The sequence below is a fragment of the Eleutherodactylus coqui genome, chromosome 10 (genome assembly GCF_035609145.1).
Source record: "Eleutherodactylus coqui strain aEleCoq1 chromosome 10, aEleCoq1.hap1, whole genome shotgun sequence".
NCBI lineage: Eukaryota > Metazoa > Chordata > Amphibia > Anura > Eleutherodactylidae > Eleutherodactylus > Eleutherodactylus coqui.
The window spans coordinates 94,372,121-94,516,299 of NC_089846.1; the positions used below are offsets into that span (position 1 = coordinate 94,372,121).

General features: G+C 46.2%; 1 pseudogene; it reads right to left on the reverse strand.

Moving 5' to 3' along the window:
* Nucleotides 1-14,883: 14,883 nt before the first annotated feature.
* Nucleotides 14,884-76,495, reverse strand: LOC136581107 (ligand of Numb protein X 2-like; annotated as a pseudogene).
* Between the last annotated feature and the right edge of the window lie 67,684 nt (nt 76,496-144,179).

The following is a 144,179-nucleotide window of genomic DNA, read 5'->3' on the forward strand; positions in this document are numbered from 1 at the left end:
CTGTGCGATATCGTGGTTTTCTTGCAGCGATATCGCGATTTTTCTGGAGCTACAAAATCACGTGACTTTGTAGTGCTCTTTCACTGGGATTTTCAGGGGGGCTTAAAATGTAAACGCTGTGAAATATGTCGACGCTATACAAATAAAGATTTTTTTAACTTTGTTTTCTTTATTAGAGGAAAATTTGCACAGTACATAAGCATTTTTTCGTCAAATGCAATTTCAATATTTCATATATCATGTTGTGCTTAAACTTGCTTGGTAATTATAGTAACATTATTTTTTTTTTCTCTATATGATTTATCCATGTATATGACAAACTTTTAACAGTTAAACATGAACTGCCTATGCCACTTATTTAAATTATTGCGTTGTGGGGCTCCGTGTTTATTTATTAAGAGAGGGGGAGACAGGAATGTAAATAGGAGAGAGGGGAAGGGGATAGAGAGGGGAGGGGGAGAAAGAGAGGAGGTCTTGTGTCTAAGGACCTAGTCTGAGGATAGAGTGGAGTTGGTATCCAGCCAAGCGCCCCATATCTCTTGAAATTTATTTGGGCACCCTCTATTTTGGTAGATGATTTTCTCGTAGGAGATTACCACGTTCACTGTCCGAATCCAGTGTGGAATTGTCGGGACTCCCACAGCCATCCAATCTCTTTGCGTGCCAAGAATATTTTTTGGAGAAAGATGCGGGTGTGGTATGGCCACACCTCCTCCTCCAGTAAACTGAACAGAATTGTCTTGGGGTCCATCTCGATATTAAAGGGGGGGGGGGGGGGGGTTACAGTGAGTTTATGAAGGAAACAATCGCAGACCAGAATCTGTTTACCAGGGGGCAGTCTCAGATCAAGTGCCAGAAATTAGCTTCTGGCTGGCGGCATCTATGGCATGAGTTTGAGGGAGATTTGCCAATTTTATATAGTCGGCTAGGAGTGAGGTATGCTTGGTGTATTATATATAACTAGATCAGCTTGTTGTTGATCGCAGGCGAGACTAAAAGATGGAATTCGGAGATATCCTCCCAGTCCTCGGGTGTTAAAGATGGGATGGAAGCTTTCCATTTATCGTAGGCTGGGAGCGGGTTGTGGTCGATTTTTAGCTGAGAGGAGATGTGTATAGAGTGCCGAGATTAGGCCCTTGGGATCTGAGGATGCCGATTGTGGGGAATTTGGATATGCGTGCAGAGGTAGATGGGAATTGGGAGTTTAGAGCGTGCCTTAGCTGAAAAAATCTGAATAATTGGAGCTGAGGGGATTGTAATTTTTCGCGTAGTTGATCATATGTAGGGAAAATCCCATCTGTGTATACGTCCCCTATTGACGCCACTCCCAGGGAGATCCAATATTGGGGGTCCGGAACCGACTGCAGTGCAGTGAGGCCGGGATTGTTCCATAGGGGAAGTTCAGGTATTACTCCTTCGTATTGTTGGATAGCCTTGGTCTCCCTCCACACCCGTAGGGCAAGTTTGTGAAGTGGTAGTGTGTCAGAGGGGTTGGTGTTCTCAGGGAGTTCTAGGTAGCTTAGAAGGTTGTTCCCTTTCACTTGTTTTGCGAGAAATTGATCTGCTATGGGCATTTCTCGTTCCAGAACCCAACTATGAATATTACGTAATTGTCCGGCTAGGTAATATAAGCGTAGGTCCGGAAGTGCCATTCCGGCTCGCTCTTTGGGTCTTTGTAGGGTCAAAAGGCCGAGCTTTGAGCGGGTGGAATTCCAGATGAAAGATGTGATGAGGGAGTTAAGGGATTGAAAAATACGCTTGGGAACATATATTGGCATATGCTGTAATATATACAGACATTTGGGCTGGATGGCCATCTTGACAAGGTTTATACGGCCGGCCACCAAGAGCGGTCGCTTAGACCATCTCTTAAATTTATCTTTTACATTTTTTATTAGTGGGTCAATATTATCTTCTCTGGCGTTATTTTGATCTCGGGACATATACATCCCCAAGTATTTAAATGTGGAAACCACAGCTAGGCCGTATCTAGCTACGCAGAGATCGTTTGTCGGGTTGAGGTTTGTATATAGAATTGTGAACTTAGACCAGTTGACGTGTAGTCCAGATAAGTGGGAAAATGTATCTATATGGGACATAGCGTAAGAAAAGGAGGTCGTAGGGTTTGACAGGAAAAGAATTGTATCGTCCGCATATAGGCCCCGCCCATTTAATGCCAGTTACGTCGGGGGAATTTCTCAGTCGAATCGCGATGGCTTCAATGGCTATGGCGAATAAAGCCGGGGATAGCGGGCAGCCATGGCGGGTGCCCCTTGCGAGACAGAACTCAGTAGATGGGATGCCATTTACTATTACGTTAGCGCTCGGCGATTTATATATAGTTTGGACCCATTGTAAGAATTGAGGGCCAAACCCAAATCGCTCCAGACAGGCCTTCAGGAAAACCCACTCCAGCGAGTCAAAGGCCTTCATCATATCCAATGAGACCAGTGCCCAGGGCATGTTGAATTGTTTGCCCAATTGAATCGCTGTTTGGACTCTTCGCAAGTTGATCATCGTGGATTTCCCTGGCATGAAACCAGTTTGGTCAGGGTGTATGATGGATAGGATTACTTGATTTAATCTGGTTGCCAGGATTTTTGTTAGGATTTTATAATCAGCATTTACCAGGAAAATGGGGCGATATGAACTACAGTCTGTAGGGGTTTTATTCGGTTTCAAGATGACTGATGGATGCTCCGTAGAACGAGGGTGGGAGGGCTTTTTCCAATTGGGCCTGTTGTAGCGTCTCGAGTAATGCCATCTGGGCCTGGGGCTTTAAGTGCCATATCTTGGATTGTTTGCTGAATTTCGTCTAGGGTAATTGGGGCGTCCAGGAATTCCGCCTGTTCTGTGGTTAGTGTTGGGAAGGTCAAGTCGCTCAAGTAGTTTAGGATGTCTGATTTAGTGGATTTTATAGTTGAATTATAGAGGTTAGCGTAAAATTCTTTGAAGCAGTTTGTGATGGCCGGGGCGTCGGTCAGTTCCTCGCCGTGTTGGTTTTTTATCCTAAGGATCGTGTTAGAGTGGTTCTCACGCCTAATCAGATTGGCTAGCAACTGACTGGATTGGTTTCCCAGCTCAAAGTAGCATTGTTTTGCAAAAAATTTACGTTTGGCCTTAGTGTGAATTTGATGTCTATAAAGGCGGGAGAGGCTGAGCCATGTTTCTTTGTTGGAGTCTGTGGGGTTGTCGATGTATGCCTTTTCTGCCTCTGATGTCTTTGTTTCTAAGTCTCTATCCGCTTGGGATGTTGTGTGTTTGATGTATGAGATAGCTGATTTAAGGCATCCCCGAAGGTATGCCTTAAGGGTGTCCCATCTCAGGGCCGGGTGGGTATTGTCACTGCGGGCATCTAAGATAAGGGATATGTGGAATGGGGTTTGATCGTCTGGGCCGATAAGCTTAAGCCAAAACGGATGTAGTTTCCAAGTGGGAATCACCCTAAGCTGGGGAAATTTCAGTGTTAGGAGGATCGGGCTGTGGTCTGATATTCCGCGCGGGCAGTGTATTATATCTGAGAGGTAGATCGCCATTTCTGTGAAGCTGAATATATAGTCAATTCTTGACAGAGCGCTATGTCCAAGTGAGTGACAGGTGAATTCTAAAGCTTCAGTGTGGTGTAACAGCCATAGATCAACCCAACCGACGCTCTCGGTCACCTGCCGCAAAGTGGAGCTGGTGTTAGTGGCAGCGTTAGCGGGCGTATGGAATCTGTCTCTAGTCGGGTCCATCACCTGATTAAAGTCTCCCATACAGATCACTCCAGCCGAGGGGTATTGATGTGCAAAGGTTATGGCGGCTTGAAGGAGGGAGAGATTATTATGCGGCGGGTTATAGATACATAGAATAACATAGGGTTTAGAGTCTACTTTGGCGTATGCGAAAAGTGAGCTACCTTCAGGGTCTTTTCGGATATTAATGGGATTCCATCTCAAAGAATTGTGGATAAGCAGAGAGACGCCTCTAAAGGAGGAGGTGTGGAAGGAGTGGGACGCCCACTGGATCCACGTTTTTTTAAGAGTATCAGCCTTATCTGCGGTAAAGTGGGTCTCCTGCAGACACACAATGTGGGGGTTGAGTTGTTTAATGTGGGAGAAGACTTCTCTGCATTTGAGGGCGGTGCCCAAACCTCATACATTCCAACTAAGATACGTTAAAGACATTAGTATCGATATGGGCATGGAATTTAATCAGTGTATCTGTGCATATGGGAAAGGGGGGAGGGGGGCTTTGCGTGCGTAGGGCAATAAGTGTCATCGGCATAGACTTCTTAAAACAACTAACATAGGTTGTCTTGAAACAGTTTAAACCTTTAACTATTGACATCCTGTCTAAGTATAAACGTGGAGATCCAAAATTTAGAGTTCCAGTGAATCGTGCGACAGGAGACAAAGAAAATTTTTTAAGCTACAAACTATCAGGTAGGTAGCTGGTGTTATTGGAGGGGGGAAGTCCCAATGGCCTATAGGTGGCCGGTTTGGTCAGTCAGACTTTAAATGTTAGCTTGGGGTAGCAGTGGGACCTGGAGGATCCAAGACAGCGGGTCCGAACCATGGACGACCGGCTCGTCATTTGTGGGTCAGGGGATGAAAGGTCGCTTCAGTTGCGGCTTAGGTTATTGCTCGTATCTGTGTATATTATGGGCTAGCATCTCTTGGTGACACAGGATGCATTCTGAGCCACTCCAGGGCTTCCGAGGGGGAGTGTAGGAAGATCGCCTTTCCCTCTGCGACAATGCGTAAGCGAGCCGGGTATGCCATGGAGTAGGGAATATTCCTGTCTTTAAATTTCTTTTTGACTTCCATGAAGGTGGCTCTTTGTTTTTGTAGGTCCGCCAAAAAGTCTGGAAATATGGATATCACTGAGTTGCTGTGTTTAAGTGGACCTTTTATTCTGGCTTGTCGTAAGGCGGCATCTTGATCCCTGCAATTTAGGATTCTCGCTAGAAACAGACGCAGAGGTGTGCCCAGTAGTGGTGGTTTTGCCAGGACCCGATGGGCTCTTTCCACGGTGAATTGGGCAGAGAAGGTGTCGTCGCCCAGCAGAGATTTCAGCCAGTTTTCAGCAAACACTTCTGGTTGTGAGCCTTCTGTTTTTTCGGGGAGGCCGATTATGTGTAAATTGTTGCGGCGTGAGCGATTCTCTAAGTCGTCTGTTTTGGCTTGGCAGTATTCCGCTGATCTTATAGCTTTCTGCACCGCCGCAGGGATTGGTTGCAGAGAGTCCTCTACGTTCGAGATGCGATTCTCCATTTCCTGCCTCGCATGTTTTGTAGGTCTTGTCTTAGAAGAAATTAAATCAGACATGATTCTCCTATCTTGACTGTTAGGGTGGACTTGCAGGTGTTAATAGCTTCCAGAAGTTGTTGCATAGTTGGTTCCGATGATTGCCCTAAATCATCTTCTTCAGTTTCCTTTGTCTGGGTGGGTCTTGTCGCTCGAGGAGCATGGTCTAGAGTTTCGATACGTGAGAATTCTTTTAATTTTTCTGCCGCAGAGCCGCTTTTTGCACGTGTGCTCATGTTAGTGGGTATTGGATTGGCTTGTTTATCTAAGGACGTAGATGATTAGCTTGGTAGCAGGAGCGTATGGGTATTACCAAAGTAATTTCCTTGTCAGTAGGAAAGATTAGCCGTTTTACTAACTTGTAGAGCTCTCGGTAAGGATTTGCGTTGTTGAGGTCTCAGAGGGCTTAGTGTCGCGGGGCTGCGATGATCGTCAGGAGTATAATGTGTCAGAGTTCCGTGTGGCGGATACAAAAAAATATCAATTGGGGCCCGAATCAGTTCGGGTGGCCCGATCGGAAATCCGCCAAGTCGCGGCAAGTCCCCCTGCAGCAAGCAGGGTTTAGAACAGGCTTGTAGGGGGGGGGGGGGGGGGGGAGATCGTATTGTGGTAGGGTCCCTTTGTGGCTGTGCGCCAATTCCGGTTTTGGACCAGCTCAGAAGTCAGTTCCGGTCGTTTGGTTCCCGGCCTGCTTGTTAGGGGGTTGTTGCGCAGCAGTGCCGGTATTTGAGGAGAAAGGGGATTCCCCGTAGATATTTCTCCCCTCTGGGCACACAGTCACTAGCGCGGTAGCTTGTCACTCCCAGGTGTTGTCCCCCGGCCTCCAACCCCACTTACAGTTTTTTGGTGCCGGCTCCGCTGGGCCGGTTCTCGGTTGGCGGGTCGTTCCGTGCTCGGCGCCCAGCCAGGCGCAATGGCCGCGGTCCCACGGCGGTAAGGAGGGTGAAGTGATGGGGCTGTCAGTCAGGCCGCGGCCGCTGGCGGCCTCCGCAGGAGGCAGTCCGCACCAGGGAGGGAGAGGCGGCCCGATCCTTCTTCGTGGACGAGGCCTGGACGTCCGGCGGTGTCGTCCCACAGCGGTGACAGGAGGTTGTAGTGCCGCGGCTCTGGCGGAGCGACCAGGAGGGACCAAGTATGGTGTGGCCAAAATGCAGGAGTGGGTACCTTCAGGCAGGGGGTCAACCCCGAATCCGATGCACCTGGCTCCCAGCAACCAGTCCGGATCGGTGTGTTGTCGCTCCTCGGCAGCAGGGGGAGGGTATCGGGAAGGCTGGTGGAGGGCAGGAGAGCGGGGTCTAGCCCGATGTCAACGGCTGTGATCCCGCGGCAGCAAGGAGGGCTGAGGCAGCAGGGATATTGAGCAAACAGTAGAGCTGCGGCCGTTGGCGGCGTCCGCAGCAGGTGGTCCGTGCCGGGGGAGGATGGGCAGCTCACTCTTCTCCCGATGGTTGCGATCGGGCTATCCAGCAGTGTCTCTTCCACGTGGCAGAGAGGCTCGGCGAAGCAGCCGAGAGAAGTGTGGTGCGCGTCCAGAGCACAGGAGCAGGCACTCCAGATGCGGGGGCTGCCCGATCCCGAAGCCTCCCACACCCGGTGTCCAGCCAAACCGGTAAGGAGTTGTTCCTCGGCAGGGATGGGGGGGGGGAGAGCTCCAAGTAGCTGGGCGGCGGCACGGGCAAGCAGGCTGTAATCTTCGGCGAGTTCTTGTGCCGAGCGTACCACTCCAAAGGACAGGGGAGAGAGTTGTCTCTGTCACTCAGTCTCGATTGCCGACGGGGTAGCTTCCTGAAGCAGTCGCCTGGATGTTGGCAGTGGCGGGAAGGGGACAGGGTGTTGGCGCGGTCTCACCCTCGATTCGGCCCGCAGCCCTTTGCAGTGTGCTCCGGGGGTTAGTTTCACCCCAGTCTTGTTTCGGTCTCTTTCAGCAGGATTTAAAAGTCCGTTTTGAGTAGTTAGGTCACCATACGGCCAGGATTTTTAGCAGGATTTAGACTTCCCCTGGTAAGCTCCTCTCATATGCGACTCTCCATGTTGGTCGCTGGCCACGCCCCTGACAAAGATTATTATTATAAACTAGCTTACCCGGCGCGCGTTGCTGCGAAGATAGACAGACAGACATACATACATTCGTTTTTATATATCTAGATAACAACCAATCACAGCACAGCTTTCATGTTACCTCAGCAGTATAATATATAACAACCAATCACAGCACAGTTTTCATGTTGCCTCAGCAGTATAATATATAGCAACCAATCACTGCACAGCTTTCATGTTACCTCAGCAGTATAAGAAATAGCAACCAATCACAGCACAGCTTTCATTTTACCTCAGCATTCTCAATATCCAGCAATTGTCTTGCGAAACGTTCGGAGGATGCATCATTTTGTAGTTGAACCCGCTTGCTCGTAATGCCTTTTGCTTTCGTGCTTGAGATGGAAATCAAACGATCTTTGTCTGGGGGGGATAACTGTCGACTATGCTTGCACGTGCGCCACCTATCGTAGGATAGATGTACTATGCCAGTAATCTTCCCAGGAGTGTACTTAACAACTTCCCAAAGTTTCATGGCGATTGGATGAATGGTGTAGTAATGCATAAAGGACAGACAGACAGACATTCATTTTTATATATATAGATGACATCAGGAAGTGAGAGAATTAGATTCCGTACGTAAAATTTCGACGCTAATTCTTTTGCGCGTTGAATTGAATAATCGAGTTGGGAACCATTAGCTTTTCCTATTTATGACAATCAATGCTCGTGCCAAATTTCGTGTTTCTACAACATTGGGAAGTCAGAGAATTAGTGGCAATGATGGAAATCAAATGATCTACGTGGGGGGGTAACTGTCGACGACACTCGCACGCGCGCCATTTATCATAGGATAGATGTACTATGCCAGTAATCTTCCCAGGAGTGTACTCAACAACTTCCCAAAGTTTCATGGCGATCGGATGAATGGTGTAGTAGCGCATAAAGGACAGACAGACAGACACGCATACATTCAATTTTATATATATAGAAGACTTACCCTAAGGAGAAGCCCTCGCTATATTAAAAAAACAAAAAAAACACACACATAACCTAATAGGCACTGTCCGCTCATTTTTTTTTATTTTTCTGGTATGTGAGGTCTTGACCTCGTGGAAAAGTTGTAATTTCCATTTGTACCATTTTGGGGAATATTTGATTTTTGGATTGCTTTTCATTGCATTTTTTGGGAGGTGAACAAAAGAAAAATAACAATTGTGGCATAACTTTTTAAAATTTTTAGTGTTTACCATGTGAGACAAATAACAAAATATTTTCATTGTTTGGGTCATTATGAATGCGATAATATCTCTTATGTGTTGTTTTTTTAAAAGAAAATGTTTTGTTATTAACCAATTAAAAAAGGATGTTTGCGTAAAAAATGCGTATTTTTTATGGTTCAAAAGTATTTTATAAAGAACTATAAGATACAATGAGGAATGGTTTTACATTTAACATATGTTTTATAGCAGAATGATACATTTCCTTTTTAAAACTCAAACTGATTAATTCTTGTGTTTTAATCTATATAAACAGTTATTGGAAAACTATGTCTGCGCTCTCACCAGACGCGCTCAGAACTTTGTCAGCAGGAAAATGTGTATTTATTTTTTTTTTACTGGATTAAAAAAAAATTAGCTTTATTGAACTTTTTGATCATCGCTTTTTAGTCCCTCAAGAAGATTTCAAGATGTGATTTGATTGCTAGGATAGTACACTAAATTACCTATATAGTGCTTTCCATAGGTATTAGTGTATCTTGACGCCACCAGCAAGTACTGGTGGAGTCAAGATTGACAGGGGGTGACGCCCCCTAAAGCAGATTGGCTGTACTGCTAGTTAGGAGCCAGGTCCTGGTAGCCCACTAAACTATTAGAAATTAATGCAGAAGGCCGGCCTGCTGACACGCAGCCTCTCCCAGCAGCACACCACAAGCTAGCCAGCCTCCTCCCGATGTAACTGTAAGCTCGCGGCCGGCAGTAGGGAGTCAACAGCGCCTGGGGCAGAGAGCATGTGACAGCCAGCGGCAGCAGAGTGCAGGAGGACTGGAGGAATCCCAGTGCGGCGCAGGACACTCCGCTGTGTAGGCGCAGGAGCACAGCGCTGGGTAAGACACAGGGAGCTGGGCTTCTCAAGGCAGCAGCTGCGGCGGACAGCCCCTCCCGGCAGCAGACCACAAGCCGCCCACCCTCCCTCCGATGTCACTATTAGCTAGCGTCCGACAGCAGGGAAACCATAGCGCAAGGGGCCACAGAGACACTGACAGTACGGTGCTGGACACTTGCGCCTGACTGACATGCCAGTCCACTTCTCCACAGCACAGCGCCGGGAAACCTTCGTGTCTTGAGCCTATCGGGAGCTGGGGGTGTGATAGGGGCATTCTCCCTGTCAAACCACTAGCTCCTGGTGGCGTCAAGATACACTAATACCCATTCAATAATGCCTACGACATCAGCCTATAAGACTCTGCCATAGGCAGGGTCTAATAAGCTGAATTACGTTGCACACGTGGAGGCCTTTGCTAAGATTCTGGCTGCCAAGGGAGCACAATGGTACCTTGCATTCACATTGTGAAGTTCTGATGGGTGACAAAAGGAGCCCCTCTTCCTGTCATCTACTTGCATGCTTCAGTTGTTATTCATTGTGGCATATAAAGGGTTTAACTGTCAGGATCTAAGAATTCTCCATTTCTAGAAGTTACAGCAGGAGCCTGGCTGTTAGTAGTCAGCCAAGCCCCCACCCAAAGATGTAGGATTAGGTTTAAAGCCCATCAGTGGCCGCCATAAAAAGGCATATTGGCAGTCACTAAGGGGTTAAATAAGATGTCTCCATGCAAATATGGATCTTACAGCAGTTATATAGTTTAGGTGGGTTGAGTTGATCGAGTTTCAAAGACTATAATTTTCTCTATTAAGAAGAGCTCCATTTACCCTGCTGCAAATCTTTATGGTAAATATGAAACTGCAATGCGATGCCAGATGCTCAGATAAAGGGGGACTGGAGGAAAGGGGCACTGTAGTGGGCAGGGTGATTTTTAGACTGAGGTGCCAGTCACGTTGATGATGATATGCCACACTTCCGCAAAACATTTTAAAGACGTCCACTATATGTGAAGCTCGAGGCCAACGTCCATCCTTCTTCTCTATCCTTCCATCTTCCTGAGGAAAAAAAGGGTCTGGAACCAATGGGGGTACCTAGATCACCCAAGGTCATGGCATTAAACCCATACACTTCCCTAGACCACCAGGACATTCTTATACAATATTTTCTTCATTTTTCTGTTATCTAAATCTGGGTGTGTCCTGTAGTCCACAAAACACAACATGGTTAACAATAACCTTATTATAAGGTGCTATTTTATGCTACTTATAGGACGAACTCTATCAAAAAAAATCATTTTAGAAAATTTCAGCTCCATAAAACATTATTTTAACGTGCATCAGTTATATACGGCCATCTACATATATGGTATATCTATATATATAAAATTGAATGTATGTCTGTCTGCGTGCGTGCGTGTCTGCGTGTGTGTTTGTCCTTTATGCGCTACTACACCATTCATCCGATCGCCATGAAACTTTGGGAAGTTGTTGAGTACACTCCTGGGAAGATTATAGGCATAGTACAACTATCCTACGATAAATGGCGCGCGCGCGCGTCGTCGAAAGTTACGACCCCCCCCCACGTAGATCGAATAAGTAAGCCACCTGCTATTGTGATGTCATCACTGATGTCATCAACATCGGACGCCCTTGAACATGCCCCAACATGTTCTATAAAGCTGCATTGTGAGACCTCCTGCTCATATACTAATATATTACACAGACGACCGCCTCCTCATATACTAATATATTAAACAGACGACCTCCTCCTCATATACTAATATATTACACAGACGACCGCTGAGTACACTCCTGGGAAGATTATAGGCATAGTACAACTATCCTACGATAGGTGGCGCGCGTACGAGCATCGTCGACAGTTATGCCCCGCAGACAAAGATCGTTTGATTTCCATCTCAAGCACAAAAGCAAAAGGCATTACGAGCAACGGGATGCGTGTTCAACTACAAAATGATGCATCCGCCGAACGTTTCGCAAGACAATTGCTGGATATTGAGAATGCTGAGGTAAAATGAAAGCTGTGCTGCGCCAAAAAATTAGCGTCCAAATTTTACGTACGGAATCTAATTTTCTCACATAGAAACTTGAAATTTGGCACGGGCATTGAATATGTCATAAATAGGAAATGCTAATGGGTCCCAACTCGATTATTCAATTCTATGCGCCAAAGAATTATGACATCAACATCGGACGCCCTTGAACATGCCCCAACATGTTCTATAAAGCTGCATTGTGATGTCATTAAGGCTCTATTATGACACGTACAGCTTGGAACCACTAGAGCACGCCAGCCAATTACCATTGGAGTTGGAAGTGGGTAAACGAGTACTAGGATATCTTCCTAAGAAGCCACAGCAGCTGGATAAATTGTATGTTCCACCCAAAGTATCTTCCCAAGAAGCCACAGCAGCCGGATAAATTGGATGTTCCACACAACGGCTATTTTATTCAGCCTGCAAGGGGGAAGCAGCGGCCTACAAAACCTCAGTGGTCGCTGCTGCCGTCATTTTTTAAAAAAGGTACGCTCAGTTCTTTCATGGAGAACAATGTTTAGTGGAGAACTCGCTTATTGGATACAATGTTGCAAGCTGGGGAAAACCCCTAGAATAATCCACGGCACGCAGGCAGACAAGCAAAGTGTAAATAACTGGATTGGATAGCTGCGCTAAAATTCTTGCTTGGTTGCTATTTCTTATACTGCTGAGGTAACATAAAAGCTGTGCTGTGATTGGTTGTTATTTCCTATACCCCTGAGGTAAAATAAAAGCTGCACTGTGATTGGTTGCTATTTCTTATACTGCTGAGGTAACATGAAAGCTGCTGTGCTGTGATTGGTTGTTATATATTATACCGCTGAGGTAACTTGAAAGCTGCGCTGTGATTGGTTGTTATCTAGATATATAAAAACGAGTGTATGTATGTATGTCTGTTTTCGCAGCAACGCGCGACGGGTACGCTAGTTTGTTATAAATTTTTGTGGTGGAATTTTTCAACAACCGTCTACCCACGTGCACAAAAAAAAAAAAAAAAGACACCAAAAGGCATGTCTGTCTGGCCGCCCATTTGCCACTGCACTACATCAAAGGGATGGGTGAAAACTAAAAAAGAAAAAAATTACCCCATCGCTGGAATACTTTTAACTGTAGAAAGAACAAAAGGATCTCGTGTTGAGATTCAACGTGCCTCACCCCTCTTCAGGTCTTTTTACAAGGCATGATTAGCATTTAAAAATCATTTAAATGAGCGAAAACGAACAATAAACGTTCATTGTAAACGCAGCCAACAATCAAACGCTAAATAGTTCACTTTTCGTTCATTATATGCAGGAATACAAATCATCATTGTGTTATAATTATCTAAATATACGCATCATCTTTTCTCATATTCCTACCTGTGATCTTTCCAAAATATGAATTTCAGCTTAGTTTGTCCAAATTAAGAAAAATTTCTGTCTACGGGTCCCACGCACTAAAATGAAAAAAAAATAATATTTGGCTTAATAGGTTGAGTAAAAACTGGAGAGGGAGGGAGGGGGGTGGATGGAGGGGGTGGGTGGGAGAGAGGGAGAGGGAGAGAGACTGTGTATATCTATATATATAAAATTGAATGTATGTCTGTATGCGTGCGTGTCTGTTTGTCCTTTATGCGCTACTACGCCATTCATCCGATCGCCATGAAACTTTGGGAAGTTGTTGAGTACACTCCAGGGAAGATTATAGGCATAGTACATTTATGCTACGATAAATGGCGCGCATGCGTGCGTCGTCGACAGTTACGACCCCCTCATGTAGATCGTTCGATTTCCATCATTGCCACTAATTCTCTCACTTCCCGATGTTGTAGAAACATGAAATTTGGCAGGAGCATTGATTATGTCATAAATAGGAAAAGCTAATGGGTCCCAACTCGATTATTCAATTCTGTGCGCCAAAGAATTAGCGTCCAAATTTTACGTACGGAATCTAATTTTCTCGCTTCCCAATGTCATAGAAACTTGAAATTTGGCACGAGCATTGATTATGTCATAAATAGGAAAAGTTAATGGGTCCCAACTCGATTATTCAATTGTAAGCGCCAAAGAATTAGCGTCCAAATTTTACGTACGGAATCTAATTTTCTCGCTTACCAATGTCATAGAAACTTGACATTTGGCACGAGCATTGATTATGTCTTAATGCATGTCTCAAATCATCAGTTCTATGGCAACATGTTAAGAAATTGACTTTGAAAACCAATATGCGTGTTCAACTACAAAATGATGCATCCGCCGAACGTTTCGCAAAACAATTGCTGGATATTGGAAATGGAAAAATGCCTATCGACAGATCTACACAATGTATCACATTGCCAACAAACTTTGGAAAGATGACATCAACCAAAGACGAATTGATCCAAAAGGTGTTCCCAAATATCGCGCGGAATTACAAAAATCATCAGTGGCTCAGCGCACGGGCTATATTAGCAGCTACCAACAACGATGTCAATGCCATCAATTTCAGCATTCAAAACGGAATACCAGGCGAAGCGACAACGTATAAGTCCATCGATACTGTGATGAATCAAGATGAAGCTGTCAATTACTTCTTGAATTCACTCGATTTTCCAGGTATGCCACCGCACAGTTTAACATTGAAAATAGGCGTGCCTATCATTCTTCTCCGAAACATCCATCCACCACGACTTTGCAACGGTACAAGACTTTCAGTGAAAAAGATGATGAACAATGTCATCGTAGCTACAATTTTGAATGGGAAATTCAAAGGGGAAGATGTTCTGTTGCCACGTATTCCAATTATCCCAACAGATATGCCATTTGAATTCAAACATTTACAGTTTCCGGTGCGACTCGCTTTTGCAATGACCATCAACAGAGCACAAGGACAATCGCTGCAAGTGTGTGGGCTAGATTTGGAGAATCCGTGCTTCTCACATGGACAACTGTATGTGGCCAGCTCACGCGTCGGAAAACCTTCGGATTTATTCGTGTACGCACCAGACGGAAAAACAAAAAATATTGTGTATCCACAAGCACTTGATTAAATACAGAGAATTAAAACAACATAAGACACAATGTAAATTCAATGTTATAAGAACGAGTTTCCTTGATTTTCCTTTCTTCTGATGTTGCAGCAACGCGCGACGGGTAAGCTAGTTTCATGTAAAATGAATTATTTATATATAAGTAGATATGTGCACACTGTGTATATGGACTTTGATATACTCTCTTTTTGGGTATACTTACTTAAAAGAGGAATTCTAATGTATATATTGATTTTCATATTATTTGTCTTATTGTCTATATGAATAGCTAGCTATGCAAAAAAATAAAAATCGCACAGCCGCACGAACCCAGTGCGGGGGACAGGATGACGTCATTATGTTTTACAATTAGAGCACCGATTAACCAATCGCCAGCGCTGGATTACCCGATCATAGCATTAGCTTGATGGAGGCGGGGTATTCAATTCACTTCCAGGAAAAACTGCTCTGTCAGCTTGAAGGTAGACACAGTTTGAATAGAAACCCTGCTTGTGTTGAGAAGGTGGAACTTGTACGACTACCCCAAGCGAGTAGATGGTTGACTGCGATGATAAGTTGAGACGCCTTTTAAGAAGCCCTTGGTAGTCTTTATCGAAGAAACGTTCTGGCGGAAGTGTTGCAAACTCTATAAGGTAGCCAAAGGAGACGATTTCCTGTACCCAAGAATCAGACACGTAAGCAAGCCACTGAACAGGGAGAGGCAGACCACCACCCTGCCGGGATCGGGTGGGGTCTGACTATCATGCAGGAAATTTCACACCCGCCAATTTGGACATATGGGGCGAGGTCGCCAGGACTTTCTTGTTTTGAAGGATGGTCCCCTTTTCTACTCCTGCAGATTATTCTTGCCTTGCGAAGTACATTGGCTGGAGTAGCGAAAGGATCGGAAAAAGGATTTCTTCTTAGCGTAGCCTTTCCTCTTCTAGCCCTGTTCTAAGGTAGGAACGTGCTTTTTCCGCCCATAGCGTCTTTGATTAGTTTGTCCAGCTTAGCTCTGAAGAGTCTGTTGCCAACAAAAGCAGGCTTTATCAGCGTCTTTTTGGAAGTCGCATCCGCATCCCAATTCTTCAGCCAGAACCTGCGGCGGAGCGCTACTGAGGCTGCCGACGTCCAGGCTATGAATTTTGCGGAATCTAAGGTTGCGCACATAAAATTTTTTTGGCCTGAATAATGTTGTCCGCTGCATCCACCAACTTGTTGGTTGGGGCTCCCGATGGAATGTCCCGGCATTATTGCTTTGCCCATGCAACGGAGGCCTTACTGACCAATGAAAATGCAAAAATGGGGCGTAAAGTGGTACCTACGGCATCAAAGACAGATTTTGCCAAGAAGTCTAACTTCCTATCTTGCGGATCAGATAACGATGTCGCGTTGCCCGTGGAAAGAGTGGTGTGTTTGGACAAGCAAGACACTGGTGGATCTACGATGGGAAAGATAGACCACTTCTTAATGAGGTCCTCCAGCAAGTAATACATAATATCCTAGGCCTTGCCAGGTCCCTTGTAACGCCTGTCAGGGACTTCCCACTCTTTCTCCAGAACCTCCTCAAGGTCCTTATGGGGAAGGAATAGCTAGTGTCGGAGCTTATGCCACCTAAAAAAAAAAAACTGGCGCGGTCTGAACCTCCAATGGTTCCTCTGACACATGAAGGGTTTCCTTAACCGCCACAACCAAACTGTCCAACGCGACAAGCTTAAAAGCTTGCTCATCGTCTTTGTCCGAGGGGGATGTAGAGCGAGAGCATTCCCCTTCCGAAAGGCTACTATCCTTAGACGCTGGGATAGAGCGCTGCTGAGTCAGATGTAGAGGGCTGGAATGCAAATGAATGGCAGGACTGAGAAGATGTAGCTCTCCTATGGGGGTTGCTACAAGAGGACTCCCTGTAGCGAGGGGGATGTACTTCTTTTACGTGATCTATCACACAACTGCTCTTGAGGAGAATCATCTCTGTCCGGTTGAAGTGTGCATAAAATAGCAGCTGAAGTACTAAGCAGGAGACTGCGGCGGCAGGGGAGTGCGCCCATTCAGGTTCAGCCGCCTGATCGACCAGGGTGGTGGGGGGAACAGAAGCTGCCGGCACTAGAGCCTGCAGAGACTGGAGGCATTTCGCACAGCGGGGCTCAGACTGACCGCAGGAGAACTTTGCATTACAGTGAGCAGAAACATAAAACTTGGCTCTACCTGTAGCCTGTCCAGGACTTTCCAGTCTGGGGGTCGGACGTTGTTACAATACTGCACACAGAGTTACTGGGCAGAATTGCTGCGAGTGGTAGCTGCAGGAGGGGTACAGCGCAGGTGAAGTTGCCTCGGGCAGAGCTTACCCAATCCAATGACCTGATCCCAGCTGGAGCTTCTGGGTTGTAGAAAACAGTGCTTCTCCAACGCAGACACAGCAGGCTTGTGCACACATGTCTGTGCTGGCAGCGATGCAGGCAAGAGCAACAGCAAGAGAAGGAGGGAGGGGTGAGGGGCCTCTCTCCTTCTAAGATTCCCGCGCTCACAGTGTGGGGGTGTAGCCTAAATGCCGGGTCCAGAGCTGGAGCCTTGATTAATCTGCCCACCAAGTCTGCTACTCATGAAGAGAGTCGAAAAAACGGCCTCCCGATTGCACCGCCAGGTCTGCAGACCTGTGCTGACCGTGGGAATGCCCCCACATCCACTCCAGCTGCAGCACCCAAGACGGGAGTAGACCCCAAGGCCTTGACCTCAATTTTTTACTGCCTGGTCGGACCGCCGTTCGCTGTGCGGCCAGTGATGCAGTCGCCACTACCCAGCGGGGGCCTTAGAACAACGCGGGGGGTGCTGGTAGAAGCCAGGGCCCAGAGCGAGAGAGCAACCTCAGGTAAGCTGCAAAGCCGGGGCCTCAGGTAAGAGGCCACGGCAGCAGTATACCTCCGGGCTGCGCCGCTAACGCCACACATGAATGGAAAACCCCCTACTGCAGGGGGCCCGCTATAGCTGCGCTCCGGACCGCTGTCAGAGGGCCCAGGTAGGCCTGAAAAGCTGGGGGCTAGAGTGGAGGGAGGGGGGTGGAAGGAGAGGTGGAGGATAGGGGTTCTACTCACCTAACTTATACTCATCTCTCCCCCAACCAGTACAGATCCTCCTTGGATGGTCCTCTCTTTCCCGATATCCAGCATGGCAGTCCATTTCCAGCAGTGTTCCCCACCACACTCGCCATCATGGAAGATGGGAGTTGCTCCAGGGTGGGGAAGACTATGGCTGGCGGGCAATGATGCTTACGCAAGAGCATAATCAAGCCACCTTTTTCTTCTTTGGGTCAGGCATAAAAACAGCACAGTGAACACGCCGTACTGTCCGCCCTTCCCATGAAAGGACAGGGAGACAAGGGAAAAGCCCTGCCTCCCCGTATTCCCACAATTTTTGTCTTTTCCAGAAGACCTACACTAAACATATCTGCCTCCTGCAGACACTAAGCTAAAAAAAATCATTAGTGTGGTATCTACAGGAGGGGTATAGCTAGTAGGAGTTAACACTTTCTGCTTAGTGTCGCCTCCTAGTAGCAGTAGCTATAACCAATGTCTTGGCTATGTTCCCCAATCATACAGACAAGAAATTGGGGTAGGTCTTATTGAGGAAACATGATAACACAAGGGCCTCGTGTGGCAGAGTGTTAAGGCAGCAGAAATGCAGTCCTAAGCTCTCGCTCATGACCTGAAGGTTGCGGGTTCAATCCGTGTGGTTCAGGTAGCCGGCTCAAGGCTGTTCAATTCTTCCGAGGTCAGTAAAATGGCTACCCAGCTTGCTGAAGGGTAAAAGATGACTGGGGAAGGCAATGGCAAACCACCCCGCAAAAACAGTCTGCCAAGATGTGACGTTCCCCTAGGGGTCAGTCATGACTCGGTGCTTGCACCTGAGGACTTTATCTAGTTTGTAACATGCTGCAAATGAAATAAAAGTTTCTTTTGGCTGAGCAAAGTACAGCATCGTATCATTCCATCTTGGAGGGTTATCATAGGATGCAATCCATTTATAGTTATTAGAAGCATCCAGAGACATAGGACTATGGGAAGCTTTGCTGATCAACCACAGTCCAGTCGCCAAAGGCGCTCATCAGCAAGAGATGAAATGGTTTTGAAAAGGGCTTACTCTCAGAAACTAAAAGTGGATATCAGCTGAACTGCTCCATGAGTATAGCAAATCCTGCAGAATCATGTGCTCCGCAGTTACAGTATGCCACAGAATGTGAACAGCTGAATTGCGCAGCTGTAAAGCCAAAAAGAAACAACTGCTGCCGAAGGCTCAAAGAAAAAGAAGGTTGGCCTAGGCAAAAAGACACCACTGGTCTCCCCAACAATGGGAAAAAGTACTTTTCAATGACCAGTTGACCATCACAATTGAATCAAATACAGAATGACTGGCCCAAAATACTACATTAGTCTCCTTACAATGTCATATAATATTGCTGCTAAACTTGGATTCCCCTAACTTAAATATGGTTTAGGACTTTTGAACCGCATTATGTACGTGTGTGTGTGTGTATGTATGTATGTGTGTATATATATATATATATATATATATATATATATATATATTTATTTATTTATATTACACACACACATACATACACACGCACATACACACACAGGATATAGAATATCTACACACCTTTGAAGATGAATAATTTCAGATTTTCATCTTAACCCCTCAGTGCCCACCCAATAGACTTTTTTAGTCCTGCTTTGCTGGGCTTTCCAATGGATAGTGGCAATCGCATGAAAATAAATAAAAAGTTTAAAAAAGTTAAAGATTTAGCTTCCCTCATGGATCAGATCCATGAGAGCAGCTGAAAATACTCACCCACGTCCTCTGCGATGTCCCGCGGCGATTTGGTCCTTCAGGACCGGATGCCGGTCTTCTGCGCATGTGCACCAGACATCATTACGTCAGCCACATTCGCAGAGGGCCAGGTGGCCCTGCAAATGTGTAACCTCATGGCTCCCGGCTACTGCTGTGAATCACAGCCCGGTATTGCCATCGCCAGTGTGCAGGAGCCCTTATGGAATCCTCATGCACATCCTTTACAAATGCCTGAAAGAAAGGAGACAAAGAACATAATAAATAAACCCATTGTGGAAGTATAATGGGCTGCATACATACAGAGAAACAATACATCAGAGTTAGGCATAACCACCAGACATTGGAGAACATGATCTAAAATGCTTAAAGGGATATTACTAAGAAATAACATCCCGGGGATCAGTGATATTCCTTTTCTTCATTAAATAATTTTTTTAATAAGTATTTTGTCATTTTTTCAAAAAAACAACCAATAAACATAATTCCCCAAAAGTCACTCTTGTATACTTGACTTGCAATCCATCAATAGCCACTCAGCGATTACCGAGTCATGAAGTCCATAGCAAGTGGTTTACCACCTTTGTAGGAGGCAATTGGTCCCCCCATCACTATTCCTAAACTGCATTGTTCTTTTTGATGCGAAAAGTAGAAGTGGAGAGGAGCTGCTACCGTTAAAAAAATACATTCTTAATTGATAAGAAAGCATACAGCTCACAGGTCAGCGCAGATCTTTGAGCTGTATGCTTTCTTATCAATAAAGAACATATACCGTATATTCCGGCGTATAAGGCGACGGGGCGTATAAGACGACCCCCCAACTGTCACCTTATACGCCGGGAATAAAGTGTAGGAAAAAAAATCAGTACTCACTTCCCCGGCGTTCTGCGGCGCTACTGCAGGCTGTCGTTCCCTCCTGGTCCCCGACAGAGCATTGCTTTCTAGATGCGGGTCTTGAAATCCCCGCCTCCAGAAAGCTAATGCTGTGATTGGCTAACCCACGTGCTGTCAGCCAATCACAGCCATTCAATGACATCATTGAATGGCTGTGATTGGCTAAAACACACGTGCCTTCAGCCAATCACAGCCATTCAATTACATCATAGAATGGCTGTGATTGGCTAACACATGTCCGCCTTCAGCCAATCACAGCCATTCAATGATGTCATTGAATGGCTGTGATTGGCTGACGGCGTGTGTTAGCCAATCACAGTATTATCTTTCTGGAACACACAATCTACACTGATCTCTCCACCTCAACCCACTGGGATATTACTAAGTAGATTTAGCTGTGCTAACTAAGGAATACTTATAAATCCCTTTTCCTTTTGATTGACCTTCTGCCATGAGGTGCAGCTTCAATGAAATGATAGCAAAGTATACATGCTGCCACTCCATTCACCTGTGCTGCACTTGGCTTCTCCTAGGCAGTCCCATAGGAGCTGCATAGAGTGGCAGTGTGCATGCTTCACCACTACTCCATTCCAGCTCCTGCTCCCCGCCCCACTACTCTATTCCAGCTCCTCCTCCCCGCCCCACTACTCTGTGGATACCACTACTCCCTTCCAGCTCCTGCTCACCGCCTCACTACTCTGTGGATACAACTACTCCATTCCAGCTCCTGCTCCCTGCCCACAAGTCTGTGGATACCAATACTCCATTCTAGCTCCTCCTCCCCGCCCCGCTATTTTGTGGATAGGTTAATTCTGAGAATACTCTTTTAAATATTTTATAGGTGTTTTGTCATGACTATGCTGAAAATCAACTGGCAGGAAAAAAAAGCTAAATCATATTTTTGCAAACTACAGCATTTAACTATGCCCCTCCCCTACTCTAAACTGGTTAGGGTATGTTCACACAGTGGAGTCCGCCTTGGATTTTTGGGGATTCTGCCTGTAATACCACAGCTGGCAGCAATTCATTTCTAAGCTTCAAATTTCTGCAGTGGATTTTCCTCTCTAATAAGCTGGCGTAGTAGTATGCACTACTTAAGTAATGCAGTGTACCATCCTAGCAATCAAATTACTGCATGTTCAAGTCCCCCAAAGAACAAAAAAATAAATAGTGGCAAAAAAGTTCAAGAAAAGTTTATTTAAAAAAAAGTATATACATTTTCAAAATACTCCTCCAAAATTTCAAAAAGCAACACAAAATATGTACTGCAGTGTTTTCAACGACCTCAACAATGAAAATATGTTATTTATCTCACATTGTGAACACCGTAAAAATAAGAATTGCATTTTTCCCTCCGTTCACTACTCGAGCGAGTAGTGCCTTAGCGAGTATACTCGCTCATCCCTAATAATAAATAAAGAGCTAATCTGTCTCCCCACGCCCAACGGCATTGTGGCCTTGGAGTATATGCGTTAGAAAATGTTCGATTTGTGCGCCTGCTCCCGCGTTTTTACGGCGTCGGCAGGTGAATGTAAAAACGCCTATGACCGTGTTGATTAGCCCTTAGAAAGTGGCGATGTTAAGACAATTGCATTTCTTTCAAAATGTGTTCTTTGTGCGCTAAAGTAGTAAAAAAAAGGTTTTTTAAAAATCTTTATAATCTTTGCATTGCAGTAATTATGCTGACCCAAATAAGAAAATGATGTTATTTTTACCAAATAGTGAACGCCCTAAAAACAAAGCTCAAAAACCAATAGTGGGATTTCTGCAAATTTTTTCCCATGCCCCTCTCAAAACCATTTCATAAGGGTTATACAAAACATTAAATGCACCCAAGTGTGGTGCGGTTAAAAAATACAACTCATCCCACAATAAATAAGCCCTCATACAGCTGTCAATGAGTTTTGGCTCTTGCAATGTGATGATAAAAATTGCTTGGTCCTTAAGTAACAAAATAGGCCAGTCACTAGAGGATTAACCTTAATGTCACTTGTAGCAGGTGTCATTAACCCCTTAATGACCAACCCTGTTTTCGCCTTAATGATCAGGCCAAATTTTGGGAATCTGACATGTGTCACATTTAACATAGAATAACTCTGTAAAGGTTTTGCATATCAAAGTGATTCTGCCAAAGAATAAAGATGCAGTCGGGGGACATCGCAGGAGGTCTCAGGTAAGTAATTTCACCTCCCCTCATGGATCGGATCCATGACAGGAGATAAAACTAACATTTTTTTACTTTTACGTGATCACAGTTGTCCATTGGATAACGGCGATCACGTGACCGGAGACAACTCACCACGGCCCCCGTGAGATCTCCAGACTCTCAGCTACATTTGGTAACCAGGAGCGGGGAGATTTTAAATTATGCCAGCAATCCATGGCTTTTGCAAATGCATCCACCATTCTGGCCACGGGTGAGTGCGCAGAAGCCGGGGTAAGGTCCGCGGATAAATCCAGGGTCTTAGGTACATAATTTCATCTTCCCTCACAGATATAATCTGTGAGGGGAGATGAAACAATTTTTTTTTCACTTTTACATGATCGCTGTTATCAATTAGATAACAGCAATCATCTGACTGGGAACCGTATACAGCGGCTCCCGGTCACAGCTCCCTGCTCTCGGCTACTCATACTAGCCGGGAACAGGGAGTTTAAAAATTTCCCGGGCCTCCCTGGCTTCTGTGCATGATGTAATGGCGTCTGGGAAGCATGCGCAGAAGACCGGCGTCAGGTCCTGGAAGACCACAACGCAGCGGGACATCGTGGAGGATGGGGGCGAGTATCCTCACCTCCCCTTACTGCCACGAGGTGTAAAGGGAGCTGAAACCCTTAACTTTTTATTAACTTTACTGTGATCGGTGGCATCCGGTCGATACTGGCGATCACGTGACCGGTGGTCCCCCATAACAGCTCCAGGTTATTGGCTACTTCCGGTAACCGACAGCAGGGAGCTGTCATGTCCACAGCCTGCAGGGCTTTAATCCCCAGGGGAAGCGTGTTTTTATGGCCGTGGGGATTAAAGCTTAGCAAAGCAGGATGCAAAAATTCTATGGGGTGGTCACTGTTATGAGAAATGGAAAGTTTTAAAGGGATATGTATATCTGCAGAGAGAGTAACTAATAAGTGATCAATTGGAGGGATTACCTTATACAGGAGACCTTTCATGTGGATGCAGTATATAGGAAATAAAAGTGGAAGAGACGATACTGTCAATGTAGTGGATTCTAGCCAAAATAGTCAGAAACCCTTTAAATCTTTAAAGAGTAACTACACTTTAATTTTTTTCTAAAATGTACAGAATAGGTGATTATAAGCATTTTTACAATATGTTTTATCAGCCTATTCTGTACAGTTTTTGTAGAAAACCCCCATTCAGCTATGCAGCTCGGAGAAGACATTGCTAACTGCACAACTGAACAGAGAGCTCCCACCTGCATGGTTATCTCTAGTGCAGACACAGACGCTTATATAGAGCAGTAAGTACATTAATAAAATGTCCATATTTAGTTTTATTACATTTATATATTTACATTTTCCCAAAGTGCCCTCCCCTGACATCTGTTATGGAGACCACTCCTGCCGCCGTTCCCTGGTGCTTTGAAGAGAAGCTGCCATCCTGTGTTACAGACAGCTTCTCCTCCTCACAGCATGCCCGTTCCCCGCTGGACCCCATGTACTGACAGTGTCTCAGTGCATTGGGTTGTGACATACTGTAACATAATGTATGTCACAACTCGATGAACTGAAACCCTGTCAGTGCATGGGGTCCCATGGGTAGCGGACATGCTCTAAGTAGGAGAAGCTGTCAGTAACACAGGACGGCTTCTCTTCACAGCACGAGAGGACACTTTGGGGAAATATATTTAATAAAGCTAAAAGGCAGACATTTTATTAATATAAAAGACAATATAAGATTAGGATGTCGCTCCAATGAGAGCAGAGTGACTAAAGATAGGGGGTAAACAAAAAAGAAAATATAAAATAAGAAATAAAAGAACAAGATTGAAGATGGACTTACCCGGTGAATAGTGAAGTCTGGGGGGGGGGGGGGGGGGGGGGCTCCACTATCACCTCCACGTCCAAGTAGGCCTGTAAATAAATATAACACTTGTTGTTCCCTTGCTTCCACTGATCCAGACGGGCTATATCCGGAGAGCCAGCCATTGGTCTGGGTCTCACTAGCAGGTGGGACCCACTGAGTAAAAATGTATGGAAATGTGCACAGCTATGCTAGTTTTGCAAAGGAGTTGCATACAAAAAATACCTTCAGCGCTCTAGGAAGAAATGCTCCCGGGAAAAATGATATTCCAAGAATAGCGTTCCTTTATTATAAAACAAGTTCCACTGTGCAACGCGTTTCGCCCTCTATGGACTTTCTCAAGAACATTTTTGCAAAACTAGCATAGCTGTGCATATTTCCATACATTTTATTAATATAGTGTTCTATATAAGTGGCTGTGCCTGCACTAGAGATAACAGTGCAGGCACAGCGCAGGCAGAAGCTTCCTGTTCAGCTATGCAGTTAGCTAGCTGAAGACAGATTCCTCAGCAACATCTTCTCCAAGCTGCATAGTGGAATAGGTGGCTTTCTATGAAAAATATACATCATGGTCTGCTAAACCATATTGCAAAACGCTTAGAATTGCCTGTTCTGCACATTTTAGACAAACAATATTAAAGTTGTTGTTAAGCAATTGGGTAAAAATGTGTATTTTTCAAAACTTCCCAATATACGCTTTGTATAACTTGCAAATCGATAAAAAGCCAACTGGTCAGACAGAAGAGCCAGCTACATGTTACAATGCAGAAGTGAGGATTAACCTATAGGACCCGCAGATACTGCCCTGTCTGGTGCTTCTCCTACCAGCAATTATGTGCAGTTTATAACAGAGCTAAGGAAGCATCCCAACAAAGACAAAGTTTAGAGTAAGTACGCATCACGACTGCACATGACAGGCACGGACAGATGGCAGAATTACAGCAGTAAAGAATGGAGAATTATTAAGTTCCCCACAAACATTGCAAGAGAACACAATGGGAGAATTGACTTTCCTATTCTCCTAAACTTGCAAAAGTATAATTATACTTGACATGGCGTATTTTACAGTATTTTTTGCAATGTGTGCACAATTGCATGCAACTAATTTAAAAAAAAAACATGTACCAGAGCCCTGAGCCATTGAAATGGCCAATTAGTTTCATGAGTTTAACATGTTCTCCTAGAGCAAGCTACATATTTTTTTGCACAAACGAAGTGCGCAGATGAAATACGTGCATGTATACAAATTCACTGAAATCAATGGGTTCTATTTTCTGTGTCTTGTTCACAAAATTTTCATGCGCTAATGCGTGCGCAAATATGGCTGTGTGAATCCAGCTGAAGCCATGAGCCAGGTGAAAATGGTAAAGATCAGGAGCAAATTGTCTGTTTTGTGAACATTTTCACGATACTGTTGCGATATATAACTGTGCAGAGGTAGTTATATTATATATGTATAAGGCATGGCCTAGAATTCCACAGCAAGAATTGTACCACACAGTTTTATGTAACTTTTTTTCCAGCTTTTCTCCTAGTCCTTCCAATACCATGACAGCATGTATAGGGTTCTCAGCCATTTCTTTGGCAACAGGCTGTAGAGTTACCTCTTATGCTACGAGTCTCTTTGTCGGAGCAAATTGCTCATCATGAAGTTAGTGGTCATGCATAATCACTTTAGTAGATTATCGCTCTACAGCCGAGAGAACCCAGTATTGTAGCACCTTCAGAGCGTACTAATAGTAAGTAGAGTTACATCCGCTAGGCGCACTAAAGCACAAATCCTCAGAACGGGTGCAAGCGTGTCCATTTAAAACCCGCAAACACCCTTATGTACTATTTGCACTTACAAACTACACCTCTCAAGGTAAGAAGGAAGAAAACCCTATCCCTTACTAATCAGGGAAAGTGGGGCACCCCTGCCTAAAAGCGGAGTGATTGTCCCGATAAGGACAGCCCCACTGTCTTCATCTAGTGACCTGGCTATCCCTGATTAGGAACCTGCAGAGATGCACTAGACACACATTGGAAACAACACTGTTCATACACACTGAACACAGAACAGGACTGCACACAGAGCACGTCTGGCCACTTGGACAGACATGCAAAACACGTCACTGTTCACACCAACATACCAGGTTGTGCATACAACATAAAACAGGAACCCCAACCAGAGCTCCCATGCATAAAGATAGAAAATCATAGCTAGTCCAAATGTACTCACTACAGGGGTATAGAAAGTCAGGCACCATGCTGACATAACAGGGAACAGTGTCAGGCATCACCCACCTGACACACACATGACATCAGACATCTGGAGGCCACACCTGCTAAGAGATAAGGAGTAATCTGCGGGCGCATGCACCCCAGAAACCGCAAGGAGGGGAGGGACAGCATGTGTCCAGACTGTCTACAGGGAAGGAGAGAGCAACACTACAGACAGGCATACCAACACCAGCTCTGAGTGGGATAAACTCAGAGATACATAAAATGACCAGCATCAACTACTAAGAGATGCTGGTTTTTATATGCAGCATACAAGGGGGGGTTGGCTGGCAGAGAATACCACACCCAGCCAGCTCGATTAACCCTCATCTGTGAAGCTGTAGTCATGGGCACATGTAGAACCACAGGTCCCAGATACACAACCTTGACAGTACCTCCCCTTTTTAAAAAGAAAAAGGGGCCTCTGGACCCTTTGGGCAATAAAAAAATTCATGTAACTTCTCCAAACCACGCACGTGTACAGGATTTATCTATTAAAGGCCCTGACACCAAGGCAAAGATGGCAAATAGGAAGGAGTAACAAATTGTGCACCTTTACCTAGAAGCTCTGTGCGTTACAAAACCGGCCTCAGTCACCGAAGTCTGCAAAAAGAATGCACAGCCCAGAGGAGAAAAGATGGCAACCCCTCCTGCTGACATAGTGTGCACAGGACTTATCCATATGGCCCTAGTGCCGACGCCAGCAAGAGAGACAATAAAACACAGGTAGCTACCATAGGGGTCTGCTGCAAACGATAAGGCTGGTCATTATGTTATGTCCGCTTGGTGCACTAAAGCGCCAATCTTCAGAACGGGTGCAAGCATGTCCATTTAAAACCTATAAACACCCTTATCTAGTATTTGCACTTACAAACTACACCTCTCCAGGCAAGATGGAAGGAGCTCTATCCCTTACTAATCAGGGAAAGTGGGGGCACCCCTGCCTAAAAGCGGAGTGATTGTCCCGATAAGGACAGCCCCACTGTCTTCATCTAGTGACCTGGCTATCCCTGATTAGGAACCTGCAGAGATGCACTAGACATACATAGGACACAACACTGTTCATACACACTGAACACAGAACAGGACTACACTCCAGGGAAGATGGAAGGAGCCCTATCCCTTACTAATCAGGGAAACTGGGGCACCCCTGCCTAAAAGCGGAGTGATTGTCCCGATAAGGACAGCCCCACTGTCTTCATCTAGTGACCTGGCTATCCCTGATTAGGAACCTGCAGAGATGCACTAGACATACATAGGACACAACACTGTTCATACACACTGAACACAGAACAGGACTACACTCCAGGGAAGATGGAAGGAGCCCTATCCCTTACTAATCAGGGAAACTGGGGCACCCCTGCCTAAAAGCGGAGTGATTGTCCCGATAAGGACAGCCCCACTGTCTTCATCTAGTGACCTGGCTATCCCTGATTAGGAACCTGCAGAGATGCACTAGACACACATAGGACACAACACTGTTCATACACACTGAATACAGAACAGGACTGCACACAGAGCACATGTCTGGCCACTTGCACAGACATACAAAACACTTCACTGTTCACACCAACATACCAGGTTGTGCATACAACATATAACAGGAACCCCAACCAGAGCTTCCATGCATCAAGATGGTAAACCATAGCTAGTCCAAATGTACTCAATACAGGGGTATAGAAAGTCAGGCACCGTGCTGACATAACAGGGAACAGTGTCAGGCATCACCCACCTGACACACACATGACATCAGACATCTGGAGGCCACACCTGCTAAGGGATAAGGAGTAATCTGCTGGCGCATGCACCCCAGAAACCGCAAGGAGGGGAGGGACTGCAGGTGTCCAGACTGTCTACAGGGAAGGAGAGAGCAACACTACAGACAAGCATGCAAACACCAGCTCTGAGTGCGATAAAAATTAGAGATACATAAACAGTGATACATAAAATCACCAGCATCAACTACTTAGGCCTCCTGCAGACAGAGGAGAATTCTCGCAGCGGGATCAGACCGGTGACCCTGCAGTGACCACTGCGGCTCACCTGCTCCCGGCGTCTTCCAGCTCTGCTGTGCGCCGGCTGCCGCCCAGCCAGCGCATGCGCAACGCGGAGCCAGCGTGTCAATAGTGACATTTCTGTGTGGGCCCCTGCAAGGCTCACACATGAATAGGATAGGCCGCGATTTGTTTACCGCGTGTGTTTTCACGTGGTCAAATCGAGGCTGTCTGCATAGTATTGCATAATCTAATACAATCCTATGGCAGCAGGCATGGGTGGAAATTCTGCGGGAAATCCGGCTGTGAAATTTCCGCTCGGGTGCAGGGCGACATAGAGAGCCTTCACACTTACGATATTGTTGGGGTTTTTTTTAACGCTACTGCCAGTAGGACTTTCTAATATTAAAAACACATTGCACAAAAATTGCAAGTTTTAAACAAACGCAGCGATAGCGCAATCGCAAGTGTGAATAATATAGGTATTTATATGCAGAAGACAAGAGGGGATTGGCTAGCAGAGGATATCACACCCAGCCAGCTCAATTAACCCTCACCTGTGAAGCTGTGCTCATGGAAACCTGTAGAACCACAGGTCCCAGACGCACAACCTTTAACATATAGGTTATAGAAAAGAAGCATAGAGAAAGCAAAAACGGTTCATAAAACACAAATCTAGTGCGCAGCATATAAACGACTTGTTTGGCACAATTTGAGACAGAACTCTGTTTGCTTTATTAATTTGCCCCAGTGTTTCATTTTGCAGTCAGGTCTGTGTAGTTTAGGGAGCTTAAAGGGGTTGTCCCGCGAAAGCAAGTGGGGTTAAGCACTTCTGTATGGCCATATAAATGCACTTTGTAATATACATCGTGCATGAAATATTGGCCATACAGAAGTTATATACTTACCCTCTCCGGTGTTGGCGTCCCCGTCTCCATGGCGCCGACCGAAGCCTTCTTCTGCCCGGATTAGACACACTTGCGCTGTCTGCTTCTTCTGTCCCGCTGAAGGGGCCGCTCCGGCGTGCTCGCGCCGCACAGGTCTTCTACGCATGCGCAGAAGACCTCTGCGGCGCGAGCACGCCAGAGCGGACAGAGGAGGGCAGACAGCGCAAGTGCGTCTAATCCGGGCAGAAGAAGGCTTCGGTCGGCGCCATGGAGACGGGGACGCCAACACCGGAGGGGGTAAGTGTATAACTTCTGTATGGCCAATATTTAATGCACGATGTATATTACAAAGTGCATTTATATGGCCATACAGAAGTGCTTAACACCGCTTGCTTTCGCGGGACAACCCCTTTAATGTGATAACAATCCAGACTCAGACCGATGTCGCACTTGCAAACGTGGTTTTTGCCTTTCCAGTTCAGCCCTGCAAAGTTTCACAAGTAGAATTTGCAAAAACCACTTAACTGATTGTCATAATAGACAGACCGCTGGAATCAGTGTTATAGGCCATTTATACGTAACGTTATTGCTCAAAATATGTTCAAACAAACGGATTTGAGCAATAATCAAATGCAGTGTAAATACATTAAAAAAAATAATAATAATCGCTCACTATTCCTTCACTTGTCATTATTGATGATTTTCAGTCAGCATAAAAACTATTGCTGGCTTCTAGTTACATATAAATGCTCCCTGCTCAGCGCTTAAGGGCTCATGCCCACAAGCTTTGTGGGATACGCCCGCGGATTTACACCGCAGGAGTACAGCGATTAAAATCAATAGAACATGCCACAATTTACCCACGGTAGAATTCCACATGTGAGCATTGGCAGGCAGAAAGCCATTAGGTTCAACAGAACCTAATAGCTGCGGAATTCATATGCGGATATCCGCAGTGGGAAACGCGGTAGAAATCTGTCCGTGGGCATTCACCCTAACACAGAAGGTGAAGCGCTGAGTGAAAAGTCCACGATCCAGTGACAAGCCTGTGTCTAAATGCACTGCACGAGCGCTATCGATCTCAGCGGTGACGTCAGTGCTCATACAGTCGTTTAGAGGACAGTTCGTCCGAGTAAAAAGGACCATAACACTATTCTGTGATAGCCACAGCTCAGGCACATTAGAGGGCATGACAAAGTTCCCTTTAAAACAAGCTACCTTTATCACAGTGACTACTCCTGGTTGATAAATCTGGCCCATCTTTAACTTTATAACTAACCCACTGTTTACGTAAGTTTTTGTGCCAGAATTTTGGCACAGATTGTTGCATTTCAGCCACGCCATTTTTGAACAAGCTGAAAAAGTGTCGTACACATACTAACTGAATGGTATTTAACCCATTAATGATGCGGCCCTTTTTTTCCCCCATTTTCATTCTTTCCTCCTCTCTTTTAAAAAACGCATAACTCATTTATTAGCTCTATGTATCCATCGACGTCGCTGTATGAAGGCTTGTTTTTTGTGGGACGAGTTGTATTTTTCAATGGTGCTATTTAATGTACCATATAATGTACTGAAAAACTTTCCCAAAAATTCTAAGTGGAGTAGAATGAAAAAAAAATAAATAACATTCTGCCATCTTTCAGTTTGTCTTGTTTCTATGACGCATAAGACTGCAACAAAAACGACACGATAACTTTATTCTATGGGTCAATACGATTACTGCGACACCAAAACTATATTGTTTTTTTTTTTTGCTCTATTACTTTTATTTTTTTCAAAGACTTTTCATTTTTTAAATTATGTTATGTCTCCATCTTCTGCGCGCAATAACTTTTATTTTTCCATCGACATAGTTGTAAGAGGGCTCATTATTTGCAGAACGTCCTGCAGTTTGCGTTGGTAGCATTTTGGAATACATATGACTTTTTGATAGCTTTATACTGCATTCCTTCTGGCAGACAGGGTGATCAAAAAAGTGCATTTATTTATTTTTTCCAGGCGGTGTTCACCGTGCGGGGTAAATAATGCGTTACTTTGATAGATCAGTTTTTTATTGATGCAGCGATACCAAGTACCGTGTTTCCCCAAAAATAAGACAGTCTTATATTAATTTTTGCCCCAAAAGAGGCACAGTGTGTTATCTTCAAGGGTGGGGGTTATACTCACTTGGTCCGCGAAGTCCCGGTGCCTCGTGATGGCCTCCGGCGGCAGGCTGCAGTATCCTCCACGCTGACATATCACTTTCTTTCAGGTGACGGAGCTTTGAATACCCAGCCTCCAGCGAAGCGAGCGCTGTAATTGCATCGAGCACCAGACAATCAGAGTCGGAGCTCAATGAACCAATCAAAGCCATTCAGCTGTGAATGATTGAGCGCCGGCTCTGATTGTCTGGCACTCAATCCAATCACAGCACTTGCTTTACTGGAGGCAGGGTATTCAAAGCCTCGTCACCAGAAAGAAAGTGATTTGTGAGCGCAGAGGACACTGCACTCTGCTACAGCGCCACCTGAGACCAGTGCGAGGCATCGGGACATTGCGAACCAGGTGAGTATAACCCCCACCTCCGAAAATAAGACACTGTTCCTCTTTTGGGGCAAAAATTATTTTAAGATTAGGGTACTTTTACAAAAAGGGACAGGGACAGACAATACTGTTGGTTTCATCAAGTTTTCTACTCCCTTGGGCCGAGCTCACATGAGCCGGTCAGATTTCGCATGTGGTAGGCCCACAGTGGATTCCGGCTGAGAGCCTGGGCGGTAAACCTGGTTAACTGTATTCCACATAACCACAGAGACTTGCCGTCGGTCGTGTGCAGTACTTTTTTTGTTTGCATTACCTGCATTGTGGCTTAGCGATGACACGGGTACTCGCAGCCCATACACTATGTTAATTACATATGGGCTGTGGGTCAGACACCTCTATTAACATCAATGGTGACCGTCCACGTGGATTCCGTGGTAGGATAGAACATGCTGCGATTTTTCTTCCGCTCGTGGAATACACAATTTTTACCCACAAATGGGAAGGAAAATTCAAAAATGCATGCCTTTCAATGCCCGCGTTTTACCGCAGATCATCCGCACGGAATCCGCAATTCAAATCCAGAGTTAGATTCATATCTACACTGATTCGTACTGCTGTATAATGTCCTCCATGCTCCTAACTACTGAGGGTACAGAGGAGCAGACAGAGAGAAGCAGGATCCCCATAAGGTGCAAATTATAGGAGATCTCATAGCAGTTAATCTACACCCACTAGCTCGGACAAACAGAATTGGACATAGAACATGCAGAGGTTAAAACTAGTAAAAAATTCCAGATACAAGCCTTATAACAGCCTGATCCTCCTCATGTGCGCACACAGGGGCCGATTCTAAAGATTCCCTGAAGTGTAGTGACGTTTTACTTTGGAGCATGCATTATCCCTGGAATTTTTTGTAAGCAGTAAACAAAACAGGAAAAAGTTGTAGAAGTATTAACCTGGAACAGTTTAATAAAGAATGAAAGTACACTCCCCCCCCCCCCACCAAAATCAATTCTGAGTTCAACATTTGTGTCTGTTCTCAGTCTCATATCTATCAACCTTAAAGGGGTTGTCCCGCGCCGAAACGGGTTTTTTTTTTTTTCAACCCCCCCCCCGTTCGGCGCGAGACAACCCCGATGCAGGGACGTACAGACAGCTTACCGGAGCGCTTACCTTGATCCCCGCGCTCCGGTGACTTCTATACTTACCTGTGAAGATGGCCGCCGGGAACCTCTTGCTCCGTGGACCGCAGCTCTTCTGTGCGGTCCACTGCCGATTCCAGCCTCCTGATTGGCTGGAATCGGCACGTGACGGGGCGGAGCTACACGGAGCCGCTCTCTGGCACGAGCGGCTCCATAGAAGACTACAGAAGACCCGGACTGCGCAAGCGCGGCTAATTTGGCCATCGGAGGGCGAAAATTAGTCGGGCTCCATGGGAACGAGGACGCTAACAACGGAGCAGGTAAGTAAAAAACTTTTTATAACTTCTGTATGGCTCATAATTAATGCACAATGTATATTACAAAGTGCATTATTATGGCCATACAGAAGTGTATAGACCCACTTGCTGCCTCGGGACAACCCCTTTAAGTGAAGCCACTTTTTTTTCCCCTTTTTCAGGTCACGCGTTACTTTAGCCTTCCACTGAAAAAAAGCTGGTGTAGCAGGCACTATAGTTTTGATGAAGAAAGGTTGATCCTCCTTACTCTCTGCATAGCCTCCAACAATGCTGAACCGCTGGCTTTCAAGCGTACTCTTCCATAGTGAAATGTGCCTGCACCAGGGGAGGGAGCTGGGAAGTAATAGCAAATGTCTAGAAGTTGTAGAAACATGCCAACAATTTGGAGGAGATACTGAGGAAATGGGGGAGATATTGAACATCAGTGTTTTCCAACATGTTTAAAAAAACATGCAGAAGGCACAAATTATATTTTACTTGTCCTAGAGTGATTACTTATCTCTATTACATGTTGTACAATAAGGGTATGATTACACATCGCGGAATAAATATGCACCAAAATCCACATGCAGACTTTGGCGTGGATTTTCAGTAAGGAATTCAGTCATTGTAATGAATGAAACCCATGATGAAAATCTGCAACATGTCCATTTTTGGCTGCAAATGTTTTTGTTTGTTAAACCCCGCTCACTTGCCTTGAAATGTACATCATTGTGGTGGGCATTCCGCAACAATTCTGCTGTGTGAACAGACCCCAACTGGTCACACAGGACAAAATAACCTTCATTGTAACACTTCCACAAACCTCCAGGCTATACCTGAACAGATGTAGCCGCTTTACTTTCAACGTAGACAGGTGAAACTCTGGAACCTGAAGAAAAAAGATATTTAAATGGTTCCTACGTACCTAGGAAGGGTTAAGCAGTGAACCCAAAGAGGAGACCAGATGCCACTATTAGGGTCTCTTGAGACTTCAGCTCCTCCTTTGAGAGTCTCTCTGCAGTTAGTAATTCCATGGTTTCGAGGACCACCGTGTGTGATGCAGCATTGGACTTTAATGCTGATACTGCATCCAAGTAACTCAAACCTGTCAGGTCGACCCCATTGATGCTGAGCAGCACCTCATCTAAAAAGAGAAGAAATATCTTTCAGATAAGCAAAGTATGTTCCAAAAATTTTCCACCCGACGCATCAGGTTTCCATGGGTTGGTAACAGCTTCGTTGAAGGGCCACTTTTACATCGCTGCCCCCCCTTTAAACACTCTAGACATTTCCTTTGTGTAGTGCAGCCACTTCCATGTAGTGCATCGTCCTGTCTGATGCTTATCAGACACCATCTTTTTGGTGAGATGTTTTGGTTTCATTTTCACATCAATCCCACGATACATCAGCACAGCATTAGCTAGAGGCTATACCATTTCTACCCGTTGGGTGAACAGTTTAATTATCATTACCTTCCATAATCTGTGATCTCCTGTATTGTAACTATGGGACAGGAGCTGTCTCATCATCGGTAACTGTGATAGGAGTGCCTGTATCCCTTTCGGGGCAGTTTCTGTGGTAAGGTCCTTGTAGCAGCATCACAGACTGAGAAATTGACTAAATTTCAGACAGCATAACCCCCAAGTAAGGGCTCTTACTCACGAGCGAACGTTTGCTGTGGAATCCGTGGTTGGCGTCTGCACTGCGAATCTGCAGCAAATACCGCCTGTTACATCTTATGGAGATCCACTGCTTCCTACCCACGAGCGGAAACCAACTGCGATTTCCACTTGCGGAGGAAAAGTAGCAGCATGCACTATTTTTCCTCGGATACCGTACGGATGACTTTGATTGAAAAGCAGGAATTTTAACAAAAAAATAAAAATCTGTACTGCGCATGTCTGGCGGCTTGCCATGCAGACTATCGGCAGTACAGATGAAAATGAAAGTGAAAAGATACGTGCAGATGGAAAAATCAGCCATGCTGAGTTATAGAAAAAAGGTTATTGCGCTAATCTTGTAATGCCCGTTCTAAAAGAAACCAACACTGCCCACTAGAATATGAATATCATTGCAGAATTACATTATTCTGGAAAGTAACCTTATAGAAAGGTCATTTACCTGGAAATTAGCAATGGTTTTTATTCTAAAAGCACTGCATGCTGGGTAGCCATGCTTTTCCTTCAGTGTATAATGAAAATTGCTTAGAAACCCCCAAAAAATTGCTTAAGGTTTAAATTTTCTATAGGAATTCTGCAGGAATTCTAGATGTCCCCCAGCCTAAGGCCACATTCACCCCTCAGTATTTGTAAACTAAAACCAGGAGCGGGTCCCAAATACAGAAGAGTTACAAATCTTCCCATTAAACTTTCTCTGTGTAGGTTCCACTCCCACCTTTAGTTTACAAATACTGATGCACAATACTGGCCAACATATTTCTGTGTAAAAATAGTCTAAAACAATGTTTTTCATTGTCCAATCTAGCTGGTTTCTTGGGAACAAGTCCAAAAAGTAGCATTTTGTTTTTAATCACTTCATTAAAGCCAGTAAAATGCAACTGGTTCTACTGTGGCAAAATGTTGGAGATAACATACCCTCTGTGTGGACTTCCTTCTAAATGGCTGTGGACTTGGCCTCTTGCGTGCATGGACAGCACTTTCACCATTGCTACTGCTTCCAGACAAAGATTCTTCTTCCTTGACTTTCATGGGCTGCACAGTGCTTTGCCTAAGGACCACAAAGTTCACCCATGCCTCACTTATCTAAAAGAGGACAGACAAAACATTCTGAAGTTCAATAAACAAAGTTAACTATATAGCTTTTACTTTTAAGCAACATTGCATAATTATACAGAACAGTGAAAATAAAAGCTAGTTTATAATATACAGTGATCCCTCGCTATATTGCGGTTCAATGATTGCGGCTTCAGTGCATCACGGATTTTAGATAGACCATATATAACTCTGTTTTCGCTGAGTTTTCCCTATATCGCAGAATTTTGCGGGACATACAGGAAATATAATACGCCACTAGCGTTTGTCAATGCGAGAGTGTACATGGCACACTATTGGCTGACGGAATGTGTTCTGTATCCTGGGCACCAATTGGCTCACTGATTGTAGCATGCTGTTGCTAAAAAGCACATGATTCGTTCACTTTCGCGATTGTTTGGCAGTTCACCCAATAGATTGATTTGTGAAAATATAACGCCGCTACTTCACAGATTTTCACGTATCGCGGGGGTGTCTGGAACATAATTCCCGCTATAGACGAGGGATCAATGTACTTGTATCTGCTATGGAGTACAATGCAAGAGCAATTAACTCTCAACCAATCAACAGCGCTGCAAAGCATCATGTGACATACAATCCAAGAGGTTTCAGATATGGAACACTCAGACTGCATCATGTGACCCTCTGCAGAGCTGCTGACTGGCTGACAGGGATCATATGATTCACCATGTGACTTCATATATCCAGGAAGTGCATTTATTTCAGCTCCCTGTTTAGCACTTTAGGGGTGGGGGTTGTTTAGTGAGTGTAGTTGTACCCCTCAGTATAATAAGGGTAACACACATGTCCTTATTGTAATAGGTGTGTCATAGTGACACGGTCTCTCATCACTTGAGCCATCAGTGACTTATACGCAGCTTTAGGTTCATATATGGGATAAGCTCATAAGACATAACCATTCTCACACCTTGCACTTCACTTTGTGTTAATATGGGCAGTCCAGGGAGGGGTCTATTAATAATGTATTACCTGGATAATCTGTTCTGCTGTCTCAGGAATCCCATGTCGGAGGTCATGACCACGAACCCCTTAAGTGGTGGGTTTCTTACCACCCTGTCGTCCCCACCAGGGCAGGTTTTTTAAATGGGCCAATCATTTAATTTCAACTAATTTTGAGGTCGCGTTCCAAGACTCATAACTTTTTCATTTTCCCATTGGCACGGCCATATGAGGGCTTGTTTTTTGCGGGACAAGTTGTACTTTTTGATGGCATCATTTTTGAGTATATATAATGTATTGTATAACTTTTGTAAAAAAAATTTGTAGGGAGATTGGGGAAAAAAAGAAATTCTGCCATTTGTTTTTTTGGATTTCATTTTTACGGCGTTCAGCGTGCAGAATAAATAGTGTGATAACATTATTCTCCGAGTCAGCACAATTCTGGCAATACCGAGTTTATACAGTTTTTATGTTTTGCTATTTTTGTACATTTAAAACCTTTTTTTTCTTAATGGTTTGCTTTTGTGTTGCCACATTCCAAGAGCCGTACTCATATTATTTTTCTATTGCCGGAGCTCTAGAAGGCCTTGTTTTTGTGGGATGAACTCCTAGTCTTCATTTATCTAATTTTTAGGAACATGTAAAATTTTGATCTCTTTTTATTCCATTTTTTCTAGTGGCAAGATTAACAAAATCTGTAATTCTGGCTTGTTTTTTATTTTTATTTTTCACTGCATTCTCTAAGCAGTATAAATAATGTATTAAAGTAATTCTACAGGCCGGTACGATTACGCCAATACCAAATTGTAATAGTTTTTTTTCTTTTTCACGACTTTTTCACACTTAAAAAAAAAAAGTAATAAAAATCTAAATCATAAAAGAAAAATACATATTTGGTATCGCCGCGTCCGTAAATGTCCGATCTATCAAAGTAGTGCATTATTTACCTCGTACGGTGAACGTAGTGTGAAAAATAAAATAAAGAACACCACAAATGCACTTTTTCAGTCACCCTCTCTCCCAGAAAAAATGCAATAAAATGCGATCAAAAAGTCGTATGTATTCTGAATTAGTACTAGTGTAAACTACAGGACATCCCGCAAAAAAATGAGCCCTTGCTCAACTACGTCGACAGAAAAATAAAAAAAGTTATTGCACACCGAAGATGCAGTAGAAAATAATAAAAAATAAATACCGTATATACCGGCGTATAAGGCGACGGGGCGTATAAGACGACCCCCCAACTGTCACCTTATACGCCAGTATACAGTGGAGAAAAAAAAAAATTCATTACTCACCTGCCCCGGTGTTCTGTCGCGCTCCGGCAGGATGTCGCTCGCTCCGGCAGGCTGTCGCTCGCTCCTCGTCCCCGGCGCAGCATAGCTTTCTGAATGCGGGGCTTGAAATCCCCGCTTCCAGAAAGCTAATACACACGCCGGCAGCCATGACATCATTGAATGGCTGTGATTGGCTAAAGCGCACGTGGCTTCAGCCAATCACACTATTCAATGACATCATTGAATGGGTGTGATTGCTAACACGTGCGCCTTCAGCCAATCACAGCCATTCAATGCTGTCATGGCTGCCGGCGTGTGTATTAGCTTTCTGGAAGCGGGGATTTCAAGCCCCGCATTCAGAAAGCTATGCTGCGCCGGGGACGAGGAGCGAGCGACAGCCTGCCGGAGCGAGCGACATCCTGCCGGAGCGCGACAGAACACCGGGGCAGGTGAGTAATGAATTTTTTTTTTTTACACTACCGGCGTATAAGATGACCCCCGACTGCAGAGCAGATTTTTCGGGGTTCAAAAGTCGTCTTATACGCCGGTATATACGGTAAATGTCTTTGAAAAAAAATATAAGTACTACAGCAAGTCCTCATACAGTGACGTCGATGGATAAATAAAAGAGTTACGATTTTTAAAAAGGGGGGAGGAAAAAAAAAATGGGGAAAAAAGAAAAAAAGGGGCCATGTCACAAAGGGGTTAAATAATGTACTAACTTCCTCCTCTGGGTCATTATGACGCTGGGATACCATATGCGTAATTTAATTTTTTACAAAGTAAAGGGAGACAAGTGTTTTTGTTTTTTATTTTTTTAATAATTTAAAAAAAATTATTTTTTTCTTCCCTTTAGGGGACTTCCACAGAGACCCATCAGGACCCCCTGATCACATTCTAGGGGTCCAATGGTGACAGCCCTTTACATGCTGCAGTCACATAGACTGCAGTATGTAAAGGGTTAACACAGCAGAGATCAGAGGTTTTCTCTGATCTCTGTTGTAAGAGCTGGTGCCTGGCTGTCCTCTGACAGCCAAGCACCAACTCTCCCTGCCACAGAGACCACCGGCCGATGGTCTCTATGGCAACCTGTATACAAAGCAGGAGTTTGAAATTAAAAGCGGGAGATTGCCGGCAGATCGGCAGTATCTCCCTGCTTCTTATTTCAAAGATCTGAACTACTCTGTGTGCGTCTGTGCAGGCAGAGCACAATGCCACAGCTTGTGGCATTGTGCTCTGCAGATCCCATAGTAATACATGGCCCGGAACTCTTCCGGGCTATATCGCTATGGGCAGTGGAGCTTGTCCCAGAAAATTTCCGGGCGTGCCACTCAAGGGGTTAATGAACAATACCTTATCATTACACTTTAGTCTTCCATCCTCTGCAGCCAGGCCACCATCTAATAAATCTAGAATAAAAACGCCACGCTCTTCAGTCTTCCCAACCAGCTTGAACCCTAGAGGTTCTGACCGATCCCACTTCAGTAGAGTAAGGGCTCCTTTCCACTGGCGAGATAATCGTGCGTTTTCAGTGCGATGCGAGAGTGCGAGCTCTCGCAGGAAAGTCCTGCACATGTTGTTCTATGACAACCTTTCCATTAGCGATGTTTAAGGGCAAGCTGCGATGCGAGGATTAAAAATCGCAGCAGGGGGATTGTTTCAGCGTTTTGCGTTTTTCTCTCGCACATACAGTGTAATGGCAAAACAGATTCTCGCATCGCAACGCAAAAACTTGCGATTTTGTAGCGATGCGATGCGATTTTAACTTTTCGATTTTCTCGCAGTGATTATCACTATCGCCAGTGGAAAGGAGCCCTAACTTGGATCATGTTTTTGCAGGCACTAGCTGTGGTAGTTCCCTTGGCTCGCGGAGACCTTTGTGAGAAACCTTTCTCTTGCAGGACAGTGAGGTGTAAGTTAGTAGAAGGCTGCCAGAGCAAGGCAAATGCTTGGTTGTGGGACACATTACTAATGTTCATTCTATTAACCTGAAAAATATTAGCAGTTTTTAGTTAAGACATGCAAATAAAACATCCCCTATATATGTTAACATTGTTCACTCTTCAGCTTCAAAAGAAATCAGAAGAGGGTTCTTTTTCTTTCCATCTATTCCTAATATTATTGACAAGGTACGCAGAAGGAAATCCCAAACAGCTCATGCATGTGGTGGAGTTAGAACAGTGAAAAAACAACTAATTGAGACATTTATGCATCTGCAATAGGATCGAGTGTACCAGCCTGACCGTAGGTCTCCTAAACCGAACTTCAATCAGCATTCAATACAAGTACTCTCGACAATATAACGGAAATGTAAATGTGGCCGGAATATGCTTTTCTGACATCGGCCTCATATATGCATTTCTTTCCAGTTGTTGCACCACTAAATTCCTGTACATCATATCAGTCCTTGTCCCCTATGGAGCTAACAATTTTTAAGTTCTACAAACACAAAGGTGTATAGGAAGCAAATTACCATCTGATTTTGAAGTGTGAAAGGAAAATGGAGTACCAGGAGGGAACCCACAGAAAACATAGTGAGAACATAGAAACCCCTGGTAGACTGTCCTATACATGAATCCAGAACCCCAGTGCTACAAGTAAACAGTAATAACTAACGGACCGTTTTGCACCCCAAACTACAATCCATACCCATTTTTATCTGGGTGAAGGACAAACACAGGGAAACTCTAAATTAGTGTATAGAAGATACAAGTAGAGTGTACCTCCACCCAAAACATCAACATTCAGTTTGGGCAATAATTAATCAGTTATTCCCCTCCCTATTGAAAGTGGGATCCAAAAATATGAATTTTGGACTCAATGTGCGGGAGGATCCATGTACTAATGAGTGCTTTAGTTGTTTGGATACCTACCCACTTGTGACATGAAATTAATATGTAGTCATCAACTAATTTTAATCTCCCCACCAAATTTACTCAGGCAGCTAAGGAGTCAAGAGTATATTTTTCCATCATGTCAACTCGTTTTTCCCTTACGCCCATGACAGCACCTGTGAGAGACCGTCTGCCATCTGAACCTCATAGATCGCTTTAAAAGGAAGGAACACCTTCCTCATTCTTAGTTCTCGTTTCCTGTGCGTGGGACAGGTAGTATCCTCTTGGATGCTCCCACAGAACAGCTTCCCGGGTCGCTTACAGGCGACACACAGCCTTCCTCTACAGCAGTGTTTCTCAACTCCGGTCCTCAGGGACCCCCAACAGGTCAAGTTTTCAGGATTTCCTCAGTATTGCACAGGTGATGTAATCAACGTCAGTGCCTCAGACATTGCCACAGGTGTTCTTACTATGAGATATCTTGAAAACATGACCTGTTGGGGGTCTCTGAGGACTGGAGTTGAGAAACACTGCTCTACAGCTTGTCGCCACATGGAGCTGCTGAGAAGTCTGGTGTTGTTCCCCTCCACCCTTTGGGGGATACTAGGAGGGGTTGCCAGGGAAATCTGGTGGCTGCGAGGATCCTTGTTGTGGTTTGTCAGCCAGCACTGTACTGGAGCTGTGGCCTTTCTTACAGCTTCCTGTTCTCTCTCTTTTTCGGGAAACTATGGCTCTGGTGTAGTAGCTGAACAGAGGTTTCCGGCTATATTGGTGTCTGATTAGGCACCAATAGGAGAAGGGGGGGCAGGGGATATAAGGATCATGGCTTTTCAGAAGGGGTCCCAACCGGCCAGCAACTCTTTCAATCAGAGAATACAGATCTCCTGCTTAAAGCGCTTACATCTACTATCACCATAGAAGAACCTATAGAGTCCCGTTCCGTTCAAGAAAAAATGCTTGATAGCCTTGGGCCAAAACATTTTAAAGTTTTTCCACTTCAGGCAAACATAAAATCTATAATTTAAAGAGAATGGAAAAAACGCAATAGAAGGTTCTAGGTTTCTAAAGCCATGAAAGTCCCTGCTATCAGCTGGCCGGCCAAACTATGGATTTCATGCTGAACTAAAACATATTTGGCCAAAAGGCAAACAATGGTAGTATTTACACATAATGATCATCGCTTGAGCGAATTTTGAGCGATAATCTTTGTGTATAAGTGGCCCTGAGGACCCCAAAAGTGAAGCATCTATTGCAAAAATTTCAAATAAATCAGCCCTTCCATTTGAAGAATTCGGGCATTGGGTTACTTTAAAATGAACCGAGAGGCAGTTATAACCTCTTTAAAAGCGCTGTATGGCAGCCACCTCAGTGCCACGATCCCTTAAATTGTGGCTTGATCACTTAGAGTCTCAGATTTTATTAATGGAACTAGTGAACAAATTTTGGAGTCTTTTCCTACTATGTCCAAAGCACTTGGTTTTCTTTCAAATGCATCTGCAGATTCTTTAACGTGATTAAAATTAAAAAAATTTATTCATTCGATTAAAAAATGGTATCGTACCACGTGGTCTGCACAACCCTGTACTCCCACCTCGACGATGTCAAAATCCAGAATTCATGTCTAAATGGAATAAAGAATGCACAGAATCATCCTTAAAATTAATTGGCTTTTTGTTAGAGGAGGAAAAAAATACGCTTACGAAAACTCAAAAAACCTTGGAGGCCGCGGTTGAACGGGCTAAGAGCTTTCAAACTGATCCAGAGTTTGCACAAAGAGAAAAATCTTTGCAGCTCAATATTGATCAATAAATATCCTTGATCAAAGACAGAAAACATCCCCAATTCATCAGAGATCTCAAAGATTTCAAAGAGAATAGGGCATACAACGATAGGAGCAACAGATCGGATCAGAACTCAGCTCTTCAGATGTGAAAACATCGGAAGGTGAAAACCGTAGAGGTGAACACCGTATTTATCACCCTCGACGGAATCATGCTCGCTCATTGAACCGTAGTAGGGGTCGTGGCAGACCTGCACCCTCCACGGAAGGCATCTTGGGACAGCCAATATCCCAATATTTTTTGAGGGGGCGCAGGAATCGAGTCCTAAAATCAATAGCACATCCCTATATGGGTAAAGATCCCATACAGAGCACGAAGGATACACCTAGTGGCCCCAAGGTTAATAATCTATCTAGACACAGACTCGAAAGTTCAGAGCTTAGCGTTTTGGAGAGGGGTCTGTCCTTCGTCCCGACGACCAGCTACGATCCGTTCGTCTGGACGAAGGACATCTCCCTCATCATCCGCAAGCTCTAATGGCGCAAATTCTTTAAAATGAGAGACACTAAAGAAGCCACTGAACTAGGCCTTGAACCCGAGGATATACCAAGGCTACATACCCTTATGGATTTGGAAGAGGAAACCCTCAGACCTCAGGGACATGGCTCGTTCACGGATCTAAAACCACCTAGTGTTGCCAACATCCCCCCAGTACAATGTCCAGAATTGGATATATTTGAAGCTCTAGACTTGACTGATATTAAAAATCTTCAGCGTAATCCATTGAAAGGTTCCAACCTCCCACACAATGAATTCACAGCCCTCAGAGCTCTAGAAAACAACACTAAGATTATCATCAAGCCATCAGACAAAGGGGGAAATGTTGTGATCATGGACCGTGATAATTACAAACAAATGTGCTACCAGTTACTGAGTAGCGATCCAACAGCTAAATACCTATCGGAACCGAGATAACTATTAATGCAAGCAAAAGAACAAGATCTGATAAATGCGACTGAATTTAAATACATTGTTCCTATCACCCCCATTATTGCAACATTCTATGCCCTCCCTAAATTGCATAAGGGCACCAACCCGCTACGTGGAAGACCAATAGTTTCTGGGGTAGAGAGTCTGACACAAAATATTAGCATCTACACAGATCAAATTCTATGCCCATTTGTTATATCAAGACCATCGTAAATTCGTGATACGATGGGACGTACTAAAGCATATTGATGATATAACAGTGAGTCTTGAGACACTCCTAGTCACTATCGACGTAGAGGCTCTCTATAGCTCGATACCGCATGAACTTGGAATAAGAGCAGTCCAACATTTTCTGTCCCAAAGGGGTTCCTAGTTCAACAACCATAACACCTTTTTACAACATCTACCCCGATTTATTCTGACCCGCAATTACTTTCTTTTTGACCAACAGTACTTCCACCAGCTCAGGGGCACCGCGATGGGGACGTCATGTGCCCCTTCGTATGCAAACCTGTTCCTGAGCTGGTGGGAGGAAACACACGTCTTTTCCTCCGAAAATGCATCTTGGCCGGACCAGATACTTACTTCGTTGCGATTTATTGACGATATTCTGGTACTTTGGTCAGGCAGCAGAGCCAGCTTCATTGAGTTCATTAACCATCTGAACTCAAACAATCTCAACCTGAAGCTGACCTACAAGATTAGTAGCGAATCGGTGGCATTTTTTTTTACGTCAAAATCAGCAAGAAAACCGATGGCACGCTCTCAACGACCCTCTACAGAAAATCAACAGCCACGAACAGCCTGCTGAGATGGGACAGCCAGGAAAAGACAAAACAGGAAGCAGGACCAGCACACTGGAAAACTTCCAAAGATTCTCTTCTTTATTCCCCAGTAAAATGCATAAAAACTGCGACGTTTCAACCTCACACAACAGGTCTTTGTCAAGCATGCAGTATATGGGCAATAAGCCCCTTTATATAGTATCATAAAATAACACCCACAATGAACAAAGTACATCAACTTGTTCCACCTTAGTGTCTATCTCTGACTTAATAAACTTTGACAAGATTTTTGCAGCGTATGATGTAATATGCAATATTTTTGTCCGAGTTTCAAGCTCCCTGGAATTGGGTTGTTTTAGTTTTCCTTGATTTGTTCCATTTAGTGATTACACCAAGAATATAGGTGATACAGTATACTACTGCGGGTTGTATTGTGCATATACATACATACTCATCATTGTAAATATAGGGGACTCATTCACTAGTTCCAGGCAACTTTTGCATACAATGTGAGTATATTGTTACCTCACGTTAGACAAGTTACATCTGCTGTAATTATAAATTATATATTATGTGGTACGGACATGGGCGTTGTTCAGATTGGTTGTTCTGGCCGTCTCATGTACGCACATTATATATATATATATATATATATATATATATATATATATATATATATAAATATATATATTGATTGGAGGTGACAGAGAGGACTTATTTATTAGGTCCAAAGGAGTTTTGCATACAATGTGAGGACATAGTTATCCCATGTTGGACATGGTACATGCGCATTAGTTGATAGTGCACAATATGGGCGCAGCTCTGCTTGGCTGTTTTACAGGTCCTGCGGACATTAAGCGAAAGCATTTTTTCCACATCACTAACGGCGCGTGCGCAGTTCCCATAGAGAGTGTACAGAAAGGGTATGGGCGGCGTCCTGATTGGGCGCCTGAGAACGCTGTCGTATGGTGGCGTTGATGTATTCCCTCACGTCATTGCTGGCGCTTGCGCAGTGCCGACTCCCGGCCTAGTGAGGGTATGGGCAGTTATCTGATTGGCTGCCAGTCCACACATGCGTATTCAATGGGGATAGACGGTAATGGTGATGCATATTGGAGAGTGTCGGTGAGTCAAACACATGTCTATGTTACAAATTGATTATGTATCTATCACAGCTGATATCCACTTATGTCTGGACCAATCATGCTCTACATGTTTGTGGGTGTGTATACTTTGTTCATTGTGGGTGTTATTTTACGATACTATATAAAGGAGCTTATTGCCCATATACTGCATGCTTGACAAAGACCTGTTGTGTGAGGTCGAAACGTCGCAGTTTTTATGCATTTTACTGGGGAATAAAGAAGAGAATCTTTGCAAGTTTTCCAGTGTGCTGGTCCTGCTTCCTGTTTTGTCCTTTCATGGCTTCCCTATGCGCGGAAGAGGGGTATATCAAAGGGGCAATACCTTCGCATTAGAAGGAATTGCTCAGACGAGACATGCTTCAGAAATGAATGCGCCAATCTGACCGTCAGATTTCAAGAAAGAAAGTACCCACCAGATATCTTAACCCCTTAACGACTGCCCCATCGGGAAACTACGTCCTCAGAAAGTGGGCTTTAATCCTAGAGGACGTAGTTTTATGCATCGTCTTAAGATTAATGCCCACTTGTCTGAGGACGTGACAGCTCAATGTTGTCGGTGCCCGCAGGTAGCCGACAGCATGGAGCTGTCATCCCAGGATGCGGGCAGTCCCCCCCGGTATTGCGATCGGCGTTATCCAATGGATAGCGCCGAACGCAAAAAAGTAAACAAAACTGTGTAAAATGACAGATATTCATCAGGGCAGCTGAAAATACTCACCCGGCTTGTCGGCGGTGTCCCCCGAACCCGCCGGCGGCCTTCTGCGCATGCGCGCCAGACGATGACGTGTCCCCGGCAAATTTAAAATCTCCTGGCTCCCGCCTCCTGAAGGTCCCCGGGCCTGCGATCGCCGCTATCCATTGGATAGCGGCGATCGCGAAAAAGTAGAAAAAGTAAAAGAAAAGTAAAGTTTCACCTTCCCTCATGGATCGGATCCATGAGGAGAGGTGAAAATACTCACCCCCGGTCCTCTGCGATGTCCCGGGACCCGAAATCCCCGTCTGCGCATGCGCGCCCGATGATTGACATCGGGCGCATGCACAGAGGGCCTCGAGCCCCGGGAAATTCAAAATTCCTCTGCTCCTGGCTGCCATGTGTAGCCAGGAGCAGAGGGATGTCACTGGGGACACGATCCCTGTCATCCAATGGATGACAGTGATCATGTAAAGTTAAAAAAAAAAGTGCAAAAAGTAAAAGTAAAAAAAAAAAGTGCAAAAAGTCAAAAAAAACGTTTAAAAAAGTTTTAAAAAGTTAAAAAAGCTTGCGTTTCATCTCCCCCCACGGATCATATCCGTGAGGGAGGATGAAATGACGTACCTAAGGCCAGCGGATTTATCCGCGGACCTTACCACAGCTTCTGTGCACGCGCCCGTCGCCAATATAGCAGGCGCATGCGCAAAAGCCGTGGTAATTTAAAATCTCCCTGCTCCTGGCTACAAAACGTAGCCGAGAGCCTGGAGATTTCACGGAGAACCGCGGTGAGCGGTTCCTGGTCACGTGTTCGCCGTTATCCAATGAATAATGGCGATCACGTAAAAGTTAAAAAAAAGGTGAAGGTTCATCCCCCCTCACCAATGCGATCGGTGAGAGGAGATGAAACTTTTTACTGGAGGCTTCGTATTTGCACCCTGACACAATCTTCTTCCGTGAACTTTCCCGGATTCTGCGCATGCGACCGCCGGCAAAACACCGGACACATGCGCAGGAGTCGGGGAGCCCAGGAAACTTAAAATCTCCTTGCTCTCAGCGACCATCGGTCGCCGAGAGCCTGGAGCAGTGACGAGTGGCCTCGTTGAGCGGTCCCCGGTCACGTGAAAAAAAGGTAGCGATCTACCTTTGGCCGGTCTCACATGACCGGATAGGAATTACGGATTCCGCATGCGTCTGATCCGCGGTATTGAGCAGATCAATCGCATTGGATTACACAATTCCGCTCACATTAGCGGGTTGGAATTGCATAATCCACTCACAGAAAAGAAAACGCAGCAGGTTCTATTTTACCGCGGATATCCGCAACAGAGCCCATTGTGCTTCATGGTCACGAATATACCCGCAGCCAATATGCAACTACCTTGTATACGGGCTGCGGGTACCCGCGTCATCGCTAAGCGACGGTGCGGGAAATACAAACAACAGGGAAAAAAAAAAGTGTACTGCGAATGACCGCCTGTGTGAATAGGCAGTTATGCGCAGTACATTACGCGGCCGTACGCAGGGTCACAGCCGGGCTCACAGCTGGGATCCGCTGCGAGCCTCCGCAAGCGGATTCCACCTACGGCTGCGTGAGCCCGGCGTTATTCAGACCGCTACCTGTAATACGCAATTTACAAGAAGCCCCGGGAACGCTCACCTTCCTGCAGTTCCAGGAGCAGCTTGTTGAGCGTCTTCTGTGTGAGACTGCCGCACCTCATCAAGCTTATGAAGACTCACGAAACGCTACTTTTTACACCCCATACCCACCACTGAGGTCACGAAATACCATCAAAAAGCATGAGAGGAGGGGGGATACACGGTTTTATTGCCCCATGTACCCATCCCAACCAGCCTCCATAATTACCCCTGTCTTTGGAAATACTACACAGTTCACATTATTACTTTTATCTAAGATTTGGGGAACGCCGAAAAGGGCGCGGAGGGGGGTGATGTTTTTAGGGAGTCAATTTTTATTCCGTACAAATGAGCAATGGGGCCTGGAATTTATTCAGTTGTGCCCTGCAATCCAACGGGTGTTCCCTCCATTACAGGCCTTGCCATGTTTCCTGTAAGTAGATTAGGGCCACAATGGGAATGTTTTTGAACACGGGACAAATGGGGGTATCCATTTTGGGGTGAACGTCTGCATTTATATGTACACTGTACAAAAAAAACAGTTTTTAAGTTGACAAAATTGCCAAAAAAATGAAAATCGTAATTTTTTCCTTCTGCTTTGCTTAAATTTATTCAAATACTGTGGGGTCAAAATACACAATACACCCCTAGATGAATTCATTAAGGGGTCTAGTTTTTAAAATGGGGTAATTTGTGGGGGTTCTTTATCGTTTTGGATGCTCAATGGCTCTATAAGTGGGCAATGGGGCCTGGAATTTATTCCGTTGTACCCTGCAATCCAACGGGTGCTCCTTCCATTACAGGCCTAGCCATGTTTCCTGTAAGTAGATAAGGGCCACAATGGATATGTTTTTGAACACGGCACAAACGGGGGTACCCATTTTGGGGTGAAGGTCTTCATTCATATGTACACTGTACAAAAAACCTAGTTTTTAAATTGATACAACTGCCAAAAAAATGAAAATCGTAATTTTTTTCCTACTGCTCTGCTTAGATTTATTCAAAAATTGTAGTGTAAAAATACACAGTACACCCCTAGATAAATTCGTTAGGGGGTCTAATTTTCAAAAAAGGGAATATTTGTGGGGGTTCTCTGTCGTTTTGGCCGTTCAAGGGCTCTACAAGTGGGCAATGGGGCCTAAATCACCTTCATGCTAAATTTCTGTTCTGAAAGTTACCGACTACTCCTTTCATTTTGGGCCCCGTTGTGCATCCAGACAAAAGATTAGGGCTACAATGGGTATGTCTCTGAACACGGGAGAAACAGGGGTATCCATTTTTGGGTGCAAGTCTTCATTTATGTGTGTGCTGTACAAAAAAAACAGTTTTTAAAATGACAGAAATTGCCAAAAAAACGAAAATCACAATTTTTTCCTTTTGCTTTGCTTCAATTCATTCAAAAACTGTGGGGTCAAAATGGGCAGTACACCCCTAGATAAATTCGTTAAGGGGTCTAGTTTTCAAAATGGGTCACTTGTGGGGGTTCTCTTTGGTTTTGGCCGCTCAAAAGCTCTACAAAAGTGCTATGGGGCCTAAAACGCCTTCAAGCAAAATTTATGTTCTGAAAGACACCGACTGCTCCTTTCATTTTGGGTCACGTTGTGCATCCAGACATAAGATTAGGGCCACAATGGGTATGTTTCTGAACACGGGAGAAACGGGGGTATCCATTTTGGGGTGTAAATCCTCATTTTCATGGGCTCTATAGGAAAAAAAATATGTCTTTAAAATGGCATATTTGCAAAAATATGAAATTTTATTTTTTCTCCTCTAAATTGAATTAATTCCTGAAACAACTGGTGGGGTCAAAATACTCATGACACCCCTCAGTGAATACATTAAGGGGTGTAGTTTTTAAAATGAGGTCATTTGTGGGGGTATCTATTATTCTGACACTTATGAGCCTTTGCAAACTTGGCTTGGTGCAGGAAAACAAAGTGCTCCTCAAAATGCTGAAAAGTAATAATAAATTTGTACGTCCTCTAAATGGTTCAAAAAAAAAAAACACAAGTTTTTCAAGTGTGCATTCAGAATAAAGTAAACAGATGGAAATACATCTTATCAAAAATTTGTACAGTATGTTTGGACATATTTGAGATATTACGGTTGAAAATGTGAAAAAATGACAATTTTTTCAAAATGTTTCCAATATTGGTACTTTTAATAAATATACACAAATGATATCGGTCTCTTTTTACAACCTAAATGAAGTACAACATGTGGCTAAAAAACAATGTCAGAATCACTTGGATATGTAAAGCCTTTACGGAGTTATGCTACGTTGAACGACGCATGTCAGATTTCCAAAATTTGGCTCCGTCACTAAGGCGCAAACAGGCTTCGTCACTAAGGGGTTAAGAGAGGCACAAGAATTCGCCATACAACAACGAAGAACTGACCTACTAGTTCCGCGTAATAGGGAAAATTCGACAAAGATACGCATTATCGGAACATACGATTGCAGGTCAACACAAGTTCGTGAAATCCTCTTAAGATACTGGGATATACTTAAGAAAGATAAGGATCTGGCACCCTTCATATCAGATTCGCCAGCAATCACTTATAGACGCGGGAGGAACATTCGGGACCGTGTGGTCAAGAGTCACTTTTCATCTACAGAAACCAATGGAACTTGGCTGGGAACCATGAAACCTTTGGGCACTTTTCCATGCAGCAATTGCCTCGCATGCAAATTCATCCAAAAAAGCAATTCCTTCTAAAGTGCCAGTACGAATAAGAGTTACACAAATCGTGATTTCATCAATTGCCGAACGAGAAATGTTATCTACCTAGCCACATGTCCATGCCCACTAAACTATGTAGGGAAAACGACACAAGAGTTTCGACGCCGCATATTATCCCACATAGGCAACATCCGAAGAAAAGAAAAAACACCCCTCGCAAACCATATGTGGGCTTGTCATGGCGGCAATGAAGAACTAGTAACCTTTCAAGGAATGGAGACCATACGCTGTAACAACAGGAGAGGCAACTTGGAACGAAAAACCCTGCAAAAAGAAACAGGTTGGATTTTCAGGATGTAGTGTCTCTCCCCGCAAGGACTCAATGAAAATCTTACTTTCATGTGCTTTCTGTAAATACCAACCATGTTATTCAGGAAACCGGATTAACTTAATCACCCATATGAGGTCTAAACGACAATTAGTCACATCACCAGCTCAACCAAAGAGGCTATGCATCTTATATACTATTGATGATTATGTCATATCCTTTAGTTGAATATGCACCTATAGATTTAGTACCATGGAATTATAACAACCTGTACTATCATGCAGAATTATAACAACCTGTACTATCATGCAGAATTATAACAATCTGTACTATCATGCTGAAAGGAATAGCAGACATCATGGGGATTTCTGGTGAACGTGTTTGTGTCATTATCCATGAACATTTGAACATTAAGAAGCTATCTGCAAAGTGGGTCCCCCTTTCTGATGTCATAGTTGCTACAGATGACTGGTTTGAGGCACAACCGAAATCCTTCTTTTTACAAGGCTTACAGAACTTGGAATACTGATGTAAGAAGTGTGTTGACATCAGTGGAGAGTATGTGGAATAAATGCAAAGTTTCAACTTCCTATCTCGTTTCTTTCTGGGTAAAGCCAAAGACTTATCAGCAGCCCCTCGTATATGGTGACCAGACGTCCCGACTTAAGCAGTCCCACTTTCCACCGGGACAGGAATTTGTCCCGCTGTCGGGTGACGTCTGGTCACCATTAAAATGATTACGGGGCGAGGTGCAGCAGCTCCCTGCCCGGTAATCATTGTGCAGCTCCGCGGACCAGATACACACACTGACAGCAGTGTGTGTATCCAGGTTCCTCCTCCCTTCAGCTCTCCACTTTGGTTCCACAACAGAGGAGAGCAGATGGGAGGAGTGCTGTTGCAGGTACACAGACTTCCGTCCAGCAAGAGCAGCACTGAGAGGATGGTCTGCCCTGTAAAGACAAGAAAGAGGGCAAGTATATGGGTTACTGTGGGGGTCACTGGGCTGGTATAGGTGGCACTAGTACTATCGGGCTACTGTGATGGTCACTATTGCTAACCTGGTATAGGGGAGCGCTAATACAATGGGTCACTGTGGGGGGTCACTATTATTGCTGGGGCAAGTATAGGGGAGTGCTAATACTATTGGGGCTACTGTGGGGGGGTGGTCACCGTTATTATTGGGACTACTGTGGGGCCTCCGTTATTGCTGGGACTACAGGGGGGTCTCAGTTATTGCTGTCATGAGTATTTTGACCCCACAGTTTTTTTAAAGGAATCAATGCAATTTAGAGGAGAAAAAAATAACATTTCATATTTTTTGCAAATATGTCATTTTAAAGAAATACTTTTTTTCTATAGTGCACATGAAAATGAGGATTTACACTCCAAAATGGATACCCCTGTTTGTCTCGTGTTCAGAAACACCCATTGTGGCCCTAGTCTTATGTCCATATGCACAACAGGGCTAAAATCGAAAGCAGGTGGTGGCTTTCAGAACTAACATTTTGCTTGAAGGTGTTTTAGGCCCCTTTGCCCACTTGTAGAGCCCTTGAGCGATCAAAACGATAGAGAACCCCACAAATGACCCCATTTTGAATACCAGACCCCATTTACGCATTCATCTAGGGTTGTACTGTAAATTTTAACTTCACAGTTTTTCAATGAATCTAAGCAAAGCAGAAGGAAAAAATATGATGATTTTTATTTTTTTACAATTATGTCATTTAAAAAAAGTTTTTTTTTGTACAGCACACATACGAATGAACACCTGCGCCCCAAAATGAATCACCCTTTTTGTTCTGTGTTCAGAAATATACCCATTGTGTCCCTAATCTTATGTCTGGCTGCACAACGGGGCCCAAACCGAAAGGATAAGTGAAGTTCAACTGTTTTTAACCTATTACCTGTGGGGTTTAACTGCGACCAATAATAACCCATGAAGCAAAAACTAACTGACCTGCTAAGGCTGCCTGTCCATGGGCGTTGCGAAATCCCGCGGCGGATCTCCGACGCCCAGGAGCAGGAGCCAGCAGACAGTTCTCCACGTTGAGCCCATCTGATAGGCTCACCGCGGAGAATCGCAGCAATTCGCAACATGCTGCAAATTGCCGGCCGCGAGCAGAGAATCGCTATGATTCTCCGCTCGTGGACAGGTGGGGCAGCACTTTCCATAGCAATGCCATGGAAAGCGTTCACTGCATTCCCCATGGCTAGATTATCGCCTCGGGAACGCAGTGAAAATTCACCCGTGGACAGCAGCCCGGTATTAGTGTATCTTGAGGCCACCGAGAGCTAGGGGTTTGTCAGGAGGAACACCCCTCTCACACCCCCAGCTCCCGATTAGGTCAAGACTTCAAGGTCCTAGTAGCATGTGCATAGTTTGTTGGTGGCCGTGCTGGCTTAGGTCATCCACTTAGCCTTACAATCTCTGCACTGAAGAAAGCACGGCTAAGAAGAAAAGTAAGCCTGATGGTAAGGCAGCATTGCCGGCAACAAGCAAAACTGACGCTGCAGCATGGACTCTCACCACTGGTTCCCGCGGTGCTTCTCAGGCATGCATCTCTCCAGACCGCCGGATAAGCCGTCCATCCCGTTCAGAGCCACTGTCTTGAGTGCCGGCTGACCGTCAGACCAGAAGCGTCATGGCCGACCGCCGAATGAGCCCTCCATCCCATCCACAGCCTGTCACTTGCATCCCCGCTACCTGCTCACTGCCGCTGGATACACCAGAGTGCCCCCGCGGATCCGTCTGCTTCCTGGTCTGCTGCTTCACACAACTCAGCCACCGCCCGGCTGTCACGCTGTCTTTTCCCCCCAGCGCTGTGGCTTCGGTGCTGGCAGGGCCACCTTGTATGTCGCCGATGGGGAAGGGCATATGACCTTAAGCCCTTGAAATTGTACCTTTTACTTAGTGGGCTGCCAGGACCTGCAGCCCAGGCCGCTGTGCAGCCAATCAGGTACAGGGGGCATCAACCCCTGTCAATCTTGGCTCCACAAGGACTTCCTGGTGGCGTCAAGATACACTACTACCCAGCAGCCCTTACTGCTGCAACTCCCTCAATGTAATCTTCCTTTTTACGTAATGTCTGACTAATTAAACTTGCTAAACTATACACCTTTGACATTGGCAATTAGAAAAACCATTGCAATGCTATCAGTTTGAATACCTAAAAAACTTTGAGAATATGGCCATATCGTTTTTTCCGTGCGGTAGCGGCACATTAAAATCCTCCATCCCGACCACATACCCTCTAAACTTGTGCACACCCTCATTACCCCGATGCCCCATAAACAAACAAAAAATTGTCTAAGTAGTCTATTACACCTGCATCAGGAAATTCCTTCCTCACCGCTACTCTAAAAATGAGTATAGTTTAAAATATAAAACAGGATGCATAAAAACCCCATTGGTAATGCCATGTCAAAACGAAAATAATCTTCAAACTGGAAACCCAAGGAATTAAAGCCAAAACAAGTAAGAAGCAATCCGAATAATACCTGACCAAAGTGCAATAATAAAGCCAACGCAGAGTCACATGATGCATATCTTAATCCCTTACTGACGGCCCCATAGTGTTTCTACGTCCTGTCCTGCTGGGCTTAATTCCTAGAGGACGTAAAAACATGCATCCTCTAGGAATGAAAGCCCTGCAGGCTCAGGGTGTGATAGCTCCATGCTGCCGGTTACCGGAGGTAGCCGACAGCATGGAGCTGTCAACCAGGGCTGTGGGACCCTACCCCCAGTCACGCTATCGCCGCGTTAAAGTTACAGAAAAGTTAAAAATAGTTAAGATTTCAGCTCCCCTTACGGATTGGATCCGTAAGGGGAGCTGAGAGTACTCACCCCCCGTCCTCCACGCTGTCCGCCATCTTCTTGCTTCTCCCTAGCCCTGCTACTTTGATAGATTGGACTTTTACGGACGTGGCGATATCAAATATGTATTTTTATTTTATGATTTAGATTTTTTAATTACAGATATGGCAAAAGGGAGGTGATTTAAACTTTTATTACCTTTTTTTTTTACAATTAAAAAAACTTTAGTGATCATTTTTTAACTTTACTTTTAAAGGGGTTGTCCCGCGGCAAAATTGTAATTTTTTTTCTGCCCAGTCCCCCTCCTAAAGCAAACATGATAATCTACCCGTGGAAAGTGATTTTAAAGAGAGTTTCTACTCACCGTTAGATCGTTTCATGAAGTTATAAAAATTCTTCTTTCAAGATGGCTGCCGTCATTTCCCAAGGTGCACCGCTGGTCTTCTTCCATGGTGCACTGCGGGTCTTCTCCCATGGTGCACCGTGGATGTTCTTCTCCAGTCTGAGCTCCACTGCCGATTACAGCCACCTCATTGGCTGATCGGCACCATGTGACGCGGCGGAGCTACGCGATGACGCGGAGAAGGGGGAGGAGCCAGGACGCAGCTCGTGAGCCAGGACCCTGCAGAAGAGGATTACTCTCTGCGCAAGCGCGACTGTTGCGGCAACCAGAGGATAAGTTTGACCGTCACCATGGAGATGGGGACGCCAGCACCGGAGGGGGTAAGTGTATAACTTCTGTATGGCCAATATTTAATGCACGATGTATATTACAAAGTGCATTAATATGGCCATACAGAAGTGTATAACCCCACTTGCTATCGCGGGACAACCCCTTTAAGTTTCCTGGGGGACTACAATATGCGATGCTTTGATCGCTCCTGCAGTATGACATAATGCTATAGCATTACGTCATACTGCATTCTGACAGACAGCCTATCAAGCAACTCCACGGGGATGGCTTGATAGGCAGTCCCTCAATGCAGCCCTGGGGCCTTTCAGAAGGCCCCTGGCAGCCATGACACCTGCACGCTCCCCCGATCTCACCGTGGGGGAGGGGGGGCGTACGGGCCCCCCGAACATCGCTTCAGGGATTTAAATGCCTCTGTCAGAAGTGACAGCTTTAAAGGGTTAATAGCCACGATCGGACGATTGCAGCTAATGCCCGCGGGTGTCAGCTGACGCCTGCGCTGTATGCAGAGAGGTCGGCCCGCGACCTCTCTTGCATACATAACCCAACGCTCCAGGACGTAAATGTACGTCCTGGAGTGGGAAGGCGTTAAATGTAAAAACCCTCCCCTTTTCACATCCCAGGTACTGAGATGCCCCAAGGGTGTCTAATAACCACTTAACTAGTTACACTGAGGTAACGCCAACATCCCTATAATAAATATTAAAAGATCGGTTTCCTCCGGTCATCATTATCATTCTGATTCTTTATATGAAAGTAACAGTTATAAAACAATAAGTAACTATAAACCAAATCTGATTACCAGCAGCAGCCTTCTCAACCACCGGCTGCTACAGACCCCGCGCAGGAGTCCCGCCGGAGCCGACGGACCCCGCGCAGGAGTCCCGCCGGAGCCGACGGACCCCGCGCAGGACTCGCCTCGGAGCCGACCGACCCCGCGCAGGACTCGCCTCGGAGCCGACCGACCCCGCGCAGGACTCGCCTCGGAGCCGACCGACCCCGCGCAGGACTCGCCTCGGAGCCGACCGACCCCGTGCAGGACTTGCCTCGGAGCCGACCGACCCCGCGCAGGAATCGCCTCGGAGCCGACCGACTCCGCGCAGGAATCGCCTCGGAGCCGACCGACCCCGCGCAGGAATCGCCTCGGAGCCGACCGACCCCGCGCAGGAATCGCCTCGGAGTCGACTGACCCCGCTGCCTGTCCATGGACAGGTTTGAATTGCGTTGCCTGCGGCGGTAATCCCGGCTGCAGGGGACCCAGTGAACGCTCTACATAGCGTTGCTACGGAGAGCGTAGCCCCCCGGTCCACGAGTGGAGAATCATTGCGATTCTCCGCTTGCAGTCGGCAAATCGCAGAATGCAGTAGCCGCTTCAGAACTGACAGACTCCATGCAGTGCTCAGTTAGCTCAGCTCAGAGATGATACCATTAATAAAGCACAATTGTTAACAAGACATAAATTCCCCATCACCCCTGAACTAGCACTTCCTTTACAGCTTAGCAAGGGTTAACACTAACACATTTAAAACTGACAAATCTACTTTAGGGCAACCCTCACACGACAGCCCCCATGTCCAGCCCTCCGTGAGCCAAAGCCAGAAAAGATTTGCATGTCTTCCCTATTTTGGACCCACTCCCGCTTGTGGTCCACAAAAAAAACGAACAGAAAAACCGCCGCGTGAAATCGCCCCCAACTGGTACACAAGCTAAATCCTTCTATATACAGGTGCCAGTAACCAGGTATACCGGAGGTCTCACCAACTTGTAAAGCTTCACCTGTACGCTGCGCCTGCAGAAACACAGGACTTGGCAGAAGTGCTGTCGCCATTTGTAGAGCTTCACCTATACACTGCGTCTGCAGCAACACAGGACTTGGTGTTGTCATCTGGTGGGCACTGTTCCTGCTGGTGTTGGCATCTACTGGGCACCGTTCCCGCAGCCAGGTTTCAGTTGCCTCCAATCAGATGAATGCAAAAGGTGGCTCTCTCCTTCCGCATTTGCTTCGCTGGAGGTTTTCTACCATACAAGTCCTCCTCCGATACCAGCGTTCAAACGGTGTCCTCTGCCTGTTCAGCGCTCCTCCTTCTGACAAGTCCTAAAGCTGAAGTGCACAGGATTCCAGACATCTGTGAAGCTATTCCTCACCGCCGGCTTCATCCTGTCTGACGATCAGCCGCCTCAGAAGGTCCTTCATCTTCACAGAGGGTCTGAGGATGTGACAGGAACAGGGAACTGTCACTTGGATGCTGCTTCCTTTCCAGATAATGATGGGCCCACATCTCTGCACCTCCAACCCCCAATTATCACTGCTGCTCCTCCCAGCCAATTCCTCTGGGCCTATCACCAGCCGCTGTCAGGCAACCTGATTCTGCCTGACAACCACAGGCATTTTCCCGCCATTTTCCTTCAGCCAATCTGCTGCTGCTGCCAGTCACTCCATCACTGGGCAGAACTCACTCTCCTCCATCTCATCTGACCCAGTAATGACCTTTGTAACATATCTTGGCTAACCAGAAAAACCCTCCATAGAGGGTGACATATCATCCATCCATCTTGTACCTAATGCTTCCAGATTCCATGAGGCTTTCTCTCCTGTCCCTCAAGCCTTACATTACTATTAGGCCTCATGCCCACGGCCGGGTTGCATTATGCCTGCAAAAGAGGATTTTTTACTCACCATAAAATCTCTTTCTCGTCTCGACATTGGGGGACACAGCAAAGACCGTGGGATATAGCTTCTGCCACTAGGAGGCGACACTAAGCACAAAAAAGTTAGCTCCGCCCTCTGGCTATATCCCTCCTGCTGACACCAGGCTAATTAGTTTGTCATGCCAGCAGTTGGAGTAGCCATGCAGGAACAGAGAGACAACAATAGTTAGTAATATGACACATCAACAAAATTTAACTGTAATGAAAAGCACAGCACCATGTGCAACTTACAGAAACCGGAGTCCAACCAGGACCACCACTGTGTCATATAAAGAAAGAGGGGTGGGTGCTGTGTCCCCCAATGACGAGACAAGAAAGAGATTTTACGGTGAGTAAAAAATCCTCTTTTCTTGCTCGTGTCATTGGGGTACACAGCAAAGACCGTGGGACGTTCCACAGTCGTCCCCGAGAGTGGGTACAAATAAATCAAAAACGCATGCGGTCAGTTTACAGCCGTCTGTAAAACTTTTCGACACAGCGAATAGTCAGCTGACGCAAACGTATGTATCTGATAAAACTTAGAAAAGGTGTGCTGGGATGCCCAGGTAGCCGCCTTACACACTTGTGACACTGAGGCACCGTGATTGACCGCCCATGAAGCCCCCACTGCCCTGGCGGAGTGTGCAGTCACCTGGAACGGCGGTGTCCCACTCTTAGCCTGGTAGGCCTCCACCACTGCCGAACGTATCCAGCGAGTAATTGTCACCTTTGATACTGCAAGACCACGTCTCGGACCATCCGGTATCACAAATAGGGAATCGGAGCGCCGTAAGGACGCGGTCTGGTCCAAATACGTCCTCTGGGCGCGGACTAGGTCTAAGGTATGCAGAGCCCGTCCCCTAGGGTGAACCGCATTCGGAAAAAATGATGGCAGTACAAGGTCCTCATTAATGTGGAAGGTCGACACCACCTTTGGGAGAAAAGACCGCACCGGTCACAACACCACAGTATCCTGGTGAAAAACCATAAAGGGTGGTTTTGCCGACAGCGCTGAAATCTCCGAAACCCTAAGGCCTCATGTCCACGGGCAAAAGAAGAATTAAAATCCGCAGCGGATTTTAACTCTTCTCCTGCCCGCGGATCCGCATCCCATAGGGATGCATTGACCACCCGCGGGTAGATAAATACCCGCGGATGGTCAATAAAAGTGATTTTTAAAAAAATGGAGAATGGAAAAATCTGGACCATGCTCCATTTTCGTGCAGGTCTCCCGCGGGGACGGCTCCCGCAGGCTTCTATTGAAGCCTATGGAAGCCGTCCGGATCCGCGGGAGACAAAAATCAGATTTTACTCACCCGCTCCGGTTCTTCTCTTCGCTGCGGCGCCATCTTCTCTCCGTCGCGGCCGTATCTTTTTTCTTCGGGCCGGCGCATGCGCGGGGCACATCACCGACGTCATCCTGCGCATCCGCCGGGCCGAAGAAAGCAGATCCGGCCGCAATGGAGAGAAGATGGCGCCGCAGCGAAGGAAGGATCCGGAGCGGGCGAGAGGTAAGTTAATTCTGATTTATTCTTTTTTTCAGCCCTCATGTCCGCGGTGCAGAAGGGACCCGCTCCGGATTCTCCATGGAGAATCCGGAGCGGGCCTGATTTTCCCCGTGGACATGAGGCCTAAGGCCTCATGTCCACTTGCAAATTATTTAAAATCCGGAGCGTTTTTCCTGCACACGGATCCGCGCCCCATAGGGATGCATTAGACACCCGCAGGTAGTTAAATACCTGTGGATGTCATTTTTCCCTGCAGACGCGGATCCGCGTGCAGGAAAAAATCCGGACCATGCTCCATTTGGTGCGGGTCTCCCGCACGGACGGCTCCCGCAGGCTTCTATTGAAGCCTATAGAAGCTGTCCGGATCCGCGGGAGACCTAAAATCAGAATATACTCACCTGCTGCGAGCCGTGCGTGTCTTCCCTTTTTCCCGGAAGGCCCGAGCACATCCGCCGGGGCGAAGAAAGAAGATCCGGCCGGGAAGAAGGGAAGACACGCACGGCTCGCAGCAGGTGAGTATATTCTATTTTCAGCCCTCATGTCCGCGGGGCAGGAGGGACCCGCTGCGGATTCTCCATGGAGAATCCGTAGCAGGCCTGATTTTCCCCGTGGACATGAGGCCTAAGAAGGGAGGTAACCGCCACCAGGAAGACAACCTTCCAGGACAGCAACCGTCACGGTATTTCCACTAATGGTTCAAACGGATGGGCCAGCAAGGCATCCAGAACCAGGTTTAGGTCCCAGGGTGGCAGCGGAGACCGAAAAGGAGGTGCCGTATGAGCAACTCCTTGTAAAAAGGTGCGCACCGCCGACCTTGAAACAAAATTAACAAAGCCAAAACCTGTCCCTTAAGGGAGCTGAGACTCAGGCCCAAGTCCAACCCGTCTTGGAGAAAAGACAGGAGGCTGGCCAACGAGAAATGCATCGGGTGCGCCTCCTTCTGCTCGCACCAGCGAAAGAATGTTTTCCACACCTGGTGATATATTCTCAATGACGACGGCTTCCTAGCCCTAATCATTACCGAGTAATTGTCACCTTTGATACTGCAAGACCACGTCTCGGACCATCCGGTATCACAAATAGGGAATCGGAGCGCCGTAAGGACGCGGTCTGGTCCAAATACGTCCTCTGGGCGCGGACTAGGTCTAAGGTATGCAGAGCCCGTCCCCTAGGGTGAACCGCATTCGGAAAAAATGATGGCAGTACAAGGTCCTCATTAATGTGGAAGGTCGACACCACCTTTGGGAGAAAAGACCGCACCGGTCACAACACCACAGTATCCTGGTGAAAAACCATAAAGGGTGGTTTTGCCGACAGCGCTGAAATCTCCGAAACCCTAAGGCCTCATGTCCACGGGCAAAAGAAGAATTAAAATCCGCAGCGGATTTTAACTCTTCTCCTGCCCGCGGATCCGCATCCCATAGGGATGCATTGACCACCCGCGGGTAGATAAATACCCGCGGATGGTCAATAAAAGTGATTTTTAAAAAAATGGAGAATGGAAAAATCTGGACCATGCTCCATTTTCGTGCAGGTCTCCCGCGGGGACGGCTCCCGCAGGCTTCTATTGAAGCCTATGGAAGCCGTCCGGATCCGCGGGAGACAAAAATCAGATTTTACTCACCCGCTCCGGTTCTTCTCTTCGCTGCGGCGCCATCTTCTCTCCGTCGCGGCCGTATCTTTTTTCTTCGGGCCGGCGCATGCGCGGGGCACATCACCGACGTCATCCTGCGCATCCGCCGGGCCGAAGAAAGCAGATCCGGCCGCAATGGAGAGAAGATGGCGCCGCAGCGAAGGAAGGATCCGGAGCGGGCGAGAGGTAAGTTAATTCTGATTTATTCTTTTTTTCAGCCCTCATGTCCGCGGTGCAGAAGGGACCCGCTCCGGATTCTCCATGGAGAATCCGGAGCGGGCCTGATTTTCCCCGTGGACATGAGGCCTAAGGCCTCATGTCCACTTGCAAATTATTTAAAATCCGGAGCGTTTTTCCTGCACACGGATCCGCGCCCCATAGGGATGCATTAGACACCCGCAGGTAGTTAAATACCTGTGGATGTCATTTTTCCCTGCAGACGCGGATCCGCGTGCAGGAAAAAATCCGGACCATGCTCCATTTGGTGCGGGTCTCCCGCACGGACGGCTCCCGCAGGCTTCTATTGAAGCCTATAGAAGCTGTCCGGATCCGCGGGAGACCTAAAATCAGAATATACTCACCTGCTGCGAGCCGTGCGTGTCTTCCCTTTTTCCCGGAAGGCCCGAGCACATCCGCCGGGGCGAAGAAAGAAGATCCGGCCGGGAAGAAGGGAAGACACGCACGGCTCGCAGCAGGTGAGTATATTCTATTTTCAGCCCTCATGTCCGCGGGGCAGGAGGGACCCGCTGCGGATTCTCCATGGAGAATCCGTAGCAGGCCTGATTTTCCCCGTGGACATGAGGCCTAAGAAGGGAGGTAACCGCCACCAGGAAGACAACCTTCCAGGACAGCAACCGTCACGGTATTTCCACTAATGGTTCAAACGGATGGGCCAGCAAGGCATCCAGAACCAGGTTTAGGTCCCAGGGTGGCAGCGGAGACCGAAAAGGAGGTGCCGTATGAGCAACTCCTTGTAAAAAGGTGCGCACCGCCGACCTTGAAACAAAATTAACAAAGCCAAAACCTGTCCCTTAAGGGAGCTGAGACTCAGGCCCAAGTCCAACCCGTCTTGGAGAAAAGACAGGAGGCTGGCCAACGAGAAATGCATCGGGTGCGCCTCCTTCTGCTCGCACCAGCGAAAGAATGTTTTCCACACCTGGTGATATATTCTCAATGACGACGGCTTCCTAGCCCTAATCATTGTTTGAATAACCGGGTCTGAGAAACCCCATGCTCTCAGTACCGCGGTCTCAACCGCCACGCCGTCAAACACAGCATAGCCAAATTCTGATGATAGAGGGGATCTTGAGAGAGAAGATCTTTTCGCAGGGGTAACCACCAGGGCACGTCTGCTACCAGGTCCATGAGCTCCTCGTACCACGTTCTTTGCGGCCAATCTGGGGCTGCGAGAATCACTGGTAGCTCTTCCTTCCCGATTCTCCTGAGCAGCCGGGGAACGAGAGGAATTGGTGGGAAGACATAGGAGTAACAAAAACCCGTCCATGGAGCCGTTAACGCATCTGCTGCTAGTGCTCTGGGGTCTCTTGACCTGGCCAGATAGGCTGGAAGCTTCTGATTGAAGCGAGATGCCATCAGATCTACGTCTGGCCGACCCCATCTTTGGCACACCTCCTGAAAAACCTCGGGATGTAACCCCCGCTCCCCTGGGTCGACCTTCCTGCTGAGGAAGTCGGACGCCCAATTTTCGACCCCGGGAATGAAGACAGCCGATATCGCGGGAAGATGTTCCTCGGCCCATGCCAGAATTCTTTCTACTTCCCTCATGACTCCCCTGTTGCGGGTCCCGCCCTGATGGTTTATGTATGCCACCGCAGTCGCACTGTCCGACTGGGTTCGCACCGGAGTTCCCTCCAGCCGATGCACAAAATGCTGCAAGGCCCGGAATACTGCTCGCAGCTCCAAAACATTTATCTGGAGACCGGATTCCTGCCTGGACCAGGTCCCCTGTGCCACTAGATCCCCCAGAGTGCACCCCCAGCCTGTCATGCTGGTGTCTGTAGCCAGCACCTGCCACTGCAGGGGCAGGAACGACCTGCCCTGCTGAATGCGGGGCGAGTCCATCCACCACTGGAGTGACTGTTGAACCCCTGGCAGAATCCTTATCTTCCGATCGAGGGATCGTGCCCCATCTTGACAGTATCGTCTACTGCAAGGGGCGGGAGTGGAACTGGGCAAATGGAATCGCCTCGAAAGACGAGATCATTAGTCCCAAGACCTTCATTGCATGGCAGCTCTGAAGCAACTGGCGTTTTGCCTCCGGGAAAGTCACTCGACCCCGTACCGTGTCGAAGCACATCCCCAGGTACACCATGCGTTGTGCTGGCACAAGAGACGACTTCTTGTAATTGATCAGCCAACCGAACCTGGTAAGAGTGTCCAAGGTGATCTGCAGGCTCTCCAGGTTGTCCCGCTGGGTCGGGGCTTGTACCAGGATGTCATTCAGATACGGCATGGCAACGACCCCCCTGGAATGCAAGATTGCCATTACTGTCGCTAAGACCCTTGTAAACACCCTGGGAGCTGTTGCCAGCCCGAATGCCAATGCCGCAAACTGGAAATGCTCCCCCTGTACCACGAATCGAGGAAGCGCTGGTGCGCCTGACGAATGGGGATATGTAAATATGCATCCTGGATATCTACCGAGGAAAGGAACTCCCCTGTCTCCAAGGATGCGATGACCGTTCGTACAGACTCCATGCGGAAATGACGAACTGCCACAAACTTGTTCAGCTTGTTTAGGTCCAGAACCGGACAGACAGGTCCATCCCTTTTGGGGACCACAAAAAGATTGGAGTAGAACCCCGCGAAGTGTTGCTTGGGGGGAACTCGCACCACCACCCCCTGCAAATAGAGGGTGTGGACCGCCTTGAGAAAAGCTGCTGCCTTCCCTGGGTCCCCCGCGGTTCTGGACCGAAAGAAGCGGTCGTGTGGTTGCGTCAGGAACTCTATCGCATAGCCCCTGGACACGGCCTCCTGTACCCAGGTATCTGCGCCCTAAGTCGACCAGACATGGCTGAATTGGAGAAGCCGACCCCCCACCTTGTCTGAAACAGGTGGGGGCAGTCCCTCATGCAGAGGGCTTGCTTTTGGAACTTTTTGTAGGCTGGGGACCGTGCCAAGAGGACCTTGGCTTAAAGAAAGGCCCCTTCCTTTGTTCCCGCTCCTGCGGACCTTTCCTTTCCATCCTACGAGGACTCGTCCGGCGATAGGAGCGAAAATGTCTCTGCTGCGGAGATGACCGCTTTGGACAATTCTGTGGCAAGAGCGAGCTCTTTCCACCCGTAGCCTCTGAAAGGAGCTCGTCTAGCTTGGCGCCGAAAAGGCGGAGGCAAGAGCCACCAGTTTGGCTGCATCCATAGGGGCTTCACAGAGAAACATGCCTGCTTGTTCAATCTGCTGTGCTATGCCCGCCAAATCCCCCCGGTGATGCCCCTTCAAGGATTCCCTCTCGTAACCATTTTGCCCAGTCAGTAACAGCCTTACTGACCCAGGAAGAGGCAAACACAGCCTAAGAGCAGACCCCGCCGCCTCGAAAACGGTCTTCGCCAAAGCCTTGATCTTTCGATCCTTAGAATCCCTGAGAGAGGAAGACTCCACCATAGGCAGCACAGTATGCTTAGCCAGGCGAGAGATAGACGGATCAACTAGCGGTGAGATCAACCACTTCTCCTCTAACTCTTGCGAGAAGGGGTATTTCTCGTCCAAGTAACCCAACTTGGAAAAACGCTTATCCGATGCCCTGCATTCCTTAGACAGGACCTTGTCAAAGTCCTCATGGGCAGAAAAGGTTTTCAGGGAGCGTCTGGGCTGCCTAAAAGAAAACGATATCCCAGATGCCTGTGGCTCTTGCTCAGTGAGCTGAAACGTATCACGCACTGCTATCACTAAGCTCTCCACCATCGTCGAAAATCTAGGGACCTGATCCTCCTCCATGACAGAGTCCGAGGAGGATTCAGACCACTCCTCGTCCGAACAGTCCTCTGCCGACGATCGACGCGACCTTGTACCAGAGGAGCGCAAAAGTGAGGAGGAGGATGGTGACTGGGAGGGCCGCCGTGAGTCCGAGGGCCTGTCCCGTTTCTGTCGATGGCCACGCTGCGAGCCATCTCTATTTCCCTCACGTGAACCGGAAGCGTCCTGTGCCAGTTTCTCCGAAATCGCACGGGACGCCCGAGTGAGGTCAGACACCGCAAGGGACAAGGAGCGGGCCCACTCCGGCTCGGCCATAAATGGGGGGGGGGGGGGGGATGCTTTGCACTGTCACTTGCTTCACCGGGGAACAATCTCTACAAAAGGGCTCAGCCTGTCCGCATGCGAACTTTAGGTTACAGAGTGAGCAAGCAAAGTGCGTTACTCTTGCTGCCCCTGGTCCAGCCTCCAGAACTCTGGGGTCGGACATGGTGCTGGGATTTCAACCGGGCAAAGAAACTGCAAACTATCCTCTGCTATGCCAACCGCCGGCAGGAGAAATGAGCAGCAAGAGGGGGGAGCTAGCCGCTAGGCAGAGCTTACCCTAGGTCTTTGCCGAGGTCCGGGGAGATCCGGGGAGCCACTGGGTCGAGAGCCTGCAGATGCTGAAAGGCCTCCTGGAGCTTTGACCTGTACTGCATACGAGCCTGAGCAGAACAGCAGCAAGGAGTGGAGGAGCAGGCGGTTTAAGTTTCTGGCGCGCTGTCTATCGACAGGCTGCTTCCATTACGTCATCCCTTCTCACACATCCTGAGGGAGGGGGCGGCGCGCATCACTGATGAGGCCACGCCCCCAACAGCGTCCTGCCACGCCCGACGCCGCGAAGCCACACCCCCACGCATCACCAGGGGCGCGACCGCAAGTTTGAGCCACGCCCCTTCCGGTCTGGTGCTCGGAGCGCCGCTGCCGCGCCCAAAGGCTGCGCTTAAGCCCCTCTATTGAGCTCCCATCTCTGCAGGAGTGTCCCCTGCTGGGAGCCCGAAGACCCAGGGGGTGAGCCCTACCCGGCACCATGTCGCTGTGCTGTGCTGCTGAGGTGCCACACCGCGACACCACCGCTTGTAGCCACGCCCACTTCACATGCTCGTGCCCTGGATGCAAGCGCCATAACACCGCCAGGTAAGCCATGCCACCAGAAAAAAGGCGATCCCCCCCCCCCCCGCACGCTGCCCGCAAGCTCAAGAGGAGCAGAGGGAGAGTTTGACCCTAATAAGGGTGCGCCAGTGCTTACATCTACGCCACGCTGCACCGCTGCTAAAAAAGTACACACACAGCTACATACGGGGAGAAGCAAGGGAGGGGAGAAGGGAAAGTCGCCAGCGCATACTCAACTCTTGCGCCCTCGCTGGTGGAAATAGCGGCTCCCCAGTTCCAGCAGCCTACCCCTAATAACATCGCCTGCTCAATGGGTAGGGGATGTGGACCTTTGCACCAAACGGGAGGCTCTCGCTGGCGGGCCACATGCAGATATATATGATCCGGATGTGCCACCTTTTCTTCTGAGGCGGGCCGGGCAGGAACAACCTGGACAGACTCGGGTTGTTCGCCCTCCTCTATCCTTCGGGTGTGATGGGGAGAGACCTGCCTCCCCGTCTAACCCAGGCCCTTACTTCAGCCCTAACGGGTGCGATTGTCCTCCTACGAGACACTAAGCTAAAAACAAATTAGCCTGGTGTCGGCAGGAGGGATATAGCCAGAAGGCTAAGCTAACTTTTTTGTGCTTAGTGTCGCCTCCTAGTGGCAGAAGCTATATCCCACGGTTTTTGCTGTGTACCCCAATGACACGAGCGAGAAAATATCGCAGCAGAACCAGACACGGCACCCCCCCGAGACCCTATACTCACCTCTCTGCATCCGCAGTGTCTCATCCAGCGAGCATGCACAGTGCAGCGCATGATGCGCTGGGCTGTGACGTGGATTCCCGGGATTCTTTAGCTGTGCTCACAGTGGAAGTATCGCGGGACGGGCGTCTTCTGTTGACTACAATGAAAGCTGTCCGTGCGTTTTTCCGCATAGCTTAGAACATGCTGTGAAATCGCAGTTCATTTCCACTCGTGGGCAGGGGAGAATCATTTAATACAGCATGTCTATGGATGGGTATTGCTGCGATTTCCACAGCGATAATCCGTCCGTGGGCATTAGGCCTTCAAGTGACACATCTCAAACCTCACCTCAAAAATGCCTCAAGGAGTTTTCGTTGTTGCACCCATCCATAGTGATACACACTACCGACGTGTTTATCATAAACAAGTGTGTTCATTAATATACACGGTGCATTACTACAAGAGCAAAAGATGCAGAAGATAAAAAAAAAAAAGTTTCTTCATTGAATGTCAAATATGCAGAGTGGGCTGTCTTTGATGCCTACAGCAACCAATCACAGCACAGCTTTCATTTTACATCAACAGCATAAGAAATGAAAGCTGCCGAATCTTGCCAATCAGCGAGGCACAAGATTTTGAAAATGGTGACTAACATTTCACATATGCTGTCTCCTTCAGAAGATTATTTTCAGAGTAAATCGGAAAGGGCAGACTAATAGCAGCCAAACTAAGAAAGTTGTTCTGGACGTGTATTCACACATTTGGGAAGCTAATTCGACTTTAAGCGTAGAAGAAGCTGTTGAGGAAGTCTAGCGGCGGGATACATGCGAGTGATGTGGCTTAGTTCTTTATCCTGCACAGATTACAGGGTTTATATTTGCATACACTTTGAATAAAGCTGGCTATGCACATTAGGTCGGGTTCACACGGCCATAAGAGTAAAAAACCCTGGGGCTCCCACAGCGTTTTTACACACACACACACACTTGTTCACAGGGACAGGAAAGTCTATATATAGTATATTAAAAACAGCCCTTCACAGATATGGACTAAAAAATATATCTTTATTAGTATCCTTTAAAAAACAACATGGGCCGACAAACAAAATAATAGAAGCAGAAACCAAAAATGGCAACAGCACGCAAAATAAATTTACTATCAGAGGTATACATACCTATAATCTAACCACATTAAATTATGCAAGGTTCTTAGTACATAATTTGATCAAATTACATTGGCCCATCTACCAACGTCCAGGTGACCAGGCTCTCAGATGGGTCCTAACATTAATACCAGGTGGTTTACCTCAACCTGGGAAAGCTGATTTCCTATCTCTCAAAATGCTCCTTTCTTGGGACTCTAAGCCTACAAATAAAACCAGGGACGGTAGGATACCATATAGATGTTCCAATAGGAGGGACAGGAGGTAAATGGGCGGCAGGTGTGCACGACCCAGTGAAGGCAGCCAAAACTTCACAATATTTGTACAGAAAAGGAAAAAGGGGTCAGCACTAACCATTGCAAATATATCCCAATAGAAATGAATAGGTGCACGTTAAACCATGGCTGCAACACTAACCATTGGAAATATATCCCAAATTATATACTAAGAACCTTGCATTATTTAATGTGGTTAGAGTATAGATTATAGGTGTGTATACCTCTGATAGTTAATTTATTTTGCGTGCTGTTGCCATTTTTGGTTTCTGCTTTTACTGTATGTTGCAGCCATGGTTTGACAAACAAAATAACACTGAAGACAAGGGTTTTAATGATGAGTGAACCAAATCTTAGGCTGCAAGCAACTAAGGGCTATATATAACTCAGTGGAGCAGTGGTTTGAATAGTGTCAGCATAATAGCAGTAAAGGTTGGATTCAAAATTTGGAAGCCAAACCTGCCAGAAAAGAACCTATTCTCTCTATAGTATTTGCATAAGGAATAATTCCAACCTAAGCATATCCCTAACTTATGGTGAGAGAGCACCAAAATAAAAGGTAAGAATAAAGAGATAGGGCCTGTGACTCTGATGGTGAACCACAGGCTTACACACACACTTGCAATACTTTTTTTTTCTTTTTTAATAATTTTTATTATATTGTAACTGTCATCGTTCAATCGGCTACTAGAATACACTGCACTACTTATAGAGTGCAGTGTTTGTCTGTTGGTGTTCTACTGACAGGCAGGCCATTAGATCATTTAGCAGAGCCTTATAGATTTATTGTTATGGCCTCTAGCTACCATAGCAACCCATCAGCACCCTCTGTCTGTCAAATTCCTTAGATGCCACCATCGCTATTGACCATAGCATCTAAGGGGTTAAACGGATAGGATTGAAGCAGCCACTGCAGCCCAGCTGTACAGCAGGCTCCCTCTGCCCACGGTGTGGGCTCAGCTCCTGAGCAATTATGGTGGGTTAATATACTTTATTTTGCGCTCTAAATACATATCATGGGTTGAGAAGAGGTTTAATAAATAAGTAGTCACTATCCATTCATATAATTTGCTAAACAGCAAGAAAACCATCATTAGCAGGTATTATTTTAACATCTGTGATTGTGGTGGTTCAGTGACAGTATATAACCAGGCATACAGCTTTCCCATCCATGTAGAGGCTATACAGCTATGAACCCACTCATTAAGAGTTCGCCTGGATGCGGCGGATGGGCCGACATAGTGGGATTAAATTATGCACTAAGAACCTTGTATTTGTTATGTGGTTAGTATATATAGTTGTGCATTTTTAGGAAGATATTCAGTATGCATGAGTGCTGAAGCAGGTGTTTGTTACTGTAATTGTTGCAGCCACAGCATGAATGTGCACCTTCACACTTTATTTGTAAAGCCCCATTTACACACACAGATAATCTTTCAAAAGAGTGAAAGATCAGCGATCATTTTGCATAAAGTACTAATAGGCACTAATTGCTATTAGTACTTTATTAGCTTCATTTGCATACAAAGGAGTTCCGCCTGTGGGGCTGAGAGCTGAGAACAGCTGATACAATGTTATCAGCTTTAATCAGCTTTCCTCGAGCAGAACACAGCCTGCGGTCCTGCTTATCAGCTGTTCTGCCGAACGATGGTTTTCAAGCAGAACTGAAAACAGTCATTCAGCAGAAAACTGAAAGATGGGCACATTTAGACATAACGATTATCACTCAAAAGATGGCTTTTGAGCGAATTTTGAAAGATAATCATGTCTAAATGGGCCTTTAGAAGTGCAGACTGTTTGTTTTCGTTGCATGTGCGATTGTTAATTTATTGGCAAGCCAAGCACCTCTTAAGTACATTACACAAACATGTCCTTTCTCTAGCTAGAATGCCAAGCACAGCATATTCCTGCAGGATATAATAAACACGAGGTACAAGTTGAAAGTTTGGCCAAACTACATAAGCTCACGACCTACGTCAAGCTTGTGTATTTTGGCCAAAATATCAGCTACCTACCTCTTAGGTCAGTGCACGGATTGAACACCACAACTAGTATGACTTCTTTCATTATTTCTGCAGGATGCTGTCTGTCCTTGTGATGCTGGCGGGAAATGGGGTGTTAGTACTTCGTGTTGGGTACTTTTATGCTGGGGAGCCCTCCTCATTTAAAAGCATGGGCCTGACCAATATGATGCACTTTGTGTATCTGTGCAACTGGCACCTTACAGAAGCCTTATCTATGTGCAATAATAATGCTAAGCAGCCACCCCCTCATGAATACGGCAGGAGTGCAAGTGGCCGTTCATCAGTATTTTACACCTATGCAACCACCCCATAAAACATTCGGGCTTGTTTGCATCCCCTACTGGGAAAAGGCATGTTAACCTGCCTCTGTCAGTAAGGGCCCTTTTATACGGAATGATAAGGCCTCCCTCACACAGGCATTTTTGTACAGCGTGTAGCTCTGCACTAAAAGCTGTACGTTTTTCTTTTAAATGTTTTGTTTTGCCTTCCATAATATCAATTACAGAAGGCCCACAGATTGGATGAAATCACAGCCAAAATGCTGGCCTAACGCATACCTGTGCTGCTGAAACCAGGCGGAATCTGCAGTAAAAGCAGTGTTGTAAAATACTGCCTTTCTGAAAACGCCTGTGTGAGGGTGGCCTAATGGTTCAGATTCTAGCTGGATTGCAGGATATAAATCGCTCAGTATAAATGGCGCTAGCCCGTGTAAAATGTGACGACGGTTAGCCGTGTAAACAGACCGTCACTCATGTATTAACGCCAGCCCATTTACTGTGAATGGAGGCGGTCGGAGCAATCTCTAGACCCCTCTACCTTTATTCACTGAGCGGTTACCGCTGGAGAGTTGTCCCGTTTAGAAGGACCCATAGTATGGCACTTTGTCAGAGATATGAAGTAGTGTTCATCCCATTTTCAGTGCAGATTTTTCTTGTCTTAAATAACACTAAACCAACATATAAGTAACATGCAGTGATTTTCATGTATACAGTCATGTATATCAAGCAGGGGAATTACTTCTCTCTAGGTCTACAAATGTTGGATATGTACAATTTTGGCTGGTTTCACATCTGCATCAGAAACTCCGGCTGGAGGTTCAGTCACAGATCCGACTCGAGATACCGAGAGAAAAAGCGATGAATGCAGCATTTTCTTAAAATCCAAAAGCCGGGCAGCTGGGCAGAAAGCAGACAAACCCCATTACAGTCGACAGGGTCGTCCGGCGCTGTTCAATTCCTTCCAGAGATGGAGCTGTTCAGCCATGCGGATTCCCCTTTTCTGCTCCCCGAAGGAATAGGAAAGCAAAACCGCAAGCACAAATGTGAAACCACCCTTATCTGATGACCATTGTACCCATCCAGTGGACAATTATTAGCCCGCCTGACATGAATGCAAGTATGTAATGTTGCTACTAGGAAGTCAGATCCATTTGTGCCATAAGTTTCTCTCTGATTTTTATATAGGACAACAGAGAGAACGTCAGAGAGACATGTGAACAAGTCCTTTCAAATAACCGTGGGATAACTAAAAACAAAGGATGTAGGAGAATTGGGTAAAAAAAAAAAAAGACAAAAATTACTAATTTAAGTAATGTGAAAAGCATCTGTTCTTCTATCCCTCAGTGCTGTATAGTGCAGCCTATGCCATTTAGTTTGTGTGGAGCTAGATGATCAAGAGTAATAAAGAGGTACCATAATGGCCACCAGAGGCGGTTATATCATCAACTGACCAATCTCTGAGGCTGTATTAAGGCAGGTACCAATAACCACTCTGTGACGTTAGACCCCAGTAAAAAAGGGATTTATCATATCCTTGCAATGAAGACAACCATTTGGTGGTACCTACCTCAGGAATGTGGTCTCCTGGCATAGGTCTGCCGTCTGTTGAAACTAAGGAATCTTTCAGCACTTCCTGTATGACAATGTTGCCCCCACAATTCGTATGCCCAGCCCCTCTTCGGGGTCATCACGATGTAGCTCTACTGTTCTTGTCTCCGCGATTAGACTGGCCTTATGATAATGATCTTTAAAATTTAACAGAAAAAAAAAAAACACAAACTATGAGAATCCATGGTAAATAGTGCCGCCACAGCGTACACCTTCAAGACTCCTCTGAATTCTCACCATCATCGCATTCATCAAACGCTGGATTGACCAGGCCTGGTTCAGGTGTACTAAGTGCTACCACAGCGGCCAGTGAAGATTCTGCTAGAACGCCGGTGATGCCGCTTGCTTGGGAGACATCGGCCTCATTTAAGTCCTTGACGAAGATCGTCTACTTCGCTCTTTCGCCCCTGTACTTTCTGAAGCCAGCACATCTGATTATACAATAACATTTGTGGCGAGTCACTTTAGCAGCCATTACCACTATGTACCTAAAAAAAAAGTTATAAAAAGTTATACAATATATCATATGTACCCAAAAAGGGTGTCCATAAAAAAAAAAAAAGTACGATTTGTCCCACATAAAAACCCCTCATATGGCTATGTGGATAGAAAATTCAAAAAGTTATGGCTCTGGGAGTGCAACAATGAAAAAAAACCTGGAAATTAGTTGGTTGTTAAGGTGCAAACAGGCTTAGTCACTAAGGGGTTAAAGGGATATTCCAATCTTGGCAATCCCATTCCAATGCATTGTAAATGTAAAAATAAAAGTACCCACAGATTACATCTCAGGAAGAAAGGGAGCAGTTTTTAGCTGAAAAGGCTGGAAGGGAGCCAGACCGCCCGTCGGACAGACAGTCTGGGGCTCATTAGCATACAGCGCGGGAGAAAGTTATTGAGCAATATCTTTGCATAGGAGACACTTTAGAAAAAAACAAAGGCAACGCCTGGTTTCTTGTGATGGCGCATACATGACAGTATATTGGGTTACTTGGCCATATGTATGTGATGCCATGTCACCCGTGTGAAGGAGGCCTAAAGGTAAGTAACAAATATTAGGCAGCTTAATGCGTGAAGGCCTGTTTCACACGGGCGACAAAGTCGCGTTGCTGCAATGCTACAAATCGCATGTATATGAAGCCCATACTTTCCCTTGTGTTCTCTCAGACACGCGATGTTATATACATTGCAACAACCCGACAAAAACCTCGCAGGTCCGGCGATATGTCCGCCACTTGTGAGGTTTTGTAGCCCACGGTTCCCTATGTAGGATTCCTCTGTGTTGCAACACCTGAAAACGTGGTTTTCGTGTGGTGCAATGCAACTTTGACAGCAGGAAATCCTACTGTCAAAGCCCTAAAGTAAGCCCTAGCTGCAGAGTAAAATAAAGCGTGCAGCTGATTGTGAACACGTGAGTGAAAGGAAGGGAACGTACAGTGATGCATGTATGGTTATGTGAAGAAGTTTACTGTAAAATGTATTTAAAATGGATTGTAAATAAAAACCTAAAAGGCCATATTAATGTAAACACCGCATGTATAATGATATAAAATGACATAAAATGCTGTAATAGATAGAAACATTGATCAGCATATATTAAAAGAACAACTAATTGTACTTCGTGACCCGAAGAATCGTAGTTGAGGACCTGATGCCATAATGGATGTAATAATGTACACATGTGGGGGGGAGAAGATGAACGGAGGATTACTGGAGCTGGAAACCCCAACGGGCCTCTGCAGGATTATCACCTGCGGACATAGAAAGTCTGGACTACAGAATGGACAAATATGCTCCATACTTGCCGACATGAACCCAGAGGTCCCACATGAAGTGCGTTGTGCATTGCTGGATTATCGGGGCGCCTGCAGAGGTTTCTCCTTTTACCACATCCTATTCCTACACTCCTTGAAGACCTCGGTCGCACATCGCCTTCCCCACATTTTCAGTCGTTTTCTTTGCAACTAAAGTCTTTTTTTTTTCTTAAATGCTGCAATCAGAGGTTGCTGAAATCTATATTACGATATTAACCCCTTCCCAACTGGGCCGATTTTCATCCCTTTAAAAATAAATGATAGCTTGTGTTTTCCAGCTACATAACCACATGATTGCTTGTTTTTCCCGAGGGCCCCATGTAATGTACCCGATAATGCGCTGTTTTATGGTAATATCATTCTGAGGAAAAACCAACGTTAACATTATGTGGATCAGTCCGATGACAGCAACAGTATTTTTATTTTAATGTTGGTAATTGTGTTTGGTCCACAATGTGTTCCATCTACGGGGTTGTGTGAGCTTGTTTTATGCAAGGTGAGTTCTAGTTCCTATTGGTACCATTTTGGGATACTTACGCCTTTTTGATTACTTTTTGTTCAATTTTTTTTCTCAGAAATGCGGAAAACCAAAGTAGTGCAATTTTGTCATTTTTATATATTTTTCTTGTGGTATAAATAATGCAATATTTCAACAGATTGGAGTTTCAGGGATGTGGGAATATAGCGAGCCTCTCAGCGATCACCTGATATCCTGTGACATCATCTGTCCCAGTAATCACCAGGACCGCAGTGGGCTGCAGCGCTGAATCCCAGCGGCTGCGAAGGGGTAAGTATACTTCTATTATTTTAAACACAGGGGCTTTCTAATAACCGGACAACCACTTAAGCAACTTACCTTTTTGTGTAGGTGGGGCTCCAGCTCGCATCACCTGCTTGCAGTCAACCAGGAAGGGACATCAGGCACTCAATTTATCCCACAAGTTTCTCACCGAAAGACTGGATTGGTGACAATTCCTGAATATACTGTTTCTTGCGGTCCACGGGACAGAAGTCTTTCTCATGCAGACGATTCTTCAGGCACTTGGAGCAGTAAGTGTGACCACACAGCATGTCCATCGGTTGGAGCAACGGCTGCAGACAGATGTGGCAGACCAGCTCATCGCCCGCCCCGTCCTGGAAGTTGGAGATGTGGTTCTCAGATGTCACACGAGGCTGTCCGCAGTCACAGCAAAGCTCAAAGGCCGTGGAGGCTACATCCAAAGGGTCAGCCAACACTGTGCTGCCAGGTTACAATCCAAGTGTAGGTAACATGGTTCTCTAAAAAGGAGGAAAAATATAAAATACTGATTAACGGGAGAAAGAAAGCAACGTGAATTATCACTAAACAATACAGCTGTAGATCCTGAGAAATGGGAATGAATTAATGCATCAACGTAAAAAAGTGCTAAGAATAAAAAAGCAAGTCAAATGGAAACCCCAGCGATAGTCTGTCTGCTAATTGCAGAACCACCCTGCAAATCAGATGGGTATAAAGGCCAGAGGCATCAGCTGTGCGCCCGGAAATCAGGATGAAGCATTACCAAATTATCTGCAGCAATCTAGGGGACCGAATGATGGATGAAAGAGGAGATCACAAGAGTCTCTCAGCACAACCCCAGCATACATAATATCCAGTGATTCACAGCCAAATATCCAAAACCTAATCCAGCAGCTCCCCCCAGATCACGATGTAATGTCCATCACTTTGCCTCCAGCGGCTGCTTTGCTGGGACTCTGGAGCAGCAGAAAAAGAGAAGCAAAAGAATAAAAAAGCCAAATAATCTGCAGACGTTAAATACCTGCATTGTCCAAGGTGCCGACTACACTATTCCTTTGGTCTACAAGCCCAGGGCAGGAGGTGGCAGACACAATCCTACAGGCCCAGTGCAGCTTTGAGACCCAGACCCTCAGCCAGGGAGACGGCAGGGTGCAAGATAGCAGTCCTCTCCTCCATCTCCATTCTCTCCCCCTAACCCAGACTACTACAAGGCACCTGCATACAGACATTAAAACAGGCAATACACAGAACTAGACTAGATTGATACATTTTCCAGACACTAGACATTAACTCTTTCATGCCCTGTTTTGTTTAACACAGATAACACTACACCATACACCAGTATTAGTGTATCTTGACTACCAGGAACTCCTGGTGAAGCCAAGATTGACAGGGGGTGATGCCCCCTGTACTTGATTGGCTGTTGAGCAGCCTTGTAAATAGGTCCTGGAAGGGCCCTAAATGGAACCGAAAGCGTAATAAAGCTGCTATTCCTGCGCCACCGCCGGCGGCGCACCACAGGAGGCACCCCCGACCCCACCGGATTGCAGTTAAACATACCGCTCGCTACGCTGCAGGGCTGGAGGGACAGGGACTGTTATGCACCGGCCGCTCCTGCAGGGTCGGAGGGACAAATACTTTAATGCGGCTGCACAGTGCTGGAGCACGGGCCGACACCGTTCTTCCCCCACCTCAGCCAGCTTTCCCGGCGGCGGAGCACAAACGCTGACGGTGCAAGCTGTCAGCCGAGGACAGGGCGGCAGGGATGTGACTGTGGGGGGCGAAACACAAGCAGCGCTTAGGGGCGCCAGATGTCAGCGGGGGAGCGGCCTAAATGGAGGTCAGAGTCCCGCCGGAGGAGCAGAAGCGCTGACAGCGCCAGCGGCCAACAGGGAAATGAGAGTTCCGCCGGCGGAACCCACGCTGCAAAGGCGCCAGCTGTGAGGGGGGACATTACGGAAGCCTAACATTACTTGTAAAGCAGACAATATTACATTTTTAATGTTCCAAAGGTTACATGCCAGCATTTATGCACAGTAAACCACTAGGACCTTCCTGCCTTGGCCCAATCGGGAGCTTGGAGTGTGACAGGGGCGTTCCTCCTGTCAAACCACTAGTTTCCGGTGGCGTCAAGATACACTTATACCCCATACATCCCTCTCCACAGTGACAAGAGACAAGCATGAAACATACCATTTCTCAAGTGCTGGACGGACCCCCAACTCTGGGCCACTCCACCAGCACTCCGCACACACTGGCAACAGGCTGATAACACGCTCACAAGTGCTGGAGGAACCTCAACTCTGGGCCACTCCACCACAACTCGGCACACGCTTTTCTCTGCTTTTCCATGTCATTGCGGAAGGGCTATGGATCAGATGGCTTCCACTGGCTTCAATAGAAGCCGCGCAAAAATAGAACATGCTGTGATTTTTCGACTGCAAGTGCAAAATTGCAGTTGATTTCCGCTCGTGTAAAGGAAAAAGCATTTTTCAATAGCATTTTATGGGCAGTATTCGCAGTGCAAATCCACACGTGTGCAGGCGCCCTTCCAAGGTGAAAAAGCATAGCTTTAAAAGACAAAAACAGAAGAAAAAAAACTCTAAAAAAGGCGCACATTCTAGTACATAATATCCCCACTTAGCCATACAGCAGCCAGCAGGCATCTGCAGCCAGTCACAGCAAGATATTAGGAGACGCCGTCTAAGAGCAGCCCAGCGACATGTAATGGCGCAAAGGTTTCCACTGTGAATCTGAGAAATTATGGGGTTTTCAGTTCTACCGCATAGTTATGCGGCAAATAATCCGCGCACATTCCTCTGCAACCTATAATTGTACAATCGGTAGTGGCTCCTACATGAAGGTAAAATACTCAACAGCTGCACAGAAACCAAGTGGACCACATTATATTCAATGTACCTGTGTTGTACTGCACTACTTTCTATGTATCTACTCTACCTGTGTTGTACTGCGCTACTCTCTTTGTATCCCCTGTACCTGTGCTGTACTGCGCTACTCTCTATATATCTCCTGTATCTGTGTTGTACTGCGCTACTCTCTATGTATCCCCTGTACCTGTCTTGTACTGCGCTACGCTCTATTTATCCCCTGTACCTGCGTTGTACTGCGCTACTCTCTATGCATCTCCTGTACCTATGTTGTATGTGCTACTCTCTATGTATCCCCTGTACCTGTGTTGTACTGCGCTACTCCCTATGCAACTCCTGTACCTGCTTTGTATTGCGCTACTCTCTATGCATCTCCTGTACCTATGTTGTACTGCGCTACTCTCTATGTATCCCCTGTACCTCTGTTTAACTGCGCTACTCTCTATGTATCTCCTGTAACTGTGTTGTACTGCGCTACTCTCTATGTATCTCCTGTACCTGTGTTGTACTGCGCTACTCTCTATGTATCTCCTGTACCTGTGTTGTACTGCGCTACTCTTTATGTATCTCCTATACCTGTGTTGTACTGTGCTACTCTCTATGTATCTCCTGTACCTGTGTTGTACTGTGCTACTCTCTATGTATCTCCTGTACTTGTGTTGTACTGCGCTACTCTCTACGTATCTCCTGTACCTGTGTTGTACTGCGCTACTCTCTATGTATCTCCTGTACCTGTGTTGTACTCCGCTACTCCCTATGCAACTCCTGTACCTGTGTTGTATTGCGCTACTCCCTATGCAACTCCTGTACCTGTGTTGTATTGCGCTACTCTCTATGCATCTCCTGTACCTATGTTGTACTGCGCTACTCTCTATGTATCCCCTGTACCTCTGTTTAACTGCGCTACTCTCTATGTATCTCCTGTACCTGTGTTGTACTGCGCTACTCTCTATGTATCTCCTGTACCTGTGTTGTACTGCGCTACTCTCTATGTATCTCCGGTACCTGTATTGTACTGCGCTACTCTTTATGTATCTCCTGTACCTGTGTTGTACTGCGCTACTCTTTATGTATCTCCTGTACCTGTGTTGTACTGCGCTACTCTTTATGCAACTCCTGTACCTGTGTTGTATTGCGCTACTCCCTATGCAACTCCTGTACCTGTGTTGTATTGCGCTACTCTCTATGCATCTCCTGTACCTATGTTGTACTGCGCTACTCTCTATGTATCCCCTGTACCTCTGTTTAACTGCGCTACTCTCTATGTATCTCCTGTACCTGTGTTGTACTGCGCTACTCTCTATGTATCTCCTGTACCTGTGTTGTACTGCGCTACTCTCTATGTATCTCCTGTACCTGTATTGTACTGCGCTACTCTTTATGTATCTCCTGTACCTGTGTTGTACTGCGCTACTCTTTATGTATCTCCTGTACCTGTGTTGTACTGCGCTACTCTTTATGTATCTCCTGTACCTGTGTTGTACTGCGCTACTCTCTATGTATCTCCTGTACCTGTGCTGTACTGCGCTACTCTCTATGTATCCCCTGTACCTGTGTTGTACTGCGCTACTCTCTATGTATCTTCTGTACCTGTGTTGTACTGCGCTACTCTCTATGTATCCCCTGTACCTGTGCTGTACTGCGCTACTCTCTATGTATCTTCTGTACCTGTGTTGTACTGCGCTACTCTCTATGTATCCCCTGTACCTGTGCTGTACTGCGCTACTCTCTATGTATCTCCTGTACCTGTGTTGTACTGCGCTACTTTCTATGCATCTCCTGTACCTGTGTTGTACTGCGCTACTCTCTTTGTATCTCTTGTACCTGTGTTGTACTGCGCTACTCTCTATGTATCTTCTGTACCTGTGTTGTACTGCGCTACTCTCTATGTATCTCCTGTACCTGTGTTGTACTGCGCTACTCTCTATGTATCTCCTGTACCTGTTGTACTGCGCTACTCTCTATGTATCTCCTGTACCTGTTGTACTGCGCTACTCTCTATGTATCTCCTGTACCTGTGTTGTACTGCGCTACTCTCTATGTATCTCCTTTACCTGTTGTACTGCACTACTCTCTATGTATCTCCTGTACCTGTTGTACTGCGCTACTCTCTATGTAACTTCTGTACCTGTGTTGTACTGCGCTACTCTCTATGTATCTTCTGTACCTGTGTTGTACTGCGCTACTCTCTATGTATCTTCTGTACTTGTGTTGTACTGCACTACTCTCTATGTATCTTCTGTACTTGTGTTGTACTGCACTACTCTCTATGTATCTTCTGTACCTGTGTTGTACTGCGCTACTCTCTATGTATCTCCTGTACCCGTGTTGTACTGCGCTACTCTCTATGTATCTCCTGTATCTGTGTTGTACTGCGCTACTCTCTATGTATCTTCTGTACCTGTGTTGTACTGCGCTACTCTCTATGTATCTTCTGTACCTGTGTTGTACTGCGCTACTCTCTATGTATCTCCTGTACCTGTGTTGTACTGCGCTACTCTCTATGTATCTCCTGTACCTATGTTGTACTGTGCTACTCTCTATGCATCTCCTGTACCTGTGTTGTACTGTGCTACTCTCTATGTATCCCCTGTACCCGTGTTGTACTGTGCTACTTCCTATGCAACTCCTATACCTGTGTTGTACTGTGCTACTCTCTATGTATCTACTGTACCTGTGTTGTACTGTGCTACTCTCTATGTATCTCCTGTACCTGTGTTGTACTGCGCTACTCTCTATGTATCTCCTGTACCTGTTGTACTGCGCTACTCTCTACGTATCTCCTGTACCTGTGTTGTATTGCGCTACTCTCTACGTATCTCCTGTACCTGTGTTGTACTGCGCTACTCTCTATGTATCTCCTGTACCTGTGTTTTACTGCGCTACTCTCTATGTATCTCCAGTACCTGTGTTGTACTGCGCTACTCTCTATATATCTCCTGTACCTGTGTTGTACTGCGCTACTCTCTATGTTTCCCCTGTACCTGTGCTGTACTGCGCTGCTCTCTATGTATCTCCTGTACCTGTGTTGTACTGCGCTACTCTCTATGTATCTCCTGTACCCGTGTTGTACTGTGCTACTTCCTATGCAACTCCTATACCTGTGTTGTACTGTGCTACTCTCTATGTATCTCCTGTACCTGTGTTGTACTGCGCTACTTTCTATGTATCTCCTGTACCTGTGTTGTACTGCGCTACTCTCTATGTATCTCCTGTACCTGTGTTGTACTGCGCTACTCTCTATGTATCTCCTGTACCTGTGTTGTACTGCGCTACTCTCTATGTATCTCCTGTTCCTGTGTTGCACTGCGCTACTCTCTATGTATCCCCTGTACTTGTGTTGTACTGCGCTACTCTCTATGCATCTCCTGTACCTGTGTTGTACTGCGCTACTCTCTATGTATCTCCTGTACCCGTGTTGTACTGTGCTACTTCCTATGCAACTCCTATACCTGTGTTGTACTGTGCTACTCTCTATGTATCTCCTGTACCTGTGTTGTACTGCGCTACTCTCTATGTATCTCCTGTACCTGTGTTGTACTGCGCTACTCTCTCTGTATCTCCTGTACCTGTGTTGTACTGAGCTACTCTCTATGTATCTCCTGTACCTGTTGTACTGCACTACTCTCTATGTATCTTCTGTACCTGTGTTGTACTGCGCTACTCTCTATGTATCCCCTGCTCCTGTGTTGTACTGCGCTACTCTCTATGTTTCCCTGCTCCTGTGTTGTACTGCGCTACTCTCTATGTATCTCATGTACCTGTGTTGCACTGCGCTACTCTCTATGTATCTCATGTACCTGTGTTGTACTGCGCTACTCTCTATGTATCTCCTGTACCTGTGTTGTACTGTGCTACTCTCTATGCATCTCCTGTACCTGTGTTGTACTGCGCTACTCTCTATGTATCTCCTGTACCTGTGTTGTACTGCGCTACTTTCTATGCATCTCCTGTACCTGTGTTGTACTGCGCTACTCTCTATGTATCTCCTGTACCTGTGTTTTACTGCGCTACTCTCTATGTATCTCCAGTACCTGTGTTGTACTGCGCTACTCTCTATGTATCTCCTGTACCTGTGTTGTACTGCGCTACTCTCTATGTTTCCCCTGTACCTGTGCTGTACTGCGCTGCTCTCTATGTATCTCCTGTACCTGTGTTGTACTGCGCTACTTTCTATGCATCTCCTGTACCTGTGTTGTACTGCGCTACTCTCTATGTATCTCCTGTACCTGTGTTTTACTGCGCTACTCTCTATGTATCTCCAGTACCTGTGTTGTACTGCGCTACTCTCTATGTATCTCCTGTACCTGTGTTGTACTGCGCTACTCTCTATGTATCCCCTGTACCTGTGCTGTACTGCGCTACTCTCTATGTATCCCCTGTACCTGTGCTGTACTGCGCTACTCTCTATGTATCTCCTGTACCTGTGTTGTACTGCGCTACTTTCTATGCATCTCCTGTACCTGTGTTGTACTGCGCTACTCTCTATGTATCTTCTGTACCTGTGTTGTACTGCGCTACTCTTTATGTATCTCCTGTACCTGTTGTACTGCGCTACTCTCTATGTATCTCCTGTACCTGTTGTACTGCGCTACTCTCTATGTATCTCCTGTACCTGTTGTACTGCGCTACTCTCTATGTATCTTCTGTACCTGTGTTGTACTGCGCTACTCTCTATGTATCTTCTGTACCTGTGTTGTACTGCACTACTCTCTATGTATTTTCTGTACCTGTGTTGTACTGCGCTACTCTCTATGTATCTCCTGTACCTGTGTTGTACTGCGCTACACTCTATGTATCTCCTGTACCTGTTGTACTGCGCTACTCTCTATGTATCTAATGTACCTGTGTTGTACTGCGCTACTCTCTATGTATACCCCGGCTCCTGTGTTGTACTGCGCTACTCTCTATGTATCTCATGTACCTGTGTTGTACTGCGCTACTCTCTATGTATCTCCTGTACCCGTGTTGTACTGTGCTACTTCCTATGCAACTCCTATACCTGTGTTGTACTGCGCTACTCTCTATGTATCTCCTGTACCTGTGTTGTACTGCGCTACTCTCTATGTATCTCCTGTACCTGTGTTGTACTGCGCTACTCTCTATGTATCTCCTGTTCCTGTGTTGTACTGCGCTACTCTCTATGTATCTCCTGTACCTGTGTTGTACTGCGCTACACTCTATGTATCTCCTGTACCTGTTGTACTGCGCTACTCTCTATGTATCTAATGTACCTGTGTTGTACTGCGCTACTCTCTATGTATACCCCGGCTCCTGTGTTGTACTGCGCTACTCTCTATGTATCTCATGTACCTGTGTTGTACTGCGCTACTCTCTATGTATCTCCTGTACCCGTGTTGTACTGTGCTACTTCCTATGCAACTCCTATACCTGTGTTGTACTGTGCTACTCTCTATGTATCTCCTGTACCTGTGTTGTACTGCGCTACTCTCTATGTATCTCCTGTACCTGTGTTGTACTGCGCTACTCTTTATGTATCTCCTATACCTGTGTTGTACTGTGCTACTCTCTATGTATCTCCTGTACCTGTGTTGTACTGTGCTACTCTCTATGTATCTCCTGTACCTGTGTTGTACTGCGCTACTCTCTACGTATCTCCTGTACCTGTGTTGTACTGCGCTACTCTCTATGTATCTCCTGTACCTGTGTTGTACTCCGCTACTCCCTATGCAACTCCTGTACCTGTGTTGTATTGCGCTACTCCCTATGCAACTCCTGTACCTGTGTTGTATTGCGCTACTCTCTATGCATCTCCTGTACCTATGTTGTACTGCGCTACTCTCTATGTATCCCCTGTACCTCTGTTTAACTGCGCTACTCTCTATGTATCTCCTGTACCTGTGTTGTACTGCGCTACTCTCTATGTATCTCCTGTACCTGTGTTGTACTGCGCTACTCTCTATGTATCTCCTGTACCTGTATTGTACTGCGCTACTCTTTATGTATCTCCTGTACCTGTGTTGTACTGCGCTACTCTTTATGTATCTCCTGTACCCGTGTTGTACTGCGCTACTCTTTATGTATCTCCTGTACCTGTGTTGTACTGCGCTACTCTCTATGTATCTCCTGTACCTGTGTTGTACTGCGCTACTCTCTATGTATCTCCTGTACCTGTGCTGTACTGCGCTACTCTCTATGTATCCCCTGTACCTGTGTTGTACTGCGCTACTCTCTATGTATCTTCTGTACCTGTGTTGTACTGCGCTACTCTCTATGTATCCCCTGTACCTGTGCTGTACTGCGCTACTCTCTATGTATCTCCTGTACCTGTGTTGTACTGCGCTACTCTCTATGTATCTCCTGTACCTGTGTTGTACTGCGCTGTACACAGGTACATGGGATACATAGAGAGTAGCGCAGTATAACACAGGAGCAGGGGATACATAGAGAGTAGCGCAGTACAACACAGGTACAGGAGATACATAGAGAGTAGCGCAGTACAACTCAGATACATTGACTATAATGGGGTCCACTTGGTTTCTGTGGAGCTGTTCGGTATTTTACCTGCATATATGAGCCGCTGCAGATTGTACAATTGTGGGTTGCAGAGGAATGTACGTGGCCCGTCTGCCAGTACAACTCAAGTACAAGGCATACATAGAGAGTAGCGCAGTACAACACAGGTACAAGGGATACATAGAGAGTAGCGCAGTACAACACAGGTACAGTAGATACATAGAGAGTAGCGCAGTACAACAGGTACAGGAGATACATAGAGAGTAGTGCAGTACAACACAGGTACAGGGGATACATAGAGAGTAGCGCAGTACAACACAGGTACAGGAGATACATAGAGAGTAGCGCAGTACAACACAGGTACAGGAGATACATAAAGGGAAGCGCAGTACAACACAGGTACAGGAGATGCATAGAAAGTAGTGCAGTACAACACTGTGTTGTACTGCGGTACTCTCTATGTATCTCCTGTACCTGTGTTGTACTGCGCTACTCTCTATGTATCTCCTGTACCTGTGTTGTACTGCGCTACTCTCTATGTATCTCCTGTACCTGTGTTGTACTGCGCTACTCTCTATGTATCTCCTGTTCCTGTGTTGTACTGCGCTACTCTCTATGTATCCCCTGTACCTCTGTTTAACTGCGCTACTCTCTATGTATCTCCTGTACCTGTGTTGTACTGCGCTACTCTCTATGTATCTCCTGTACCTGTGTTGTACTGCGCTACTCTCTATGTATCTCCTGTACCTGTGTTGTACTGCGCTACTCTCTATGTATCTCCTGTACCTGTATTGTACTGCGCTACTCTTTATGTATCTCCTGTACCTGTGTTGTACTGCGCTACTCTTTATGTATCTCCTGTACCTGTGTTGTACTGCGCTACTCTTTATGTATCTCCTGTACCTGTGTTGTACTGCGCTACTCTCTATGTATCTCCTGTACCTGTGCTGTACTGCGCTACTCTCTATGTATCCCCTGTACCTGTGTTGTACTGCGCTACTCTCTATGTATCTTCTGTACCTGTGTTGTACTGCGCTACTCTCTATGTATCCCCTGTACCTGTGCTGTACTGCGCTACTCTCTATGTATCTTCTGTACCTGTGTTGTACTGCGCTACTCTCTATGTATCCCCTGTACCTGTGCTGTACTGCGCTACTCTCTATGTATCTCCTGTACCTGTGTTGTACTGCGCTACTTTCTATGCATCTCCTGTACCTGTGTTGTACTGCGCTACTCTCTTTGTATCTCTTGTACCTGTGTTGTACTGCGCTACTCTCTATGTATCTTCTGTACCTGTGTTGTACTGCGCTACTCTCTATGTATCTCCTGTACCTGTGTTGTACTGCGCTACTCTCTATGTATCTCCTGTACCTGTGTTGTACTGCGCTACTCTCTATGTATCTCCTTTACCTGTTGTACTGCACTACTCTCTATGTATCTCCTGTACCTGTTGTACTGCGCTACTCTCTATGTAACTTCTGTACCTGTGTTGTACTGCGCTACTCTCTATGTATCTTCTGTACCTGTGTTGTACTGCGCTACTCTCTATGTATCTTCTGTACTTGTGTTGTACTGCACTACTCTCTATGTATCTTCTGTACTTGTGTTGTACTGCACTACTCTCTATGTATCTTCTGTACCTGTGTTGTACAGCGCTACTTTCTATGTATCTCCTGTACCCGTGTTGTACTGCGCTACTCTCTATGTATCTCCTGTATCTGTGTTGTACTGCGCTACTCTCTATGTATCTTCTGTACCTGTGTTGTACTGCGCTACTCTCTATGTATCTCCTGTACCTGTGTTGTACTGCGCTACTCTCTATGTATCTCCTGTACCTATGTTGTACTGTGCTACTCTCTATGTATCCCCTGTACCTGTGTTGTACTGTGCTACTCTCTATGCATCTCCTGTACCTGTGTTGTACTGTGCTACTCTCTATGTATCCCCTGTACCCGTGTTGTACTGTGCTACTTCCTATGCAACTCCTATACCTGTGTTGTACTGTGCTACTCTCTATGTATCTACTGTACCTGTGTTGTACTGTGCTACTCTCTATGTATCTCCTGTACCTGTGTTGTACTGCGCTACTCTCTATGTATCTCCTGTACCTGTTGTACTGCGCTACTCTCTACGTATCTCCTGTACCTGTGTTGTACTGCGCTACTCTCTATGTATCTCCTGTACCTGTGTTTTACTGCGCTACTCTCTATGTATCTTCAGTACCTGTGTTGTACTGCGCTACTCTCTATGTATCTCCTGTACCTGTGTTGTACTGCGCTACTCTCTATGTTTCCCCTGTACCTGTGCTGTACTGCGCTACTCTCTATGTATCTCCTGTACCTGTGTTGTACTGCGCTACTTTCTATGCATCTCCTGTACCTGTGTTGTACTGCGCTACTCTCTATGTATCTCCTGTACCTGTGTTGTACTGCGCTACTCTCTATGTATCTCCTGTACCTGTTGTACTGCGCTACTCTCTATGTATCTCCTGTACCTGTTGTACTGCGCTACTCTCTATGTATCTCCTGTACCTGTTGTACTGCGCTACTCTCTATGTATCTCCTGTACCTGTTGTACTGCGCTACTCTCTATTTATCTTCTGTACCTGTGTTGTACTGCGCTACTCTCTATGTATCTTCTGTACCTGTGTTGTACTGCGCTACTCTCTCTATGTATACCCCGGCTCCTGTGTTGTACTGCGCTACTCTCTATGTATCTCATGTACCTGTGTTGTACTGCGCTACTCTCTATGTATCTCCTGTACCCGTGTTGTACTGTGCTACTTCCTATGCAACTCCTATACCTGTGTTGTACTGTGCTACTCTCTATGTATCTCCTGTACCTGTGTTGTACTGCGCTACTTTCTATGTATCTCCTGTACCTGTGTTGTACTGCGCTACTCTCTATGTATCTCCTGTACCTGTGTTGTACTGCGCTACTCTCTATGTATCTCCTGTACCTGTGTTGTACTGCGCTACTCTCTATGTATCTCCTGTTCCTGTGTTGCACTGCGCTACTCTCTATGTATCCCCTGTACTTGTGTTGTACTGCGCTACTCTCTATGCATCTCCTGTACCTGTGTTGTACTGCGCTACTCTCTATGTATCTCCTGTACCCGTGTTGTACTGTGCTACTTCCTATGCAACTCCTGTACCTGTGTTGTACTGCGCTGTACACAGGTACATGGGATACATAGAGAGTAGCGCAGTATAACACAGGAGCAGGGGATACATAGAGAGTAGCGCAGTACAACACAGGTACAGGAGATACATAGAGAGTAGCGCAGTACAACTCAGATACATTGACTATAATGGGGTCCACTTGGTTTCTGTGGAGCTGTTCGGTATTTTACCTGCATATATGAGCCGCTGCAGATTGTACAATTGTGGGTTGCAGAGGAATGTACGTGGCCCGTCTGCCAGTACAACTCAAGTACAAGGCATACATAGAGAGTAGCGCAGTACAACACAGGTACAAGGGATACATAGAGAGTAGCGCAGTACAACACAGGTACAGTAGATACATAGAGAGTAGCGCAGTACAACAGGTACAGGAGATACATAGAGAGTAGTGCAGTACAACACAGGTACAGGGGATACATAGAGAGTAGCGCAGTACAACACAGGTACAGGAGATACATAGAGAGTAGCGCAGTACAACACAGGTACAGGAGATACATAAAGGGAAGCGCAGTACAACACAGGTACAGGAGATGCATAGAAAGTAGTGCAGTACAACACTGTGTTGTACTGCGGTACTCTCTATGTATCTCCTGTACCTGTGTTGTACTGCGCTACTCTCTATGTATCTCCTGTACCTGTGTTGTACTGCGCTACTCTCTATGTATCTCTTGTACCTGTGTTGTACTGCGCTACTCTCTATGTATCTCCTGTTCCTGTGTTGTACTGCGCTACTCTCTATGTATCCCCTGTACCTCTGTTTAACTGCGCTACTCTCTATGTATCTCCTGTACCTGTGTTGTACTGCGCTACTCTCTATGTATCTCCTGTACCTGTGTTGTACTGCGCTACTCTCTATGTATCTCCTGTACCTGTGTTGTACTGCGCTACTCTCTATGTATCTCCTGTACCTGTATTGTACTGCGCTACTCTTTATGTATCTCCTGTACCTGTGTTGTACTGCGCTACTCTTTATGTATCTCCTGTACCTGTGTTGTACTGCGCTACTCTTTATGTATCTCCTGTACCTGTGTTGTACTGCGCTACTCTCTATGTATCTCCTGTACCTGTGCTGTACTGCGCTACTCTCTATGTATCCCCTGTACCTGTGTTGTACTGCGCTACTCTCTATGTATCTTCTGTACCTGTGTTGTACTGCGCTACTCTCTATGTATCCCCTGTACCTGTGCTGTACTGCGCTACTCTCTATGTATCTTCTGTACCTGTGTTGTACTGCGCTACTCTCTATGTATCCCCTGTACCTGTGCTGTACTGCGCTACTCTCTATGTATCTCCTGTACCTGTGTTGTACTGCGCTACTTTCTATGCATCTCCTGTACCTGTGTTGTACTGCGCTACTCTCTTTGTATCTCTTGTACCTGTGTTGTACTGCGCTACTCTCTATGTATCTTCTGTACCTGTGTTGTACTGCGCTACTCTCTATGTATCTCCTGTACCTGTGTTGTACTGCGCTACTCTCTATGTATCTCCTGTACCTGTGTTGTACTGCGCTACTCTCTATGTATCTCCTTTACCTGTTGTACTGCACTACTCTCTATGTATCTCCTGTACCTGTTGTACTGCGCTACTCTCTATGTAACTTCTGTACCTGTGTTGTACTGCGCTACTCTCTATGTATCTTCTGTACCTGTGTTGTACTGCGCTACTCTCTATGTATCTTCTGTACTTGTGTTGTACTGCACTACTCTCGATGTATCTTCTGTACTTGTGTTGTACTGCACTACTCTCTATGTATCTTCTGTACCTGTGTTGTACAGCGCTACTTTCTATGTATCTCCTGTACCCGTGTTGTACTGCGCTACTCTCTATGTATCTCCTGTATCTGTGTTGTACTGCGCTACTCTCTATGTATCTTCTGTACCTGTGTTGTACTGCGCTACTCTCTATGTATCTCCTGTACCTGTGTTGTACTGCGCTACTCTCTATGTATCTCCTGTACCTATGTTGTACTGTGCTACTCTCTATGTATCCCCTGTACCTGTGTTGTACTGTGCTACTCTCTATGCATCTCCTGTACCTGTGTTGTACTGTGCTACTCTCTATGTATCCCCTGTACCCGTGTTGTACTGTGCTACTTCCTATGCAACTCCTATACCTGTGTTGTACTGTGCTACTCTCTATGTATCTACTGTACCTGTGTTGTACTGTGCTACTCTCTATGTATCTCCTGTACCTGTGTTGTACTGCGCTACTCTCTATGTATCTCCTGTACCTGTTGTACTGCGCTACTCTCTACGTATCTCCTGTACCTGTGTTGTACTGCGCTACTCTCTATGTATCTCCTGTACCTGTGTTTTACTGCGCTACTCTCTATGTATCTTCAGTACCTGTGTTGTACTGCGCTACTCTCTATGTATCTCCTGTACCTGTGTTGTACTGCGCTACTCTCTATGTTTCCCCTGTACCTGTGCTGTACTGCGCTACTCTCTATGTATCTCCTGTACCTGTGTTGTACTGCGCTACTTTCTATGCATCTCCTGTACCTGTGTTGTACTGCGCTACTCTCTATGTATCTCCTGTACCTGTGTTGTACTGCGCTACTCTCTATGTATCTCCTGTACCTGTTGTACTGCGCTACTCTCTATGTATCTCCTGTACCTGTTGTACTGCGCTACTCTCTATGTATCTCCTGTACCTGTTGTACTGCGCTACTCTCTATGTATCTCCTGTACCTGTTGTACTGCGCTACTCTCTATTTATCTTCTGTACCTGTGTTGTACTGCGCTACTCTCTATGTATCTTCTGTACCTGTGTTGTACTGCGCTACTCTCTCTATGTATACCCCGGCTCCTGTGTTGTACTGCGCTACTCTCTATGTATCTCATGTACCTGTGTTGTACTGCGCTACTCTCTATGTATCTCCTGTACCCGTGTTGTACTGTGCTACTTCCTATGCAACTCCTATACCTGTGTTGTACTGTGCTACTCTCTATGTATCTCCTGTACCTGTGTTGTACTGCGCTACTTTCTATGTATCTCCTGTACCTGTGTTGTACTGCGCTACTCTCTATGTATCTCCTGTACCTGTGTTGTACTGCGCTACTCTCTATGTATCTCCTGTACCTGTGTTGTACTGCGCTACTCTCTATGTATCTCCTGTTCCTGTGTTGCACTGCGCTACTCTCTATGTATCCCCTGTACTTGTGTTGTACTGCGCTACTCTCTATGCATCTCCTGTACCTGTGTTGTACTGCGCTACTCTCTATGTATCTCCTGTACCCGTGTTGTACTGTGCTACTTCCTATGCAACTCCTATACCTGTGTTGTACTGTGCTACTCTCTATGTATCTCCTGTACCTGTGTTGTACTGCGCTACTCTCTATGTATCTCCTGTACCTGTGTTGTACTGCGCTACTCTCTCTGTATCTCCTGTACCTGTGTTGTACTGAGCTACTCTCTATGTATCTCCTGTACCTGTTGTACTGCACTACTCTCTATGTATCTTCTGTACCTGTGTTGTACTGCGCTACTCTCTATGTATCTTCTGTACCTGTGTTGTACTGCGCTACTCTCTATGTATCCCCTGCTCCTGTGTTGTACTGCGCTACTCTCTATGTTTCCCTGCTCCTGTGTTGTACTGCGCTACTCTCTATGTATCTCATGTACCTGTGTTGCACTGCGCTACTCTCTATGTATCTCATGTACCTGTGTTGCACTGCGCTACTCTCTATGTATCTCCTGTACCTGTGTTGTACTGCGCTACTCTCTATGTATCTCCTGTACCTGTGTTGTACTGTGCTACTCTCTATGCATCTCCTGTACCTGTGTTGTACTGCGCTACTCTCTATGTATCCCCTGTACCTGTGTTGTACTGCGCTACTCTCTATGCATCTCCTGTACCTGTGTTGTGCTGCGCTACTCTCTATGTATCCCCTGCTCCTGTGTTGTACTGCGCTACTCTCTATGTATCTCCTGTACCTGTGTTGTACTGCACTACTTTCTATGCATCTCCTGTACCTGTGTTGTACTGCGCTTCCCTTTATGTATCTCCTGTACCTGTGTTGTACTGCGCTACTCTCTATGTATCTCCTGTACCTGTGTTGTACTGCGCTACTCTCTATGTATCCCCTGTACCTGTGTTGTACTGCACTACTCTCTATGTATCTCCTGTACCTGTTGTACTGCGCTACTCTCTATGTATCTACTGTACCTGTGTTGTACTGCGCTACTCTCTATGTATCCCTTGTACCTGTGTTGTACTGCGCTACTCTCTATGTATGCCTTGTACTTGAGTTGTACTGGCAGACGGGCCACGTACATTCCTCTGCAACCCACAATTGTACAATCTGCAGCGGCTCATATATGCAGGTAAAATACCGAACAGCTCCACAGAAACCAAGTGGACCCCATTATAGTCAATGTATCTGAGTTGTACTGCGCTACTCTCTATGTATCTCCTGTACCTGTGTTGTACTGCGCTACTCTCTATGTATCCCCTGCTCCTGTGTTATACTGCGCTACTCTCTATGTATCCCATGTACCTGTGTTGTGCTGCGCTACTCTCTATGTATCCACTGTACCTGTATTGTACTGTAGTAGTTATATTCCTGCACAAAGCGGACAGTATTATACTGTAGTAGTTATATTCCTGTACATAGGGGGCAGCATTGTACTGTAGTAGTTATATTCCTGTACACAGGGGGCAGTGTTGTACTGTAGTATTTATATTCCTGTACACAGGGGGCAGTATTTTACTGTAGTAGTTATATTCCTGCACATGAGTGGCAGTATTGTATTGTAGTAGTTATATTCCTGTACACAGGGGGCAGGATTTGCTGTAGTAGCTTTATCAATGTACATAGGGGGCAGTATTGTACTGTAGTAGTTATATTCCTGCACATAGAGAACAGTATTTTACCGTAGTAGTTATTTTCCTGTACATAGGGGGCAACATTATACCGTAGTAGTTATACTCCTGTACATAGGGGGCAGTATTGTACTGTAGTAGTTATATTCTTGCACATAGGGGGCAGTATTATACTGTAGTAGTTATATTCCTGTACACAGGGGACAGTATTATACTGTAGTTGTTATATTTCTGTACACAGGGAGCAGTATTGTACTGTAGTAGGTATATTCCTGCACATAGGGGGCAGTATTGTACTGTAGTAGGTATATTCCTGCACATAGGAGGCAGTATTGTACTGTAGTAGTTATATTCCTGCACAGAGGGGGCAGAATAATACTGCAGTAGTTATATTCCTGCACATAGGTGGCGGTATTATACTGTAGTAGTTATATTCCTGCACAGAGGGGGCAGTATTATACTGCAGTAGTTATACTCCTGCACATGAGTGGCAGCATTGTACTGTAGTAGTTATATTCCTGCACAGAGGGGGCAGTATTGTACTGTAGTGGTTATATTCCTGCACAGAGGGGGCAGTATTGTACTGTAGTAGTTATATTCCTGCACAGAGGGGGCAGTATTATACGGCAGTAGTTATATTCCTGCACATAGGGGGCGGTATTATACTGTAGTAGTTGTATTCCTGCACAGACGGGGCAGTATTATACTGCAGTAGTTATACTCCTGCACATGAGTGGCAGTATTGTACTGCAGTAGTTATATTCCTGCACAGAGGGGACAGTATTGTACTGTAGTAGTTATATTTCTGCACAAAGAGAGCAGTATTATACTATAGTAGTTATATTCCTGTACATAGGGGACAATACTATACTGTAGTAGTTATATTCCTGTACATAGGGGGCAGTATTATACTGCAGTAGTTATACTCCTGCACATGAGTGGCAGCATTGTACTGTAGTAGTTATATTCCTGCACAGAGGGGGCAGTATTGTACTGTAGTGGTTATATTCCTGCACAGAGGGGGCAGTATTGTACTATAGTTATATTCTTGTACGTAGGGAGCAGTATTGTACTGTAGTAGTTATATTCCCGTACACAGGGGGCAGTATTGTACTGTAGTAGTTATATTCCTGTACACAGGGAGCAGTATTGTAGTGTAGTTATATTCCTGTACATAGGGGGCAGTATTGTATTGTAGTAGTTATATTCCTGTACATAGGGGGCAGTATTATACTGTAGTAGTTATATTCCTGTAGATAAGGGGCGGTATTGTACTGTAGTAGTTATATTCCTGTACGTAAGGGGCATTATTATTTTGTAGTAGTTATATTCTTGCACATACGGGGCAGTATTGTGCTGTAGTAGCTATATTCCGGTAAATGAGGGGCAGTATTGTACTGTAGTAGTTATATTCCTGTACATAGGGGGCAGTATTGTACTGTAGTAGTTATATGCCTGTACACAGGGAGCAGTATTGTACTGTAGTAGTTATATTCCTGTACGTAGGGGGCACTATTGTACTGTAGTAGTTATATTCCTGTACATAGGGGGCGGTATTGTACTGTAGTAGTTATATTCCTGTACGTAAGGGGCAGTATTATACTGTAGTAGTTATATTCTTGCACATAGGGGGCAGTATTGTACTGTAGTAGTTTTATTCCGGTACACAGGGGGGCAGTATTGTAGTGTAGTAGTTATCTTCCTGCACATAGTGGGCAGTATTATAGTGTAGTAGTTATATTCCAGTACAGACAGCGGGCAGTATTATACTGTAATAGTTATATTCCTGTACATAGGGGGCAGTATTGTACTGTAGTAGTTATATTCTTGCACATAGGGGGCAGTATTGTGCTGTAGTAGTTATATTCCGGTACATGAGGGGCAGTATTGTACTGTAGTAGTTATCTTCCTGCACACAGGGGGCAGTATTGTACTGTAGTAGTTATATTCCTGTGCATAGGGGGCAGCATTATACCGTAGTAGTCATATTCCTGTACATAGTGGGCAGTATTATACCGTAGTGGTTATATTTCTGTACATAGTGGGCAGTATTGTACTGTAGTAGTTATATTCCTGCACATAGGGGGCAGTATTATACTGTAGTAGTTATATTCCTGCACATAAGGGGCAGTATTGTACTGTAGTAGTTATATTCCTGTACATAGGGGGCAGCATTATACCATAGTAGTTATATTCCTGTACATTGTGGGCAGTATTACACTGTAGTAGTTATATTCCTGTTCACAGGAGACAGTATTATACTGTAGTAGTTATAGTCCTGCACATAGGGGGCAGTATTGTACTGTAGTAGCTATATGCGTGTACACAGGGGGCAGTATTGTGCTGTAGTAGGTATATCCCTGTACATAGGGGGCAGCATTATACCATAGTAGTTAAATTCCTGCACATAGGGTGTAGTATTGTACTGTAGTAATTATATTTCTGTACATAGGGGGGCAGTATTGTACTGTAGTAGTTATATTCCTGCACATAAGGGGTAGTATTGTACTGTAGTAGTTATATTCCTGTACACAGGGGGCAGTATTCTACTGTAGTAGTTATATTCCTGCCCATGGGGGTAGTATTATACTACAGTAGTTATATGCCTGCACATAGGGGACAGTATTGTACTGTAGTAGTTATATTCCTGTGCGTAGGGGGCAGTATTATACTGCAGTAGTTATATTCCTGTACGTAGGGGGCAGTATTATGCTGTAGTAGTTATATTCCGATACATGACGGGCAGTATTGTACTGTAGTAGTTATATTCCTGTACACAGGGGGCAGTATTGTACTAGTTATATTCCTCTACTTAGGGGGCAGTATTGTACTGTAGTAGTTATCTTCCTGCACACAGGGGGCAGTACTGTACTCTAGTAGTTATATTCCTGCACAGAGGGGGCAGTATTGTACTGTAGTAGTTATATTCCGGTACAGAGAGCGGGCAGTATTATACTGTAGTAGTTATATTCCTGTACATAGGGGGCAGTATTGTACTGTAGTAGTTATATTCTTGCACATAGGGGGCAGTATTGTGCTGTAGTAGTTATATTCCGGTACATGAGAGGCAGTATTGTACTGTAGTAGTTATCTTCCTGCACACAGGGGGTAGTATTGTACTGTATTAGTTATATTCCTGCACAGAGGGGGCAGCATTATACCGTAGTAGTCCTATTCCTGTACATAGTGGGCAGTATTACACTGTAGTAGTTATATTCCTGTACATAGTGGGCAGTATTGTACTGTAGTAGTTATATTCCTGCACATAGGGGGCAGTATTATACTGTAGTAGTTATATTTCTGCACATAAGGTACAGCATTATACCGTAGAGGTTATATTTCTGTACATAGGAGGCAGTATTATACTGTAGTAGTTATATTCCTGCACATAGGGGGCAGTATTATACTGTAGTAGTTATATTCCGGTACATGAGGGGCAGTATTGTACTGTAGTAGTTCTATTCCTGTACATTGTGGGCTGTATTATACTATAGTAGTTATATTTCTGTACACAGCGGACAGTATTATACTGCAGTAGTTCTATTCCTGCACATAGGGGGCAGTATTATACTGTAGTAGTTATATTCCTGCACATAGGGGGCAGTATTGCACTGTAGTAGTTATATTCCGATACATGAGGGGCAGTATTGTACTGTAGTAGTTATATTCCTGCACAGAGGGGGCAGTATTGCACTGTAGTAGTGCTATTCCTGCACAAAGGGCGCAGTTTTATACTGTAGTAGTTATATTCCTGCACATAGGGGGCAGTATTATACTGTAGTAGTTATATTCCGTTACATGATGGGCAGTATTGTACTGTAGTATATTCCAGTACATAGGGGGCAGTATTGTACTGTAGTAGTTATTATTCTGTACGTAGGTGGCAGTATTGTACTGTAGTAGTTATATTCCTGCACAGAGGGGGCAGTATTGCACTGTAGTAGTTATATTCCTGCACGTAGGGGGCAGTATTATACTGTAGTAGTTATATTCCGGTACATGAGGGGCAGTATTGTACTGTAGTAGTTATATTTTTGTACATAGGGGGCAGTATTATACTGTAGTAGTTATATTCCTGTACATAGGGGGCAGTATTGTACTCTAGTAGTTATATTCCGGTACATGAGGGGCAGTATTGTATTGTAGTAGTTATATTCCTGTACACAGGGGGCAGTATTGTACTGTAGTACTTAAATTCCTGTACACAGGGGGCAGTATTATACTGTAGTCGTTAAATTCTGGTACATGAGGGGCAGTATTGTGCTGTAGTAGTTATATTCCTGTACACAAGGGGCTGTATTGTACTGTAGTAGTTATATTCCGATACAGACAGGGGGCAGTATTGTACTGTAGTAGTTATATTCCTGCACACAGGGGGCAGTATTGTACCGTTGTAGTTATATTCCTGCACAGAGGGGGCAGTATTGTACTGTAGTAGTTATATTCATGCACACAGGGGGCAGTATTGTACTGTAGTAGTTATATTTCAGTACTCAGGGGGCAGTATTGTACTATAGTAGTTATATTCCTGCACATAGGGGGCAGTAGTGTACTGTAGTAGTTATATTCCTGCACATAGGAGGCAGTATTGTACTGTAGTAGTTATATTTCAGTACTCAGGGGGCAGTATTGTACTGTAGTAGTTATATTCCTGCACATAGGGGGCAGTATTATACTGTAGTAGTTATATTCCTGCACATAAGGTACAGCATTATACCGTAGAGGTTATATTCTTGTACATAGGAGGCAGTATTATACTGTAGTAGTTATATTCCTGCACACAGGGGGCAGTATTATACTGTAGTAGTTATATTCCGGTACATGAGGGGCAGTATTGTAATGTAGTTCTATTCCTGTACATTGTGGGCTGTATTATACTGTAGTAGATATATTTCTGTACACAGCGGACAGTATTATACTGCAGTAGTTCTATTCCTGCACATAGGGGGCAGTATTATACTGTAGTAGTTATATTCCGGTACATGAGGGGCAGTATTGTATTGTAGTAGTTATATTCCGGTACATGAGGGGCAGTATTATACTGTAGTAGTTATATTCCTGTACACAGGTGGAAGTATTGTACTCTAGTAGTTATATTCCGGTACATGAGGGGCAGTATTATACTGTAGTAGTTATATTCCTGTACATAGTGGGCTGTATTGCACTGTAGTAGTTATATTCCGGTACATGAGGGGCAGTATTGTACTGTAGTAGTTATATTCCTGCACAGAGGGGGCAGTATTGCACTGTAGTAGTGCTATTCCTGCACAAAGGGCGCAGTATTATACTGTAGTAGTTATATTCCTGCACATAGGGGGCAGTATTATACTGTAGTAGTTATATTCCGGTACATGAGGGGCAGTATTATACTGTAGTATATTCCAGTACATAGGGGGCAGTATTGTACTGTAGTAGTTATTATTCTGTACGTAGGTGGCAGTATTGTACTGTAGTAGTTATATTCCTGCACAGAGGGGGCAGTATTGCACTGTAGTAGTTATATTCCTGCACGTAGGGGGCAGTATTATACTGTAGTAGTTATATTCCGGTACATCAGGGGCAGTATTGTACTGTAGTAGTTATATTTTTGGACATAGGGGGCAGTATTATACTGTAGTAGTTATATTCCTGCACATAGGGGGCAGTATTATACTGTAGTAGTTATATTCCGGTACATGAGGGACAGTATTGTACTGTAGTAGTTATATTTTTGTACATAGGGGGCAGTATTATACTGTAGTAGTTATATTCCTGTACATAGGGGGCAGTATTGTATTGTAGTAGTTATATTCCTGTACACAGGGGGCAGTATTGTATTGTAGTAGTTATATTCCTGTACACAGGGGGCAGTATTATACTGTAGTCGTTAAATTCTGGTACATGAGGGGCAGTATTGTGCTGTAGTAGTTATATTCCTGTACACAAGGGGCTGTATTGTACTGTAGTAGTTATATTCCGATACAGACAGGGGGCAGTATTGTACTGTAGTAGTTATATTCCTGCACACAGGGGGCAGTATTGTACCGTAGTAGTTATATTCCTGCACAGAGGGGGCAGTATTGTACTGTAGTAGTTATATTCATGCACACAGGGGGCAGTATTGTACTGTAGTAGTTATATTTCAGTACTCAGGGGGCAGTATTGTACTATTGTAGTTATATTCCTGCACATAGGGGGCAGTAGTGTACTGTAGTAGTTATATTCCTGCACATAGGAGGCAGTATTGTACTGTAGTAGTTATATTTCAGTACTCAGGGGGCAGTATTGTACTGTAGTAGTTATATTTCAGTACTCAGGGGGCAGTATTGTACTGTAGTAGTTATATTCCTGCACATAGGGGGCAGTAGTGTACTGTAGTAGTTATATTCCTGCACATACGGGGCAGTAATATACTGTAGTAGTTATATTCCTGCACATAGGAGGCAGTAGTGTACTGTAGTAGTTATATACCTATACATAGGGGGCAGTATTGTACTGTAGTAGTTATATTCCTGCACATAGGAGGCAGTATTGTACTGTGGTAGTTATATTTCAGTACTCAGGGGGCAGTATTGTACTGTAGTAGTTATATTCCTGCACATAGGGGGCAGTATTGTACTGTAGTAGTTATAAGGCTGGGTTCACACAGGGCAGATTTGCTGCGGTTTTGCCGCGGATTGCCGTTGCATATTCGCACTGCGGCAAAACCGCTGCGATTGCAGTGCAATGCAGCACAAATGAGATTTGCCAAAAAGCTGTTCTCACAGGACGGATTTTTTCCGCACAGCTGCAGTGCGGAAATGCAACTGCGTCGCGGTTTTAAAAGATGCAGCATGTTCATTCTTTGGTCTTTTCCGCAGCGCTTTTTTTGTCCATAGACCTCTATGGACGCAGCCAAAACCGCACCAAATACGTGACAAAAAGTAAAAAAATGCGTGCGGATTTTTCCGCACAAAAATCCGCAGCAAATTCTGCAAGCCCAAATTAACATTTGAAGTGGTTTTGCCGCAGAAGCAGTTCTTCTGCGGCAAAACCGCAGCAAATCTGCCCTGTGTGAACCCAGCCTAAGCCTATCCATAGGGGGCAGTATTGTACTGTAGTAGTTATATTCCTGCACATAGGGGGCAGTATTGTACTGTAGTAATTATATTCCTGCACATAGGGGGCAGTATTGTACTGTAGTAATTATATTCCTGTACATAGGGGGCAGTATTGTACTGTAGTAATTATATTCCTGCACATAGGGGGCAGTATTGTACTGTAGTAGTTATATTCCTTTACACAGGGGGCAGTATTGTACTGTAGTAGTTATATTTCTGTACATAGGGGGCAGTATTGTACTGTAGTAGTTATATTCCTGTACACAGGGGGCAGTATTGTACTGTAGTAGTTATATTCCGGTACAGACAGCGGGCAGTATTGTACTGTAGTAGTTATATTCCTGCACATAGGAGGCAGTATTGTACTGTAGTAGGTATATTCCTGTACATAGGGGGCAGTAGTGTACTGTAGTAGTTATATTCATGCACACAGGGGGTAGTATTGTACTGTAGTAGTTATATTCCTGCACATAGGGGGCAGTAGTGTACTGTAGTAGTTATATTCCTGCACATAGGGGGCAGTAGTGTACTGTAGTAGTTATATTCCAGTACTCAGGGGGCAGTATTGTACTGTAGTAGTTATATTTCAGTACTCATGGGGCAGTATTGTACTGTACTAGTTATATTCCTGCACATAGGGGGCAGTATTGTACTGTAGTAGTTATATTCCTGCACATTGGGGGCAGTATTGTACTGTAGTAGTTATATTTCAGTACTCATGGGGCAGTATTGTACTGTAGTAGTTATATTCCTGCACATAGGGGGCAGTATTGTACTGTAGTAGTTATATTCCTGCACATAGGGGGCAGTATTGTACTGTAGTAGTTATATTCCTGCACATAGGAGGCAGTATTGTACTGTAGTAGTTATATTCCTGCACATAGGAGGCAGTATTGTACTGTAGTAGTTATATTTCAGTATTCAGGGGGCAGTATTGCACTGTAGTAGTTATATTTCAGTACTCAGGGGGCAGTATTGCACTGTAGTAGTTATATTCCTGCACATAGGGGTCAGTATTGTACTGTAGTAGTTATATTCCTGCACTTTTTCCTCACCTCTGTGATTTTATGTAATTTATTGTGAGTTAGCGTAGGTACTGGCGGAAGCGGTGTGACCTCGATGCGGTCCGTCAGCCTATGCGTTTTGGCCAAAATGCAGTACCAACACCCGCATTTTATTAGTATGCATTAGTATTTTTGTATGTAGTTTGCTAGTTGGTGGGGGAGCCCAAGATGTCAGCCAGTGTGGCCCACCTTGGAGATACAGGGCAACCCGCTGTCATATCAGCCAGGGTTGATATCCTGTATGGTGGGTCACCACCCATCTATGGCTGACATCTTTGGTATCGTTCACATGTACAGGCTATTAGTATATGCAGTCACTCCTCCCCAATCTGGGCTGGGTTCAGTGGGTGACTGCATATTAGCCTGCCAGGAACAAGCTGCTCCTCCACACATTATTGTCTGGCTGACTACATATCTTCAGGGCTTAAGGCTATTGCGCCTGCCCTACGGCGATTGTGCCTGCCTTATGGCGATCGTGCCTATGGCGACCGTGTCTGCTTTGCAGACCTTCAGGTATTGTATTTTTGGCTTTTTCAGTGAATGTGTTTTTTTTTCTTTTTCCTCACCTCTGTGATTTTATTCCTGCACATAGGAGGCAGTATTGTACTGTAGTAGTTATATTTCAGTACTCAGGGGGCAGTATAGCACTGTAGTAGTTATATTCCTGCACATAGGGGGCAGTATTGTACTGTAGTAGGTATATTCCTGCACATAGGAGGCAGTATTGTACTGTAGTAGTTATATTTCAGTACTCAGGGGGCAGTATTGTACTGTAGTAGTTATATTCCTGCACATAGGGGGCAGTATTGTACTGTAGTAGTTATATTCCTGCACATAGGAGGCAGTATTGTACTGTAGTAGTTATATTCCTGCACATAGGGGGCAGTATTATACTGTAGTAGTTATATTCCGGTACATGAGGGGCAGTATTGTATTGTAGTAGTTATATTCCGGTACATGAGGGGCAGTATTATACTGTAGTAGTTATATTCCTGTACACAGGTGGAAGTATTGTACTCTAGTAGTTATATTCCGGTACATGAGGGGCAGTATTATACTGTAGTAGTTATATTCCTGTACATAGTGGGCTGTATTGTACTGTAGTAGTTATATTCCGATACAGACAGGGGGCAGTATTGTACTGTAGTAGTTATCTTCCTGCACAGAGGGGGCAGTATTGTACTGTAGTAGTTATCTTCCTGCACAGAGGGGGCAGTATTGTACTGTAGTAGTTATATTCCTGCACAGAGGGGGCAGTATTGTACTGTAGTAGTTATATTCCTACACAGAGGGGGCAGTATTGTACTGTAGTAGTTATATTCCTGCACATAGGGGGCAGTAGTGTACTGTAGTAGTTATATTCATGCACACAGGGGGCAGTATTGTACTGTAGTAGTTATATTTCAGTACTCAGGGGGCAGTATTGTACTGTAGTAGTTATATTCCTGCACATAGGAGGCAGTAGTGTACTGTAGTAGTTATATTCCTTCACATAGGGGGCAGTAGTGTACTGTAGTATTTATATTCCTGCACATAGGGGGCAGTAGTGTATTGTAGTAGTTATATTCCTGCACATAGGGGGCAGTATTGTACTGTAGTAGTTATATTCCTGCACATAGGGGGCAGTATTGTACTGTGGTAGTTATATTCCGGTACAGACAGCGGGCAGTATTGTACTGTAGTAGTTATAAGGCTGGGTTCACAAAGGGCAGATTTGCTGCGGTTTTGCCGCGGATTGCCGTTGCATATTCGCACTACGGCAAAACCGCTGCGATTGCAGTGCAATGCAGCACAAAAGAGATTTGCCAAAAAGCTGTTCTCACAGGACGGATTTTTTCCGCACAGCCGCAGTGCGGAAATGCAACTGCGTCGCGGTTTTAAAAGATGCAGCATGTTCATTCTTTGGTCTTTTCCGCAGCGCTTTTTTTGTCCATAGACCTCTATGGACGCAGCCAAAACCACACCAAATACGCGACAAAAAGTAAAAAACCGCTGCGGAAAAAAATGCGTGCGGATTTTTCCGCACAAAAATCCGCAGCAAATTCTGCAAGCCCAAATTAACATTTGAAGCGGTTTTGCCGCAGAAGCAGTTCTTCTGCGGCAAAACCGCGGCAAATCTGCCCTGTGTGAACCCAGCCTAAGCCTATCCATAGGGGACAGTATTGTACTGTAGTAGTTATATTCCTGCACATAGGGGGCAGTATTGTACTGTAGTAATTATATTCCTGCACATAGGGGGCAGTATTGTACTGTAGTAATTATATTCCTGTACATAGGGGGCAGTATTGTACTGTAGTAATTATATTCCTGCACATAGGGGGCAGTATTGTACTGTAGTAGTTATATTCCTTTACACAGGGGGCAGTATTGTACTGTAGTAGTTATATTTCTGTACATAGGGGGCAGTATTGTACTGTAGTAGTTATATTCCTGTACACAGGGGGCAGTATTGTACTGTAGTAGTTATATTCCGGTACAGACAGCGGGCAGTATTGTACTGTAGTAGTTATATTCCTGCACATAGGAGGCAGTATTGTACTGTAGTAGTTATATTCCTGTACATAGGGGGCAGTAGTGTACTGTAGTAGTTATATTCATGCACACAGGGGGTAGTATTGTACTGTAGTAGTTATATTCCTGCACATAGGGGGCAGTAGTGTACTGTAGTAGTTATATTCCTGCACATAGGGGGCAGTAGTGTACTGTAGTAGTTATATTCCAGTACTCAGGGGGCAGTATTGTACTGTAGTAGTTATATTTCAGTACTCATGGGGCAGTATTGTACTGTACTAGTTATATTCCTGCACATAGGGGGCAGTATTGTACTGTAGTAGTTATATTCCTGCACATTGGGGGCAGTATTGTACTGTAGTAGTTATATTTCAGTACTCATGGGGCAGTATTGTACTGTAGTAGTTATATTCCTGCACATAGGGGGCAGTATTGTACTGTAGTAGTTATATTCCTGCACATAGGGGGCAGTATTGTACTGTAGTAGTTATATTCCTGCACATAGGAGGCAGTATTGTACTGTAGTAGTTATATTCCTGCACATAGGAGGCAGTATTGTACTGTAGTAGTTATATTTCAGTATTCAGGGGGCAGTATTGCACTGTAGTAGTTATATTTCAGTACTCAGGGGGCAGTATTGCACTGTAGTAGTTATATTCCTGCACATAGGGGTCAGTATTGTACTGTAGTAGTTATATTCCTGCACTTTTTCCTCACCTCTGTGATTTTATGTAATTTATTGTGAGTTAGCGTAGGTACTGGCGGAAGCGGTGTGACCTCGATGCGGTCCGTCAGCCTATGCGTTTTGGCCAAAATGCAGTACCAACACCCGCATTTTATTAGTATGCATTAGTATTTTTGTATGTAGTTTGCTAGTTGGTGGGGGAGCCCAAGATGTCAGCCAGTGTGGCCCACCTTGGAGATACAGGGCAACCCGCTGTCATATCAGCCAGGGTTGATATCCTGTATGGTGGGTCACCACCCATCTATGGCTGACATCTTTGGTATCGTTCACATGTACAGGCTATTAGTATATGCAGTCACTCCTCCCCAATCTGGGCTGGGTTCAGTGGGTGACTGCATATTAGCCTGCCAGGAACAAGCTGCTCCTCCACACATTATTGTCTGGCTGACTACATATCTTCAGGGCTTAAGGCTATTGCGCCTGCCCTACGGCGATTGTGCCTGCCTTATGGCGATCGTGCCTATGGCGACCGTGTCTGCTTTGCAGACCTTCAGGTATTGTATTTTTGGCTTTTTCAGTGAATGTGTTTTTTTTTCTTTTTCCTCACCTCTGTGATTTTATTCCTGCACATAGGAGGCAGTATTGTACTGTAGTAGTTATATTTCAGTACTCAGGGGGCAGTATAGCACTGTAGTAGTTATATTCCTGCACATAGGGGGCAGTATTGTACTGTAGTAGGTATATTCCTGCACATAGGAGGCAGTATTGTACTGTAGTAGTTATATTTCAGTACTCAGGGGGCAGTATTGTACTGTAGTAGTTATATTCCTGCACATAGGGGGCAGTATTGTACTGTAGTAGTTATATTCCTGCACATAGGAGGCAGTATTGTACTGTAGTAGTTATATTCCTGCACATAGGGGGCAGTATTATACTGTAGTAGTTATATTCCGCTACATGAGAGGCAGTATTGTATTGTAGTAGTTATATTCCGGTACATGAGGGGCAGTATTATACTGTAGTAGTTATATTCCTGTACACAGGTGGAAGTATTGTACTCTAGTAGTTATATTCCGGTACATGAGGGGCAGTATTATACTGTAGTAGTTATATTCCTGTACATAGTGGGCTGTATTGTACTGTAGTAGTTATATTCCGATACAGACAGGGGGCAGTATTGTACTGTAGTAGTTATCTTCCTGCACAGAGGGGGCAGTATTGTACTGTAGTAGTTATCTTCCTGCACATAGGGGGCAGTATTGTACTGTAGTAGTTATATTCCTACACAGAGGGGGCAGTATTGTACTGTAGTAGTTATATTCCTGCACATAGGGGGCAGTAGTGTACTGTAGTAGTTATATTCATGCACACAGGGGGCAGTATTGTACTGTAGTAGTTATATTTCAGTACTCAGGGGGCAGTATTGTACTGTAGTAGTTATATTCCTGCACATAGGAGGCAGTAGTGTACTGTAGTAGTTATATTCCTGCACATAGGAGGCAGTAGTGTACTGTAGTAGTTATATTCCTTCACATAGGGGGCAGTAGTGTACTGTAGTAGTTATATTCCTGCACATAGGGGGCAGTAGTGTATTGTAGTAGTTATATTCCTGCACATAGGGGGCAGTATTGTACTGTAGTAGTTATATTCCTGCACATAGGGGGCAGTATTGTACTGTGGTAGTTATATTCCGGTACAGACAGCGGGCAGTATTGTACTGTAGTAGTTATAAGGCTGGGTTCACAAAGGGCAGATTTGCTGCGGTTTTGCCGCGGATTGCCGTTGCATATTCGCACTACGGCAAAACCGCTGCGATTGCAGTGCAATGCAGCACAAATGAGATTTGCCAAAAAGCTGTTCTCACAGGACGGATTTTTTCCGCACAGCCGCAGTGCGGAAATGCAACTGCGTCGCGGTTTTAAAAGATGCAGCATGTTCATTCTTTGGTCTTTTCCGCAGCGCTTTTTTTGTCCATAGACCTCTATGGACGCAGCCAAAACCACACCAAATACGCGACAAAAAGTAAAAAACCGCTGCGGAAAAAAATGCGTGCGGATTTTTCCGCACAAAAATCCGCAGCAAATTCTGCAAGCCCAAATTAACATTTGAAGCGGTTTTGCCGCAGAAGCAGTTCTTCTGCGGCAAAACCGCGGCAAATCTGCCCTGTGTGAACCCAGCCTAAGCCTATCCATAGGCGACAGTATTGTACTGTAGTAGTTATATTCCTGTACGTAGGGGGCAGTATTATACTGTAGTAGTTATATTCCTGCACATAAGGGGCAGTATTGTACTGTAGTAGTTATATTCCAGTACATGAGGGGCAGTATTGTACTGTAGTAATTATATTCCTACACATAGGGGGCAGTATTGTACTGTAGTAATTATATTCGTGTACACAGGGTGCAGTATTGTACTGTAGTAATTATATTCCTGCACATAGGGGGCAGTATTGTACTGTAGTAATTATATTCCTGCACATAGGGGGCAGTATTGTACTGTAGTAGTTATATTCCTTTACATAGGGGGCAGTATTGTACTGTAGTAGTTATATTTCTGTACATAGGGGGCAGTATTGTACTGTAGTAGTTATATTCCTGTACACAGGGGGCAGTATTGTACTGTAGTAGTTATATTCCTGCACATAGGGGGCAGTATTGTACTGTAGTAGTTATATTCCTGCACATAGGAGGCAGTATTGTACTGTAGTAGTTATATTCCTGTACATAGGGGGCAGTAGTGTACTGTAGTAGTTATATTCATGCACACAAGGGGTAGTATTGTACTGTAGTAGTTATATTCCTGCACATAGGGGGCAGTAGTGTACTGTAGTAGTTATATTCCTGCACATAGGGGGCAGTATTGTACTGTAGTAGTTATATTCCTGCACATAGGGGGCAGTATTGTACTGTAGTAGTTATATTTCAGTACTCAGGAGGCAGTATTGTACTGTAGTAGTTATATTTCAGTACTCAGGGGGCAGTATGTACTGTAGTAGTTATATTCCTGCACATAGGGGGCAGTATTGTACTGTAGTAGTTATATTTCAGTACTCAGGAGGCAGTATTGTACTGTAGTAGTTATATTTCAGTACTCAGGGGGCAGTATGTACTGTAGTAGTTATATTCCTGCACATAGGAGGCAGTATTGTACTGTAGTAGTTATATTTCAGTACTCAGGGGGCAGTATTGTACTGTAGTAGTTATATTCCTGCACATAGGGGGCAGTATTGTACTGTAGTAGTTATATTCCTGCACATAGGAGGCAGTATTGTACTGTAGTAGTTATATTCCAGTACCCAGGGGGCAGTATTGTACTGTAGTAGTTATATTCCTGCACATAAGGGGCAGTATTGTACTGTAGTAGTTATATTCCTGCACATAGGGGGCAGTAGTGTACTGTAGTAGGTATATTCCTGTACATAGGAGGCAGTATTGTACTGTAGTAGTTATATTTCAGTACCCAGGGGGCAGTATTGTGCTGTAGTAGTTATATTCCTGCACATAGGAGGCAGTATTGTACTGTAGTAGTTATATTTCAGTACTCAGGGGGCAGTATTGCACTGTAGTAGTTATATTCCTGCACATAGGGGGCAGTATTGTACTGTAGTAGTTATATTCCTGCACATAGGGTGCAGTATTGTACTGTAGTAGTAATATTTCCGTACTCATGGGGCAGTATTGCACTGTAGTCGTTATATTTCAGTACTCAGGGGGCAGTATTGCACTGTAGTAGTTATATTCCTGCACATAGGGGGCAGTATTGTACTGTAGTAGTTATATTTCAGTACTCAGAGGGCAGTATAGCACTGTAGTAGTATTATTCCTGCACATAGGAGGCAGTATTGTACTGTAGTAGTTATATTCCTGCACATAGGGTGCAGTATTGTACTGTAGTAGTTATATTTCAGTACTCAGGGGGCAGTATAGCACTGTAGTAGTTATATTCCTGCACATAGGGGGCAGTATTGTACTGTAGTAGTTATATTTCAGTACTCAGGGGGCAGTATAGCACTGTAGTAGTTATATTCCTGCACATAGGGGGCAGTATTGTACTGTAGTAGTTATATTCCTGCACATAGGGTGCAGTATTGTACTGTAGTAGTTATATTTCAGTACTCAGGGGGCAGTATTGTACTGTAGTAGTTATATTTCAGTACTCAGGGGGCAGTATTGTACTGTAGTAGTTATATTCCTGCACATAGGAGGCAGTATTGTACTGTAGTAGTTATATTTCAGTACTCAGGGGGCAGTATAGCACTGTAGTAGTTATATTCCTGCACATAGGGGGCAGTATTGTACTGTAGTAGTTATATTCCTGCACATAGGGGGCAGTATTGTACTGTAGTAGTTATATTCCTGCACATAGGGGGCAGTATAGCACTGTAGTAGTTATATTCCTGCACATAGGAGGCAGTATTGTACTGTAGTAGTTATATTCCGGTACAGACAGCGGGCAGTATTGTACTGTAGTAGTTATATTCCTGCACATAGGAGGCAGTATTGTACTGTAGTAGTTATAAGGCTGGGTTCACACAGGGCAGATTTGCTGCGGATTGCCGTTGCATATCCGCACTGCGGCAAAACCGCTGCGATTGCAGTGCAATGCAGCACAAATGAGATTTGCCAAAAAGCTGTTCTCACAGGAGGGATTTTTTCCGCACAGCCGCAGTGCGGAAATGCAACTGCGTCGCGGTTTTAAGGCCTCCTTCCCACGAACGGATTTACGCCGCGTAAATTCGCGGCAAAAATCCGCTGCGTGGCCCCCTGCTATTAGGTTCTATTGAACCTAATAGCACAATGCTCACGATGCGTAATTCCACCGCGGAATTACGCACCGCGATTTCTCCCGTCCTCACCCGCAGCATGCGGGTGAGGACGGGCTGTACGCGCTGACGGCTTCCATTGCAGTCAATGGAAGCCGTCCGTTCACGCTATCTCCCGCTGCAACCAGCGGAAGATAGCGTGAAAAAACGCTTCCCCGCCTACCGCCGCGCGTCATATGACGCGGCCGGCCGCGTCATGTGACGCGGTGGGCGTGTCACATGACGCGACGGCGGTGGGCGGGGAAGCGTCTTCACGCGATCTTCCGCTGGTAAGTATGGGGTCTCTGGGGGGCGCCGTGACGGGCTTCACTGCGGAATATTACGCGGCGGAGCCCGTCACGCTCGTGGGAAGGAGGCCTAAAAGATGCAGCATGTTCATTCTTTGGTCTTTTCCGCAGCGCTTTTTTTGTCCATAGACCTCTATGGACGCAGCCAAAACCGCACCAAATACGCGACAAAAAGTAAAAAACCGCTGCGGAAAAAAATGCGTGCGGATTTTTCCGCACAAAAATCTGCAGCAAATTCTGCAAGCCCAAATTAACCTTTGAAGCGGTTTTGCTGCAGAAGCAGTTCTTCTGCGGCAAAACCGCGACAAATCTGCCCTGTGTGAACCCAGCCTAAGCCTATCCATAGGGGACAGTATTGTACTGTAGTAGTTATATTCCTGTACGTAGGGGGCAGTATTATACTGTAGTAGTTATATTCATGCACATAGGGGGCAGTATTGTACTGTAGTAGTTATATTCCGATACAGACAGGGGGCAGTATTGTACTGCAGTAGGTATATTCCTGGACAGACAGGGGTAATACATCCGTTATGGTTGCCATAGCAACCAATCATAGCACCGCTTTCATCTCTTATACTGCTGAGGTAAAACACTAGGGGCGCTTTGATCGGTTGCTATGGGCAACCATAACAGATTTCCCCTTAGCTAGCCTTCGTAAGAGAGCAGCGGTATTACACATGAGGTATTACATGCAGTCGCCCGTCATACAGGACATAATATAGAAGGTACTATGAGGCAGTAATAACAGGCGTCCCCCGTACAGTACATGAGGCGGGCGCCCCCCTCTGACCTGGCTGCTCCTCTTCCCCGGGACTCCGGTGGATGAGGTCTGCTCTCCCGGCCGGGAGGCGGCAGCAGGAGCGCGGGCTATGGCGGCCATGTTCTCAAGCTCAAAACTACCGCTAATCCTGGTAAAACAATTTGCAGCTCACTGATTGGATCACACAGAAGGGGCGGGGTTATATTTCGAACCTGTCGCTCATAAAGTTTCACTATATGTGGTAATGATTGGACAGCACTCAGGAGGGGGCGGTGCTGCGGGGGGTAGTAATAGGGCAATGCTGCAGGTCACATGGCAGGGAGATAACCAATAGATGCAGAGCTCGCATAGAGGGAGATGCCGAGCGGCTCCTCCTTTCCTTCACGTTGTGTTGTGTGTGGGCGGGGTGGACTACAAGTCCCAGCAGGCTATAGCTTTGTAACCGCTCCTCCGAGGACCCAGTGTGTTATAGATGGAGACAGCAGGCTGTCAGTTGCCAATCAGGGCCCGGCTTGCATGCGGCTCCTCCTTCTGCAATGATGTGTGACTTCTCCGCCTCCTGCCCTCACATTAATAATGGTGGCCAGCAGCCCCCATGTGATGTGAGTGCGGCTGTGTAACCAGCGCTCTGCTGACTTGTTCTTCCCAGTATTCCTGCTTGCTGTCAGTGAATGGGAACAGTCTGCAGTGAAGTCTGCGCGGCGGCGATGCTGCTCCGTCACCTCGCTGCGGGCCTGATAGTTTGTTACCCTGTGTCGGCGCAGGCCGCGGCTCCTTTATGTCAGTACGGGTCCGTTAGATGGCGGCGAGAAGATTGTGCGCTGCGTCGCTGGTCAATATACTGCAAAAACTGCAGAACTGCGCGGTGGCCTGAAGTGCGGTGCTCCACGTGGCGGGAGACCAGTAACCGATGCACAGAGGATTGCAGACTAACGGAAGCTTAGTGAGGTCTCTGCGGGCTCATTCACACGGCCGGGAATATGGCACGTATTACATGCGCTTTGCACGGCTGTTTGGTCTGCGAGGAGTAGTCAGTAGAAGTACGTGGGTGGTTAGTGATCCGCGCACATGAGTGTGTACACACGTGGGAGCACTGGATGGCGGTGTGCGCTATTTCACCGTGCAGTGTATGCAACGCTATCCATCCGCAACGCATCATGTGTGGCTGGCGATCCCTGCGCAACTCCAGGAATTATAAGACAGTCACACCGTGCTGGACTGCATGCGTGAGAAACATGCGCATTATACTCGCAGCCCCACGTGGCTTCTGCTGGCCCACACAGACCAGTATGAGGCTGTGGGACCCCCACAGACATTTACCCAGTCGGTCATGTAACTAGCCCTATTTGTGACTATCTGACGCCCCTCGGGTTTCACGGATCCGCAGGCTATAAGGGGTTAAATATAGTCGCACTCTGCAAACCGCGGGTTACATGTAGTTGCACTCTGCGAATTGCGAGTTACATGTAGTGGCCCTGCCCCAGACCGCGGGTTACATGTAGTGGCCCTGCCCCAGACCGCGGGTTACATGTAGTGGCCCTGCCCCAGACCGCAGGTTACATGTAGTGGCCCTGCCCCAGACCACGGGTTACATGTAGTCGCACTGCCCCGGAATGTAGGTTACATGTAGCCGCACTGCAACGGATCGCGGGTTACATGTAGTCGCCCTGCCCCAGATTGCGGGTTACATGTAATCGCACTGCTCCGCATTGCGGGTTACATGTAGTCGCACTGAGTCGGATTGCGGGTTACATGTAATCGCACTGCTCCGCATTGCGGGTTACATGTAGTCGCACTGAGTCGGATTGTGGGTTACATGTAGTCGCACTGAGTCGGATCGCGGGTTACATGTAGTCGCACTGCCCCGGAATGTAGGTTACATGTAGCCGCACTGCAACGGATCGCGGGTTACATGTAGTCGCCCTGCCCCAGATTGCGGGTTACATGTAATCGCACTGCTCCGCATTGCGGGTTACATGTAGTCGCACTGAGTCGGATTGCGGGTTACATGTAGTCGCACTGAGTCGGATCGCGGGTTACATGTAGTCGCCCTGCCCCAGATTGCGGGTTACATGTAATCGCACTGCTCCGCATTGCGGGTTACATGTAGTCGCACTGAGTCGGATTGCGGGTTACATGTAATCGCACTGCTCCGCATTGCGGGTTACATGTAGTCGCACTGAGTCGGATTGCGGGTTACATGTAATCGCACTGCTCCGCATTGCGGGTTACATGTAGTCGCACTGAGTCGGATTGTGGGTTACATGTAGTCGCACTGAGTCGGATCGCGGGTTACATGTAGTCGCACTGCCCCGGAATGTAGGTTACATGTAGCCGCACTGCACCAGACCACGGGTTACATGTAGTCGCACTGAGTCGGACCGCGGGTTACATGTAGTCGCACTGCCCCAGACCGCGGGTTACATGTAGTCGCACTGCCCCGGAATGTAGGTTACATGTAGCCGCACTGCACCAGACCACGGGTTACATGTAGTCGCACTGTGCTGGGCTGTGGATTACATGTAGCCGCACTGTGCCGGACCCCGGGGGTACATGTAGTCGCACTGCGCCTGACCGCGGGTTACATGTAGTCGCACTGCTCCGCACCGCGGGTTACATGTAGTCGCACTGAGCCAGATCGCGGGTTACATGTAGCCGCACTGCGCCGGACCGCAGGTTACATGTAGCCGCACTGCGCCGGACCACGGGTTACATGTAGCCGCACTGCGCCGGACCGCAGGTTACATGTAGTCGCACTGCGCCGGACCGCGGGTTACATGTAGTCGCACTGCGCCGGACCGCGGGTTACATGTAGTCGCACTGCGCCGGACCGCGGGTTACATGTAGTCGCACTGCGCCGGACCGCGGGTTACATGTAGTCGCACTGCGCCGGACCGCGGGTTACATGTAGTCGCACTGCGCCGGACCGCGGGTTACATGTAGTCGCACTGCGCCGGACCGCGGGTTACATGTAGTCGCACTGCGCCGGACCGCGGGTTACACGTAGTCGCACTGCGCCGGACCGCGGGTTACATGTAGTCGCACTGCGCCGGACCGCGGGTTACACGTAGTCGCACTGCGCCGGACCGCGGGTTACACGTAGTCGCACTGCGCCGGACCGCGGGTTACACGTAGTCGCACTGCGCCGGACCGCGGGTTACACGTAGTCGCACTGCGCCGGACCGCGGGTTACACGTAGTCGCACTGCGCCGGACCGCGGGTTACACGTAGTCGCACTGCGCCGGACCGCGGGTTACACGTAGTCGCACTGCGCCGGACCGCGGGTTACACGTAGTCGCACTGCGCCGGACCGCGGGTTACATGTAGTCGCACTGCGCCGGACCGCGGGTTACATGTAGTCGCACTGCGCCGGACCGCGGGTTACATGTAGTCGCACTGCGCCGGACCGCGGGTTACATGTAGTCGCACTGCGCCGGACCGCGGGTTACATGTAGTCGCACTGCGCCGGACCGCGGGTTACATGTAGTCGCACTGTGCCGGACCGTGGGTAACATGTCGGACTGTTCCGGATCGTGGGTTACAGATAGTCGCACTGTGCCAGACCGCAGGTTATGTAGTCGCACTGCGTTGGACCTTGGGTTACATGTAGTCGCACTGCGTTGGACCTTGAGTTACATGTAGTCGCACTGTGTTGGACCTTGGGTTACATGTAGTCACACTGAGCTGGACCGTGGGTTACATGTAGTCGCACTGCGTTGGACCTTGAGTTACATGTAGTCGCACTGCGTTGGACCTTGAGTTACATGTAGTCGCACTGCGTTGGACCTTGAGTTACATGTAGTCGCACTGCGTTGGACCTTGAGTTACATGTAGTCGCACTGCGTTGGACCTTGAGTTACATGTAGTCGCACTGCGTTGGACCTTGAGTTACATGTAGTCGCACTGCGTTGGACCTTGAGTTACATGTAGTCGCACTGCGTTGGACCTTGAGTTACATGTAGTCGCACTGCGTTGGACCTTGAGTTACATGTAGTCGCACTGCGTTGGACCTTGGGTTACATGTAGTCGCACTGTGTTGGACCTTGGGTTACATGTAGTCGCACTGTGTTGGACCTTGGGTTACATGTAGTCGCACTGTGTTGGACCTTGGGTTACATGTAGTCGCACTGAGCTGGACTGTGGGTTACATGTAGTCGCACTGAGCTGGACCGTGGGTTACATGTAGTCGCACTGAGCTGGACCGTGGGTTACATGTAGTCGCACTGAGCTGGACCGTGGGTTACATGTAGTCGCACTGTGTTGGACCTTGGGTTACATGTAGTCGCACTGTGTTGGACCTTGGGTTACATGTAGTCGCACTGAGATGGACCTTGGGTTACATGTAGTCGCACTGAGATGGACTGTGGGTTACATGTAGTCGCACTGAGCTGGACTGTGGGTTACATGTAGTCGCACTGAGCTGGACCGTGGGTTACATGTAGTCGCACTGTGTTGGACCTTGGGTTACATGTAGTCGCACTGTGTTGGACCTTGGGTTACATGTAGTCGCACTGAGCTGGACTGTGGGTTACATGTAGTCGCACTGAGCTGGACTGTGGGTTACATGTAGTCGCACTGAGCTGGACCGTGGGTTACATGTAGTCGCACTGAGCTGGACCGTGGGTTACATGTAGTCGCACTGCGCCGGACCGCGGGTTACATGTAGTCGCACTGCGCCGGACCGCGGGTTACATGTAGTCGCACTGCGCCGGACCGCGGGTTACATGTAGTCGCACTGTGCCGGACCGTGGGTAACATGTCGGACTGTTCCGGATCGTGGGTTACAGATAGTCGCACTGTGCCAGACCGCAGGTTATGTAGTCGCACTGCGTTGGACCTTGGGTTACATGTAGTCGCACTGCGTTGGACCTTGAGTTACATGTAGTCGCACTGTGTTGGACCTTGGGTTACATGTAGTCACACTGAGCTGGACCGTGGGTTACATGTAGTCGCACTGCGTTGGACCTTGAGTTACATGTAGTCGCACTGCGTTGGACCTTGAGTTACATGTAGTCGCACTGCGCCGGACCGCGGGTTACATGTAGTTGCACTGCGCCGGACCGCGGGTTACATGTAGACGCACTGTGCCGGACCGTGGGTAACATGTCGGACTGTTCCGGATCGTGGGTTACAGATAGTCGCACTGTGCCAGACCGCAGGTTATGTAGTCGCACTGCGTTGGACCTTGGGTTACATGTAGTCGCACTGCGTTGGACCTTGAGTTACATGTAGTCGCACTGTGTTGGACCTTGGGTTACATGTAGTCACACTGAGCTGGACCGTGGGTTACATGTAGTCGCACTGCGTTGGACCTTGAGTTACATGTAGTCGCACTGCGTTGGACCTTGAGTTACATGTAGTCGCACTGCGTTGGACCTTGAGTTACATGTAGTCGCACTGCGTTGGACCTTGAGTTACATGTAGTCGCACTGCGTTGGACCTTGAGTTACATGTAGTCGCACTGCGTTGGACCTTGAGTTACATGTAGTCGCACTGCGTTGGACCTTGGGTTACATGTAGTCGCACTGCGTTGGACCTTGGGTTACATGTAGTCGCACTGCGTTGGACCTTGGGTTACATGTAGTCGCACTGCGTTGGACCTTGGGTTACATGTAGTCGCACTGCGTTGGACCTTGGGTTACATGTAGTCGCACTGCGTTGGACCTTGGGTTACATGTAGTCGCACTGCGTTGGACCTTGGGTTACATGTAGTCGCACTGTGTTGGACCTTGGGTTACATGTAGTCGCACTGAGCTGGACTGTGGGTTACATGTAGTCGCACTGAGCTGGACTGTGGGTTACATGTAGTCGCACTGAGCTGGACTGTGGGTAACATGTAGTCGCACTCTGCAGACCGCGTGTTACATGGAGTCACACTGCGCCGGACAGCGGGTTATACGGCGTCGTGCTCTGCGGACCTTCAGCCGACGGTTTCATGCAGATTTGTTTTCCAGGATTATAAAGCAGAGCCTGCTGGGCTCTTCTGTCCCACAAAAAAGATGAAAACGTTTATACTTGATTGTTTTTACGCTGCCGTAAGCGAGAACCGTGCAGCTGTTCGCTTCCATGTCCTTTACGAATACGCTTCTTGTGGTCAAGAAAAAAAGGGTTGAAATAAACTATTAAAAATAAATTTTACAGTGAAAAGCGTACAGATTTTCCTTATGTAGTAAAGGATGAAACCGTATACCGCGTCCGATTTTAAAAACGTTCACTTAAAATGAATGCGTTTCTACACATTTCCCCGTGTTTGTGGCTTGCATATGTGTGATATTCAGGATAGCGCCATAGTGGACGAGCGCATATTCCGGGTAGTAACAGTAGCATACGGGATTATGCAGGAAGTGGCGTTTTGGCGGTACACGCTCTTGTGACTTCCAGAGCCTCAAGGAAGCGACAACCGCAGAGCCGGGAGACCCCACCGCCTGAACGTGGGCCAGGGACTGTAGACGCTCGTGGGGTCTCATGCGCTGCTGTACTGAAGATGGTGGCCCCTCAGATGATACGGAAGCACTGCTGTGTCTAGAGGGGCTCTCGCTGGCCTGAAGTTACTACAAGTTTCCGGAGTGTGCTTGAACGGTCGCTCTCGTGTCTTTGTAATGTCCTCGTTCTGCTTGTGGCATGAATCAGACGTTCTGTGTATTGCATATCTGCAGCATCACAAGGGTTAATTGGCTGGGAAATGTAACAGTTTGTGTGTATTATTTGTTGGTCATGTGACCGTGCTTTATAGATGTGGTTGCTAGGTATATGTTAGGTACTTGCTGGTTGGTCTGAGGAGAGTTTACCTGCACACAGACACCATCGCTCTGTGTGTGGAGAAGGTGGAAGAGGCCGAGAGATTAGTGGCTGCTCTGCCTGAGGGGACAAGTACAGAGAGAGAAAGAGTCACCCGAACACACGAGTGCTGAGAATCAGTAGGGGCTAGCTGTTGCGGAGAGACTAGACACCGATAACTGGGACTGTGGACCTTGTGTGAGCACCCTGTGTGCATCCGCCGCTGCTACACTCGCGCACCGCTACATTGTTTGTGTTGCAATTTCTCCGTTCAGTAAAGCGGACATCACCGACCGTTCCTGCTGTGCCCAGAAAAGTATTTATTCTGTGTGGACTCTATTTTATTCTACTGAGGAATCTCATCAGAGGAAAGGAACAGTGGCGTCACCCGCGACAAACCTTGGAATTAGGCCTCATGTCCACAGGCAGATTTGATTTGCAGAGCCCGTGTGGGAAATCGGCAAATTAAGCCACCTATAGGGAGACATGTGCGCCCGCAGAGCAGCTAAAGGCATGCGGATGTGAGTTGGTTTCTTTCTCAGCATGCGGACCACATGCGCGGGAAGAAATCGCAGCAGGCTCCATTTTCCTGCGGGTCCTACAGGGACGGCTTCCATTGAAGCCAATGGAAGCCGTCCCTGCTGCAGCACACCCGCAGCTGTCACTGTGGACATGCCGCGGATCTGTAGTGGCCCAAAACACCTATTTCTGGCGCCTCCGTAAATGTCATACATGATACATGTCATTTCTTTTAGGTTGATGCACTGTGCAAAGTGTCTTGTCTCTTATTATGTGTATTGCACAGCTGCAGCAGTCAAGAGGTTAATGTCTGAAAGTGGCTGGGATATGTTTGGAAAAGTATCAACATCTGTTTCGTCATGTGATGTTTGAATGAGAAGAGGGTCCGTATGTGACATTCCCTGAAGAACGGAATGCACTGTAAATTTGCAAGCCAGAGATCGCTCCTTAACCCCTTCCCGCTCTATGACGTACCGGTACTCCATTGGAGGCGAGTACTTCGTGCAAAATGACGTACCGTTCCGTCATCGGGATAGCGCGAGATCATGACTGACCTCGCACTATCCCGCAGCGGGAGCCGGCTGTCAGTCACAGCCGGCGTCCCGCTGCAACAGCGGGGGGGGCATCCCAGATGCGCCCCCCGCTGTTAACCCCTTCCCTGCCGCGATCTAAGTAGATCGCGGCAGGGAAAGAGTTGTCTCCGGCTGGCTCTCGCGATGTTATTGCGAGAGCCCGGCCTGTCACCATGGCAACAGGACACCAGACACTGGCGTCCTGTATTGCCTATGATCGCTGTATAAGCGATAAGGCATGGCAGAGCAGTACCTCTGCCATGCCTTATCACAGCGATCATAGGCACAGTGCTGCAAGTCCCTCAGAGGGACTCAAATTGTGGGGGGAAAAAAAGGAAATAAAAATGTAAAAAAAACCCTTCTTTTGTGCTTTTTCTAATATTAGCATAAAAAAGGTAAAAAAAATTAATTGGGTATTGACGCATCCGTAACGACGTGTACAAAAAGTTGAACATGCTTTTTATTTTGTACGGCAAAAAGCATTAAAAAAAACCGCTAAAAAACAGAGGCAAAATGCTAATTTTTAGCATTTTGCCTCACAAAAAATGCAATAAAAGTGATCAAAAAAGACGTACATTCCCCAAAATGGTACCAATAAAAACAGCTCGTCTCGCAAACAATAAGCCCTTAAAGAGCTCCGTACATAGAAAAATAAAAAAGTTACAGGACTTTGAATGCAGCTATAGAGAAAAAAAGATTTCCAAAAAAAAAGGGTTTTTATTGCAAAAAAGTGTAAAAACCTAAAAAAAAAAATATAAGAATTTTGGTATCATTGTAACCGTACCGACCCGCAGAAAAAATGTAGTGTGTCATGTATGCTGCATGATTAACGCTGTAAAAAAAAATCTATGGTAGAATTGATGCGTTTTCTCTCCCTCATAAAAAAAAATAAAAGTTTTACGATATAGTCTATGTACCCAAAAGTGGCACAGATAAAAACTACAGCTCGCTACGCAAAAAGCAAGCCCTTATAAGGCCGCGTCGACGGAAAAATAAAAGTTATGGCTTTTGCAAAATGGAGATGGAAAAATACCCAAAATCGATTGGTCCTCAACGCCAAAATAGGCCATGTCATTAAGGGGTTAAAAAGGTCAAGTTTACAGGCTGAGGCTCAACTCCATATCCACGCCTTCCTGGAGGAAGGAAAGAATTCTGGGAACGGAAAAAGGCACGGACTGTAAGTGATGTTGCTCACACCATCTGAATAAGGACCTCCACACCCTTATGGTAGATTCAAGAGAATCTGGACAACGGAGGTCAGCGGACCCCTGCCCTCTCGTATGCAGATTCAACAGCCACGCTGCAAATGTAGTGTATACTAATGTGGGTGAAGCGCTGGGGCCTGCCACACCAGATCCTCCCTGAGCAGAAAGGCCAGGGTGTGTCGACCAGTAGAGACACGAGATTAGCGTACCAAGGTCGACAGGGCAAGTTTGGTACTATGAAGATCATCAGGATGCCTTCCATTTGGACCACCTTGAGGAACTGTGGAATTAGATGTGTTACAGGAAGAACAACAGATTCCCTGGTATCGCTAGTGCTTCCTCAGTTCTGGCTTGAGGGTCGTGAGTCCATGACACAAACATCAGGAGTTGACTGTTGATTCTGGATACCATTTAAATCAATGTCCTGCATTGCCCAATTTGGCGCATTTGTCTGCAAAGACTTCCTGTTGCAGCACCCACTCTCCGGGGTCTGTTCGCTCCCTGCTGAAAAAGTTTGCCGTCCAATTTTCCATATCTAGGATGTGGATGGCCGAGATGCCTGGAACGTCTGCTTCCACATCTTAGGACTTCGGCTGTCTCCCTCATCACCGCTGTGCTACTTATACTGCCTTGGTGGCTTATGTACATGACAGCTGTCACGTTTGAACCCGGATCGGGTGGACGGCCAGAATTTGAGACCAATGAGTCATGGACAGGCAAATGGCTCCGAGTTCCAGTACGTTGATATGGAGGGATGTATTTTGAGCTGGTCCACTGTCCTTGGACTGTCAAAATCCAGGACTGGGCAAACCGATCTTTTTTGGGAACAACGAAATGGCTTAAGTAAAAGCTGGTAAAAACGTTTACGAGAAGGAACTGGGCCAATGACTCCCTGGTCAAGTATCTTAACCCCTTCATGACAGCGCCATAGTGTTTTTTTTCCATCCTAGCTAAGTGGGCTTTAATCTTAGAGGACATGAAAACATGCATCCTCTTTGGACTAAAGCCCTGTTGGCTGAGGACGTGACAGCTCCATGCTGTCGATTACCGGAGGTACCCCAACAGCCTGGAGCTGTCATCCCGAACTGCTTTGGCCCCCCGCCTTCTCCGTGGTGTCCTGCGGTGAACTGGTCCTCCTTTTTATAGGTTAAAGGGGCGGCAATATATAGAAGGTGCTTCACAATATCATAAAAAACACAGATTTTATTGTTTCATCCTTAAAAATGGCAAGACAATGCTTCGACCGTTAGGTCTTTTTCAAGCCGCATGGTAGGTGAAAGCAGACACACAATCCATGTTCCAGGATGGTTTTAAAAAAGTGTTAAGTTTGAAAAAGTTTTAAAAAAAAGTTTAAAAAGCTTACGTTTTATCTTCCCTCACGGATCATATCCATGAGGGAGAATGAAATTATGTACCTAAGGCCCCCGGATTGTCTGCGGACCTTACCCTAGCTGGCGGCCCCCACAAGCAGATCCCACATACGGCCGTGTGAGCCCGATGTTATTCAGATCGCTACCTGTAATACGTAATTTACAAGGAGGCCTGGGAACGCTCGCCTTTCTACAGTTCCAGGAGCAGATTGTTGAGCGCCTTCTGTGTGAGACCACCGCACCTCAACAAGATTATGAAGCCTCAGAGCACCACTTTACACCTCATCCCGGCCAGTAAGGTCAAGAAATCCCCCCCAAAAAGCATGAGAGGAGGGGAGGGATCCGATTTTATTGCCCCATGTACCCATACCAGCCAGGCCCCTGTCTTCGGAGATACTACACAGTTAACTTTATTACTTTTATCTAAGATTTGGGGAATCCAAAAAGGGCGTGGAGAGGGTGAAGGGATTAGTTTTAGGGAATCAATTTTTTTTCCACACAAGTGAGCAATGGGGCCTGAATTTATTCAGTTGTGCCCTGCAATCCAACGGGTGTTCCTTCCATTATAGGCCTAGCCATGGGTCCTGTAAGTAGATTAGGGCCACAATGCGTATGTTTCTGAACACAGGACAAATGGGGGTATCCATTTTGGGTAGAATATCTTCATTCCTATGTACACTGTACAAAAAAAACTTTTTAAATTGACACAATTGCCAAAACAATGAAAATCATAATTTTTTCCTACTGCTTTGCTTAGATTTATTCAAAAATTGTAGGGTAAAAATACTCAGTAGACCCTTAGATGAATTCATTAAGGGGTCTAGTTTTCAAAATGGGATCATTTGTTGGGGTTCTTTGTTTTGGCTGTTCAAGAACTCTACAAGTGGGCAACTTCATGCAAAATGTCTTTTCTGAAAGCCACGTACTACTCCTTTCATTTTGGGCCCCGTTGTGCATCCAGATTTAGGATTAAAGCCCTTCACAGTATAGACAAAAATTAAAATACTGTAATTTTATTAGATAATATTTAAAAAAAAACCAAAATATAGGGCATACCAAAAGTTTTTACAAGAGACGGTAAGGGTTAAGTCCCAAGGGGGGGGGGGGGGGTAATGTACATACAAAAACAGACACACAAATCGAGCATGTAAATACACCTAGAATATTGGCACCAGATGATGATGGATATAAATCTGGTATGGGCAAAAAAAATTTCTTTTTGTATGTAGTGCTTAGAATGTAGATTGGAGACAAAAAGCACCATATATATCCCGATTCGAGGGGTACATACAGATTGCTCCTTATAGTCGTGAGCAAATTTTTAAATGACCCTGCTCACGTAACAGCGGTGCCAAAAAATAATAGTCGAGAGTAGATATTATGAAACTACTCATGATTTGTTGGTATTATATACATGCTCAGAGCACTAACCGCTTTACGAATAAAGCAATAGGACTTATGAGGAACTCGGATGTATTTACTTCTCAGATAAAGCTAAAGAGCTCAGATGATAAGTTCATATATATTTATGTCTCGTAAAGCTCAGAGGTTAATAAATGATGGCAAGCTCATGTGTATTTATTTCGCTTTCTCATAAGCTCGTGCGTATTTATTTCACTTTCTATCGCGTAGAGCTCAGATGTCAATAAACGATGGTAAGCTCATATATATTTATTTCACTTTCTCGCCGCGTTTCCCCGCTAGATATCAGCGGATCATCAGGAGTGTTAAGAGAATCAGATTGTGAACATCTACAGCAGGGGTCCCAAACCACCGGTCCGCGGACCAGGCCGTTAGGTGTTTAGCGCCGGTCTGCGGCACCGCCGGGAACTTTTGTTCAAAACACAAGGCCCGCGGGCCGGATCCGGCCCGCTGCCTCGTGTTATGTGGCCCGCGGCTCACCACTGAAGAGATTACCAGCTGGGGTGCCGCAGCTCCCCGCTGGTAATCACGCTGTTGGCACTGATCCTGGCGCACACTGACATCAGTGTGCAGCCAGGATCCTCCTCCCCAAGTCCCCTGCTCATTAGTTCCGCAGGAGAGGACTCGGGGAGGAAGCGTGCCGGGCTACACACTGACTACAGTGTGCGACGGGCTCAGGGCAAGCAGAGAGGGAGCGACGCTGACAGCTGGGAGGAGGTAAGTATATGGGTTGGGGGGGGGAGTGCTTATTACTAGGGGGGGCTGTTTATTTCTGAGGGGTGGTGGTGGCTTATTACTGGGGGGGGCTGCTTACTACTGGGGGGGGCTGCTTACTACTGGGGGGGCTGCTTACTACTGGGGGGGCTGCTAATTACTGGGGAGGGGGCTGGTTATTACTGGGGGGGAGTCTGCCTAATTTAATGGGGGGCTGCCTATTACTGGGGGGGGGGGGAGATAAATTATATGCTGCCCTATGTGTGTGCTGGGGGGGGGGGATAAATTATATGCTGCCCTATGTGTGTGCTGGGGGGGGAGATAAATTATATGCTGCCCTATGTGTGTGCTGGAGGGGAGGGAGATAAATTTTTGCTGCCCTATGTGTGTGCTGAGGGGGCGATAAATTTTTGCTGCCCAGTGTGTGTGCTGGGGGGGGGGGAAGGGGAGATAAATTATATGCTGCCCTATGTGTGTGCTGGGGGGGGGAATAGATTATATACTGCCCTATGTGTGTGCTGCCAGGCGGGGGGGGGGGGGTATATTATACTGCCCTATGTGTGTACTGCCAGGACATTCTAAATGTCATAATTAAATAAGTATGCACTAAACTCCAACCCCCTTCATAACCCCGCCCCATATAACTAAAGCCCCGCCCATGTCCCGCCCCACCCTGCCGGGCCTTGTAAAAATGGTCTTGCTTGAAGCCGTTCCCTGGTGCCAAAAAGGTTGGGGACCACTGATCTACAGTGTATTATCTTTACTTAATGTTATGAGATTCCCATAAGATGATCTATACATAGAGAGGAGTCTGTGGCTATTCTGCTGATATACTGTAAAAAGGACAGTTATATATCAATACAAATCTTGTCACCTAAGCCAGGTATGCTTAAAAGATTTTGTTGATGGAATCTTTTTTATAATGCGAAAGGTTAAACCAGCCTTATTGCAAAAATTATTGCTAGATGGATTAGCAAATGGAAAGATATCTCCACGTATGGAGTAATAGATGATTAGAGTAACTGTTGGAGAGATACCTCCCAGATACCTCACGTAGGGAGTAATAAATAAATAGCTCCACGTACAGAGGCAAAATATTCAGAGCCAAAAGATATAGAGTTTTCTGCTATAATAGAGTGGAGAGAGCCATATTTGTAATCTAAGCTCAATCACACTCAAGACTGGAATAAAGAGCTTGTTGGTTTAACCCCTTAGTGACGGCCGTATAGACTTTCTACGTCCTGCTGTTACAAGACGTGTATGGAGGGAGATAGCACCGCTATCTCCTCCATACAGTGCAGGCGTCAGCTGTTTATTGCAGCTGACACCCGCGGGCAATAGACGGAATCGGCCGTTCGCGGCTATTAACCCTTTAAATGCCGCTGTCACTTCTGACAGTGGCATTTAAATACCCCGATCGGGGGAGCCGTGCAGGTGTCATGGCAGCCGGGGGCCTTTCGAAAGGCCCAAGGGCTGCCTTAGCAGACTGCCTATCAAGCCATCCCCGTTGGTGGCTTGATAGACCGCCTGTGAAAAAGCAGTATGACATAATGCTATAGCATTATGTCATACTGCAGGAGCGATCAAAGCATCGCTGGTTGTGGTCCCCCCTGGGGACTGAAAGAAAGTGTAAAAGAAGAACAATAAAGTTTTAGTTACTATTAAAAAAAAAGGTATAAAAGTTAAAAAAACCCTCCTTTTGCCATATTTGCAATAAAAAAATCGAAATAATAAAGCAAAAATACGTGTTTGGTATCGCTGCGTCTGTAAATGTCCGATCTATCAAAGTAATGTATTATTTACCCTGCACAGTGAACATGGTCCAAAAAAAAAATAACGCCCGAAATGCACTTTTTTGGTCACCCTATCTCCGAGAAAAAATGTAATAAAAGGCGATCAAAAAGTCAACTGTATGCGAAAATGGTACCAACCGCACAAAATGAGCCCTCACATAACTACATCGCCAAAAAAATACAAGTACTACAGCAAAAAAAATACTATATGAATTTGGTATCGTAGTAATCGTACCGACCCATAAATAAAAATATCAGGTTGTTTTTGTTGCAGTTTGTGCGCTGTAGAAACAGGACGCACCGAAAGATGGTGGAATGTCGTATTTTTTTCCATTTCTCTCCGCTTAGAATTTTTTAAAAGGTTTTTCAGTAAATTATATGGTAAAATAAATAGTGCCATTGAAAAATACAACTCGTCCCGCAAAAAACAACCCATCATACAGCGACGTTGATGGATAAATAAAGGAACTACGATTTTTTAAAAGGGAGTAGAAAAAAACGAAAATGGAAAAAAGCAAAAAAGCTCCGTCACTAAGGGGTTATTCTAGCATTGGAACAGAGCATAATGCATGATAAGAGACGCTTTGTGTGTTTGTTTCTGTATGAACGTTATCCCCCCCCTCGGGACTTAACCCTTGTCGTCTCCTGTAAAAACTTTCGGTGTGCCCTATATTTGGATTTTTAAATATTATCTAATAAAATTACAGTATTTTAATTTTCATCTAAACTATGAAGGGTTTTAAATAGGGATGAGCGAGTATACTCGCTAAGGCACTACTCGCTCGAGTAATGTGCCTTAGCCGAGTATCTCCCCGCTCGTCCCGAAAGATTCGGGTGCCGCCGCGGGGCGGGGAGCTGCGGGGGAGAGCAGGGAGGAACGGAGGGGAGATCTCTCTCTCCCTCTCTCCCGCCCGCTCTGCCCCGCTCCCCGCCGCAACTCACCTGTCAGCTGCAGCGGCCCCCGAATCTTTAGGGCCGAGCAGGGAGATACTCGGCTAAGGCACATTACTCGAGCGAGTAGTGCCTTAGCGAGTATACTCGCTTATCCCTAGTTTTAAACTTACTCTTAGACTTTTTTTTGCCTCTGTGAACAGACTTAGGATTAGTGCCAGAATGGGTATGTCTCTGAACACGGGAAAAACCGGGGTATCCATTTTGAGGTGCAAGTCTTCATTCATATGTGTGCTGTACAAAAAAAGCTGTTTTGAAAACAACAGAATTGCCAAAAAAACAAAAATCGCAATGTTTTCCTTTTGCTTTGCTTGAATTCATTTAAAAACTGTGGGGTCAAAATGAGCAATACACCCTGAGATAAATTTGTTAGGGGGTCTAGTTTTCAAAATGGGGTCATTTGTGCGGGGTTCTCTATCGTTTGGGCAGCTCAAAAGCTCTACCAGTGTGATATGGGGCCTGAAAGGCCTTCGAGCTAAATTTCTGTTCTGGAAGACACTGAATACTCCTTTCATTTTGGGCTCCATTGTGCATCCAGACTAGAGATGAGCGAGCGTACTCGGAAAAGCACTACTCGCTCGAGTAATTTGCTTTATTCAAGTATCGCTGTGCTCGGGTCTGAAGATTCGGGTGCCGCTGCGGCTGACAGGTGAGTCGCAGCGGGGAGCAGGGGAGAGCGGGCGGGAGAGAGGGAGAGAAAGATCTTACCTCCGTTCCTCCCCGCTCTCCCCTGCAGCTCCCCGCTCCGTGCCGGCACCCGAATCTTCAGGGACGAGCACAGCGATACTCGGATAAAGCACATTACTCGAGCGAGTAGTGCTTTTCCGAGTACGCTCGCTCATCTCTATTCATTGATATTAATATGATGTATTTATTGAACAAGAGATATACCAATGCCCAATATTAGGAGAAAGATATATTCAGCTTGGACGGTTGTTATTCACAGCCCAAACAGTAATTCTGATATGATTCTTAGAGATCCCGATGCTTGCGTTCCATAACCGAGCGGCGAGTGTTCCAGGTGTGCGTGTCTGCGTCATACGTCGCGCATGACACCCGGAAGCGGCTTCTCACATACACCACACAAACGTGGACACGTCACACAGCGTGCGTCTCGGACGAACGCGTTGACATCACACTCTTCCAACGATACCCGGAAGTTGTCCGCACACACGAGGTGAGAGTGCGTCCACGCCACCTGGTATAGCACGCTTCTCCAGAAATGATCCTCACCCATTTGTGAGTTCTCCTGACCATCATTCATTGGTGATCTAAAAATGTAAGTTCTGTACTTTTTTTATATATAGAGTGATGTATTTTAAACTTAATGTATTTGAAAAAGTTGCGGTTATCGCGACGAAACGCGTCGTACAAAGCTTTTTCATATTAAAGATCACAAGCTGATCTTGAGATTTCCTGTTGGTTTTTTCCACTGGAGCGCCAGAGCCTTTTTTTCTTCATTTATTTTCCAACGCCAGTGGTAATAGTGCCTCCCTTGGTGCCCTTCCTCACCCCTGAACCTCCAGTAGAGCAGCATGATGGCGCAGACACTTCTTCTTCTGTTGTATCAGGGGTATTCACAACTTCGGCAGGTCCATCTTCCTCCATCAGTTACTTCTAGCTCTCTTGTTCGTCCCCAAAGAACCACTGGGCCCGATGGGGGGGATATCCAGCTGGTCTTCCTCTCAGGGTTTTGTCAGAACTGTTTTTCAAGAGTCTCCAGGTGCTGTTCCCCATGAACTCTTATGAGCAACTGCTTCTTCTCAGCAGGGGGGTTGGGCCCAGTCATGCAGGTATCCACCCAGGGGTGGAACTTCTCGCCCTACACGTAACGTTCCACTTTAGGGGCTTGCTCCCCCTCTTCTTTAATCTCAGGAGTGGCGCAGTCTCAACCGCCAAATCTCACGGTACAGTTTTGTAGGTATATGACGCAGGTGGGGCCTGTAATATGGCCGGTAAAAAAAAAATACCGGCCTAGCGGGAAAAATACCGGCCACTTGGCAGCCCTAGTCCCAACGTGTCCCATCATACACGGTGGCTCCAGGGCTATAATACATAATCTGTAACATGGGTTTCATTTCTCAAATAGTAAAACTGGTCTTGTTGCCCATAGCAAACAATCAGAACACAGCTTTCATTTCTGAAGCTGCTCTGAAAAAATTAAAGCTGCAATATGATTGGTTGCTATGGAAAACCATTAGTTGAACAGGCCTATAATGGGGCATGTAATCTGTACCAGGACCCTAATGTGTCCCACTATATACAGAGGCCCCGAGACCCCAATACATAATCTATATCAGAGCCCCATCATCTCACACTACACACTGAGGCTCCAGGGCCCTAATATAAAATCTGAAGGGTCTTAGACTGGTACGGTTGGAAGGGACCTCCAGGGTCATCGGGTTCAACCCCCTGCTCAATGCAGGATCACTAAATCATCCCACACAGATATTTGTCCAGCCTTTGTTTGAAGACTTCCATTGAGGGAGAACTCACCGCCTCCTGTGGTAACCTGTTCCCCTCATTGATCCCCTCACTAAATATCTAATTTTTGTCTCCTCCCTTTCAGTTTCATCCCATTGCTTCTGGTCTTTCCTTGTGCAAATGAGAATGGGGCTGATCCCTCTGCACTGTGACAGCCCTTCAGATATTTGTAGACAGCTATTAAGTCTTCTCTCAGCCTTCTTTTTTGCAAGCTAAACATTCCGGATCCTTTAAACGTTTCCTCATAGGACATGATTTGCAGACCGCTTACCATCTTGGTAACTCTTCTCTGAACTTGCTCCAGTTATGTCTTTTGTAAAGTGGGGTGCCCAGAACTGAACACAGTATTCCTGATGAGGTCTGGCTGAGGGAGTGTTCACACTGGCGAGGAAAACGCACGATTTCCCAGCGCTGCGAAGCTGTGAGAAATTGCAAAATTATGTAGCCAGTGGCTTCAAATGGCTCCATGCACATGTGCGATGTTTTAACACTTGCGATACAGCGTTAAAACCATTGCAGCATATCCATTCTTTTTGCAATCTTGCCCATTGTTTGCAATAGGGCCGGCAGCAACAGCGCGGCCCCATTGAAATCAATGGGAGATTATCGCACTCCTCACCACTGCTGTGACTCCCCGAAGTGAGGATTTTCAGAGGGGAAGGGGTGTCTTGTAATATAAGCCCTACCCCGAAAATAATCTATAACTGTAAAAAAATAAAATAAACCACCTTAAAACTACTGTCATCTCTGATGCGTTTGCTAGCAGGTCCCCGGCATTCTTCTTCAGCTTCTCTTCTGGCCGGGGATTGAAAGATCCCCGCCTCCTGAAAATGATGCCTCTGATTGGCTGAGGGCTGTAACCAATCAAAGGCAGCGGTCAGCCATGAATAATAATAAGAAATTTGTTATTGTAAGCAAATAACTTTAAGGCTGGGTTCCCACGGGTCGTATTATACTACAGTATAATACAGCCCCCTATGTATAGGAATATAACTACTGCAGTACAATACTGCCCCCTATTTACAGGAATATAACTACTATAATACTGTCCCCTATGTGCAGGAATATAACTACTACAGTACAATACTGCCCCCTATGTACAGGAATATAACTACTACAGTACAATACTGCCCCCTATTTACAGGAATATAACTACAATAATACTGTCCCCTATGTACGGGAATATAACTACTATAATACTGCACCCTATGTACAAGAATATAACTACTACAGTACAATACTGCCCCCTGTCTGTCCAGGAATATAACTACTACAGTATAATACTGGCCCCTATGTACAGAAATATAACTACTACAGTAAAATACAGCCCCCTGTGTACAGGAATATAACTACCACAGTACAATACTGCCCCATGTGTACAGGAATATAACTACAACAGTACAATACTGCCCCCTGTCTGTCCAGGAATATAACTACTACAATATAATACTCGCCTCATATGTACAGAAATATTACTACTACAATACAATACTGCCCCCTATGTACAGGAATATAACTACTACAGTACAATACTGCCCCCTATGTACAAGAATATAACTACTACAGTATAATACTGCCCCCTATGTATAGGAATATAACTACTACAGTACAATTCTGCCCCCTATGTGCAGGAATATAACTACTACAGTACAATACTGCCCCCTCTGTACAGGAATATAACTATAACAGTACAATGCTGTCCCCTATGTACAAGAAAAGATCTACTGTAATAGTTTCCCCTATGTACAATACTGCCTGTACAGGAATATAACTACTACAGTATAATACTGGCCCCTATGTACAGCAATATAACCACTACACTACAATACTGCCCCCTATGTACAAGAAAAGATCTACTGTAATACTGTCCCCTATGTACAAGAATAGAATGACTACAGTATAATACTGCCCCCTATATATAAGAATAAAATTACTACAGTAAAATACTGCCCCCCCATGTACAGGAATATAACTAGTACAGTACAATACTGCCCCCTGTGTGCAGGAATATAACTACTACAGTATAATGCTTACCCCTGTGTACAGGAATATAACTACTATAGTACAATACTGGCCCCTATTTACATGAATATAACTACTATAAAACTGCCCCCTACGTACAGAAATATAACTACGACAGTAGAACTCTGCACCCTATGTACAAGAATATAACTACTACAGTACAATACTGCCCCCTGTCTGTCCAGGAATATAACTACTACAGTATAATACTGGCCCCTATGTACAGAAATATAACTACTACAGTAAAATACAGCCCCCTGTGTACAGGAATATAACTACAACAGTACAATACTGCCCCCTGTCTGTCCAGGAATATAACTACTACAATATAATACTGGCCCCATATGTACAGAAATATTACTACTACAATACAATACTGCCCCCTATGTACAAGAAAAGATCTACTGTAATACTGTCCCCTATGTACAAGAATAGAATGACTACAGTATAATACTGCCCCCTATATATAAGAATAAAATTACTACAGTAAAATACTGCCCCCCATGTACAGGAATATAACTACTATAGTACAATACTGCCCCCTACGTACAGAAATATAACTACGACAGTAGAACTCTGCCCCCTATGTACTAGAATATAACTACTACAGTACAATACTGCCCCCTGTCTGAACAGGAATATAACTGCTACAGTACAATACTGTCCCCTATGTACAAGAAAAGATCTACTGTAATACTGCCTCCTATGTACAAGTATAGAACTACTACAGTATAATACTGCCCCCTATGTATAGGAATATAACTACTACAGTATAATACTGCCCCCTATGTATAGGAATATACCTACTACAGTACAATACTGCCCCCTATGTTCAGGAAAATAACTACTACAGTACAATACTGCCCCCTATGTACAGGAATATAACTACTACAGTACAACACTGCCCCTTCTGTGCAGTAATATAACAACTACAGTATAATACTTACCCCTATGTACAAGAATATAACTACTAAAATACTGCCCCCTGTGTACAAGAATATAACTACTACAGTACAATACTGCCCCCTATTTACAGGAATATAACTACTATAACACTGCCCCCTATGTACAAGAATATAACTACTATAACACTGCCCCCTATGTACAAGAATATAACTACTATAATACTGTCTCCTATGTACAAGAATATAACTACTATACTACTGCTCCTATGTACAAGAATATAACTATATTCTTGTACAGAGGGGGCAGTATTATAGTAGTTATATTCTTGTACATAGGAGCAGTAGTATAGTAGTTATATTCTTGTACATAGGAGACAGTATTATAGTAGTTATATTCTTGGACATAGGAGGCAGTATTATAGTAGTTATATTCTTGTACCAAGGGGACAGTGTTATAGTAGTTATATTCTTGGACATTGGGAACAGTATTATAGTAGTTATATTCTTGTACATAGGAGGCAGTATTATAGTAGTTAAATTCTTGGACATAGGAGGCAATATTTTAATAGCTATATTCTTGTACAGAGGGGGCAGTATTATAGTAGTTATATTCTTGTACAGAGGGGGCAGTATTATAGTAACTACTATAATACTGCCCCCTCTGTACAAGAATATAGCTATTAAAATATTGCCTCCTATGTCCAAGAATTTAACTACTATAATACTGCCTCCTATGTACAAGAATATAACTACTATAATACTGTTCCCAATGTCCAAGAATATAACTACTATAACACTGTCCCCTTGGTACAAGAATATAACTACTATAATACTGCCTCCTATGTCCAAGAATATAACTACTATAATACTGTTCCCTATGTCCAAGAATATAACAACTATAATACTGCCCGCTATGTACAAGAATATAGCTACTAAAATCCTGCCTCCCATGTCCAAGAATTTAACTACTATAATACTGCCTCCTATGTATAAGAATATAACTACTATAATACTGTTCCCATTTACAAGAATATAACTACTATAGTACTGCCCCTATGTACAAGAATATAACTACTATAATACTGCCCCCTATGTAGAAGAATATAACTACTATAATACTGCCCCCTATGTAGAAGAATATAACTACTATAATACTGCCCCCTATGTAGAAGAATATAACTACTATAATACTGCCCGCTATGTACAAGAATGACAACTATAATACTGCCCGCTCTGTACAAGAATGTAACTACTATAATACTGCCCGCTATGTACAAGAATATAGCTACTAAAATCCTGCCTCCCATGTCCAAGAATTTAACTACTATAATACTGCCTCCTATGTATAAGAATATAACTACTATAATACTGTTCCCATTTACAAGAATATAACTACTATAGTACTGTCCCCTATGTACAAGAATATAACTTCCATAATACTGTCCCCTATGTGCAAGAATATAACTACTATAATATTGCCCCCTATGTAGAAGAATATAAGTACTATAATACTGCCGCCTATGTCCAAGAATATAACTACTATAATCTTGTCTCCTATGTCCAAGAATATAACTACTACGGTACAACACTGCCCCCTATGTACAGGAATCTAACTTCTATAATACTGTCCCCTATGTACAAGAATATAAGTACTATACTACTGCTCCTGTGTACTAGCATATAACTACTATAATACTGCCCCCTATGTACAAGAATATAGCTATTAAAATACTGCCTCCTATGTCCAAGAATTTAACTACTATAATACTGCCTCCTATGTACAAGAATTTAACTACTATAATACTGTTCCCAATGTCCAAGAATATAACTACTATAATACTGCCTCCTATGTCCAAGAATATAACTACTAGAATCCTGCCTCCTCTGTCCAAGAATGTAACTACTATAATACTGTTCCCTATGTCCAAGAATATAACAACTATAATACTGCTCCTATGTCCAAGAATATAACTACTAGAATCCTGCCTCCTATGTCCAAGAATATAGCTACTATAATACTGTTCCTTATGTCCAAGAATATAACAACTATAATACTGCTCCCATTTACAAGAATATAACTACTATAATACTGCTCCTATGTACAAGAATATAACTTCTATAATACTGTCCCCTATGTAGAAGAATATAACTACTATAATACTGCCCCCTATGTACAAGAATATAACTACTATAATACTGCCCACTATGTACAAGAATATAGCTACTAAAATACTGCCTCCTACTGTCAGAACCTGCAACTCTCGGGGCCGCCGTGCCCGCACCACCGGTCCTGCCACCCGGGCTACAGGAGTGCGGCGTAGGGGAGCCCCGGTTCTGGTGATCTCCCCGGGCCGCTGTAAGACTGGTCGCCGCCGGGTTGCTAGGGAGGCAGCTGGTGCTTCTAGTCACTTGACTACCAGGCTGGCTTCCCTAGTAACGGTCTGTGCTGCAAGACTGGGGGCGTGCCCACAGCACCTCCCTGATTAGCCCTGCTGCTGTCAGGCTCCCCGCCCCAATCAGCTTCTGGGGCGGGAGCACTGACAGCATTTAAATATGTGTGTTTTCCTTTCAGGCCTTGCCAGTGTTAGTTTGGTTCTCCAGCTGCACCCGCGTTTATCCTGACTGCTCTTGTGACCTCGGCTTTTCTGACACCTGCTTTTGGACTTGACTACGTTTTGCCTGACCCCTCTGTACTGCGTACCCTCTTGTTGCCTACCCGGATTGTCTGACCATTCTACCGTTGTTTGTCTCAGTGTCTGTTTGTCTCCCGTGTCCCGCTTCCCTAGTGAGGGTAGGGACCGTCGCCCAGTTGTCGCCCTGGGGGTTAGCCCAGGGGGGCAAGTAGGCAGGGACAGGGGTTGCGGGATATCTCAGGGACCCCCATATCCCGGACACTGTCCTGACAGTAACACTGGCCGAACGAAGGTCAGACCCTTGCATCCGCCCGGCGACTTTGAGCCCCTCGATGGAGGCCGTGGCGGCTGTAGCGAACCAGGTCCAGGTCCTTACGACCCTTGCCCAGGACCTAACCGCCCGCTTGCAGCCACGGGAACAAGTGGCAGCTGCAGGCCCCATGCAGCCCTCGTCCGCTCCAGGAACAATGTCAGAACCTCGAGCCACGCTTCCGGATTGCTTCTCCGGAGAGAGAGATCAGTTTTTTGCATTTAGGGAGAGCTGCAAGCTCTACTTTGATCTCCGCCCCCACTCCTCTGGTACTGAATACCAGAAAGTGGGAATCGTAATTACCCGCCTGAGGGGAGAGCCCCAAAATTGGGCTTTCTCGCTACCAGCTGGCTCTCCAGCCCGACTATCCCTTGACGCCTTTTTTTCCGCCCTGGGTCAAATTTATGCCGAACCCGACCGGGCGGGCTACGCAGTCTCCAAACTTCTGGCCCTGCGCCAGGGTTGTAAGATGGCGGAGGACTACTGTTCCCAATTTCGTCAACATTGTACGGAATCCCGGTGGAACGATGCCGCCCTAAAAGACTTATTTTTGACCGGCCTGTCTGAGGGTCTCAAGGACCTACTTGTGGCCCACCCAGAGCCTAGAACTCTGGAGCAAGCCATGTCGCTGGCTATTCGAGCCGACCGACGTTTGAGGGCCAGACACGCCGCTCGGACCACCCCACTCCCCACGTCTACTTCTTCGACTGACCCGACCTTTTACCCTCCCACCACCGAGGCCATGGAGCTGGGAGCCATGACCCCCAAGCAACGACGGGAACACCGCCTGAAGAAGAACCTCTGCTTCTACTGTGGGGAGCCGGGTCACCGCATTGCTACCTGCGCTAAGAAGCCACGGCAGGAAGAACTCCCGCTCCTAGGCAGTCGTCGGGGGGACTGTCTAGGAGCCAAGGTACTCCCTGTGTTGTCCAAGATGTTAGTGCCTTGCACCCTAGAATTTCATGCTTTCCACCGCACTGGGCAAGCCTTTGTTGATTCTGGGGCTGCGGCTAATTTCGTTAACTTTAATTTCGTTGCTCAACTGTCCGGAGTTTTGTTACGTTTAGAGACTCCGATTCTGGTTTCAGGAGTGGACTCCACTCCATTGCAAGCAGGGGTGGTTAATCTGGTTACCCCTGAAGTAAGGTTTACGATAGGAGCCTTACACGTGGAAACCTGCACCTTTCTAGTGATGAGAGATTTGTCTGTGGACGTCGTCCTAGGCCTCCCCTGGCTCCGGGAGCACAACCCGGTAGTAAATTGGGACACGTTGGAACTGGTAAAGTGGGGTCCCCGCTGTGTCAACCACCTTTGTGCGGTGAAGGTGGGAATCTCCACCTGCGAGGGGACCCCCCTACCAGAATACCTCTCCGAGTTTTCTGACGTGTTCTCCAAACAACTATCTGAAGCTCTGCCCCCTCATAGGGAATGGGACTGTAAAATAGACTTGATTCCTGGGGCCAAACTTCCTAAGGGCCGCATTTATAACGTTACGGTCCCAGAGAGAGAATCCATGAGGGACTACATCCACGACAGTCTGGCCAAGGGGCACATCCGGCCCTCAGAATCCCCGGTGGGTGCCGGGTTTTTCTTCGTTGAGAAGAAGGATGGGGGTCTCCGGCCCTGTATTGACTATAGAGAGCTAAATAAAATCACAGTCCGAAACCAGTATGCTCTTCCACTCATTCCTGACCTCCTCAACCAGGTCGCTGGTGCCCGATGGTTTTCTAAACTTGATCTCAGGGGAGCATACAACCTCATCCGCATTCGGGAAGGGGATGAGTGGAAAACCGCCTTCAATACGCCCCTCGGGCATTTTGAATACCTAGTTATGCCTTTTGGATTGTGTAACGCCCCCGCCATTTTTCAGGGGTACATGAACTCAGTGTTTCAGGATATCATGGGGGTGTTCGTGGTTGTATATCTAGACGACATTTTGATTTTTTCCTCCGACTTGCCGAGTCACCATACTCACGTTCAGACTGTGCTAGCTCGACTCAGACATAACAAGCTGTTTGCTAAACTCGAGAAATGTGTTTTCGGGGTACAAAAGATATCATTTTTGGGGTATATCATCACGCCATGCGACTTCCAGATGGATCCTGAAAAGGTGAAGGCCATCACGGAGTGGGCCCAGCCAGGGTCGTTGAAAGCCCTTCAACGCTTCCTCGGCTTCGCCAACTACTATCGCAAATTCATTAAAGACTTCTCCGTGGTGGCTAAACCTCTAACTGACCTCACCAGAAAGGGGGCAGATGTGAGGACCTGGTCTTCTGAGGCTCTGAGGGCCTTCGATACCCTAAAGGCGGCGTTCTCTTCTGCACCTGTCCTAGTACAACCGGATCTGTCCAGCCCTTTTGTGGTGGAGGTAGATGCCTCTGAGTTTGGTGTGGGAGCGGTACTGTCCCAAGGTCCCTCCACTCTCACCAACCTTAGACCGTGTGCCTATTTTTCTAGGAAGTTTTCTTCCACCGAACGGAACTATGATATAGGCAACCGGGAATTGCTGGCGATTAAGTGGGCTTTCGAAGAGTGGAGGCATTTTTTGGAAGGAGCCCATCACCAGATCACGGTACTCACAGACCATAAAAACCTCACCTATCTAGATTCCGCTAAGAGGTTAAATGCTCGGCAAGCCCGCTGGGCCTTGTTTTTCTCTCGGTTCAATTTTGTTGTTACCTATAGACCCGGTTCTAAGAATGTCAAGGCTGATGCCCTGTCTAGGAGTTTTGGTTCTCCGGAACCTTCCGAGCCGGAGCCTGAGAGCATTCTCTCCCCTGGGGTGGTCCTCGCTGCTGTCTCCTCCGACCTTTCACCTCTCATTTACGCCGCTCAACAATCGGCTCCTGAAGCCCTTCCGGAAGGTAAATTATTTGTCCCGTTATCACTGAGATTGAAAGTGTTAGAGGAGACACATGCTTCAGTCCTAGCTGGACACCCCGGCATCAGGGGTACTCTGGAGTTAGCGGCCAGACTCTATTGGTGGCCGCACATGGCCAAGGATGTACGGGTATTTGTGTCCGCGTGCCCGGTTTGCGCAAGGGGGAAGAACCTCAGGAGACGTCCTGAGGGGCCTCTTCTGCCCTTGCCCATTCCGTCCAGGCCATGGTCCCATTTGTCCATGGATTTTATTACTGATCTGCCATCCTCGCTGGGGAATACGGTCATTTGGGTAATAGTTGACCGTTTCTCTAAAATGTCTCATTTTGTTCCGCTTGGCAAGTTGCCTAACGCCAAACTTTTGTCTGAGATGTTCATCAAGGAGATTGTTCGGTTACATGGGATCCCCGAGGATATTGTGTCAGATAGAGGGGTTCAGTTCGTCGCTCGCTTCTGGCGAGCCTTCTGTAAAAATCTAAACGTTAATTTGTCCTTTTCCTCCGCTTTCCATCCCGAGAGTAACGGACAAACGGAACGGATGAATCAAGAACTTATCCAGTATCTGCGACTGTTTGTCTCTGATAACCAGTATCAGTGGGCCAACTACTTACCTCTCGCCGAATTTGCTATTAACAACCATGGTAACTCGTCGACCCAACTGTCACCTTTTTTTTGTAACTATGGGTTTCATCCCCGGTTCTCGCTTTCTACTCCTTTTGTCTCGAACAATCCGGCCGCTGACATATCCGCTGAAGAACTGTGCACAGTTTGGGCCCAGGTTCGTAAGAACCTTCAGGGTTCCCAAGAGAAACTGCGTAAATACGCAAATAAAAGACGGACTATCTCTGCACCTTTTGTGGTCGGGGAGCAGGTTTTATTATCATCCAAGAATCTGAGACTTAAGGTTCCCTCCCTGAAACTTGCTCCTCGGTTCATTGGCCCATTTACGGTTTCTCAGGTTATCAACCCGGTGGCATATAAGTTGGCACTTCCTGACCCCTGGAAGGTCCACAAGGTTTTTCACAAGAACTTGCTTAAGAAGTATGTGACTCCAGTTCTCCCCACCCAGAACCCACCTCCTCCCTCTCTGGTACAGGGGGAACTGGAGTATGAAGTAGAAAGGCTTGTGGATGCCCGACGGGTTAGAGGTGGGCTGCAGTACCTGGTCCACTGGAGAGGATTTGGCCCTGAGGATAGGACGTGGGTCCCTGCCAGGGACGTTCATGCGCCACGCCTAGTCCAGTCATTCCACAGGGCTTTCCCGCTTAAGCCCGCACCGGGCCATGGGGGTCCGGTGTCCCCCCGTAGAAGGGGGGGTACTGTCAGAACCTGCAACTCTCGGGGCCGCCGTGCCCGCACCACCGGTCCTGCCACCCGGGCTACAGGAGTGCGGCGTAGGGGAGCCCCGGTTCTGGTGATCTCCCCGGGCCGCTGTAAGACTGGTCGCCGCCGGGTTGCTAGGGAGGCAGCTGGTGCTTCTAGTCACTTGACTACCAGGCTGGCTTCCCTAGTAACGGTCTGTGCTGCAAGACTGGGGGCGTGCCCACAGCACCTCCCTGATTAGCCCTGCTGCTGTCAGGCTCCCCGCCCCAATCAGCTTCTGGGGCGGGAGCACTGACAGCATTTAAATATGTGTGTTTTCCTTTCAGGCCTTGCCAGTGTTAGTTTGGTTCTCCAGCTGCACCCGCGTTTATCCTGACTGCTCTTGTGACCTCGGCTTTTCTGACACCTGCTTTTGGACTTGACTACGTTTTGCCTGACCCCTCTGTACTGCGTACCCTCTTGTTGCCTACCCGGATTGTCTGACCATTCTACCGTTGTTTGTCTCAGTGTCTGTTTGTCTCCCGTGTCCCGCTTCCCTAGTGAGGGTAGGGACCGTCGCCCAGTTGTCGCCCTGGGGGTTAGCCCAGGGGGGCAAGTAGGCAGGGACAGGGGTTGCGGGATATCTCAGGGACCCCCATATCCCGGACACTGTCCTGACACCTATGTCCAAGAATTTAACTACTATAATACTGTTCCCAATGTCCAATAATATAACTACTATAATACTGTCCCCAGCCTTTCAGTAATTGCATTCTCAGCCTGCAGTGCCGTACAACCAGCTCTCACCGTGAAATCGCTCTCTAATATTTCCTAGCCTACTGCGAATGACTTCAGTTATATCGTTCTGTGTCTGCAGTGCATTAGACAGAGGTCTCACTGCTAAACAGTACTGTAATATTTCCTGGGCCACTGCAAACTATTTCAGCTCTGCCGCTGTGCAGAGCGTCTCACAATACCCTTTCCTTAGTGGGGTTGAGATAGCTGCAGTTACCAGCACTATCCACTGGCTTTAGAGTCTTCTCCCACTCCACACAGCGTCTATTATCTACAAGTCTCTGTAAGCAGTAAATTACCCCTAGGTATCAGCGCAAGACAGCGGGTTAATTTTTTCAAATCACATCATAGAGCCTCCACTATCTACAAGTCTCTGTGTGCGGTGAATTAAGCCACAGTTGTCAGTGCTGTACAGTGGGGTAATTTATTTGGGCCCTGCTCTGTTCTTAATCCGCCATGATGAGGAGTAGGGGTAAGGGTCGAGGACGCGGATGTCCAAGTCAGGGTGTGGGCACAGGCCGAGTTCCTGGGCGTGATGAATCACTGCTGGCTGCTGCGGGATTAGGAGAGAGGCAAGTTTCTGGGCTCCCCAGCTTCATATCACAATTTACGGGTCCGCGTGGTAGACCTTTATTACAAACAGAGCAGTGTGAGCAGGTCCTGTTGTGGATGGCAGAAAACGCGTCCAGCAATGTATCGACCACTCAGTCTATGCAGTCCACTACTCCCGGTCTAGGGACTTCAACTCTGAATCCTCTGGCTGCTGCTCCTCCTTCCTCCTAGCCTCCTCACTCCATGAAAATGACATATTCTGAGCAGGCAGACTCCCAGGAACTGTTCCCAGGTCCCTGCCCTGAGTGGGAAAAAACGGTTCCTCTCTCACCGGAGGAGTTTGTTGTGACCGATGCCCAACCTTTGGAAAGTTCCCGAAGTCCGGGTGATGAGGTTGGGGACTTCCGGAAACTGTCTCAAGAGCTTTTTGTGGATGAGGATGATGAGACACAGTTGTCTGTCAGTGAGGTAGTAGTAAGGGCAGTAAGTTCGAGGGAGGAGCGCACATAGGATTCAGAGGAAGAGCAGCTGGACGATTTGGTGACTGACCCCACCTTGTTTGCTAAGCCTACTTTGGACAGGGCTTCAGAGGGGGAGGCAAGTGCAGCAGTAGGACAGGTTGGAAGAGGCAGTGGAGTGGCCAGGGGTAAAGGCAAGGCCACAGCGAAGAATTCCCCAACTGTTTCCCAAAGCACTCCCTCGCGGCAATCCTCCGTGCAGAGGGCTTGGTGTTTAACCCCTTAACGACTGCCCCATCGGGAAACTACGTCCTCAGTAAGTGGGCTTTAATCCTAGAGGACGTAGTTTTATGCATCCTCTTTGGATTAATGCCCACTTGCCTGAGGACGTGACAGCTCCATGCTGTCAGTGCCCGCAGGTAGCCGACAGCATGGAGCTGTCATCCCAGGATGCGGGCAGTCCCCCCCGGTATTGCGATCAGCGCTATCCAATGGATAGCGCCGATCGCAAAAAAGTAAAGAAAAGTGCGTAAAAAGTTAGATATTCAGCTGCCCTGATGGATCGGATCCATCAGTGCAGCTGAAAATTCTCACCTGGCTTGTCGGCGGTGTCCACCGGAGATCGGGTCCTCCCGGACCCGCCGGCGGTCTTCTGTGCATGCGTGCCAGACGCTGACGTCAGGCGCATGCGCAGAAGCCCGGGAGCCCCCGCAAATTTGAAATCTCCCGGCTACCGCTGTGAGCGGTCCCCGGGCACGCGATCGCCGCTATCCATTGAATAGCGGCGATCGCGAAAAAGTTTTTAAAAAAAGTCAGTTTCACCTCCCCTCATGGATCCGATCCATGAGGGGAGGTGAAAATACTCACCTAAGTCCTCCCCGATGTCCCGGGACCCGAATCCCTGTCTGCGCATGCGCGCCCGATGATTGACATCGGGCGCGTGCACAGACGGGCTCGAGCCCCGGGAAATTTAAAATCCCTCTGCTCTTGGCTGCCATGTGTAGCCAGGAACAGAGAGGTTATACCGGGGACATGATCACTGTTATCCAATGGATGACAGTGATCATGTAAAGTTAAAAAGAAAATGTAAAAAGTGAAAAAAAAGTGTAAAAGTAAAAAAAAAGTTTTAAAAAAGTTTTAAAAAGTTAAAAAGCTTGCGTTTCATCTCCCCCCACGGATCATATCTGTGAGGGAGGATGAAATGACGTACCTAAGGCCCGCGGATTTATCCGCGGACCTTACCCCAGCTTCTGCGCACGCGCCCGTCGTCAAAATGGCGGACGCATGCGCAAAAGCGGTGGATTGGCAGGATAATTTAAAATCTCCCTGCTCCTGGCTACAAAACTTAGCCGAGAGCCTGGAGATTTCACGGGGGGCTGCGGTGAGCGGTTCCTTGTCACGTGTTTGCCGTCATCCAATGGATAATGGCGATCACGTAAAAGTAAAAAAAAGGTCAAGCTTCATCTCCCCTCACCGATGCGATCGGTGAGAGGAGATGAAACTTTTTACCAGAGGCCTCCGTATTTGCACCCCGACGCGATCTTCCTCCGTGAACTTTCCCGGATCCTGCGCATGCGACCGCCGGCAAAACAGCGAACACATGCGCAGGAGTCGGGGAGCACAGGAAATTTAAAATCTCCTTGCTCCCAGCGACCAACGGTCGCCGAGAGCCTGGAGCAGTGACGGGTGGCCTCGTTGAGCGGTCCCCGATCACGTGATAAAAAGGTAGCGATCTACCTTAGGCCGGTCTCACATGACCGGATAGGAATTATGGATTCCGCATGCGTCTGATCCGCGGTAATACGCAGATCAATCGCATTGGATTACACAATTCCGCTCACATTAGCAGGTCGGAATTGCGTAATCCACTCGCAGAGAAGAGAACGCAGCAGGTTCTATTTTACCACGGATATCCGCAACATAGACCCCATTGTGCTCCATGGTCGCAGATATACCCGCAGCCCATACGCAACTACCTTGTATACGGGCTGCGGGTACCCATGTCATCGCTAAGCGACGGTGCGGGAAATGCAAATTTAAAAAAAGTACTGCGAATGACCGCCCGTGTGAGTAGGCAGTTATGCGCAGTACAATAGGCGGCCGTACGCAGGGACACAGCCGGGCTCACAGCGGGGATCCGCTGCGGGCCTCCGCAAGCGGATTCCACCTACGGCTGCGTGAGCCCGGCGTTATTCAGACCGCTACCTGTAATACGCAAGAATTTACAAGAAGCCCCGGGAACACTCGCCTTCCTGCAGTTCCAGGAGCAGCTTGTTGAGCGTCTTCTGTGGTTGACCGCCAAACCTCATCAAGCTTACAAAGACTCACAGAGCGCCACTTTTTACACCCTATACCCACCACTGAGGTCAAGAAATACCCCCAAAAAGCATGAGAGGAGGGGGGATACACGGTTTTATTGCCCCATGTGCCCAACCCAACCAGCCTCCGTAATTACCCCTGTCTTCGGAAATACCACACAGTTCACATTATTACTTTTATCTAAGATTTGGGGAACGCCGAAAAGGGCGCGGAGGGGGGGGGGGATTTTTAGGGAGTCAATTTTTATTCCGTACAAATGAACAATGGGGCCTGCAATCCAACGGGTGTTCCCTGCATTACAGGCCTAACCATGTGTCCTATAAGTAGATTAGGGCCACAATGGGTATGTTTTTGAACACGGGACACACGGGGACATCCATTTTGGGGTGAACATCTTCATTCCTATGTAAACTGTACAAAAAAACCAGTTTTTAAATTGACAAAATTGCCAAAAAAATGGAAATCGTAATTTTTTCCTTCTGCTTTGCTTAGATTTATTCAAATACTGTGGGGTCAAAATACGCAATACACCCCTAGATGAATTCATTAAGGGGTCTAGTTTTTAAAATGGGGTCATTTGAGGGGGTTCTTTATCGTTTTGGACGCTCAATGGCTCTACAAGTGGGCAATGGGGCCTGGAATTCATCTCGTTGTACCCTGAAATCAAACGGGTGCTCCTTCCATTATAGGCCTAGCCATGTGTCCTTTAAGTAGATTAGGGCCACAAGGGGTATGGTTCTGAACACGGGACAAACAGGGGTATGCATTTTGGGGTGAAAGTCTTCATTCCTATGTGTGCTGTACAAAAAAACCTGTTTTTAAATTGATACAAATGCCAAAAAAATGAAAATTGTAATTTTTTTCCTACTGCTTTGCTTAGATTTATTCAAAATTAATTCGTTAAGGGGTCTAGTTTTCAAAATGGGGTCATTTGTTGGGGTTCTCGTTTTGGCAGCTCAAGGGCTCTACAAGTGGGCAATGGGGCCTAAATCACCTTCATGCTAAATTTCTGTTCTGAAAGCCACCGACTACTTCTTTCATTTTGGGCCCCGTTGTGCATCCAGACAAAAGATTAGGGCCACAATGGGTATGTCTCTGAACACGGGACAAACAGGGGTATCCATTTTGGGGTGCAAGTCTTCATTCATGTGTGTGCTGTACCAAAAAAGCAGTTTTTAAAACAACAGAATTGCCAAAAAAACGAAAATCACATTTTTTTCCTTTTGCTTTGCTTGAATTCATTCAAAAAACTGTGGGGTCAAAATGGGCAGTACACCCCTAGATAAATTCGTTAAGGGGTCTAGTTTTCAAAATGGGGTCACTTGTGGGGGTTCTCTTTGGTCTTGGCCGCTCAAGAGCTCTACAAAAGTGCTATGGGCCTAAAACGCCTTCAAGCAAAATTTATGTTCTGAAAGACACCGACTACTCCTTTCATTTTGGGTCCCGTTGTGCATCCAGACATAAGATTAGGGCCACAATGGGTATGTTTCTGAACAGGGGAGAAATGGGGGTATCCATTTTGGGGTGTAAATCCTCATTTTCATGGGCAATATAGGAAAAAAATGTCTTTAAAATGAACCACGTTGAACCACGCATGTCAGATTTCCAAAATTTGGCTCCGTCACTAAGGGGTTAAAGGTGTGGATGTTTTTTAGTGAGAGCGCCGATGACTGACGAACAGTGGTGTGCAACCTGTGTCATACCAAGATCAGCCGCCTCTGGGTCACACCACTGCCTCTACCCCTGTGCCCCAACCTGCCACACAGATTCAATCCACCCCCCAGGACATAGGCACGAGCGCCTCCCGGCCTGCACCCACACCCTCACCTCCACCATCCTCCACTCCATCCAGCAATGTCTCTCAGCACAGAAACACAAGCGTTGGAGCGAAAGCGCAAATACGCCGCCACCCACCCGCACACACCATCTTTAAACGTTCACATTGCCAAATTAATCAGCCTGGAAATGCTGCCGTACAGGCTTGTGGAAATGGAGGCTTTCAAAAACATGATGGCGGTGGCGGTCCAACACTACTCAGTCCCCAGTCGCCACTTTTTTTCCCGGTGTGCCGTCCCAGCCCTACACCAGCACGTCTCCCGCAACATAAATCGTGCCCTCATCAACGCGGTTACTGGGAAGGTCCACTTAAGTACGGACACGTGGACAAGTACTGGTGGGCAGGACCACTATATCTCCCTGACGGCACATTGGGTGAACTTGGTGGAGGCTGGGACTGAGTCAGAGCTTGGGACCGCTCACGCCCTACCCACACCCAGAATAGCGGGTCCGAGCTCGGTACTGGT